Here is a 115,124-nt window from a genome sequence, read left to right as displayed (position 1 = left end):
ATGCAGGTATATGTATTGTGTATTTCTTCTGCAATAACAATAAGTGATAGAAATATTGACTAAGGGCCTATTTTACGAGAACTCGCATACGAGTTTTATTACATTGCGGTATTTGTTGGTTGTGCAAAATCTTATGTGACCTCTACAGCCCGCAATGTAATTAAAATCGCATACGAGTTCGCACGCTGTCTAAATCAGGCCTAATGCAGGGGCAAATAATTTCTCTCCATTTCGAATGAAACCCTAATTAATTGTTAAATACGTGAAGGTCGAGGTTTTGTAGATTGTTTACACTTAAATAGTACCTTATATTAGTTAGATGCAGCTTCTACTGTACCTATCCTTAAGCAGAACCAGTTTGTTTCTATTATTTGCTTTTTATTGTATGGCCGATAGTAATATCCGCTAGATAAAATACTTAGGCATATCGAGATACGACAAAATCATTTACTTTCCAATGAGATTCAGATGAGACAAACAAAAGTCATACAATGCATATAGGTATCTACTCTTTATTGCACACGTTAATGCAAGACAAGAATACATTAATCATTAATGAATAAGCAAAGAGGATCGAGTATTATAGAATTTATAGTGAGTTACTGTCAAAGTAAAATGTGTAATCACAGTACATAGACTGCCATCTCTCGACACAGGCTTAAAACTTTTGAACCTCAGTTTTGACAATTTGGACCATATTCTTAGCTTGATGTGTTAAAATGTCAAATATTAATATTAGCGCCATCTAGCCGAGCGTCCCCCAAAAATGCAACGTCATCTAGGCCACCGTACCTTTTTTTTCTATCATGGTACTGTACGACTATACTCCTATTTTTAATTAGCCGGAATTATTGTAAACAAAAGTGTGGCCGGTGCTATAAAAAATTTGCACCATTCGAGGTACCTATTAAAATTGCCGATATTTTACAGGCTTAATGAGTGGTTCGAGAATAGAATCCTGAACTTGCGAGTTTTTTAACACACGAGAAGTAAAATACATTTGCACCCGAGTGTAACACAAAACTTTTCCCCTCACTATAGTGATAGCGAGGAAACTACAACGCAAAAAATGCGTTTATCACTGCTTCTAGTAGTTTCACAGGTGGTAAATCATCTTTGTTACTACTTAGATTCACCTACTTTTATCAATTTTAAAGCAGTTAATTTGACTTTATTCAAGGTCAAATTACTTTACCCACTAGTGGATAAAATGCGTTTTTACCCGCTGGTATTAAAGGACAAAACACGTGTTTCCGAGCTAGTGAGGGGAAAAAATCTTTACATATTCCACTAAGTACACAAATAATGACTCTTTTTAAACGAAAATAAATTGAAACACTAAACGTTTTGGTATATTTATTGAAATTAAAAAGCCGTTTTTGTCGGGTAGTTTGTATATTGCACTGGTATTACTGTGGAAATGTACCTGGGCGACCAAGTAGCGGGCCGCTAAACATTATTTTTAGCAACTTTTGAGACTAGGTGGCAGTGATTTTTAATTACTAATTAAAACCGTCTTCTTCAAATGCGATGGTGGTAATAAGGTGGTTATAAATTAAATTATTTTTTTAATAAAAAAAAAAAAAAAATATTGGTTTTAATATTGTCTTCGGTTACCGCGATAGTTACTCATGAAATAAAACTATGGAAACGGATTAAATCGCGTATAATGAATTTAAAATACATCCCGACGTTTCGAACTCTTTACAGCGTTCGTGGTCAACGGGTGACTGAGGAAAAATTAAAATGTGCAAAAGCTACCCACTTACAAGAAATATTAACGAACCATGACCACAAATAATATAGATTTCTAAGGCAGGTTCACACACTATTAATAAAGCTAGTTATACAATATTCAAAAAATTTACCATTACTCTGTTAAAAAATAATAATTAACCAATTAATCTACACAAAATTGACAAAGAAACAAACTGCAAATGTCCATCGTCGTGCTTGTTCCATTATCAGATGTACTACTGGATCCCAAGCCGGTGGTAAAGTAAAGCCATCCTCTCTATTAAAGTTTGGATATTTCTTGATCTCAATGGCCTCTCGCAACATTCTGGGTATATATCGCTTCTCCTTAGCGAGAACCAGAGGCTTGTCAAACTTTATAGCATATATTGGTTTTGTGAGTATCTGATATGACAGGACATCGTCTATTTTGGACCGATTTCTATATTGACTTGCATGGGATCATAACATAATATAACAGTCATTGTGTTCGATCGCTTCACGATTTTTAAGTATGTAATAGAGTGATCGTTAATAACTGGTTAAAAGTAATTTGATTTTCTCTCGGCCCTTACTTTGAGAACCCCTGACTTGAGCTGCACGTGTTACTTTGACAATGACCGCAGTTTGTTTACGTTTATTCCGTTCAATTCGTAATGGGACTATAGTCGAATGATTCTACTAAACAACTAGGTACTTAGCCTGGCCAGAAATGAGCTATATGACTACGCGCCATGTTGCGGAATTTCAATAGAACTATTTTCTTCATACTAAACTGAACTGTCACCCCATACATCAGAATAACAGCGCCCTCCTGACAATAGTCATATATTTCTGGTCAGGCCCCGTAGCCGAATGGCATTTCTACGACGCAAAATGAAAACGAAACGCCGCGAAAGGTAGTCTGGCTCTGTCGCAACAATACGCAAGAGGGATAGAGATAGATATCTACAAGCATTTCGTTTCGTGAGCGTTTGTGCATTCGGCTACGCTCGCTGGCTTTATAATAAAACGAAGCTGGAGTTCATGTATTTTCTTTATTAGGCATTAATCATAAAAACATTTATACTTAATTTGACCACTTTGCGCGGCGCGGGATGCTTCTTTACACAAAAGTTTAGTCTGAAACAAATTTCAAATAATATTATAAGTACAAAATGTAATGTATTTAACGCCGAGTGTGGAATTGAAAAACGAGCAAGTGCAAGGATTCTATAGTTGAACCACGAGCGAAGCGAGTGGTTCGAGAATAGAATCCTGAACTTGCGAGTTTTTTAACACACGAGAAGTAAAATACATTTGCACCCGAGTGTAACACAAAACTTTTCCCCTCACTATGGCGAGGAAACTACAACGCAAAAAATGCGTTGATCACTGCTTCCAGTAGTTCCACAGGTGGTAAATCATCTTAATTACTAGATTCACCTACTTTTATCAATTTTCAAGCAGTTAATTTAACTTTATTCAAGGTCAAATTACTTTACCCACTAGTGGATAAAATGCGTTTTTACCCGCTGGTATTAAAGGACAAAACACGTGTTTCCGAGCTAGTGAGGGGAAAAATTTATTGTAATGTGTGTGTTCCTATGTACATTCTGAGGTTGTGCAATAAAGTGGATTTGTGTCAAGTGCAAAAATACGTATCGATTTTATCCGCTCAAAAATATGTACCGAGACCTTATTCCGCCGACATAAAGTGCTATGGGACATATTTTTGATAAGTTGTACGCACCCATATTTTTACACTTGACTGTATTGTATTGTATTATGAGTACCATACCGTAAGTAAACTATTCTTGTACAAATTAACTGTCAGATTTGCTTTCGGATTCTACTGTCACATTCAGAGCTCTTGCTGTGAGAAAATTGTCTTTATTTCAACTCACAAAATTTTTACTGTCTCAATAATAGTATGCCCTTTGAACGGGTAAAATGTAGGTAATATACAGGTTGGCTATTTAATATCTACATACCTACTGGGACTTGAATTGGAAACAACTTCACTCTAATCTAAACTAATCTAAAAACATGACAGAAATTTTACGCGCGTTCAGTGACTTTAGGTACCTATAATTACGATTTTTATTCGACCTATCCTATCCTATACCTGAAAGCATTGAAGCGAGTGAAAAAAATCACTTAGGGAGCCTATTCTGAGCCCAAAAAACTCCTTGGCGACGGGAATGTAGTTACTAAATAGCCACCCTGTATGTGTACGTTTTAGGGGTTAGTTCTACCTCTATAGTAAAAGTAGCTAATTACAATAAATATTTTTCATCACACTCGCTCGCAAACGATGTTATTACATGCCTGCATACTGATACGTAATGAGCTATTTTACCGCCCTAGGGTGACAAAGTGAATACCTGGATGGGACTAGGGTTGTAAATAGAAAAAAAACCAAATGTTTTTTTTCAGAATTGTGAAAAAAACATGAAAAAAACCGAGCACCTTGGTTTTTTTTCTAAATATGGTTTTTTTTCAGATGAACAAATAATACGACAATAACGGTTTTTCGTGAGTTGTAACGTGTTTCAATAACAATAACGTAAATTTTAATTCAATTAACATTCAGTATACAAACGTTTATTGGGGAATCCCCGATGCTGCGTGTAGCGTGGAGAGGCGGTGGTGTTGCCAACAGTAAAAAGTGATAACTACCAACTACAGATTTCGTAAATGTTACTTTTATAAGACCAGAGATTAAAGTTATTTGATTAAATTCGTTTAATAGTTAACATTAAGTCTAAAAAAACCGTATAAAAGTATTAACTACTTTCAAATTTTGAGATTTCGTACTTTAGAAAAAAACATACTCCAGAAAAAAAACTGTTTTTTTTCACGGTTTTTTTTCATGTTTTTTTTTCAAGCCAGAAAAAAAACCGTTTTTTTGCAACCCTAGATGGGACCTATCAAAAATTACAAGATGGCGGACGAATGTTCGAAATGTCAGCGTAGGTATTAGTTATTACTTCGCAAGTGTGATGAAAAACATTGTGTATATCACGAGCGCCTGAAGGATTACAGCCTCTCGTTCGTAATCCTTCACTTTCCACCCTTAATATACAATGTACTATTGCAGACGACTTACCATCACAATCGTCGAATGCAACACAGTTGCCGCACTTGGTCTCGTAAAGACCTCTCTTGCAATAACAGTGGCATACGTCTTGCGGGGTCGGGACGAACGGGGGGGACCTAAATCTGTCTTTGCAAGTCCCTGAGTCCCAGCTGGACCGACATTCATAAATCTTATTGCGGTCCCGGCATCTCGCTGCGGAAATAAAATATACCTACTTTAAATAAATAACTTTGCGCCGATTTTTGAATCTCAGCCATTCGATTTCGTGAAATTCGAGAAAATATCTCCACTACTAGCGATTTAAATTCTACTAAAATAGCATAGCATTACGTCATTTTCCACAGACTTTCGAACGGCGAATTTGTGCGTTCGAAATTCAAAAATCTATCCCCTGGAGAGGAAAATGGGGACACTGGTTTTAAGAGGTTAAGATGACTGTTTACAAACAGATGGGGCGTACGCTTGTTTGCCAATTCTGCCCTCCTAAGCTGAAAAGCGCTATCTCAAACGAAAATACATAGCTAACTTATACTTAATTACCTATCTATGGCTGACAGTTCGATTTTCAAAATCATTTGGTTTTGAGATAGCGCCACTCGGCTTAGCAGGGCAGAATTGCCATATAGTATTTTATGCAAATAGCATTTAAAGGAGGTCAAAAAAGAGGAGTGTCGTGGGTAACAATTTGAGGCGAAGCCGAAAATTGTTAATAAAAACGCCACGAGTATTTTTTGACTCAGTTAAACATGCCGTTGCATATAATACTTTTTCGACGGCGCGGCGCGACGGAAGACGGCATGGGCAGCCTTTGTGGAGTAGACTATGTAGGGTTTTAAAGATCGAAGTTCGGGAGTAGAACAAAGAACACTATCGCTAAATTTGCAAAATATGGAAAACCCTGAACTATCTTAAGGGTCCACTTGCCACTTTCACGATTCGAGACAGAGAAAAAAATGTGGTTTAATGATTTTATAACCCCAACAGTCCGCAGTGTTACTTACACTTAAGTTGCATGTTCGCAACATGTAGGTATTTATACTTACGCGTAGGTTTCTCGGAGTATGTCAACCCAAACAAAAAGAAGACGAAGAAAATTAAATAAATTAAACGAGCCATTTCGAAGAGCTCACGACTTGTAAACTCGAGGTCTGTAAAGATAATGTCAAACACATTGCTATAAATGAAAAACACGAGTGCTTTTATATCCTCTACCTACTGTTGTTAAATAAAGTATAGTGTACACCATTACATCTTAATTTGTTTTTAATCATTGTAGAATGTCACCATTTGCGGTAGGTATTTTTCTAATTTATTATTTTCCATGCATATTTACTGTTATATTTCGATTAAAACCTTAAAACAGATATAACACGCGTTGAACGTCATTTAATTACGAGTATAATGATTACATGTGTAGGAAATAAATAATTTATTATGTCATAAAATATGTATTACTAGCTTTTTTTTATTTTTATTATAAATGGGCTTACTGAGCTTACTGGGCTTAAGGAGTGGAAGGGTCAGTTGGTAGTGGAAGACCTAGGCGAACTTTTCTTGATCAAATCGGGGAAATATTGCAAAGAGGCCAGGTCAGAAGTACTCGAAACCGACGAGCGTGTATGAGAAATGTTATGAAAGTGTGTGAAGCGAAAGTGGTTTGTCAGGATCGTAGTAAATGGAAATCCGTGATCTCTGCCTACCCCTCTGGGAAACAGGCGTGATTGTATGTATGTATGTATGTATGTATGGGCTTACTCTTGGCCACAGACTAGCCAAAGGCAAAGACGTGGCCTACAATGGAGTGAGCACGCCCAGGAGATGTCTGTTCACTCTTGATTTGAAGATCGCCGGGTTATATTATGAGCTCGGAAAAATATAGCCGCCCGCTTTTGCCCGCGTCTTCGCTTGCACCCTCCATTGTAAAGATGTGGAAGGTTAGAAAGAGACAAAAAGTAAGCTACGTCACTCTCCATCCCTTCAACTATTTGCACTTAAAAAAAGGGTTCCCTCTATTTGGCATAACTTTAATTGTCCGAAACTATTTTCGCATAACAGACTTCGCATAATCGACACGAATGTTAATTTGGCAGAAAACTTATTTTCATAATCGAAAATATACGAATAACACATTGTCCGAAAATAAGTTCGCATAATTTGTTTACGACGATTGTTTTTATGAATAAAATTAATTCGCATAATTGTATTTGGCATATTTCTTAAAATCAGAATATCCACCCATACTAAATGCTGTTAAGAGAGTCGGTTTGGTTAGGTTAGAACTGCGACCTCAACAAATAAAACATTTTGTCAAGTTTTCGGTTAGGTTAGGTTAGAACTGCAACATTAATATAGTAGTATTACCTATGATAAAAATTCTGCGTAGTAAATTTCTACTAAACCATGTTATGCAGAAATAATTTATGCATAAAAACCATTCGGCGAATAACCTTTATGCATTAAATATATTCGGACAAACAAAAATATGCCTAGACAAATTATGCGTAACTATACTATGCCATAACAGATTATGCGAACGGTGAATTATGCTAATATAGATTATGCCAAAAAGAATTCTCGATTGTAAAATTATGCCAAAACAAGGGGAACCTTAAAAAAATTATATCACGTCAATTCGTAGTTCCGTTTGCCGTGAAAGACGGTCAAACAAACAGACACACACACTTTCCCATTTATAATATTAATTTGGATGACAAGTAGGTAACGATTTTTTAAAATGTTTTTTATATACCTACGAATCTAGCCTAACCTACCTACAAATATTTGTTTGAGAAAAATTCATTTGCTTAGGTAAGGTACTTGACTTCTTTCAATGTGAGTAGGTCTATAAAGCGCCCGAGGTAAATTGTGTGTTCTGCACTTTATCTACTTACAAGAAAATAGACTGTTTTGCAGTCTTATTTTTTATTCGCACGATATAGAACAGTTGTTTAAACAATTAACAATGTTGAAATGAAAAATACGTTGCTTTATTTATGTTGACTGCTGAGATTGTTTTGTTTGAGTTCTTCAACGTTCTCATAGTTCAACAATATTTTTTTTACATGGCCATGAGGGCGCAGTAGTAATTGAAACGCACATGTCAATATACCCCGAGCGAGCGAAGGATTCAAATATTGAATCGGGAGCATCGAGCGTAGCAAGAGGTCCAGAATAAATCTTGAGCGTTGCGATGCGAGGATTTTAAGGCAAAATATTAAATTAATTTTGCCACCGTGTGAAACACAAAATTTGTCTCATATATGTATAACACGAGGAAAATATGAACTGTAAAACATGGAACAATTCCAATTCGTCAATTTAATAAACATTTATGATTCAATATCATTAATTAAAAGTCAATTCTACATACAATCCAGCTTTAGACATTTTATTAACAATTTGTATGAAATTGCTTTGCACTCCTGCGCATAAAATTCAACTTTCCTATTCGTTGTTGAAGTATCAAGAGAGCCTTTACCAGTGGTGTGGTGAAAAGAATATTTAGCAATAGCGAGTTTGGAAAATAATAAAACAAAATTTTACTCATATCTGTATTTTCTCCACATTACCTAGAAACAACTAAATAGAGAAGATTGACGTTCCCAATAGATACAGCATGTGCCTCATCATTTCCATAAGAGAGGTGTTACGAGTATTTTTTCGTTGCAACTTTGCATTCCCAAAGCCCATATTTTTGGCAACGATATTTATAATTGTAGGCATAATTTTGAAAAAAACCCTTTCACTGCTGCTGGTTATACCACTGTCAAGAAATTGACAATCTTCTCTGTTTACTTATTTGCGATACTCTTTAAAAAAGTACAAAAAATATTGGCTACCTTATTTCAAAATATCTTCTAAACAGTCTGTTTCATAGGCTGTATGAGTTTTGGTGATATCCTTAATTATTTTTGAGGCACTTAGCTAAGTCATTATTTAATGTTATCATCTTTACTGGGTATATATTATAATAACGCTATGCTCAAACAAGAATCATCTTCTACAAATTAGGTAAAAGCACCGTTAAATAGTTAACCAATACATAAAGTGAGATTAGGTCAGCCTATAGATTGAACGACTAAAGCTTGCTTCAATTGAGATTGTATTGTTTAAGAAATTTCATATAACCATAAAAACATACAAATAAGTACCTACCTCTCTAAATAAATAATAATTATTCACACAGCTTTAGTACAGTGACATATACCACCGCAATGTAATCTTGCCGTAGGTACTTAGCGTACCTACCTAGCTTGTTTGCAAATATAAAGGCAATGCATTTACGCTAACTTCATTTCTGAGGCTAAAATCACACATAAATTATACATATGAAATTCGAGAAGTCTACCTAGATACTATTGAAAAGTATCTTTGGTTTAATACATTCCTCACTAAACATTATTTACCTTCATGTAAAATATACGGTACAATATTCCAACTTATAAAGCAGTTTCTGATCTTTAAATTAAAGCTATAATTAAAGTAACAGAATCATAAATTAATCCTTAACTAATTTTATACCCTTAAGATCACATGCTATCAAAATCTTTGTACTGAAAATCCAAAGACTTTAAAACAATATCACAGAACTAAAACTAACTTCTAATCAGGTGGCGAAACGCCATCTTAGACCAATATAGCAGAGTGATCTGAAGACAAGCATAATTCCACCATGGTCATGATTTCTATCCAGACTGAGCTTCGTTCGATGTCTAAGTATTTTAGTAAGACATCAGGTTTTGAGAAGTGACAGTAGACGTCCTTGCAGTCGAGAGGTGTTCGTCCGAAGCCGAAGATGGTTAGTACCATGGCGACGACTCCGCAGCGTATGAAGGAGGTCTTCATGAGAAGGTTCATGAGGAGCGGGATGCGGTGAGCGAAGTCGAAGCCGTAGATTGCGAGGCCGAGGAACGGGGCGATGGCTGTGGGCCCGATGGCGCAGCCGTTCTACAAATAAAAGTAAGGTAAGTAAGTGTGTGCGTATCCGAATGCACAAACGCTCACGATAGTATCTCTTTCGTAGCTATCTATATCGCTCTTGCCTATTGGCGCGACAGAGCCAGACTACATTTCTGCGGCGTTTCGTGTCGCAGAAATGCCATTCGGCTACGGGTACTGCATGCCTATGAGTAATAAGTGATAGATACTAGGATTAGTAGATTTTCTGTTACACTTGACAGTTACATACTTATTAGTCTTATTAACTACTTCTCCGACGCTCTTAGCAACAAATGCAATAGGTATAGAAAATGTTTCATTGAACCACTGCAACACAGAACAAGGGGGGTCTTTAAGTTTAGGAATAGGTACGATCTTTTCTTGAACTATTATTAGAAGTTTCAATTACTTTCACTTGAGTTAAGGACTTAACATATTGTGTAATCCTCTTTAACACATTCACTACCAGACAAAAAATGGCGCACTACGTCAACAATCGGTCGTTATGTACCTGCTGGGCGGGTTGTCCGGCATCTGAGCAAAGTTCTACCAGGCGAGTTCTTGGTTGTTAAAGTGTTAAAACAGTATACTTAAGCATCACTCCGACTACGGTCGGGCCTAGCTGAGTCTCTTACTGGAGTCTCCCTAGCTGGGCTAGATAGAGAACCAGTAATAAAACTTACATTAGTCCGCTTCCCTCTAACACACTCAGATCTAGTTGAGACCGCTCAACTGATCTGCGCTGGGGCGCATAACTCTTTAGGAGTATTCCAGCGTAGCAAATACATCTAGTGCGCGGCGGAAGGGTCCTGGATTTTCCCCCGGCTACCTTCGCCACACACGGTCCGCTAGCTCTTACGGCCCAAAAAGCCATAGAGTCCAAGTCAGGTTTAAAAAAAAAAGCATAACTTACTCTAACATTGAACACTGATCCAATAGCCATGCCCATGCCCTCAGACACCAGCGACACCACGTTCCCGATCAAACAGAACGCGATGAACCTCGTCACTTGGAACGGCACTCCCACCATGAAGTACACGATCGTTGAGAACACACAGTTGAGCGTGATTTGTACTGGTAACTTGGACACTGTTAACGCCGCGTAGTACGGCGTGAGGCTGTACCAGCGGTTGAAGTGCTCTTTCTTCACGAGTTTCACTTCTTGGGGATCTGAAAAGAAAATTAAATGTATAGTCTACTAGTCCGTTGGTATACTGTTTCAAGTAAGCAGTCACTGTGGATAAAAAGTATCAATACAGCGCCATCTGTTATCATTCATAAGAACTATTGACATGATGTTCCAATATGCAGCAGCATTCGTGCATAGATGCCGTTGCTACAGCTAGTAGAAATCGTTTGGTAGAAAAATAAACTTAAAAACTATAGGTAAGTTCCGCAAATGTATTTTGACTTAAAAAAATGTTCGGGTGTGTTCAGTAGGTAAACGGTATTTACCTAAGTACTTTGTCAAATACTGTCTAAACATTAAAAAGATATATAGAAAACTTGTTTCTCTCAGATCTTACCTTTCTTAGGTTTATTCTATTTATAGCTTTCAGAGTAATTTATACTAAGTATCATTATTCATATTCATATTATTCATAATTTATACTAAGTATCATTTAAAAGATGTCTAAAAATTTTCACATGCATGTCACATGACAACTAAAATTTCCATTAGTACACAGTATTGGGACACCTTAAGTATACCATAGTGACTAGGAGTTGGAAGAACCGGGTTTCAATATTTTTGTAGACAAAGCAATAGTTAAGTAGGTAACACACAAGTATTTTTCCTTATAACCAGTGTACCTAGATTAAACTTGGAATGTGACCCGTGGTAAACACGTCTGTCATAAACCTAATTTGCAAATGATAACAATTACGCTGACATTAATTAATGTCTAAATACACTCGTAGATAAATACACATGCGAGCAGGATGACAATTATCATGACAACTAGATAAGCAGTAGGACAGGTCACGGTTTGTTTAGTCTCATTCTCAGTCTCAAAGTAGTTAGAATGCATATGCATAAAATGCTTAGACTGCTATCTCTCGACACGATTAAAACATCAATTTTGACATTTTAACCCATATCAAAAACGATCTTAGTAAACCCTTATATCGTCACTACTTTTACCCTAATAAAAATCTCGTATCTCACGCTGTTCCGCGGACGGACGGACGGACGGACGGACGGACGGACAGACCTCAAACTACGGAACCCTTTCACGCTGTTCCTCAATAAAACGCAGTAAGTCTATATGGATTCCATACATACTTACTACAATTTTCTTTTCATTGACAGGCGAAGATACAAGTTTTTTTTTAAAGTAGTGACGATATGCTTCACTTGATAATGAACGCCATCTAAATCATCAACCAAAGGTTCTAAAGACACCATCTGAACGACAATAAATGTTTATGATTCTGAAGCGCATTATTTTTACGCAGTTATACAGTTTTTAACAGAGAAAAGCCGTCTAGCTAGATCTTTAAAAGGCAATAGGTGCACCTGTGTACGTAGCCGAATGCACAAACGCTCACGATTGTGAGTGTGCACGGGAAATGTCCCTCTTTGTCGATTGCTATAAAGCCGCTTTGTCAGTTTATTCATATAAAGATACTTACAAGTAAATCTCGACTTAACGGTAACCGACAAAGTGGCACGTTTTACTAAACACACTCACATATCTCTTTCGTAGCTGTCTATCTCTAATATCGCTCTTGCGTATTAACACGAGAGAGCAAGACTACCTTTCGCGGCCTTTCGTTTTCGTTTCGCGTCGCAGAAATGCCATTCGGCTACGGCACCAGGCTTCGTAACCGAATGGCATTTCTGAAATAGAGATAGATATCTGCGAGCGTTTGTGAAAGAGAGAGACGGAGCTATGTAACTGCTATAGCTGTGTCCCTTTCTCTCAACCTAAACTGAACGTCTTTAGTACGTCATGGTAACCCCCCTGATCGTTATAAACATTCCATTAGTCCGCTCGATACCATTTTCCTTGACTTTTTTGTGTAGACGGTTAAGGAATGGAATGCACTCCCGCCATCTTTTTCCTCTATTAGGTACTGAACGAGTGAGCTCCGTCTTAGGCCCTGTCTTTACTTTCAATCAAGACTACCGACATGACAAGGGCCAATCGCCGATAAGCTTGTAAGATAATAAAAATAATGAAGGCAGACTAAGACTAAGACTTACAAACTAAGACTCTGCGCTGGATATGACGGGACCCACGAGATTAGTGCCATGTGGCTTGCCATATTCAGAAACCACAGCCAGATTAGAATGTCGCTTACGACATGGTGGATCAACAGACCCATTCAAAAGAAAAACCGGCCAAGAGCGTGTCGGGCCACGCTCAGTGTAGGTTTCCGTGTTTTTCTCAAAAACTACTGAACCTGTCAAGTTCAAAACAACTTTCCTAGAAAGTCTTTATAAAGTTCTATTTTTGTGATTATTCATGTTTTTTAAACATGTTCAAAAGTTAGAGGGGACACTTTGGGAAGAGGGGGAACACTTTTTTTCCTTTAGGAGCGATTATTTCCGAAAATATGAATATTACCAAAAAACTATTGTAGTAAACCCTTATTAATTTATAAATACCTATCCAATAATTAAATTTAAAATTAAATATCATTTATTTCATACTAACTTGAAACATTATTGTGAGCATGTATGCTACTCCAGTACTGCCAGAAAGCCCCATCTACCCTGTCAGCCACCGTGGCTAGAAGACTGTTGGCGCTGCCGCGCACGCGCCGCGCCAGCGACGCCACACGCTTGCGCATGATGGCGTGGAAGCCGTCGGTGCGCGCTTCCGCGAACATACCGCTAGCACTGCAATAGCGCGGCAGCCCCAACAGCATCCTAAAAGCGTTGTTGTATTGGACTCGTAGGGCGTTGTAAGCTTTTTGAGTAAAGTTGATCCATAGGCTGCAAGTGTAAAATGATTGACAGTACGCCTTAAAAAGGGTGATTTTAACGTTATTTGTACACCTTGCAAACCTACGAATCAACATATTACTCCTCACTGCCAACGCCCTACGCTCCCTTTCGACATCCTTGTCATCTTTTAGCGATGCGGTTACCCAGTGTCCCAAGTACTTAAATTCTCTTACAACTTTAAGAGGAGTGCCATTTAGTCTCACTGGGGGTAAAGATTGGTCATCTAATATGACAGTTCTTCCTTTAAAGACTAGCAGCTCACTTTTAGAGACATTGTACTTGAGACCATGGGCATCCGCATACCGCTCACACACACTCACCAACGTCCTCAGGGCGCCGATCGACGGGCTCAACAACACCATGTCGTCCGCGTAACTGATGTTATTTACAAACGTTCCATCTATTGAACATCCGACCCTGGTATTGCTGAGCTCCTCGATCAGCCGATTGACATACAGGCTGAAGAGTCTAGGCGATGTTAGCCCGCCCTGCCTGACCCCACACTCCAGCCTATACTCATCGGATAGCGAGCCCGCCCACTTCACAACATTAGTTTGGTGACCGTACCAAAACCTGAGAAGTTCAACCAGCTCCCCGGGTAGAGACGTCTCTTCATACAGCTTTTGCCAGAGTATACTATAGGACACCAGATCGAAGGCCTTCGAGAGGTCAAGAAAACACGCAAAAACTGGTGTTTTCCTGTCCGTGTAGTATCGGACAGTGTGCTTAAGACATAGGACTGCTGTCTCAGTGGATAAGCCCGTGCGAAACCCGAATTGTGCATCATGAAGAACTGTATGCTTTTCCAACTGCTTGTCCAGCACACTGTCCAATACCTTTGCTACAATGGTAGCCAACGAAATGGGCCTATAGTTTTTAATATCCGCGGTGTCTCCTGTGCGATTTTTTATGATTGGTACCACCACAGTCCTCATCATATCACTAGGTATATAAGTATATAAGTATGGCTGACACAGAAGGTGAAGAGCATGGCGAGAACTCTAGGTAAGTGTACCCCTGCATGCTGCAGGTGCTCTATGCTGAGGGAGTCGTGCCCTGGTGACTTTCCTCGCGTCATGTTCTTCACCACCGATGCCACCTCCTCCGCTGTAATTCTCACTAAAGGCCCCGAAGGTACACAGCTTGTCGGAAAAGATACTTGACCATTCACAGGAGATTCAACCTTAAAATGTTTTTTAAATAAATCGGCTATCTTATTAGGCTCGCTAACACCCTCAATACTCACTGGAAGGCCCGCCCTAGGCTTCAATTTATTGGTATGCTTCCAGAAATTTTTAAAATGGTTATTAGAATGGTGTGTAGCTATGATGTCCATTTTTATTTGCTCTGCATTGTTCTGACACCATTTCAATTTTTCTCTGAAAGCTTTCCGAGTTTCCACCATGTTCACATAGGCAACCCCGGAACGTGGCTTTCCACTCATGACCCAGTTTTGAAACCCAAGCCGAGCCTGCGCGTGAACTTGACGCACATGTTTGTTCCATCCCACCACGTGACGCTTTTTATTATTGGAACTCTTGTCAACAAAACTGAAACTGGCAGCCCCTCCAAAATATTAATTACATTTGCGTATAATTTGTCAATATATAACCTATGCTCAATATTAGTACATTTTCTGTCACTACATTCGGTAAATTCAATTGGAAAATCAATATATTTTAATTTATCATTGCAATAATTTTGATATAATGTTAATTGTGCTGCGTCACGGTCTCCCCATATAATTCTATTACATAATTTATCATTTATCACATTATTACTATTATTTCTAATTAAATTTAAATTACAAACTAATTCTAATGGATGATGGTCCGACCAGTACACGTCATAATGTATATTTACACTGCGTATTATCCTCCGTGCCGCTTCAGACACAACACAGTGATCCAGCCAGCTTTTAGCGCCATTAATATCACTAACGTAGGTGTAAGTATCTGAGGTCACTCCTAGAATGTCTATGTCCGCACATTGCCATCGAACCTCCTCGCAAAAATCTAGTAACTCCTTACCGAATCGCCTGCCAGGGTGAGCGTTGAAGTCCCCTAAAATGAAGACGTCATCAATCTGGTACTCTTCCACTATTGCAGCGATTTCACCCAGGCATTCCGTAAATTCAGTAAGAGTTTCAGCTGAGTCGACGGGCATGTAAACCGAGAACACTAAGAACGCACGTTCCGATAACACTATTTTTACCGCAGCGACTCGCGCACTTTTGCATTGCACAACAGATACCGATGTAAACAAACATTTACGCCACAATAACGCCACGCCGCCGTACGGCCTACCGCGTAAGATTCCAGCTCCCGTATCCACCGCCGACTTCCCGGTGTACTCGAACTCGTCGTCAATGGATCCTAGAAATGGTATATCCTCGGGGAGCAGCCAGTGCTCCTGTATGGCTACTAGGTCCGCCGAGCGGCATAACTGTCTTACACATTCAACGGAACGAGTAATCGACCTACAATTAAAGCTTACAAATTTAATGTTATCGTTTCCTCTTTTAAGACCTTGATCCATTAAAATTATTATTACTTATATTTATCCTGTCATGCGCTTTTCCAGTGCTATTGTTATGGTTATACACATCTCTATTAAAATAAACAAACCGCCGAAACCGTATTCCCTCTGGCCACAAGCGATCGTCCAAGAACAAGGATAGTTTGGTGTGTGGTACAAATATTTTATATGCGTCATAGCGTTTTTGTTTTTGGGTATTTATTTTCTTAAGGTCCACGACCACCCCTGTTTCCTCCTGAATATATTCAATAATATCATCACCTGTGGTTTGCTTGTCAACTTTGTTTATAAATAATGGCACACTTTGTTCTACGGCTTTAAACTTTCCATGTAGCTTAACCGCCGCTTTACCTTCAGATACTATCAAGCGACTTTTCCTTGTTTTTTTTACGACTTTTGTCCACTTCTCCTTACAATTAGATGTAAGCTCATTTTTCTCGCTACACACATCAGCATTTAATATTTCCGCCTCCGCTTGTAGCTCGGGCCGCACGCCATCTGCAGGTGCTGATTCTCGCTCCTCCTCGCACGGCGCAACTTGCCTGTGCGCATTATCGGTTGTTGCCGTCTCTTTCTGTCCGCGCGCATCTAATTGTCGCTCAGGTGTATGGGAGTTCCGTTGGAGTGAAGGAGATATTATTCCACTAGTTGATGCGTCAGGCCCGCGCTCGGGCTTATCAGTTGTTTGCTTGTTGCCGTTCGGCGTGCTGCTGCTACCCGCTGTCATGTGCTCCGTAAACGGGGGTAGGCCGTATGGACCACTATTTAAATAAAAACTGTCCTTTATACCGCCACCACCCCGTTTTCGGTTTACATTTAAATCGTAGTTATTCATAAGTGAGCCTTGTTTTAAATTAAACACTTCGGTTCTAATGTCGTTCAGCTGCTGTTCTGTTACAAAAGTGGTCTTTATGCTACTAATCTCATTTTTAAGTATCATTATATCTTTTAATAGCCTAGTACAATCAATATGATCGAATGTCAGTGGTGGCAAACGGTGCAAGTCTCTGGCCACAAATGTTGGCAGCTCATCGGGATCCGTTTTTCTAAATATCGAAATCACGTCGTTGACATCGCGCATAGTTTTTCCAGCATTTTTCCTCAAAACCTTCTTTTCTTTATTAGAGAGTGAATCGAAAAGTAAACTCTTGGCATCTTCTATTTCCTTCTGGGAGAACGCCGATGTACACAACCGCACAAGACTTTCTGCGCATAATATATCACACGTTGGGGTTAGAATGAAAAAAAAAATCAGTCCCCACTTTACATGTAGGGGGGTACCCTTACAAAACATTTTTTTCCACTTTTTATTTTACCGCTTTGTCGGCGTGATTGATATACACATTGGCACCAAATTTCAGCTTTCTAGAGCTAACGGTCACTGAGATTATCCGCGGACGGACGGACGGACGGACAGACAGACATGGCGAGACTATAAGGGTTCCTAGTTGACTACGGCACCCTAAAAATGATGAAGGCAGACTTACAAACTAAGACTCTGCGATGAATAAGACGGGACCCATGAGATTCGTGTCATGTGGCTTGCCAAATTGAGAAACCACAGCCAGATTAGAATGTCGCATACCACTTGGTGGATCAACTGACCCATTCAAAAGCAAGAAGAGAATGTCCTGGTGGATAAGGGCCATTTTTTCAAAGTTGTCCACCCCACTTTTTTTTATTTGGAAAGTTTCCACTCAGGATCGCGTCCTAATAGGAGAAAAAAATGTCCCAAGGTTTTTTTCCCATTCCGGCCGTTTTTTCAAAGTTGTCTACTGTCCCACTGTGAAAAAATTTTTTATTTGGAAAGTTTCGACACTCAGGATCGCGTCCTAATAAGAAAGTACGAAGCAAAAAGATGTCGAAAACCATAAATTTTTAGTTACATCACATAATTTTAAACCCATTCCGTTACTATTTTTTCATACATTTAGTATGGCGGTAACGGAATGGAAGGTTCGAAAAAATGTATGGAAATCTTGGGACATTTTTTTCTCCTATCAGGATCGAAAGAGCTCTCGATTCTGAGTATGAATCGCGTAAAAAATACCCATGTTACAAAAAAGTGGGGTGGACAACTTTGAAAAAAATGGCCCATAAATACTTACACACTAACACTGGCACCATGATCTGCGTGTAGGCGAAGAATATGACGAGACCCACACACATCTTCAGGTGATTGAACATCTGAGTGCCGTCATTCGCCATGTTTAGGAAGCACAGCCCGATCAGGATACCGCACATGACGTGGTGGATCAATTGGATCCAGAGACCTGGAATTAAATAGTTCACGTATTAATAAATAGTAACTTAACTAGAGATGATGTCTGGAGGGCTACCATTAGGTCGAGAAAAAGAGACAGCTATATATTCTCTCCACCTAAACTGAACGGGTTTAGTACTTCATGGTTACCCCGCTGATTGAAGAGAACGGAACGGAACAGAAGCGATGAGCCGTTAGTCGTGTCTATCTTAGTGTCTAGCCAAGATGACAATAAATGTCTCTCTAGCCCGAGACGAATGCTACGAAATATCACATGAATATTTCCATAGCATTTCTATCAATGATTGTCAGCTTAGCTAGGACCCCAAAACACAGATTAAATAAGTACAAATATCCCATGTATCCCAGCCTTTTCTCTTTTTTGTACATAGCTATAAAGTCGTTTGTGGTACTAAAGCACAGTATTTTGATAGGAGCACACTTGCATCCGGCATGAACTAAGACCTAAACATTGCTATCATTGTCGCGACCTAGGAATCATGTCTATTTTCAGTATTTCTTGTGATTGAGTCAGACGCAAATATTCTTCAATAATTTCCACTAAAATATTCCGTAATTCTTTAGTGCTTCAGTTTAGTTTTGCATTCAAGTGCATGCAATTTAAATCCAGATAACAGCAAACAGTATTGCCAATGTTAATCATAAAATAGGACACCTTATCAAATGTAGCTATTCAAATTAATGCAAATAACTTTAATTGAGGCTAGTACAACAAAGAGGTCCTGACCATGTGTAACGCAAATTAGTATGGACTTCATTTTAATACCCTTACGGTCGCTAACTGTATAGCCAAGATATGAATATACTAGACAATTCATATCAGTGCAACGGAGATGGCACTGTGTTTTACAATTGTTTACAATTATCATTAAGATTACAAACGAGTAATAATTTATTATCTGTAATTATGCAACTAATTAAGATAATGGAAACAAATGAAGTGCAACAATTATTAATTGGGTATTCTTCTTAATAAGATAAAGATTTGTCTACATATATTTCAAAAATCATCATCACCATCATTATCTTTCCTTGTGTTGAATGCCTCTCTTCCTGTACGCCCTGTCCCGGTCCGAGCTAGAGATTTATTTCAGAGATAAGTACCAGTAAGTATCTATCAGTAAAACGACAAAATAGATACATACAATTTAGCCTTAAGCAAAATCGTAAAGCCACTCTACTACTTATTTCACAGCATACGGCCTTCACCACTGGAGGTGTCCGTCGTTTTCTATTACAACTTGTAAAGGGCCAATTTGTCTACATAAAAAAAAACGAAAATACGACACTTACCTGTTCGGTTCCTGAATATTTGCGTCATCATTCTACAAAGCAGAGTATAGAACTGCTGAAAGAATGTGGTCGGGTACCCGCACGAATCAGACTGGTCTTGCACTTTCATCCAGTCCATCGACGAATTTATCTGTGAAACCTGTAAAAGAAAATAAATATTAAATATGTAAAGTAAAAGTAAAAAGTAAAAGTAAAAAGCATTTAATTATCCAACATAGGTAATAGGTACATAAGTACAGGTCTCATTATACATTTTTGTCTCACTATGTTGTGCCATGAGGCGTACAACTTTTAGTAAGTACTGTGCTGAAAAAATATTGGCTCTGTGAGTTGTAAACCTTCGCAGATGAGAGAACACAATAGAAAAAAACTTAGTTCTTAAAATCACTATCACAGTCAGGTCACGATGATCTTAAGCACCATAGGATAGATGCTATTGGCTCTTCTGAACTTTATGGCAATTTTAGCATTTTGAAGAATTTCTACAAACTGGCTTGACGAAAAAACCAATCATAGAATCTGTTTACAAACTTTCACACGGATCGATTGCGAATTGCGACCTGTATATTGTAGAGGAGAACATCCGGACATAAGTATACGACCGGGTATAGATACAAAATTCGAATGCGACGGTCAAAAATAGGTATAATTGGGCCATTTTTTTCAAAATTGTCCACCCCACTTTTTTTGTAACATGGGTATTTTTTACACGATTCATACTCAGAAGTCAGAATCACGAGGTCTTTCGATCCTGATAGGAGAAAAAAATGTCCCAAGATTTCCATACATTTTTTAAACCTTCCATTCCGTAATCCGTTACCGTCATACAAAATGTGTGAAAAAATGGTAACGGAATGGAAAAAAGGTCGTATCGGCCCGGCGGTATTTCCGGACCAATACGACCTTCAAACCTTCAAGAAAAGAGCGTACACCCATCTTAAAGGCTGGCAACGCACCTCCAACACCTCTGGTGTTTCGGGTGTCCATGGGCGGCGGTGATCGCTTTCCATCAGGCGACCTGTCTGCTCGTTTGCCTCCTATCCCATAAAAAAAAACTTGGGACACTTTTTTCTCCTATTAGGATTGAAAGAGCTCGCGATTCTGAGTGGAAACCACATAAAAAATACCAAATCCAAAAAAAATATGGGGTGGACAACTTTGAAAAAAATGGCCCAATTGGCCTAACATACACATTCAATACACATATTGAATGAGTCCCACGGTAGGCCCCTAGGTAATACCGGTCGTCAAAACACGAGGTTCATTCAATATTGATAAAAAATAAAAGTTATTGCATATTTATATATGCAAATTGTGGAATTTTACTTCCTTAGTAACTGGCAGACGTTTTTATACGGGAAATTATTTTTTGTTATGAATAAATACATCTGTCTGTGATTGTTTATTTAAATACCTGTTTTAGAATAAATACTAGTACCTACTAATACTATTAATACCTACTTACGCACGCACCTTATTAAAACGAATATATCCGGCGATGATAACTTGATAAAATTAGCTAGTCCAAGGTTTTTTATTCATTCTAATAAGAACCTTGGATTACAATTGCGTGTCTGATCAAATCTATTATATTAAGTATCTAATTAATTGTTCTATGTAATATATAACTATTGAAGTACCTACCTGAGAGTCTTTAAGACTAAGTTTGGCCTAGTAATAGACAGTCATATAAAATAAAACTCATAATAGGCGTGTAAGAATACCTTCACTGGAACATGCAGTTGCTATCGCCGAAGTAGAAAAGGAGGCGTATTTTATACTTGATGAGGTTGCCGTCGTAGAAATCAATGAGATGGACTAACCCCCCCATACCTGTAGGTACAACGGTCTACTGAAGCTTCGATTGGAGATCGCTACTTTCAAATCAATTATGTGGTATTCTTTGTCGCTTACCTGATGAAGAGTACCTAGCAGTTTAGTGCGGTAGCAGTTTAGAGGGGTGAATCTCATATAGGCAAAATAATAGTAGAGACGAATGGAGAGGGAGGGGTAAACCCAAACAACGATGCTAATGGAACGAAAGATGGAGAAGAATAGAAGAGGAAGACAATGTTGTACCGACCCCGCATAATATGGGATAAGGGTAGGAAGATGTGTCACTTACCTGACTAGTCAAAGAGCTGCTCGACGTACTGCCATTATACTTCGGCACTTTATATAAGCACTTCTCGTTGCTCAGCATGATCTCCGTCTCCTGAGCCTCCTCTGTCTGATAACAAATCTTCAGCTCCATGTTGTTGACTGGCTCCGTCTGCTCAAGCTTTGACGATTTGTACAGTTGTCCGTTTAGTATTTCTTCGCATAGTAACGTTATGTTGTCCGGGTTTTCTGTCACTTCGATTACTGGAAAGAAGTTCATTCCATGAATAAATTAATAGGTAGTAGTTAGGTATGTATTACTTACATTTGTAATGCGGAAAAGAGGAAATATGAAAAGAGTGGCGATAAATCGCACTAGTGCAAGAAAACAGTGTCGCTCTTGTGTGATATTTACTAGCAAATTAAATACAAATAATTAATGTACTTTAAACGTTATACGATAAATGTGCGAGTAGGGAATTTATAATTACTGTCGTTATCTTTGTTCGTGTTTTAATTTGTCGACACTCGAATCGACATCTATATTTCTCTCCGGGTCGATTTTTGAGTCTCACGCGTTCGAATTCGGAAAATTGACACTGAAAATAATAAGCAAGTCACCGTTTTCAACCGGTATTTTAGTGACAAAATCCCGTATGCGAGATTCAAAAATCGCCCTCCTGTTTCGTAATGTTACTCTTATTTACTCTTATATCATAGATCATAATAGAAAAAACGTACAGTAAGTACAAAAGCCAGACTTAATTCCCAAGCTTATCTACCAGTCAGTGTTAAGGTTAAGCAGAATCAAATTAATATACAATTATTTGCTAAAACCATCATACGCAAAAAAACATAATCCGCGAGCGTCGCGTCGGGCCAACTGTATGGAAAAAGACGCCGCGTCGACGCGACGTCGACGCGGCGTCAGGCTTTGCCCATACAGTTGGCCCGACGCGACGCTCGCGAGACGCTAGATGTGGGGGGACCCATAACTAAATTACGATGCAATTAGGTATAATTTGAAACACTGGTTCCATAACTTTGGTTATTAAATTGTAAGCAATTAACCAATTCATGGCCTTAAGTTTGAATTTTATTTCATACCATATTTTATAACCACCTTTAAACGGATTAATTTATATTACTTATCTGTATTTGTATTCGTGTGTTCCTAAGCCTTCGTACGAAACGTAAACAACAACAGTTTTTTATTATGATCAGTTCGAAATTCGTTTTTTTTTGCCAATATTTGAATTTCCGTGTCGACATTGTCACTGACAAATAACATACATAAGGTAACTGTCCCATATTACGGGAACTTAAGACGTTTCCTACTTTGAGTGAGGATTGAAAAAAAAGTGTGAAGTTTCTAGTCGTGTTAATTATTTTATTTTAAGGATAAGTCTTCTACGATGGATTTAAGACACTATTTTGCATCGTAACTTCTAATTTATAGAAATTACCGTTGTTTTACTTAACCCTTAGTTTGCCCATTATTCCGGGATACAATTTTGGTATGGCTTCAATTCCGGGAGTCGTTGTACGTAATTACGGGATACCTTTAAAGTCCACGTTGTTGAAGCATAATGTAAAAAAACGAATTAAAAATATTGTTTACATAAATATATACTTAAATGCACATATCGTTTTGATAGATGCTTATACAGAGTGTATTTTTTATAATTGGCAATGTTTTGATGGGTTGGGGTGGGATGGGAAATATGATACATATTTTACGGTATAACTATTGTATGATATAATGACAGGGTGTTATAAGTTTTACTGTCTGTCTAAGGCATCGCTTTCGAATGGATGAACCAATTTAGATTAGTTTTTTTCGTTTGAAAGCTGAATTAGTCGAGAGTGTAAAGCCATGTTTGATGAAAAACGCTTTACAATGTCGGGGTTTTCTTTTTTTCAAAATTTAATTTCCCGCCGCCGGTTATAAAAATTGCACGGTACTCGTGAAAATTTCAGTTTTTTGGTACTGGTGATCACTGAGCTACACCGTATACATATATGGTGGTGATACGTTATTCAAGTATGTATATATAAATAAATAGTACTCAATAAATAAATATTATAGGCCGTTCTTACACAGATTGACTGTCTGACTAATTTGTACTATTTTATATTTATATATGTCTATCCTATTATGTATTATCCTCATGTAAATTTTAGATTTCTAGTAGTAATAATGATTGAGCTAAATCATAGACGGACAGACTGACTGACGGACAAACCAATATGCGGTATAAAGATTTTTAGCTAACTAAGGAAGTTCAAAAACATAATAGTCGGGTCTCTATACCTTATTTTGTGTTTTTATATTTTAATATACTTTATATAGGCATACCGGAATAAGATACACTCATATAAAGTCGTGTACTTAATTACGGCAGTCAAAACGAAGGCTATATTAAAAGACAAACAAGATTTTTTTCTTAGTACATTGGAAGATTATATAACAATTATACTCAAAACATCGAAATAAGTAACCTTTGTGCTTTAATTTTGTGAAATAAAACAAATTTAATGTCGATGCCACACTCCAATATTTCGCACGTATTACTCAACGAGTATACATTTCGTACTCAATTATGAGACTAAAATCTAAAAAATATATGTACCGTAATTATGACACTATAATCTGTAATCTTTACTCAATAAATTTACATCAAATATATAAATATACTTCACCGCAAATAGTAATAAAACATAAAAACATTGCGGACTGTGTTTCCGTTATTCCGGGATACTCCCGCAATTATGTACACCGCGTCAAAATGGTGTACATTATTCCGGGAGCGGGTATTTTAATTAAAATATGCTTTAAATTTATTTGAAAAGATGATATAAATGTCTTTTAATAACTATAAGACAATTATGATACAAATTTAATATAAATAAACTTACCCGCATCACAGTAAACCCTTAAGAAGTTCCGCTGCCGCGTTAAGCTCACCGTCAAACACGCCCATAGAAACCACTGCGTGGTTGCGACTGACGCGTTTGGAGGTACCTCACGGCTTCAAAAGATATGATAGATATTTGCTAATCGACTTTTTTGGTTCTATTTGATCTATAGTTAATAAAATACTGCCTTAAATTAAGATTTTACTGATAGTTTCCTTATTTTGAGACAAAAACCAAAGTATCCCGGAATAATGTACCACATTTTACTATCCCGGAATAGTGTACAGTTACCTTATGACCGCGAGACACGCCTACTGTCAAATTGTCAATCTGTTGGATAACATAACAAGACAAGTATACTTTTAGACCTCTATTCTTAAAATAAATAATAATGTAGCCAAGAGAAGATTGTTGACGCTCCGAGGCGAATGATAGGCTTTTAAAGCGACCTTGGCCTTCTCATAATCGTAGCTGTTTATTTCGTTTAACGGCTTAATGTTTGCAATGTTTACAAATCTACATTGTAACAGATAATATACGTATAAGTAGAAGTTTAGGCAATACTGAAAAACCGGTCGTCATTTGTTTTAATTGTTGTATAGGTGTGCTCTCACGCGAAGTTATCATTAAGTCCATCCACAGTTCAGTGGTTGCGGATTGTAAAACGGCTGTTTTTGGTACCACTTTCCCCTAACCTGGTAGCTTAGTTCTGTAAACTATATTCCTTGTAAAAAAATTTACTCAAAATAATGTTTTAAAATATCTAATGAGCCTTTTCGTAAGATTAGTACTTAGCTAAGTAAATATACTTAGCTACTTTTCTATTAATCAGCACTCGTCAACTTGATTTGTATGAAACTAATACCACCTTACAAAAACAATATAAATTGGTATAGAAGCTGCTAAGAAAACAAACGTGATGACCAGCCTTACAGGAATAGGCAGGTAGGTATACATTACTATCTCTCTCGATCTTATTATGACCACGCTAGTGTGAATGAGATAATTTTTACGACACATTTAATTTGTTTTGCAGATTGTACCTATAATTTGTTACTGCGCTGTATTTTTTTTGTAATTTTATTACTTGTTCGAACGCAGTTCTTTCGAAAATATTGTAAAGTCTCGAAACCAGTTCACTTGGTGCCACTTATAGCTTTAACACAATAAAAGCTTCACTTGTATAACTTGACACAGACGAATACTGTGCAGTTTTAGTATTTTATGTTGTTAGATCATAAACCGAAATAACCATGAAACTACGATGTGCTACTTTTGCTAGACCGCTGAGTTGTGTTAGATGGTAGAAAATAATATTTAAATTCAACAGGGTTGAGTGGTGCCTTGGACATGGTGACCGTAGTGATTTTATTATCTTTGATGCTGACTAACACTTTGACGAGGCGTCAGTCCATATCACTTGTTTCGGTGTTAGCTTTCGCCTCACTCATGTGAGCCGTCGTTATGATCGTCCCAATGACTATACTAAGCAGTTCATGGGCCCATTTCTCAAAACTGAAAGTTACATGTTACAAGCGGAAGTCTCTTTCCAACTTGTCATATTAGACATTGACTACCACTTGTAAATTGTAACTTGTAGCTTCGAGAAATGGGCCCCAGACCCTTTAGCACAACTTGCCTTGTCGCGCGCGAGTCTATACATCAAGCGCGACTTCAAGTATGGACTCGCGCGCGACAAGACAAGTTGTGCTAGAGGGGCAGATCAACACTTTATTTGGAATATTCAGAAGTTGCTGGTCCACTTCTTTCATTTACATCCTTCCTGAATACTGTCGCTACTGTTAATATATCTTCACTTTGATGCTATGTGATGGATACTTACTATCTTCAACGTTATATGTTTATTTATCGGTTATCGGGTAACTTAAGGTAGAAACTCACTAAAGTCAGCAGGGTTGTGGTGCCGTGGACATGGCAGGCCGACGCTCTGCAGATGAGGTACCATAGCGGCCGTGTCTCCTTGGTAGATGCACCGACCATCAGCTAACACGTACACCTGTAATACAAATTAAATTTAAAAAAACCTTGTGATCCAAAGTGAATCATGGCCTCCAAAATGAGAGGTCACCACCTGACCCGATCCTGCGCAGCCTCTTGCCAGTCAAATTTAAACATTTACTTTCCACTCATCCATTTTACGAAGGAATTTGACAGTTAGTGGCTGCAGTAATGTCACAGCAGTAATCTTGGGGCCATTTGGCACCGGATTACTGCTGCATTATCTTTGCTGTTAGTAAATTATATCTCGTCATATTTGCCCTACTTACAAGAACAATGACAACAATTCCATGAAAACATGACGTTTGTAACACTCCACACTTGATCATTCATTAGTTAGAGAGACTCTAAACTCATTATGCAAAACCCGTACATAATTAATAGCTTCGTGCTGAAGTACCATTAGCGACACTTTCGACGGAAACAATAGATAACAACTTAACCAGCACGACCAGTACGTACCGTAGTACACAACAAATCGATGTTATTCGTATCGCTTATCTAAAAACCCTTTGTTTTTTTCTGTTCGAACTTCAAATTGATGCGAATATTATAGTCTTAGAAGTCTAAGATACGTGAACTCGTTCCAATGGCGAAGGCCTGCGCACATCGATGCAAGTGCGGGTTATTTGTAAGGTACAAATCGTTATGAGAAGCGTCACACCGCTAGCGTGATATGTGAGTGCACGGATCCGACGCAAGATATTTCAAACTATTATAGTCTAACTGAGTTTACAACCCGCCAGAGCTCTTAAGCGATAAGAATACGTGGTCCGGCCATTGTTTCTTGGGATATTGTTTTTAATTCCAATCTCTTATTCAAAAGTTTCTAACAATGATAAGCGTGTCACACGCTATTGGTGTCGCTTTGTTTCAAGGCTTCTCTTTATTTCAGCTTAGTAAATTTCAAAACAAACACTTTGACCTATATAACTTTCATTCAAATAAAACATACGAATTTTCACGTTTATAAAATACTACGCAAAGATTTTAAAGATTTTGTTTACTATGTAGCAAGCGCGGATCCAGCTTCGTGCCCAGGGGGGGGTCACGTGGTAAAGGCCCAGGCCCCAGGGGGGGGGGTCACGTGGTCTATTTGTATGGCCAACCTAGGCTCCAGGGGGGTCATGACCCCCATGACCCCCCCCCCCCTGGATCCACGCATGCTATGTAGTATTAATACCTTCTACACCTGTTTATGTAGTTCCTAATTACCTAGATATGAGGTATTATAAGTAGATGAATAGTTGGTATATTGAGTACAAAGTAGATATTAAGAGAACAATCATTTATATTGCTTAATTATACGCCTTACGACCATTATGCATGCAAAAGCGATGTAGTACAATAATTGCATCTAATTATCTTTATTAATACTTGGCTAAGTACTTAGATACGTTTTTTCTTTTGTCGATGTGGGAATGTTGTTAACTTTTTAATACTCTAACGAAGATATGTAAGTGCCTATATGTAAATAAATACAAACAAAATATAATTAGTGATTGGTACCTATTGTTTTTGCTATCTGTAGTTATGTCGATTTCATATTTCGTCGACAATGTTTAGGAGGAACTCAGTAATATCACTGTCTTTATTTTATTCAAGATATTCTAAGATCACCAAGTGAATCTATTCACACTTCGCATAACAAAAGAGCCTATAACATATTATACAGCTTTAGTAGGCAGGCGTCCGCCTGGTGGATGGTGCACACGACAGACGACAGCGCAATCCGGCCACACGAACTATGACAGTATTTTCACATTATTACTCGTTTAGATAGCTCATCACAAGGCGACCCTGCCGCGCCATTATTATCAGTTTCTTGCACCGTTTAAACAGGTTAGAAACCTACCCCCTTATTCATAAACGTACACTAAAGTTATCAAGCCAATAAAGTTCGTTTGTCCCTCTCTATCACACCAATACGTCGGAAAGAGACAAACGAACTTTATCGGCTTTTTAAACTTTAGAGTACATTTATGAATAAGGGGCTAGTCTATACGCGATCATTGATCAAACAGATGTAATATTGAGACAGCCGGCTCGGTTGATGGATAGTGCACATCACAAGACGATTCTGTCGCGCCAACAGCCTCAGCATTTTCACACACTGTACTATTGTACGAATAACAAATATATCACGGTACATATATAGCTGGCTAGTCTACATACCTGGTCAAATAGCTCCAGTAGCGAAGCCGCGGGCTGGTGAATGGTGCACACAACAGTGCGACCCTGCCTCGCCAACTGTCTCAGAAGTTTCACACACTGCACTGTGGTGACGGTGTCGAGCCCACTGGTGGGCTCATCCAAGAAGAACACTGGCGGATTGTTTACTAGCTCAAGGGCGATGGATAGTCTGTGAAGAAATTATTAAGATAGGTAAGAAATTATTGAGTAAGCAGTAAGCTGCACTTCGTCACAATTACTTGTTTGTGGTGATGATGTACAAATAATAGAATATACGTGTAGAATAGAATATTTTTTATTCGAAAGCACACAGATAATACCTAAACGATTTTACACTGACATAAAATAGTAATAAAGTACCACGAAACGGCCTCATCTCAGGATATTGCTGGCGACTTCCAGCGCTGTTCTTCCGGTAAGACCATTAAGTGAGAAAAATCACGGTAACATACAAAAGAAGAAACATAAGGAACAAAAAAAGCATAAATTTAAAATAAAAACATGGCTAGACAGATTTTACGTTTTGAGTGCGACCGAACTTGAATCGGTCCGGTCGGATGTAGCGTGGCGTGACATTAAACGCTCGTTTACAAGCGCCAACGGACGTTACATGAACTAAATACGTACCTACCTACCTACATAGATACATAAAGTCACTCTTATATCCTCATGTATGAAACTGCTCAAGTTTCAGTGCCACTATTGGCAATTAAGAGGTTGAAAGAAAATATTGCAATGAAATGTTGCCAGCCCAATGCATTGCATGCATGTTTGCTCATGTTACACCTTGTATTTTTTAAACTGTAACCTAACAGAATATAACATGTATTATTGAGATACAAACGTGATTCTTCGCTCCTTGCAGAGTTTTGTTCGAAATAGGAAAACGAATACAGGCAGGGCTAATCTCTTTGAAGGCTTACCTCAGAGTTAATCTTTTTTTTAGGGTTTTGAAGACCCATGGCTAATTTATCAACATTTAAATCATATTTATATTTAATTTCCAAGGACACCACGAATTTATTAGTCTGTTTTGTTTTCCTGCTACTAAAAATATAATAATCCCTTAGCAAGTGTGTTAATTTTTCATTGTTATTTTGAAGTGATATATTGACAGCCATATGCGATACCTTCTGGTTGTTCGTCAATGTATTATTTATGGAATATTTTTTTGTAAGCTTTACGAAACATTTTTTTATTCCTCTTTACTTTAATTCTCCAGGTTCGGATGTTTAAAACAGTGTAGGTATAATAAAAATATAATATATGAAACACTTACAAAACATATTAACATCTATAATAAATCCAACCTAACTTAATGTGGCTCAATAATTTAAATTACATTAAAAAAAACGAACAACTGTAGCTGCCGATATTTACGTAATGATATTTGAAATACGAATAGGATGCACTGAACGTCATTAAATGTATTTATTGTACAAAACAAGGTATTTTGGTCTCTTGGACCAAAACGAAACCACAAAGTTTTTAATTAAGTTGAGATTATCCGTTACTAATCGGATAAATAGGTATTCATAATATTCATATACTTATGTATATTAATAATTGTTTTTAGGGTTCCGTAGTCAACTAGGATGAGGAACCCTTATAGTTTCGCCATGTCTGTCCGTCCGTCCGTCCGTCCGCGGATAATCTCAGTAACCGTTAGCACTAGAAAGCTGCAATTTGGTACCAATATGTATATCAATCACGCCAACAAAGTGCAAAAATAAAAAATAGAAAAAAATGTTTTATTAGGGCACCCCCCCTACATGTAAAGTGAGGGCTGATATTTTTTTTTTCATTCGAACCCCAACATGTCATATATTGTTGGATAGGTATTTAAAAATGAATAAGGGTTTACTAAGATCGTTTTTTGATAATATTAATATTTTCGGAAATAATCGTTCCTAAAGGAAAAAACTCTAACTTTTGAACCATATGTTTAAAAAATATGAAAAAAATCACAAAAGTAAAACTTTATAAAGACTTTCTAGGAAAATTGTTTTGAGCTTGATAGGAAAAATACGGAAAACTACGGAACCCTACACTGAGCGTGGCCCGACACGCTCTTGGCCGGTTTTTGAGATTAAAATCACCTTCAATTCAAAAACGCAATTGTTTCTTGAGTTGCATTTAAACTAAAAAAAGAAAAAAAACACTTAATTTTGGTTATTGCGCATTGCAATCAACCAACAGATATTCGAATAATATTGAACACTTACCTAAACTAAAAGAAGTTCATTTAAATAAAGACAGCACAAGACCGTGCTAGATGGAAATTGAGGACAAGGAAGGCCGACCCCAAGTAAATGGGAACAGGTCTAGCAGGAAGAAGAAGAAGTCTTTGCATAAGTAAGTTAACTAATACCTACCTACCTGAAACTGTACAAATTATTTGTTTATGTTCTTTTAAATACCTAAAAGTATAGAGTATAATACCTACCCGTTATTATACTACGTTATAATAATTATAATGTTACTACAAGGTGCAACTGCAATTTCAAATCCAAGTATTTTTTTTTTAACTTTACCGCGAAAACGACTTCACAACCATAGTATGTACGAGTTTAAAACAAGTATTGATCAAAAAAGATAAGAAACGAAGAATTCGCAACTGCTACTCTTGCTGTCTCAAGATTGTTGGTTTTGTTTTAATAGCTAGTTTCATTCACGAAGACTAGTGCTCTGTTTCGTAATGTCATACTGATAAAGTTTGGATTTGACAAGCTCGTGTCACATCGTGAAGGTTTCTATGTGGTCCCGATACCCCCATTGTAAGTATAACATGAGGTGGCGTGTCTTTAAAGGTTAAACATTAAGTATTAAGCTAGGAACACACTACGCGGACGTCCGTCGTAAATCGACCGCGGACGGAATCTGGACAATGGAAATACACATAACCGTGCAAACTATCGGTCGACGGACGCGGACGTGGCCTTGAGCGCACGGACGTCCGATCGAAATCTGGCTCTCTGGATGTTTTGTTCCGTGCACACTGTTAGGTCGCGGTCGCGGTCGTTTTACGACGGACGTCCGCGTAGTGTGTTCCTAGCTTCAAGGCTACTTGTGTCGCTTAACTTCAAACCTGGGTAAATCCATTCTGCTTTAAGGTTGAATATATAAAAAATATAATCTGATCTGAAAGATAATCAACCTTATAGCAGAATGGATTTACCCAGTTTTGAAGTTAAGCGACACACTTAATCATAATTGAATCATGTGAGGTAGTACCTGGCTGCTATTTTATTTTGGGTTTAATATTGCGAAAGAAAAACGCATGAAAACTCGAAAATTCGCGTTCCACGACCTTAGACTAAGCTAGATCGATTTTTCACCCCCGAAAACCCCACATAACAAATTCAGCGAAATCATTAGGGCTGTTTCCGAGATAAATAAATATACAAGAATTGCTCGTTTAAAGGTGTTAGATTTGGACGCAACTACGAGTAAAATGAGTACCTAAATAGTTACTATAGTTCAGTTGGAATTATGGACCTAGATAAGAGATGAGTCAGAATAGTGAATCAGATGAGACAATATGAAGCTATTTACACTATGGCAGCTAACAATAATGTATACTGTATAGAATAATTATAATTACGAGTACACAGTACATGCCATTTTCAACACCTTATGACAGTTATGACTTACAGTTATTACAATGCATATTCAAAGACCTTTATTATTCATGATATGGAGTTATATTCCGCTCAACAATATGAATGGTCTTGGTCATATAGGGGAGGAAGTGAAAGATTAAATACGAGTAAGTTACACCAAAAAAATTTCCTTAAAATCAATGTCATATTAGGTATCTGATTTGCATCTAAGCATTTGAAGATTTGAAAGCTCTTTATTACAATCAAAATTTAATTTTGTATCAATGTATTATAACATTTTCATTATATTTAACTCCCCGTTACAAAACAACAACAATTTTAATTTTAAAATTCAGACAAGATACCTAGTAGTACTTACCTACCTACTTCAGAAATATTAAATAAGTTTTTTTGCAAAAAAAAAATTTTTGGCACAAGCTTTTATCGCCGACTATAGCTTTCTTTCAACAGTCATCTACTGCTCTCCGAGACGTTTCTAAAAACGCCTTACTCGATGGGGGTACGACGTTTTATTACAGAGTTCCTATGACCACCTTTCTGCTCCATCATCAGATCAGCTCCATGATACCATAATATTGCATTGTCACGTGATTTATATATGTGTGCAAAATTTCAGCTCAATCGGAAATCGGGAAGTGGGTCAAATTTAGCTTCTACGTTTTGACCCAAACGAACCCTACTAACAAGGCAAGTAGAATATAATTATAAATAATAAATATATATAAAAGCTTGTAATGATCATCATATTGGGACAGTTAACCGAGGCATTACATATAAAAAAAGATTAAATTGACATAAAAGAACATATTTGTACCTTAGTTATTTAAATTATATAAGTACTTATATAATTTAAGTACTTATATAATTTAAATAACTAAGGTACAATAACATTAAAACCTAAAGTTAAACCTATAAAAGAAAAACGAAAAAACCAACTACAATATTGAATTAATTCGGTAGTGTAAAAGGTGGTAAATGGGTGATGTTGTTCCCTTTACCGAGCGCAGACTAATTGGGTTGAGGGTCCCAATAAGTCGACACTCTTATAAGATGGTGAGGGTTCAGGCCTGGCTTAACAGAACAACAACAACGATTCCAATTGGATTTATTTAGACAACACAAGAGTTACACGCAGGTTTACACAAATAGTTTCATACAATGTAGTCTAGTAACACTAAGTAACACGAATGCCGTGAGTGGTATATCTAGCACTGTACACTGTTGCTTTCACTGAACTTCACTTTGACTAATGGACGCGACGGTAGCGGGTGTACCGAAAAGAGGTGACGTGACGAGACGTACTCCGAACCGGGCTCACGCCTTGCTAGTAGAAGACTCTCCGTGTGTGATCGGAATTGCGACCTTACGCCAAACGCAGGGGTTTACGCAATGTGTGATCGGAACGGGCTTTCTCCGTACTTAGCAAGGAGCTATCTTAGGCCTAGAGTAAGGTCCTAGTTAGGAGCAGACTGGGATGTCAACTGACTTGGGATGTGTCCCGGCGGGCTTTTATACCACCCGACGGCGTGGGTGAAAGCGACGCTTCCTTCCTTCCTGCGGCGTGGCGTCACCCCGCGTGGAGGGGGTGTAACGGGAGTAACGGGACGCTGGACCCGCGCATCTGCAGTGGCCGGCCATCGCAATGTAGAAAAAATGGTGCGGTACCGTTGGAATCGGAAAGGCCGGCGGAACCTTCTACCTGCTTTACGCGTGGGAAACTTGGTCGTGCTACAGTCTCCCCCTCTGGATCCGACGACGTCCCGGCGAGGAGCCAGCACGAGGTAGCACTTCTTCTTTTCCATCGATTTTGCTTTTACATTCCCCTTGGGCTTCTTAGTCTTCTTCTTGAAGTTTTTGAGTGGCTGGAGTGGTGGTTCCGTAGGGGCCACCACCTCTTCATGATATAGCGCAAACGCTGCATCTTGGGGAGGTTTAATCTTTTCCAGACAGTCACTATTCCGAGTGACTATGCATGATGCGAGCTGACGTTGTGACTTTACGTCAGAGCTATCTTGTTTTGGTGCAAGTTTAGCACGCTCAGCATGAGCTGGAATGACCACTGCTGGATCACGTGGCTGCAACTTCAAAGCTTCCTGACTATTCTTGTCTAATGCTTCTTTTCTTTCTTCCGTTGAGGGAATTAGCGTGTAGCCTAATTCAACTTTTGTAGGGCTTTGCCCTATTTCACCAGGGACGCTTGGGGCCCAAGAACATAGACCGACGTTCTGGTTTCCTGGATTTTCATTTCTGCAGCAATTAGGACACTTGCTGCGAACGACGCCGGGTCTGCCGCATCCGTAGCAACTGATGCCAACCGGTGCTGATAGAGCAACCTTGCTCGCATCTCCCCCTGCAGTTGAGCTCATCTCTTGTTGTTGCCGCTTCTTTGTGCGACAATCTTCTTCGGCGTGCCCGTTCTTATCGCAGTACTCGCAGCGTTGTCGGCCTGAAGTGTTCCGTTCATTGTTTGAAGGTACTGAGGCAACATTTTCTTCCCAGCTCGTCTTCTTTTCCAATAGGATTTCTTCAGCACTCCGTGCGAGTTTCAGAAGTTCGTCGATCGATTTGAAAGCGCTTCTTGGCACCATTTCCCGTATATTCAAGTGGAGCTGACCATAAATCATATGGAGTTGATGGGTCTCCGGTGGGATTGGTGCAGGCAGCTGGGCTATGAGTGCCCTCTTCTTTGCGACGAACTTCTCAGTGGGGGTTTTCGCATCCTGCTTGAGTTCTATTATCCTCTGATACAGGATGTCCGCTGGTATTTTCGGGGCGAATGCGTGCCGAAGCCGATTCTCAAAATCCGTCCAGGACTTGACGTCTGACTTGGCACCTTCCCACCAGACAGCGGCGTCTCCTTTTAAAAGGAGGGTAAGCCCTTCGAGAGCGTTCTCGTCGTCAATGTTCTCGATTTTCTTGTACACGTTGATAGCTGCGAGAAAAGTCTCTGCAGCCTCGTTTTCGCCGGTCCCGTCGTATACTGCGTTGCATCGTGCGAATGAACCTTGTCTGCTTGCCGGTGCTAGAGCTGCGATGATGCGCTGGAGCTGTTCTTCGGTCATGCTGATGGCCATCTTTGCTCTGTGTTGTGCTCGTGTTCTGGGTTCTGAAGCCAGGGCCCCACGTTGGGCGCCAGTTGTAAAAGGTGGTAAATGGGTGATGTTGTTCCCTTTACCGAGCGCAGACTAATTGGGTTGAGGGTCCCAATAAGTCGACACTCTTATAAGATGGTGAGGGTTCAGGCCTGGCTTAACAGAACAACAACAACGATTCCAATTGGATTTATTTAGACAACACAAGAGTTACACGCAGGTTTACACAAATAGTTTCATACAATGTAGTCTAGTAACACTAAGTAACACGAATGCCGTGAGTGGTATATCTAGCACTGTACACTGTTGCTTTCACTGAACTTCACTTTGACTAATGGACGCGACGGTAGCGGGTGTACCGAAAAGAGGTGACGTGACGAGACGTACTCCGAACCGGGCTCACGCCTTGCTAGTAGAAGACTCTCCGTGTGTGATCGGAATTGCGACCTTACGCCAAACGCAGGGGTTTACGCAATGTGTGATCGGAACGGGCTTTCTCCGTACTTAGCAAGGAGCTATCTTAGGCCTAGAGTAAGGTCCTAGTTAGGAGCAGACTGGGATGTCAACTGACTTGGGAAAAAACTGACGCCGGAGCTCGTGAGTTCTCTTGTCGACCCCCCTTCTGGGGGAAGATCTCAGCCTTTCCATCCCTTTGGGGATTTTTGGCGGTTTTGGTTCGCCGTCCGCTACTACGGACGGGTCCTTTGTTGCCCTCTAGGCTTGGCTGCGGTGATAGGCCTATGGGTTGGTGGCCTATCTGTGGCGTTGTTGTGACGCTCTATCTTCTTCTTGTTGGTGGCGACGAAGCCTCCTCTTCGTCGGCCTTAATTGTCAGCGACCTGGGCAGCTGACGGTAGCGGCGGTTGTCCGGTGGGCGAGCGTGGAGGGGCGCTATGCCCTGTAGGTGCTGGTGGTGGGAGTGGTCGGCGCGGTCGAACATTCGCGTTGAGAGGTCTGCGATGAAGGCGTCCAGGTTCTGCCATCTGAGTCCAGCCTGCAGGGACTCGTTGCGCACGTAGCGGGGGGCGTTGAGGATGGTGCGGAGGGTCATATTCTCCTGCGCACGCAGCCTCTTCTTGTTGGTTTCTGATACCATTGCGTACCAAGCTGGGGCTGCGTACGTCAGGCGAGACCGTATATAGGTTTTGTAGACCCCCAGCTTCGTGCGTCGCGGGAGGCTACTCTTGAAGACTGGGCGAAGCAGAGTGCGGGCCACCTTGGCTCGCCGAACCACCTCGTCCACATGTGCCTTCATGGTCAGCCGCTGGTCTATTGTGACGCCCAGGTAACGGACCTGCGGCTTCCATAGGATGTCCTCTCCCAGTAGGCGAAGAGGGGGTGGGGGCTTCCTGGAGAAGCCGGTGAACATAGCCTGTGTCTTCCCTACGTTGACCGCCAGCCTCCACCTGGACAGCCAGCTAGGGAGCGCGTCGAGGGACCTCTGGATCTTGACGGCGGCGTGGCGGGGGTTCAGGGACGCGGCGAAGAGTGCCGCGTCGTCCGCGTAGAGGCCCAGCTTGACGTCTCCGCTGACTGGGAAGTCGTCGGTGTAGAGGGAGTAGCAGGCTGGAGAGAGGACACTGCCCTGTGGCACGCCGGCTAGGATCGTGCGCTCTCCTGAAGTGGCATCTTCTACGCTGACATGGAAGCGTCGGTTCGTCAGGAATGAAGCCACCACTCTGACGATCCGTCTGGGGGCTTGGGTCTTCGACAGTTTGTACACTAGCCCCTCGTGCCACACCCTGTCGAAGGCCTTCTCCATGTCTAGACAGCAGGCTGCGGTGTGCTCCTTCTTGTTCATCGCCTCCTCCATGTGGTGGATCACCCTCGTGAGCTGGAGGGTGGTACTGTGGCCGTCGCGGAAGCCGAACTGCTCAGGTCTTAACTCCAGGAAGGGCTGGAGCTTGCCCAGCAGGAGCCGCTCGAACACCTTGGAGAGGGTGCTGAGCAGGGTGATCGGCCTGTAGCTCTCCGGTCTTCCTCTGTTTTTCCCTTGTTTTGGCAGCATTATAACCCGGCCAAGTTTCCACTCGTTCGGGTAGTGCCCCGAGCGCATGATCCCGTTGAACAGGCTGGTCACCGCCACTATGGGTCGAAGTGGTAGGTGACATAGTGCCGCGTTCGGGATCGAGTCCGGGCCCGGGGCTTTGCGGGGTTTGCAGCGTCTGAGTGTCCGCTGTACTTGGCCGGGCGAGAAGAAGATCGGGTCTTCGTCTGGCGTCGGCGGCTGCTCCAGGTACCTCTCCAGGTGTTCCTCTACTGCTTTGTGGTGCTCCAGGTCGCCGATGGGATTTGGGCGGAACTGCTTGGCCAAGTGTTCGGCGAAGATCTCGGCCCTGTCCTCCGCTTTATATTTGGGCTGTCCGGCTGAGTCTTGGAGAGGGCGAACCGACTCTCGCGTCGTGCCGAGTTGTCGGCATAGGCGATGAATGGAGGGGGTGTCATCGACCATCGACGCGATGTGGCTCTCCCATCTCTCGGCATCGTGGAGTTGGAGCTCCTTCTGGACCTTCTTTACGAGGGCGTTGAGTTCCACTCTTAATGTGGGGCATCTGGTGGTTTGCCATCTCCTTCGCAGGGCGTGCTTCTGCTGAATCAGATCCTTGATCCTTTGCGGCAGGAGAGGACGTCTTCCGCCGCTCTGGATGGTACGCGAGGCCTTGGTAAGCGCGTCCTGGATGTTGGTGGCGATTTGGGCTGCAGCTGCCTCTACCTCTTCCGCCGTGGAGACTGGCATAGGGAGGAGTTTCTCCTCCAGGATGTCTGTGTAGGTCTCCCAGCAGACTTTGGTCCTTGGTTTGGTCGAGAGTGCCTTGACCGGCAGCTCCTCCAGGGTCAGGAGTACCGGTCGGTGATCTGAAGGCAGGTCGATCAGCACCTCTTGCTCCATGACAGCGGTGATGTTCTTGTGGACCACAAAGTCTATGACATCCTCGGAGCCGTGCGCGACGTCGTAGTGAGTCGGCTCTTCGGGTCCTGAGATGTCGAAGTTGTGGTCCACGGCTGCGTTGTACAGTGCCCGTCCCTCTGTGTTCTGCCATGAAGAGTTCCAGGCGGGGTGTTTGGCGTTCCAGTCCCCCGCCATGATGACCGGCATTGGGGGACTGAGTAGCCGCTGGATATCCGTGGAAAGGGTGCCAGGTTTGCCGCCGGGGCGGTAGACCGAGTATATCCGAAGGTCGTTGCCCGAGACTCGGATGTCGACTCCTAGCGCCTGCAGGGAGTCGAGGGGCTGGTATTCCACCGGCTGGTGGACGATGGACCTTCGGATGATGATGGCGAGGCCACGGTACGCCCCTCCGTCGGGACGGGTCTCGTCCTTCCTGTAGGTGACGTAGCCGGGGCATTTCAGTGCTGTGTCGTTGTTCAGGAACGTCTCTTGAACGAGCATGACATCCACGTTCCTCGACGTCAGGAACGTGCGGAGTTGCCCGATCTTGTGCCGCAGCCCTTGAGCGTTCCAGTAGACTATACGCAGTTTAGCTAGGCCTGTGCTGCGTATGGAGGGCGGCAGTGAGCGCCTGTGCTACTACGGCGAGCTGCCCCACCAGGGCGGCCAGGTCCGGGGTAGCGGCAGGCGGGTTGGAGTTCGTGATCGTTGATGATGCTGCTGGAGGTGCTGACGTCACGCTCGGGGCTGCATCGGGAGGGGCTGGAGCTCCCTTCTTCTTCTTTTTTTTTCCCTTTGTGGAGGTTGTCTTGGCCTTCGGTTGGCCCGGCGCCTTGTGCTGCGATCCGCTAACCCCCCTTTGGGTGGGGGGGTTGGCCGGGGCCATCAGTGATGCTGGCGCCGACTCTTCCACCGTGGGCTTGGGGATCGTAGCTTTTGTGGCGGGGCCTGGTTTCTTCGGGACGGGGGCTGAGAGGGCAGAGCACCCAGCCCTTGGGTTCTTCATTTCCCGCTTGTAAACGGGGCAGTTTTTGCTGTTGGCCGGGTGAGGGCCTTTGCAGTTTTTGCAGGTGGCTTCTTGGTCTCGAGGGCGCGTGCATTCTCTGGCGTGGTGGGGTTCGGCGCATCGGACGCAGGCGAGCTCCCTGTGGCATCCGTGCGATGAGTGCCTGAAGCCTTGGCAGTGGTGGCACTGTTTGGGTCCCCTCTTGCCCCTCCATGCCTCCACTTTGACCCCGTGGATGTGGAGGAGCTCGGTCACCCCGTAGATCGCTGGCGCGTGGTCCCTGGCGGGTCCCTCTAGCTGCACGAAGTAGATGCAGCCAGGTCGACCCGCTCTCGCATTGATCTGTTTGGCGTATTCTACCGGGTGGCCCTTCTCCTTCAAGGCGTCCTTGATGTTTTCTATTGGCGTGTTGACGGGGAGGCCCCTGATGGCCACCTTGTGTCTCTTCTCGTCCTCCAGCCCGTAGACGTGGAAGAGGGGCACGGTGACGGGGGGTTCTCCTTTTTTCTTGGCCTCTTCATTCAGCCTTAACGCTTCGGCTTTGACGTCCCTCAGATGGCGGTCGACCAGGCGGTACTCCTTTTCCGACGCTGGCTCGAACCGCACACCTGCCCCCATGTTCTTGGTGATGGGGGATTCCCCGAGCTTCGCCGCGATGTCCTTCAAGACCCTCGGCCAGTCGGGTAAGATTTCGGCAACGATGTGTGGGTACTTGGGTTTGTTGATTTTTTTTTCTACCCTCACATCGTCGCTGCAAGGCTGCATGTCACTATTGCTCTTTTTAGCGACTTCGGTATTATTTTTTTGGGTGCAGTTATTATCTTTTTTTGAATTAGTGGCAGCCTTGCTGCCGAGGGTCGCAGGGCCAGCGCTTGCGAGTCCGGGGTCCAGGGGAGGGGCCGCGGCGGTCACGTGGCTGTAGGCGGGGGTGCAGGCAGTCGAGGTCTCCGGCCGGGGGGCTACGGAGCGGGCACGGAGTCGGGGGTCGGTCGGCGGCGAGATGTTGGTGCAGGACCTTTTCAGATCCTGCCTGGCTGTGGGGCTGCCGTGCAGCTTCCTCTTCCCTGATGGGGACGAGAAGAAGTCCTGCGCCTGGAGCTCGTCGAGGATGCGGCGCAGCGGTTCGTCTTCGGGCTTCAGCTCTGTGGTTTCCCCGATAGAGTAGGCCTGGAGTCTCAGGTACGCGCCCATCCATTTAAAAAATGGGTACGGCATGTAACCCGCCTCCGCCAGTTTCGTTATTAGCTCACGGGTGTGCGCTAACAACTCGCTGGGCGAGGCCTCTCCGGGGATCGGAGAGAGCGGGCGGCTGGAGAGGGCCGCAGCTGTGGTGGTGTCGGTGGCGTTGGCCAGGTTGCTGATGAGGGCGGCGATCTCGTCTTCAACGGCGGCGCCAGTAGAGCTGTTGGCGTCGTCGTCCTTGGTCGGGGCGGAAAAGTTGCTAAGTTGGCTATCGTCCTTCCCCGCGGCGGCGGGGGGGTCGGCTGCCTTCGGCAACTTTTCCGTCGGTAGGTCGAGAAACTCGCGTTTCGATCTACCCACCCCATCGGCGGGGACGGGGGGGGTCGCGAGCTTCTTCGTCGGTGCGGTGGGTACTTCGGAAATCGTTAGTTTCGAAGTACCCGCCCGACCCGCGGGGTCGGGGGGAGGCTTCGGCCGTTCGTCGGCCATCGGGCGCAGTCGGTGTCAGGAGGCGGGTCCAGTGCGACGCATCGCTGCCGCTCGGCACCTAGCTCTGAGACTTCTTCCTAGGTGATTCTGTTTGAGCAGGGCCTAGGAAATGTGAAGTCTAGAGCCGGGGCGATCGGCAGGGCAGCGTGGAGTGCAGGTAGTCCCCTCCGGCGAACCGGGCGCTATCCAGCAGAGTTTTTCGCTCAGGAAAAGTCGGCAGGATCAGCAGGAGCAGCAGGTAGAGTCCGAGCAGAGCAAGTGGATCCGGGGGGCTGACTTGGGATGTGTCCCGGCGGGCTTTTATACCACCCGACGGCGTGGGTGAAAGCGACGCTTCCTTCCTTCCTGCGGCGTGGCGTCACCCCGCGTGGAGGGGGTGTAACGGGAGTAACGGGACGCTGGACCCGCGCATCTGCAGTGGCCGGCCATCGCAATGTAGAAAAAATGGTGCGGTACCGTTGGAATCGGAAAGGCCGGCGGAACCTTCTACCTGCTTTACGCGTGGGAAACTTGGTCGTGCTACAGTAGTATTTTTTAAAACATACCTACGCGTATTTCCTTGATTCGAAATGAAAAGTCATTGATGATTGAATCCAGTGATTTAATCGAGTACCTACCCACTATAGTTGATTATTTAATCAACTATTTTATTGTGGGTACCTACACGATTGAAGAGACGAATACATTCTATATCTAATTTAAATCTCGTGCAAGTGATTTTATATCAACAACATTGCATCATTAGCAACTCTGTAAATGTGACCTTGAAATACTGTAATTACAAACCATGATTATTTCTGGAAATGACTTCTTAATAACTATGCATAAGTACTGAAGAAACATTGCCTTTGTGGTCTTTGCTAGTCTGGATTATCTAGGAAAATAATCTATGTAATTATTTTACTATTAGGTACATAACATTAAATTTTAAGGTAATTACATTAGCATCAGCATGTGCAGTATAATTCCATTTTAACCGACTTCAAAAAAGGAGGAGGTTCTCAATTCGACTGTTTTTTTTTTTGTAAAGGGATTTTTCAAAAGATAAACTTGTATTTAGAAATTAAATCATATTCCTCCTTTTGCGTTGCCGTAGTTTGGTAAAGAATGTGGAGGAAACGCCACTTTCTTCGTAACTGTCATATTAATAACGTAAAATGCCTAAATTGAGTAAGTTCCATTTTATATAAATTGCACTGCTTATTTTATTATGCAGGTTCTGTGCCCTCTTGTTTTGTGTTAGTTCCCTGCGTTTAGCAATCAAAAATGTTAAGTACAGTCAGCAATAAAGCTATGAATACAGCCGAAGTGTCTCATTAAATATGCTCATTAGAGCTAAACTACACATCTATACTTCGTTTCTTTTAAGATTAGAATTATCTGTCAAACGGGTAAACAAAGAAGCAGTGGTCGTAGACCTTCCTTCTTCGATTTCGGCCGATACCACTGATTACTTGGAACTTATGTACATAGTATTATAAGTTATAAGTTCCAAGAAATCAGTGGTATCGGCCGAAATCGAAGAAGGAAGGTCTACGACCACTGCTTCTTTGTTTACCCGTTTGACAGATAATTCTAATCTTAAAAGAAACGAAGTATAGGTTGGTGCATTGCAGTAGTTCCATGCATTTGTCCAAAGGTTGGCAACGCGTCCAAATGTTTAGGGTCAACGGCCCTGAAACCGGCGGCAGTTGGCACAAACCTCCGCCAACATCGACCAATAGGTCAACAGCCGTTAAGCTGATTTACACATGCGCCCGACGCCAAATACATGTATACATATGTCAACCTAACTACACAGACATAGAGTAAACAAGTGTAAACATATATTTGATGCCGATGAGTTAGGTATAACGTAATAGTTCGCAAGCAGTTCTCAAATTTCTCCGGAAGACAATGTCAACAAAGGCGCGACATTTGCGTTTTATTAGCGACAGACGATAAAATGCTTATACACCGTGTTTTTATTGATTTCCGAATACATTAATATATCTAATAAACTTAAAAACCGGCCAAGAGCGTGTCGGGCCACGCTTAGTGTAGGGTTCCGTAGTTTTCCGTATTTTTCTCAAAAACTACTGAACCTATCAAGTTCAAAACAATTTTCCTAGAAAGTATTTATAAAGTTCTACTTTTGTCGTATTTTTCTCAAAAACTACTGAACCTATCAAGTTCAAAACAATTTTCCTAGAAAGTATTTATAAAGTTCTACTTTTGTGATTTTTTTCATATTTTTTAAACATATGGTTCAAAAGTTAGAGGGGGGGGGACGCATTTCCGAAAATATTAATATTATTTTTCCTTTAGGAGCGATTATTTCCGAAAATATTAATATTATCAAAAAACGATCTTAGTAAACCCTTATTCATTTTTAATACCTATCCAACAATATATCACACGTTGGGGTTGGAATGAAAAAAAATATCAGCCCCCACTTTACATGTAGGGGGGGTACCCTAATAAAACATTTTTTTTAATTTTTTATTTTTGCACTTTGTTGGCGTGATTAATATACATATTGGTACCAAATTTCAGCTTTCTAGTGCTAACGGTTACTGAGATTATCCGCGGACAATATATCACGGACGTTGGGGTTGGAATGAAAAAAAATATCAGCCCCCACTTTACATGTAGGGGGGTACCCTAATAAAACATTTTTTTCAATTTTTTATTTTTGCACTTTGTTGACGGACGGACGGACGAGACGGACGGACGGACGGACGGACGGACGGACGGACGGACGGACGAACGGACGAACAGACAGACATGGCGAAACTATAAGGGTTCCTAGTTGACTACGGAACCCTAAAAAAGAAGAAGATTCATTAAAAAAATATGACTGAAGAAGTGTAATCATGTCATGAGTAGGTATTTTGACTTTAATATCTCTACGACTTTTTGACATGTGTCGTGACACATGACGCTAACCTTCATGTAATTCTTAAGGCTCTCTCACATTTATTATTGCATTTAATTTTATTATGTGTGAATACCGATTTGTTTTCGAATGTAACAAAAAGCGATATAGGTAGGTACTAGGTAGCTTTTATTGATGAGCTTTATGACATGTTGATTTTATCAGAAATCAAAAACAACACGATGTAGGAAAATAAATTAGGCTGAAAAGAATGCCGTTATTTTAAGACCCCAATAAAACGAGTTTCTTTATACTGTATGTATTTGTATTTATTAAACCGGGTAATTTATTTTGCTGACATACATATCTGTCTTTGTGGTAATGCCAAGAATAAAAGGAATAAATAAGGTATAAAGGGAATGTACAAGTTTCTAATGGGGTGGCAACGCGCATGTGAGACTTTGAGTTGCAGGCGTCCATAGGTTACGGTGACCGCTTTCCATCAGGCGGGCCGTACGCTTGTTTGCCACCGACGTAGTATTAAAAAAAATATGTTACATGTTTTACGCGATGTATCTCTTGAAATAGCTATGTGTTAACGTACATTGATACGAGTATATTATTATGTCAGCAGTCCATGTATTGCATATAATTCTAGATATGTAATGTTTTTTGTATTAGCTGGTTCTACACAATCAAGATCTGCCAATCATTTCCAGGGGTTTGATCCAAATACTCTCATATTATGTTATGCTCAGGGCTTACCGCGCTACATACATACTTACATACCTACTTTACTCTTATTGCGTTTAATGAACATTATATACTTGTAATAATATTTTGCTTATTTATTATCTACTCGTACACTCTATAAATATAATATATATCGACTTGCGCTGCACTAGGTCGTTCCCTTAGTATTAAATTTATAAGGTTCTGACATGGTTCTGACGGAAGATCAGCGCTGCGGCTTCCGTAGCATGTATGCTGAGTCAGCGCCTATTCTATACCACAACTGACATTCCACGACCAATACTTCAGTTAAATTAATAAGTGTCCTAATTATTGTATAATGTTATGTTAAGTCTTTTTAGTATTTCGTCTTTCTTTATTTTGTTTTGTGTTGTAGGCTTGTGCCGTTTCGTTCGTTGATCAGAGCGCTCCGATCTCGTTCAATCGCTCCCACGAACTAGTTCGCTCTTTTAGGTCTTTTGCTCATTTAGTTCAGCCAGACCAGCGACCACTGCGGTCGGAAAGATCAGAACGAATGGGACCGAATAGTGTCAAAATGATACGAATAGTCCACAGATAGTAACATTCCGGGCCCAAAGGTTGTAAGTAACCGAAGTTTAATATGAAAACTTGACGTTTTTTGTTGCTCTGCTAATTAGCTCTCGCTTTCGGTCGGCGCAGTCAGACACTCGTTCTCGATCCAAACCGCTCGCGCAGCTCGCGCTCGCCGATCCAATACTGAACTAAATGAGCAAAGACCGAATCTCAGAGCCTGGAAAGATTCAGTTCATTTCGGTCATTGATGGGATTTTATTCCTAACAGTTCATAGTTCGTGAACGACACAAGCCTATTGTGTTGCAAAGCATGTAAGTTTGTGGTTGAATAAAGAATTTATCTATCTATCTATCTATCTATTGAACTTTGCCTCCGACGTTTCGAGGACAGCCTGGACGACGTTGTCCCCGTAGTCTTGGTGAAAACAATTTTCAAAAGATTTTAGTCTTGCAATACGTCAATAATGGCGACCTAATGTCTAAATATAAGATTCCTTATGCGATACGACACTCTGTCTGTATCAAATCGTGGCTATAACATCCTACTCGTACAGTATGAGTTTACAGTACACGTTTGTGTTTTGTTTTTCGTGTCTACATAATGATCTTTGTTTGCTTTATTTTTAGTTATTTACGTCTGTGTAGTGCTCAATTTGTTTTAATTACACTTTGCATATTTTTATTTTTAGAACAAAGACAACGACACTAAAGAATTTTGTACTAATATAAGTACAGTGAGCTACAAAAACGCATATCAAATATTAATGAATTCATTTATAATTACTCCATGCAATTTCGTACCTACTCACTTTATTTTTACCTGTACCCATGCCCCGGCCGTCCTGGGTAGGTCTAGGTACGTAGCCGAATCAATGGCACAAACGCTCACGAAACGCTCACGAAACGAAACGCTCGTAGATATCTATCTCTATCGCTCTTGCGTATTGGCGCGACAGAGCCAGACTACCTTTCGCGGCGTTTCATTTTCCTTTGGCGTCGCAGAAATGCCATTCGGCTACGGCACCTGGGGTTGCCAATTTCTAACTTCTTCAAATCCAAGGGGCGCTAAATCGTATTATTTTTTTACCCTGTCATCATTTAATTTCGATCCGGCGCTGGTGGTACCTTATACTCGAGAAAGGCACATATCACCTGATTGGCAAAGAAATGCTAATGTAAATTGTGCAGTTGCAATGCCTCAAGGACACATAGTGATAGTTAGGCGTATTCACTAGGTACATTTCATGTCGTAATTAAAATAACTTCTATATGCCTTTCAAATTCCTGTTAAATGAGTTTTTTTTAATGTGACAGTCGGCAAACGAGCTGACGAGCCCCCTGATGGGAAACGGTGACCGTCGCTTTAGAACGTGACGAAAACATCTTAAGCGCCACTTAAGACGATACGGTAGGGTTCATTCTCCAAACGCTCTCGACTATTTCCTCCCTGGTTTTTGAAGATAGCGCAATGATTTTTTCAACACAAATTATTATTATTTTTATCTGTGTCAGACCGTTTTGATTTTTTTGATATTCTGCTTTTTAAAGACTCTTGAGCCAATCAAAAAATTCCAAAAACGGCCTTTTTCATTGTGGCGCAAAAAAAGGTGTGATACTCAAGATTGGTAACAATTAACCAAAAAATCTAAACGGTCCGACATAGATTATTTCATTGTTATTCAGATTCTCAAATTTCGTTCCGATTGATTAAGTTTTGAAGGAGGAAAGAATCGAGAGCGGAACCTCGATTTTAAAGATTTTTTGAAATATCTTTTGACTGAGTTGTTCTTAATGGACAATTTTTTTTCGATAAATCTAGTTAATAGCACTTGTATATTTAACTAAAATTCCCAAGTTGAAAGGGGGGCTCCTTTCCATTTTAGCATTTTCGCTGTCGTATCCTCTTAAGCGTATATTATCGTATCTATTTTATAACTTTTTAAATAATTAAAATGTATCAAATGGCTGTTTCTACCTAATAAGGGGTATACGAGTTTACGTAGCCACTTATTTAGTCGATTTTAATATACGTACCTATCTACTAATAACGATCAATATCTCAAAAATTATTTTCATTTATTATTCATTGTGTAGTAGGTATGTTATTTATCTATGTTGACTTTGTCGCTATTAACAATGATTACGTGACCTCTGAAAGATCATTAAATTTGCAACAGTAAAAACTCTAATATTTATAATAATAGCGTACGCCGTCTGAAGAAACTGGTTGTAGGTTCATGGAAGTTGTTATTAATGATGCTACTTACATATACATACATACCTTTGAGAAGACTAAAAACATGAACAAGAAATGCTAAAAGATTTATTTTAAAATAATGATAGTTCCTCGTTTAGGTACTCAGAAAATGTCGCTAAAGAATATAATATAATAATAAAATAAAATAAAATTAAATTAAAGAAATATTTTTGACTTAAGTCAGACTTAAGCCTGTACTGCCAACCAAGTTATGAGTCATGTCTAGTCATATTAGTATGGGCTAGTTTCCTATACTTAAAATAAAATATTTTTCATCACATTTGCTGTTTAAAGGTATCATTACGTCTACGTGTACTGAAGCATAATGTACTATTTTATTCCCAAGGGAATAATGGATTTAGTTTTAAAAATTAATACAATCCGTACAATACTTCAGGCAAAGGATGTTTCAATCTGCCAAGGATTTTTATTGCACAACAAAAATTTGACTATTAAGCTATAAAATATATTAATACGGTATGAAAAATGCATTTTATTTATGTTTTACAATTATTTCAGTGTGTTTTGCATTTATTTCGTAAAATTTGACGTTGATAAATTGTTATAATTTACAATCTGACTTACTCTCTACTCGCGCTTGACCGCGGGCGTACGCGAGGCACCCACCGTTGCCTAGCAACGGAGAGTACAACATAAAATTAAGTACAATTTTAGTTCAATTATTATGATTTATATGCTTTTATGAACGTTGCATTTAATTTATATGCAGTATTTTCGTGTTTGTTTTCGTTCAAAAAGTGTTTGTTACCAAAAACAATGGATTTAATATGAATAATCTAATTTAGATCAAGATACACTACTGGTCGCAAGTCGCAACGCCGCCGGTTGAAGGTTTTGCCTTATGACTGTTTCCTCTGTATTTTTCTTTCAAATGTGATGAAAAACATTGTGTGTAACTCGGGGAGTATGAATATTACTAACTCGAGTCTTTAAATCGCTCCGGCAAGCCGTCGCGATTTAACTTACTCTCGTTAGTAATATTCAACTTCCTCCCCTTGTTGCACAATGTACTATTATGCAGTGCATGAAATAAAGCACCACATAATTAGAAGAAAAATATGGACAGTAGTTATTTTCAAACATAATTTCTATTCAATATGTCAAAAATAATGATGACTGAGACTTCACTCCTCAGTATTTCATAGTAATTCCATATTAGCAAATCGTTTTGACAGTTCATAAAAAGAAGCTGATTTGACTAGTAGGAAACTAGCCTATTATTAGTTCCCGGTCTGATGTCATTGTTCAGTGTTTTCGATTACCTACAGTACAGACCGTATTTAATGAAGTCGATTTATATAAATTGCTAGGTAAGTATGTGTATTTTTTTTACTACCAAGCTTGTTATGGATCCTGCATAGCCTACACAGGAGTATCTATGTTTGGTACCTACTCGTTACGGTTGTATATTAGTACATAGAGGTATATGTAGATATCACAACGCAACCGCCCGAGTGTTCGGCCTAGAAGGAGATGGTGGGACGACATGGCAGGCAATTATGGTCGCGCGATAAATGATAAAACATCTGGCCGTCCCCATCGCACGTAAAAATAGTGCGATAGGGACTTTGTATTGTAATGGGGAAGATTTAAAGTCCAAGTCCAAATTGCCTATAGGCTTGTAGGCCTAATAAAAAAAAAAAAAAGAGCTATATGTATACTCTGAAAATACCTCACCTCTTCTTCTGTCCTCCAGACAGCAAGTCCGTCTTCGTATGCTGATGCTCCAACAGTCCAAGCTCTTGTAGGATCTCCGTAGCGTGCGCCTGCGCTCCTCTAGGTAGCTTTAATTTCGCAGCTACGTCCATGGCCTCTCGTACTGTCAGCAGAGGCTGTAAATAAACGTGACAGTTTTTACAATGTCTTTTTAGAAGTTGATAAACATTGCCCCAAATACACCCTGTTTTTATTGAATTCCGTTAACTTTAAGGGAAGGTTCTTTAGATCAAATACAATTAATTTCTCTAAGAAACTAGCGTCTTATCACTTGACACTAACTTGAATGTTATTCTTAAGGGTATCTCACACTAATAAATTCATTGATTATGTATGAAAATGATGAAAAATTCTTCTTTTTGCGAATTTAACTAAAAGTGATATACAGGGTGGTTCCTGATAATAAACCTAGCTACGTGTCGAATTTAACGGAAAACAAAAAAAAACACGGTGTATAATTATTATAACGGGGGTGAAGATCATCATCACCATTCGCTTGCCCTTGTCCCAACTACTTGGGGTCGGCGTAGCATGTCTTTTTCTTCCATACATCTCTATCGGATGGCATCTCATCAGTCACTTGCATTCGTTCCCTATCATCTCTCACGCAGTCCATCCTTTTCTTCGGCTTTCCTCTCCCGCTTCCTCCGTCCACACTCATCCGTAATACTTGTTTCGTAACATGACTTTCATCCCTCCGCATCACATGACCATACCACGCTAAACGCTTCGCCCTTACTTTTCAGGTAGTGAAGATATTGTTTTATTTATTTTACAAATCAAATACGTAACAGTCATAAAATCAAGGCTTTGTATAGTCAGCTGCAGGGAAAATTAGACCCCCTTTGTATACAAGTTTGTATGCAAGGGGGTCTACTTTTCTCTGCAGCTGACTGTAATACAACTACAAAATAGAATAAGTAGAAAATAAATAAGTAATAAATAGATAATGATTCTATAGAGACACATTTATGTAGGCTAAACTACTTTAGAATCAACTTCCGTGGCTACCATCGTAGGAATAGCTTAGTGCGTATACATAATATGTTTTCTATTTAACTATACTATTATAGTTAAATAGGAAACTCCTACTGACAGCGCAACTATACAATCATTTACTTTCCACGCCCGAATGACTTTTCCGTTCTTATAAGAACGGTCCATATATGTGCAGATCTAGCACAGCGTGTATGTCAAATATTAGTTCTTGATACGATAATGTCACTTGTCACTGTCAAAAGTAACATGTTTGAAGAAACAGTCAGTCTGATATATTCGAATTGTAAAAATTATAATCTGAAAGATAGTCAACCTTAGTGCGTTATCACATTATCCGATCCGATATCGGATGTCGGACCGATATCCCTTACATTACAGGTGCCATCTTGGATTTTTTCTATTGAAATCCTTCCGACATCCGATATCGGATCGGATAATGTGAAAACGCACTTATAGCAGAATGAATTTACCAGAGTTTAAAGTTAAGCGACAATTATACTTACCTAAAGCTAACCCATTGAACTGATCTACAATACAATACAATACTCTTTATTGCACACGTCACACCTCACATAGATCTACTAAGAAAATAATGTCTATTGTACCAACCTGTAGTAGATCTTCTTGTGTGATGTAGCATGAGGAACGTTGGAACTGGTGCTCGTTCCGAATCTGTCCATTGACTAGGAGCTCGCCTGATACCCCGACGGATCTGCATAAGAACAATGATAATTCATTAATATAGTGAAGTCAAGTATAAGTACGAGTAATAGGGACCAAAAGTTGAAAGCCTAATTTGTAGTATATACGTATAACTAAACATTCAATTCTTATACATGTTAATATGATATGACATCTCCAGTCACGTTCTAAAGGAATCAGGCCCCGTAGCCGAATGGCATTTAGTCATTCTCTCTTTTTAGGGTTCCGTAGTCAACTAGGAACCCTTATAGTTTCGCCATGTCTGTCTGTACGCGGATAATCTCAGTAACCGTTAGCACTAGAAAGCTGAAATTTGGTACCAATATGTATATCAATCACGCCAACAAAGTGCAAAAATAAAGATTCAAAGATTCAAAGATTCAAAGATTTAAAGATTTATTTGTTATAAAAAATGGAAAAAAATGTTTTATTAGGGTACTCCCTACATGTAAAGTGGGGGCTGATATTTTTTTTCATTCCAACCCCAACGGGTGATATATTGTTGGATAGGTATTTAAAAATGAATAAGGGTTTACTAAAATCGTTTTTTGATAATATTAATATTTTCGGAAATAATCGCTCGTAAAGGAAAAAAAGGGGGGACCCCTCTAACTTTTGAACCATATGTTAAAAAAATATGAAAAAAATCACAAAAGTAGAACATTATACAGACTTTCTAGGAAAATTGTTTTGAATTTGATAGGTTCAGTAGTTTTTGAGATAAATACGGAAAACTACGGAACCCTACACTGAGCGTGGCCAGACACGCTCTTGGCCGGTTTTTTGTACAACGTTATAAAACAGGCATTTCTACGACGCGAAACGAAAACGAAACGCCGCGAAAGGTAGTCTGGCTCTGTCGCGCCAATACGCACGAGCGATAGAGATAGATATCTACGAGCGTTTCGTTTCATGAGCGTTTGTGCCATTCGTCTACGTACCCACGTATTTTATATTCAGTTTCTTAAATCAAAGTGTAGACTTGAAAGTCTCTATGCCTTTCAAGTGTCCTTATACTTAGCCTTGGTTAAACTAGGTAGATGAAAGTAGATAGATAGAAAACCTAGGTCAAGTTAGCGTGCCTAGACATTTCTAAATAATATTCAAATAGGTAAGTGAAAGTGGTTAAACACTACACTTTTGCATAATACAAATAGACAGGCAGACTAGGCAAAATCTAGAAAAATATTAACTTTCAAACTTTTCCTTTTCATTATTTAGATATTCTAATACCTACTGAATTTGCTGACTGATGGATAATAACTTGTCTTTTTATAAGTAGTTAATACTTATTTTCATTCTAGATGTGTTATTGGGTTCAGAATTTCACCACCCTCTGTCCTCCTGGGCGTCGCAGAAGTCGACTGTCAGAATCGTACATATCTGATATGGGTTCGATTGTGTTGTGGCTGATGGTTGAATAACCTGTGACTTAGTACAATAGGCACCGCAATCATTCTCTTTCAACCCCTCAATACTTTAGAGTGGCACCACAATCGCTTCTCTTCCACAATTCTCCTTATCACTATTCTATAGTGGCGCGACAGAGCCAGACTTCGTTTGAAACGCAGTGGCCTCAACGATCTTTAACCACATCCTGCTGTTTTCCTGTGTCATGTGTTATTGCAGAGATAGCGTTAAGGAGCTCTTCACATCACCCGATGGCCACATAATAGTCATGCACCAAGTGTCCGGTCGAAACTTGCCGTGTACCCATTTGACCACATCGCGCCTTTTTCCTGTAAATATTACTAGCTTTTGCCCTTTTCTTTGATCTTAGAAAAAGACAAAAAGTAGCCTATGTCACTCTCCATCCCTTCAACTATCTCCACCCAAAAAAACACGTAAATTCGTCGCTCCGTTTTGCCGTGAAAGACGGACAAACAAACAAACACACACACACTTTCCCATTTATAATATTAGTATGGATGTGTTATAGTCTCACCGATATCCGGAGATAGCGTTGAGGAGGGAGCTTTTTCCGGCACCCGAGGGTCCCATGATGGCCACCAGATGTCCGGACCGGAACTTGCCGTGTACCCCTTTGACCACATCCCGCCGTTTTCCTGAAACAACATAAAAATCTGATAAGTATCTAACTACAATACAATCATAAGTCATGACTTAAATAGCCTAACTGGACTAAGCTGGGAGAACCTGGAACTAGTCGCTCAGAATCGTAATAGGTCAGCAAATGAATGTTCGTTAAGAGGTGTAGAGAGAAATGCTTGGAACACAATTTTTAGCTGTACCATAACTTTGTTTAGACTAGTTAGGAGTTAAATACATCAAACGTTCCCAGCCCTGATGCCCCTGATACCCCTCGAGCTGGCCTACCTACACCATACCTAAATAATAAATATAGTTGAGCATTTTTCACAAGTTAAAAAAATATCACAAATAAATAAGCACAACATAACAAAACTTTATTAAAATTTGTCTTTCATTAATATAATCCACAGGAAACCCAAAATTGAAGGTAGCTTTTGACCTTACACTTTGAACCTGCCAACTCCTTAAAAATCCTTTTAAATTTACAGTAAGTATTGTGTTTGTGGTTTTGGAAGGATATTCCGCAAATTACCAACCACAGTGTTTACGCTTTTACTCGTATGTTCTCAACCACAAGTATAATACGTATAAGACATGCAGTTAACAGGCCACCAGGCAGAGCTGCGTCTAATAGCGATCTCTTATCAGTGTAAAACGGTGATTCTTCGCTCGCTTAGTTCCTTTAAAAGCGTTAGCAAGGTTTACGTCTGTCCCAAACGTAAAACAACAGCGAATAAATTAACGTCAAACTGTCTACTTGACACACATGTTTACTCACTAATTAGCCATTAATCAAAGTCGCCAGTCATCATTAATGACCATTCATACAAAAGAACGACTATACTATTACAATCAGAAACGGTTGCAGCGCTCCAGTTTTTGCACCAATAAAGTGATTATTAAATTCATCTAGTTATGAAATGCTCGAGTGAATTTGTGGCTATCTTCACAAAAAGGTACACACGCTTTATGTGAAATAAACAAGGGTAGGAAAAACAATCGGTATGTATTTTGAAAATAGTACTTCTCTTCCTTACAAAAGATATATACCTATTCAACTATGTCAGAGGTGGGACACTCCACCAATTATTAGGGTTGGTACAACTTGCCGGTTCTTTGCTTGCGCTGCCATAGATTATTATGTGATTTTTGACAACCTTAAATGATCGAAAGGGATGGTGTCACTGTCATGCATCAGAAGAGGACAACGCGATCCGGCTCCAAAACTGCTGTCCAACTTTGGTTTTGTAGCCCCGTGGTGAATGCCGTGATAACGCAAGGAGGACAAACGGCTCTTGAAGTCTGGCCCCGTAGCCGACTGGAATTTCTCAGACGCGAAACGAAAACGAAACGCCGCGAAAGGTAGTCTGGCTCTGTCGCGCCAATACGCAAGAGTGATAGAGATAGATATCTACTAGCGTTTCGTTTCGTGAGCGTTTCGTCAGCGTTTGTGCCATTCGGCTACGCACGCTAGACTGTGTACGAAAAATTCCGCGTAAATATAAGGACTCGGGTATGGTTATAATTTCGGGTGTTTTCCCGAGCCTTGGCAATAAAGTCCTGTCCATCTGAGATTCCTACAGAAAATCAGTTAATAAAGGTGTATGCGTATGAAGCAAAAGGACCCTTCTGCACCGGATAGCCACATGTTGTTTGTACGGAATGCGTAAAATGCGTTGCAACAAATGGAACTCGGTGCGACTGTTTAGAATGATTAACAGTGTAGCATGTGTTCCTGTAGTTTACAGGATTTGGAAATCGGGTAGGATGCTCCACATTTTGCTTTTGCATATTGATTTTAGATTGCAGAACTAACCATAAACTGCGCATATAATGTGTTCGAAGTCCAATAATGAATGCTTAACTATTGACATCATCCTGTTTTTGTAGCTTTTTCTTTGCATAAATCGCTTCAGTTGAAGTTCGGGTTCCAATTAAATTACAGATCGCGGTAAGTGATCAATACTTTCAACTGTGCTAGCTCTTTACTAATTACACAACCAAGGGCCCGTTTCTCGAAAGGTACAAGCCCTGTATTACAAGTGCGCGAACTGTCAAATCGTATGGGTTGTCATGGAAACACACTTGTAATACAAGGCTTGTACCTTTCGAGAAACGGGCCACTGGTACAATGGACATCCCCTTTCATGAAATAGAACCGTTTTTCCCCCGAAGGGTAAAAAACGGATATTTAGGTTCCTGCCGAAGCTTGAACCACTAATGAGATTAACACCTTCATAACTCGGCCCTAATCGAGTGAATTCCTCGACTAGTAGCGCCATCTGGCGCGCCAGTCAAGTACTAGTGTCGCCCGGTTACCAGCGCTCGGCTGCTTTTTCCTCAGTACCTTTAGCCGGCAAGGCCCTTAAGGGTGGTTCAAGCTTCGGCAGGAACCTAAATATCCGTTTTTACCCTTCGGGGGAAAAACGGTTCTATTTAGGTGTCCGTGCCTTCGCTTGAACCACTAATGAGACGTGTTTAAACCTCTGCCGGCGCTGGTTAGGGCGTACTGTGACTGATATACTTTATTTATACAGAAATTTCATAATAAGAAATAGGAAGGTATACAAAGGGAAGTTTCAAAATTTAGCCACTAAGGGTTCATGAGTTGAAACTGACAGCACATCACAGTTATCCATTATGACTCTATGATGGTGGTGAATCACTTAATTTATGTATAACATAAAACCGACAGGAAGCCAGTAGTTAATAGATCGGTATTATAATATTTACGGAAATAAAACCTGTTATTTCAATAACATTTTTGTGAGAAAATATCTGTAGCAACCCAAACTCTGAAGAACTTCCCTTCATCAATGGGTGTTACATCAACGTCGGCAAAATTTTTCTCACGTTTCCCTTACAACGGTCCCTAGTCAGAAGAAGATCATATACATGTTTTTTGTCTTATAAATTCACCAAGATACTAGTCTTCTTCTGCTTAAGATAACTATAATTATATCATGTAACTATAATACACAATTATATCATAGCACTGCCATGAGCATTATGACATTATGTTGAAATTTTTATTTTTAATGTAAATTGATTACTGTACCATAAGTAATGTATCTCCGAATATGCACATATTATTGTTAGTATACAGAGTAATAAGCAATATTGACATAGCTTAAACATTGTCTTACATAGCCCACTGCCAAATGTCAACGTTTCCCATTGCATAATGTGATATGAATTCTGTATATGAAATATATATTTGTCAAAACAATTGAAATGGACGCTTGAGTTGGGAGAAATTGCACGCTATAATATGTTAATTTGTAATGTATACCCACATCACGATAATGTATGCGTTACTGCTGGACTGGTAGCAAAACGGCAAATAAGATGATAATACATTTTCGGCTTCTGACTGAATTGACAATACCATGGCCATGATTAGCTAAGGATCCATATAATAAAAGGTAAGCTCCTACTCAAAGTCTTTACGAGAACGGAAACTATGCAAATTTTTTCTATTAAATTAAAATGGGTCAACTGAACAAAAAGCTTTGGGATACAAGCGATTGAAACGAATCAATGATCTAATGAGTCACACATACTTAGGCGAAGGTCAAATGAAGGCAATTATTTCTAATTAAATTGACTTTGATACTTCCATGAATATACATGAATGATATTGCCTTATTTGTTGCCTGTGTGGTGATGGGTTAAGAATTTCACCACCCCCTTTCTTCCCGTGGGTGTCGTAGAAGGCGACTATGGGATATGGGTTAAATTGTGGCGTAGGCGAGAGGCTGGCAACCTGTCACTGCAATGTCACAGTTTCGTTTTCTTTCAACCCCTTATTTGCCAAGAGTGGCACTGAAGCTTTAGTAGTTTCATGTGTTCTGCCTACCCCTTTATGGGATACAGGCGTGATTGTATGTATGTATGTATGTATGTACATGAATGATAATGCGGGAATCCTCTCCACACTGTACTCGTCAACTTTATTTAGTCTTTTACTATGTCTAGCTAGTATGCTTTTTTCGATATTTGAAATATTTAATTTGTGTTTGAATAATTATGAATATGTGATGCATATATTTTTAGGCTTATCATTTTTATGACTTATGTGCTGACTAGCCGAATTTATAAAGGGAAAATTGTACGATTCGTGAGCTAGTAATTATAAAACATTACGACTTATGGCTCTTTAGTCCATTTCGATATTCTAATAAGAACGTAAGACGACAGATAACTCTTCAAATAAGGGTTAATGATGTACGATTACCCATTTATAATTAAAATTCAGTCATCAGCTTAAAATAGTAAATAGTTTTCTTTTCAGAACTTTCGTAATTTATCACCAAATTGCAAAGCAATATATTCTATATTGCTCTTTTGTGCGAATAATATAAATGTCTCACGTTCTTTATAAACTGATGTATACACATAAACATACGGGTTAATATTTACTGTATTCTTGCTTATTTCCCAAAATCCATATGCAGCGGGACTTCACATAAACAAGATGCAACTGTTATGTAGGGTAATACCTGATTCTACAATTATATCGAGATGACAATTATTTATTTATCGTATGGCATATAATTAGAATTTTCTTAAAAGTCGTACGTACGCACGGCTGTAGCATGTATCGCCACGGACGATGACAATGGTATTTACACTTGCCTGTCATTCGAGACCAATAGGTCAAAATATCGTAGCTATAAGTACCTACTGCGTACCTTAAGCGCTGAGCTTTTATTTTTCATTTAGGTTTCAAGACCTTACTTCTGATAAATATAGTTCATCAATATCTATTTAAACGGCAATAATTTTAAGTTTTCTGTTACCACTAGAAACCCATTTTGCCTAGAATCTGCGCTCCCTTTTATGAGTGTCCTAACAAATTCTTGTATGTCAGGTATATTAGGAGTCCGAAGTCTTCTAAATTAAGTTATAAGCACAGTAATGTTATAAACATCATATTTCTAGTTCCTTACACTAAATTCAATTGGGACTGGGACTCGTCCTCTGACCTTACGAACCGTTTTTGAATAAGTTGTGGCGTCTCCTCTGTTACTGACAAATAGTCGCGCCGCAAAATTTTAATAAATGGCGCTTAGTAAGCAACTGCGGAAATGTGTATCGATCCTACAACGCGCTAATGGAGTTCCAAAAGTTAATTGTAAATATACAACTTCTGTTAATCTCTCTCTAGGCCCCAGAAACCTATTCAGAAAACATTTGTCAAATGAAATAAACGGGAACTTTCTGTTAGTAATACCGCAGTAGCGGGCGATAATTTTAGGATGCGAGCGCCTCTTTATTTGTAAGAGGAAACTGTGGTCAAAAATCGAAAGAGATTCATCCTTCAATTTCCGTTTAATTTATTATTTCAGAAACAGGCCTCCACATTCAGTGACTACTTTTCAACATTTTATCCATAAGAGTGCCTTAGCAAATTGTGAAAATCGGCTTCCCTCGGAAAATGTATTGCCCTATTGGTTTTAATGAGCTTAAAGTGTTTTCGATATATCATACTCATACAACAAATAAGCACTTTGAATACAATTTACCTACACGGTTTCTTGCTTTGTTTTGTGTAGTTGTTTAAAGTTTAGGATCAACTCCATTTACTTCGGTCAAGAGATGTAAGCCATAGTTCTTCGCTGTAAATAGTTTGAGAATATTGTTCGGTCGTCTCTTTAATCTAATTCGTTAGTTATTTATAGAAACATAGGATTCGTAACATTACGCCATCGAACTGGGCAACCGACAAATCCTTTTACGACGAGAGTCCGTCCTGAGTAACAATGCAACAAGGCATACTAAAATGCTATTGTACTAAATAACATATCCTTTAAGTCATTTTGCCAAACTATCCACAAAATATCGTATATATTTGGGAGTCAGATTTCCGGTACGAGTTTGTTGTCTTTGTATTAACCTCTTCAAGGATTGTCTGTAACCTTGGTCTAGCTAACGTTAGTAATAATGCATGATTGAGTATTCTAACCGTTGGTCGATTAACGGCAGTTTGAGGTCAATTTGTAGTACATATATGTATATATCGTACTTAGAAAACTTTCCGAGCTGTAGCTTTTTATTTCTAAATGAATTGGTTCAGAAGTCTCTACTGGGTCGATTGTTACAGAAGTAATACTTTTGTCAGTTCGGTATACTGAACAAAATATACTGGAACATTATCCGCCATTAGTCCGACTGGAAGTTTCAGCCGGACAGCTATAAGTTTGCTGAAATACAGACGAATATCCAGGTTTCACAGAGTAATGAGCCTAGTACAAGAATTTTCCTTTGCGGTAAGTTATTTTGTAGCTAATAGTCAACATTTACTAGGTACCTGAGTGGTTTTTCTGCATTTCTAAAGTCCGTATCAAGACCCAAGACCATGCGTCAATTATTGACGCCCGTGAGCTGATGAGACTAGAGCTCTAATCATTCATTTAAAAGAATCTGCACTCGAGGAATAGCGTAAAACAGTGGCATACATTAATGGATTTTCTTTTTCCCATTGGTAATTTCGCCGCCCCCTCTCCCTTTCTGATTGGGCAAGAAGGGCTTTGTAATATAAAGTGGTTTTTCATTCTGTTTAGCATCACTATTATGTATATTTCTTAATTCGCTTAGTATCTGGCAACAAAGTGCTAGTTAATTGCTACCGAAGCTCCACCCACACGTTTTTAGATGTGGAAGTAGATTTTCACAACATCAAACCTGCTAATAAACCTCTATCATGACGAGCATTCTAAAAGTTGACATGACAAATTAGGTTGGCAATAACGGCGTTGCTTTACAGTAATTGGATCACACATTCGTCATCATTATGGCCATTCAGATATTTACGAGTGAGAGAAATTTGGACATTCCTCACAATCATTCAATTGAGACGACGCCGATGTCGTTCACTTTACCTGTCTAAAACGACCCCACTTATGGGAACCCATCACGTGATGATTTTTGTCTAATAAGACAATGACTAAACTGTGTAATTGTGTATGTCTCAGGTTAACACGTACGCTGTGGTTCTGATTCGAAAGACCTTCTACGAAGTACATATGTTTAGAAATACCTTATACAAAGTATGGTTAGTTAAGAGTTGTGCTAATTACCGTAAAGTAGATGTTAAAGCGACATAATCTCATTGAGATTCGAGTACAAATACAACATTTTGCCTCGTGATCATAACACTCGTCTCATGACACGAAAGGTGAATTAGTGCATAGCATGTAATAGCCCAATGGGTTCTCACAGGATGTCGTAAATCATCGCATAGGGCAACGAAATCCAAATTCCAAGTCGCTGCAAAGTTTAATCTTTTACGGGGCGACGCTTCTCAATTTATATGACAGTGTACTTTTTCGCACAGCACAACTTTACTCATGTTGTCTCTAATGACGAATCATGTCTGCACAATGAATGATCTCCTTTGTCATATCACGAGGCGATGCCCTATCGGATCGTGGGCCCTATCTTTTCATAGGCCAGGTTATCTAATGGGACCTCATCTGTTGTTTCAAGACATCTCTCGTGTCCTGTCACCTCACGAGGCGAAACTATGACTTTTCAAGGGACGAACCTATGTCGTCTCACGGGACGTCGCTCTGTCTCGTCTTACGTGAGCGTAGCATTTGTCCCTTATATTCTTTATGACGGTGCATAGGATTACACTGCGTCCCATCGCTGTCAATTTTCTTCATCGTCTCCATGCCACCACACAGGAACAACCCTGTCGTCTCGCGGGACAATGCAATGTCGTCTCATTGGACGACGCCTGTCGTGTCACGGCACGACGCCATGTCGTCTAACGGGACGACACCAGTCGTCTCACGGGACGACGCTTGTCGTCTCACGGGACTACGCCATGTCATCTCACTGGACGACGTCATGTCGTCTCACGGGACGACGCCTGTCGTCTCACGGGACGACGCCTGTCGTCTCACGGGACGACGTCTTTCGTCTCACGGGACGACGTATGTTGTCTCACGGGACGACATCTGTCGTCTCACAGGACGACGTATGTCGTCTCACAGGACAACGTCTATCGTCTTAGGGGACGACATCTTTCGTCTCACGGGACGACGTCTGTCGTCTCACAGGACGACGTCTGTTGTCTCATGGGACGACGTCTGTCGTCTCACAGGACGACGTCTGTCGTCTCACGGGGCGATGTCTGTCGTCTCACGGGACGACGCCATGTCTGTCTCACGTGAGTGAGGCATATGTATCCGCGTACTTATGACGGTGCCTACAGGAGGTCACTGCGTCTCGTCGCTGGGCCAAAGGCACCGAGCGGAATATCACGAAGTTAGAAGTAATCATAATCTTTTCGATGTTTTAAATTTCTCGAACTTTTTAAGACTTGCTTTTGTAAACGTGTTGCTCGGCCGAGTTACAAAAGCGTACTGAGGAAAAAGCAGCCGAGCGCTGGTAACCGGGCGACACTAGTACTTGACTGGCGCGCCAGATGGCGCTACTAGTCGAGGAATTCACTCGATTAGGGCCGAGTTATGAAGGTGTTAATCTCATTAGTGGTTCAAGCGAAGGCACGGACACCTAAATAGCTAATTTTACAAAAGATATTATTGCTTGCGCATGTATATCACCAGCCATATTCATTTTTATGGCCCAAATATGTCTTAAGTAAGTTTCCAATAGGCTAGTTTCATATACTTAAAATAAAATATTTTATGCAGTGCACGATATAAAGCACCACATAATTAGAAATATATGGACAGTAGTTATGTTTAAACATAATTTCTATTTAATAAGTCAAAGAGAAAGATATAAAGTAAATGAATTGACCGTGACGTCACTCCTCAGTATTTCATAGTACTTCCATATTAGCAAATCGTTTTGACAGTTCTTAAAAAGAAGCTGATTTGACTAATAGGAAACTAGCCTATTGCATTAACACATGAACCGCTTTAATATCTCTTTCCACCTCATTTTCGCAACTATTTGTTTCGGACTAAAATATTCATTTATGCACTGTTTCAAAACCAAACAAAAGTATACTTGATGCAAATAACGTACCTATTGCAGTTCGCGTGTGAAATAATTTTCAACTCTGCCCCACAATTAAACTGCCAGAAAGAGCATCCTACAAAATAGGTATAATTGGCAGTGCAAGGAAAATAATGGTGCAAGTTTCAAGGAGAGAAATTAACCTATAGTGGATAGTTCAGTGAACCCGGATAGAGGAAAGGGGCTTAAAGTTCGAAAATGTCGATAAAAAGTAGGCACTCCTTGCGGTACAATACAATGAGTCAGACAAGTGCAACTGTATTCGAAAAGGTTAAGATGCAGGCGAACAATCGACTCGGTGTTCTCTCACTGATCTTTCATTACATTGGTATATCCGCTGGTCGTGTGTAAAAATATGGATATACATTAATTGTGTCGCTTAACTTCAAACCTGGGTAAATCCATTCTACTTTAAGGTTGAATGTATAAACATATAATATGATCTGAAAGATAATCAACCTTATAGCAGAATGGATTTACCCAGTTTTGAAGTTAAGCGACACAATTATGGAGTTGAGAAAATGGGATCTAGAGACGCACCACTACCCGATTATCTACCTAAATTTCCGATACCGAGTGGTACCGTAAATCGGTACACCCATTCATGCAAGATATTTAGGGCCAAGACTGATTATCTCATATATCATCATCATCCTCCTTGCGTCGTCTCGGCATTAGCCACGGTTCATGGGAGCCTGGGGTCCGCTTTGACAACTAATCCCAAGATTTGACGTAGGCACCAGTTTTGGCAGCGGCTGCCATTCTGACCTATTATCTCATATAAGTATACGATACGATGAATTAATGGACCCTGTTGTCTGTGTTTCTGACCACATTTTTAATACATTTTTTGTTTCATCTGCAATTCTTTTCAAGATTTTATTTCTTCTCCAGGTGGTAGGCATGACTGAGATTTGAAGGTCCTGAAGACCGTTTGTACCAAGGGTTCCACATACGAAAAAGTACCATTTTCCATTTAAATGGATATCATACTCACGATGTACATACCCGTGTGGGGTACCTAGGACTGAAGAATGATTTTGATTACGTTACTAAGTACAGCCGTTCTCGGAGACACGCACATAATGGTTAAATGGAATCGAACGCTCGTTACCGATATACAGCCGATGAAAACAACTTGCACATAAATGCACTTATAACATGAGAATAATGACTATGAGTTATGGTTATAACTTAATTAACTATCTCTTGCCAACGGCTTTTATGCCACTGATATTTTTTTAATATATTAATATTACATTCGATAGGCTCTGTAAGATTTACAGTTGCAAATGCATGTTTCCTTGCAAAGCAAATGTACGAGTACATATAGAATAGGATGTCCAAGAGATGTTTTTTAAGTTTATTCTTGAACACTGTTTTTTCCGTTCAAGAAGAATGTTCGCCGGTAAGAAACTTAATAGATAGGGTACGCGTTTTTTTATTGTTCTATCCCCATAATAAGTAGTTAGACACTCTCGGTACTTGTAATTTACCTGCGGACATCGCTCATGAATCTCATGATGATGGCAGGGGTGGGATACTCTCGTTATAGGGCGATTGCATTCGAATCATCAAAAAACCGTTACCTACTTGAATCTGGAACCAACGTAGTAAGTACTATCAGCTGCAAAATTGGATGAGGAATTTATATGAGTTCATTCATAATTTCTCCATGCACTTTTGCAGCTGATAGTACATATGTGTCGTAAAATCGAGAGACACTTGTATTAATTACACCGTGACAGAATAAAAGTAACCGGTTATCGGTTTATACCGTTATACGTCCCTAATCTATCAAAGCTTAAGAGCAGAAAGCATAGACAAAGTGTCAATCGCCCACGCTCTATAGCATGTTATCTCTCTATCACTCATACGTACGTAATATTTGTACTACAGAGACAGTTGCATTTCGTTCGCTACGAAGCGTTAACGATTGGTGTCTTGTCTACGCAGCCAGGAGATACAATGATAAATCTATCAACTATCTCCTGCATAGACTTGTAGTTAGAAAAAAGTGTAGCTTTTTATGTCAGAAGATTTATTATTTGGTGTACTTACGCCTATACCTACAGACAGACAGAATGTTATTGAAAGAAAAGCATTGATTAAATAAATAAATTTGGGAATTTCAGTTAAATATACTAGTGTTATTTTATTAACTAGATTTATCGAAAAAAAATGTCCATTAAGAACAACTCAGTTAAAAGATATTGCGAAAAAATCTTTAAAATCGAAGTTCCGCTCTCGACTGTTTCCTCCTTCAAAACTTATTTAAATGGAACGAAATTTGAGAATCTGAATAACAATGAAACTGTGTCGGACCGTTTAGATTTTTTGGCTAAATGTTACCGATCTTGAGTATCACACCTTTTTTTGAGCCATATTGAAAAAGGCCGTTTTTAGAAATTTTTGATTGGCTCTAGCGTCTTTTAAAATAAAAATAGCAAAAAATTAAAATCGGACCCTTTTAAGATAAAAATAATCCTAATCTGTGTTGAAAAAATCATTGCTCTATCTTCAAAAACCAGGGAGGAAATAGTCGAGAGCGTTTGTACGGAGAATTGACCTGTAGGCTGTATCGTATCGTCTCAAACCTTTCGTCATTCAAATGAATGGCAAAATTATTACAGGCCCATTAATAATACAATATAATACTTGTATATAGTATAATCGGATCTGCTCTTATACGAGAGGTTAAGTAGCAACTTTCGCTAGAGAACCAACGCTTAATCCCAAAGAGTTGCTTTTTGCTAGTTTTCATTTTAAGTTTTCTATGGGAGTTTTCTTTTTTGGCGAATGCGGAATATATCCCAGTAGTTGCTCTTACAATACACCAATATAACAAGCGGGCAAGCTCAGTAACGTGATAAAGCTTAGCTTATAGCGTCAGTGCACCCTTTTCCACGATGAATTAATTAGTGTGAGAACTGTGACAGCACAGCACAGGTCAAAATTAATAATAGGTACTACGAAATAGTAAAGGTCGTCATACAGTTGTTCTGTCATTAATTTTTTTTTAATAACTCCATAACAGAGGAGTTATGGCACTAGTATTTCAGAGAAATTAATTATACCTATTGACTTAAAGAACTTTCCAAATTAAAGGAAACTAATAAAAACAGGTTGTAATTACGGTGAGCTGCGAAATCGCACGGAGAAATTATAAATGAATTAATTGATAAATTCGCCATGCACTTTTTCAGCTTACTGTACATGATACAGTATACTTAGTATACTTACTAAGTAAGTAGGTACCCACATAACAAGTTGAGAAGCTCAGACCCGTTATGTGACCTGCGGCGCTGCACTTGACTCAGTTCACTTGAACATGAACATGGCCTTCTATATTGCACTGCTATTTACTTAAAAAGCCGTTAATGTCTATTTTATCGTTCTATTTGTTATGTTAGTTGGTGTAAATACATACGAAAATACTTAAAAACCCATTAACAAGCTAGTCTTTATGACAGTGCAATAGATTCACAAAGTATTACATCTCATATCCTATAGTCATCTCGATTTCGTACCTAACTATTTAACATTTTGTATCTGCAAATGTAGTTTGACAGCTAATCGGGAACAAATCATGCTATCCCTCTTAAATGCATGACACCATCTAATTCGACTTCTTACGCCCTGTCTTGCGTGGGCGACGGTCGCGCGACCGTCACCGTCGCGTCTCATACTTCCATATCGATAAGGTTTGATTTCGTATGCGTCGCATCGCCGTCGCGCGACCATCGCGCGACCGTCGCCCACGCAAGCCACGGCGTTAGGTTTGTCAAAAATATTTCGTCCGAGGCTAGGAAATTCAAACCATGCCTGTTATGATATCCTGGACGAACCAACGAATCCAAATGAAGCTTATTTTAACTTCTGAACTGCAATTTCAAAGACCAAGACCCCTTTATAAATAACTACCTAATCCTTGTGCCACTTTTTTTGGCCAGTTTGGAAAACTCTTTTTAGCACTAACCAGAAAATCGACAAGACTAAACAGTACGTGACTGACTATAATCAATTAGAAATAGAAATTAATTGCACCACTGCTCTTCTGACGCACTATGTCAGCATAAACAAGTATCATCAACCATATAATACCAAGTAATTATTCAATTATCCATGTACAGATCATGTCATTCACAAAGACGCATACTTGACTCGTATCATCATATTACTAAAGATTACATTTGATCAAATTAAGCGCCATCGTTGATGGCACGAACTATACCAGCTGGGCTAGGCGAAGTTACAATCGTAGACGGCGGCGTAGACGCAACATGGCGATCAAAACGCAATCTGGCTCTGTCGGACCACTAGAGAAGAGCGATAGGGATAGCTAGCTACAATACGTTTATAAACTATTGGTTAGGTACCTACCCAGCTATTTTCGCAACCTCAACCATTAATTTCACACCTCTAATTCCTCCACGATGCGCGTGGGCAAATGACTGAGGAAACTGGGCAAATTATAGATGAATTACGTAATTTCATTACTTGATTGAAGTGCAGTTTAACTCTGCGGTTTATGATACGATACGACATAGTTAATATGTTTTCCTTTTAATTTTTTGTGGTGTCTGTGCAAAAAGATTGAATGGAATTAACTTATAGGTAAAAAATCGCCGTCAATAGAAATTGTGAACAACGTAAACAAACCAGTCAATGCAATATCCGTATCCTAGCACTCTCTGGTTGTTTTAGGATCATCATGTGATGCACATTGACTAAATAACACAGTGATTAGCCAGTATTTGACGAGTTGTAAAGGAAATTAAACACAGTTCCAAATTTTGACTACAGGTTTGTTTACATTGTTCGCAACTTCTATTGACGGCGACATTACTACACTTTTTAATCTCAAATATTTACACAATGTCAAAGTCGAAGAGTCTTACTTGCGCTAACTTGGGCAGCAATTTTGACCGACCCGACCATGCATGAATTATTTTACACATCTAATTTCTATATGAAATTCATGAAGCCTTTGAAAATCTTATCAAATACACAACAATTATCAAATAGTTAATTAGTAAGGTTACGAAAATATTTACTACAAAGATTTAACACGTCAAAAAAAATGGAGGGAAAGAAGAAATATTTAAGGACCATTAACAAATAAAATAAGAAAATATTAAAAAACTATATACAAGAAAATATTAAGAATACCAATCATTATTTATTTACCTGTCGTTTTCCCTTTTCCTTTTCAATAGGAAAACCCACATAGTCAAGAATAATAGTAGACTAATTCAAGGTGCATTGTACACCACGATTCGAGTACCGGCTGGATTTGGTATAAGGAATAATTGTTATTCTAAAGAAAACCCAACCTTCATTTGTATGCTGGAACAGTGAAATCTGCATGCATCGAAGGTGACCGCAGAATAAATGCAATCGCCACAGAATGCATTAGGTAATCATTATGCCCGTCCTGTACAAATCGTTTAGATTGTAAATCATGCACCCTCGGTTCCGTTGCAACTTGCAATACTCGCAATACTGGGGCCATTTTTTTCAAAGTTGTCCATCCCACTTTTTTTGGATTTGGAAATTTTTAGGTGGTTTCCACTCAGAATCGCGAGCTCTTTCAATTCTAATAAGAAAAAAAAGTGTTCCAAGGTTTTTTCCCATTCCGTTACCATTTTTTCATACATTTTGTATGGCGGTAACGGAATGGAAGGTTCGAAAAAATGTATGGAAATCTTGGGACATTTTTATTCTCCTATCAGGATCGAAAGACCTCGCGATTCCCAAAAATACCCATGTTACAAAAAAGTGGGGTGGACACTTTGAAAAAATGGCCCACTGACAGTTGTCCATAAGCTCTCGACATCTATAATTGTGTTTATTACTTTTCAATGTCTGTGTTTGCGCTTATGGACAATAATTTCTTCATCCTGGCCAAAGCACTCTTGAGAAATTATAATGTAGCCACATCGTAACGCACATTTTGATTTGAAAGGTGAACTACAATGTCGCCAATTTTTAATTTGTACTCTTTTTTTGCCAGACTGCAACCGGTAATGGCATGATGCTCGATTTCATCCACCCGCAAGCCACATTACACCCAAAACTTTCCTTGTTCGTTGACTCAGGACATTCTCATCATGTTCTTCCTACAATTAAGTACTCGTCTTGACAATATTAACTGCAAATTGATCGCCGCAGATTACAAAGATTAAAAGTACATTGACTTTAAACGAACGACCAATTACGAATGCTACTTTATGTCGGCGAGATGCCTTTCCATGAAGATAAGTGAGTACATCTGACAAGTCGATAATTACAATCTTTACGGATCTCGTCGCTTCGCTCGTCGTCGTACCTTACGGTGCTATTTGAATAGATAAACTACATTAATAAGGTAAATTAGCACTGAATTAAAATATGTCAGATGGGATTTATGATTTCTTAAGGTTTTCAATAGGATTATGAATCTGCATCAATATAAGGTTATTAAATTTAAGAACTGACTTTCGAATCTCTTATTTAATGTCTCTGGTAATCTTTGTATACAAATTTACATAACAGGTATATACATATATTTATTACATTTTATACAATGACGTTTGCACTTTTATGATCGTCAATTGCACTCTACTTATTAATATGTAAATGCATACAATTACCTAATTGCATTTAGGGAACGTGTTTCATAAAGCACTTTATTAAACCATATTTGTCACATTTTATTATATTGCCTGCTCAATATTACCGTTTAAATAACTAAGTATAATCTTTATGTAATTACTTTTGGTAGTTTTATTTTATAAAAGGTTAAAAATTCGTTTCGTCTCATGCTGGAAAAAATAAACGAAATTGTACTTTGATAGAATAATAATAGTTATGTATCCAAACTTAAATACCTACTACATAAGCATATGAACAAAACCATAGTAGTTTAGAAAAGCTTCCGGTACATTAAAGATTTTAGTACAAAAGTTAAACACAAGTAGAAGCATAAGAGTATAAAAAACTTTATGGAGCTACATCTTTGAGTATTATAAAAAATGTAGATGAAATGTAAGAAAATAACGCGTGATTTTAGATTACCTACAATAGGTACCTGTAAATAAAAATATTTATTATGCAAATAATTCAAATAGACGTTTCGTCACACTAGACTAGAATAATAATAAAGAAGGTAACTATAGTATATATAAATGGTTATTTATCACACATGTTTAAACAACAATGTAAAGTTTAATACAAGGATAATGATAAATAAACTAGACATATTGAGAAACAAAGCTGAAATACGAGTAAACGATGAATTTAAATCGATATTTTATAGTCTTAGGCTCGGCAAATGTATTACTGGAAATATTATAGTGTCGATATTGCAGCTACTGAACAGATGGAAATGAATAAACTGATAAATACTCGTTCATTTCGTCATAATTAGGTACGAGTATAAATCAGGCTATCTTTATGTGTCAAATCCGCTCAGCCATTTTGATGATTGAATGACAAAATTTAAATGCTCGTATTAATTTTATGAATAAATTTAGAACTATACTTATATAAAATAAAATAATTTTTAAGAAAAAAAAACCGTCGCCTTTCGGGTTCTGGTGAAAGCTACTTGCGAATGTTGGATTATGTAGAAATGTGTAAGTATTTTTTAAAACTGCTTTTAATGCTTTAATTATTAGATGGAAACACAAATGAATATACGTATAACGTTAAGGTTTGAGGAGTTTCCTCAATTCCTCATGAATCCGATTATATTATAAGAAATCGAAGCTTGACAAACTTTGACTTCAAAACATATGCTTAACAAACATAACTAAATAAATGTCACTGTTCTGAACTTAAATGCATGCTTTTCTTACAAAAATACCAAAGTCACTATGAGTGTGCCGTTCAGGTTTGAGGAGTTTGGTTCTGGCCATCATCAGCAGTTCCACTGCACCAAATGTCACTGTTCTGGACGAAAGTGCATGCTGTTCTTATAAAAATACCAAAGTCACTATAAGTATGCCGTTCAGATTTGAGGAGTTCGGTTCTGACCATCATCAGAAATTCCACTGCACCAAATGTCACTGTTCTGGATGAAAGTGCATGCTGTTCTTATAAAAATGGCAAAGTCACTATAAGCGTGCCGTTCAGATTTGAGGAGTTTGGTTCTGGCCATCATCAGCAGTTCCACTGCACCAAATGTCACTGTTCTGAACGAAAGTGCATGATGTTCTTATAAAAATACCAAAGTCACTATAAGCGTGCCGTTCAGATTTGAGGAGTTCGGTTCTGACCATCATCAGAAATTCCACTGCACCAAATGTCACTGTTCTGGACGAAAGTGCATGCTGTTCTTATAAAAATGGCAAAGTCACTATAAGCGTGCCGTTCAGATTTGAGGAGTTTGGTTCTGGCCATCATCAGCAGTTCCACTGCACCAAATGTCACTGTTCTGGACGAAAGTGCATGCTGTTCTTATAAAAATACCAAAGTCACTATAAGCGTGCCGTTCAGATTTGAGGAGTTCGGTTCTGACCATCATCAGAAATTCCACTGCACCAAATGTCACTGTTCTGTACGAAAGTGCATGCTGTTCGTATAAAAATACCCAAGTCACTATAAGCGTGCCGTTCAGATTTGAAGAGTTCCGTTCTGGCCATCATCAGCAGTTCCACTGCACCAAATGTCACTGTTCCGTACCTAAATGCATGCTGTTCCTTTATTAACACAAAAATCACCATATGTATGCCTTTCAGATTTGAGGAGTTCCCTCGATTTCTCCAGGATCCCATCATCAGAACTGGGTTCTGAGAAAAATGGGACCAATCTGTATGTATATACATTCAATCAAAAAAAAATTTTTCAAAATCGGTCCAGGAACGACGGAGATATCGAGGAACAAACATAAAAAATAAAAAAATAAACATACAGACGACTTGATAACCGTCCTTCTTGAGATATGAGGCGACGGTTAATAAAAATAGGAAAGAATTACAAGTGCAGTAACGTTTTACTGCGGTGCGGACCACTGAGAAACTTACGATGGACCCCTGAAGGAGAGCTGTCGTTTATAATTTGAGCAGACGGGTTCAGATGAAGTTACCTACATAACTATCGAAATCAAATGGACTGCTGCAAAGTGATTTAATAGATAACTAGCGACCCGCCCCGGCTTCGCACGGGTACTATACCTACATATAAACCTTCCTCTAGAATCACTCTATCTATTTAATTAAAAAAACCGCATCAAGATTTAAGCATACATAGGTACATAGGGACATAGAAAGCGACTTTGTTTTATACTATGTAGTGATAAGCTGATTATTTTTGACCGGTATGTATTGTTACTATTTAGCTTGGCACCGACTCAACCATATGAGCTTGATAACTCAATTGAAGTAGGTTCTCTTTCTCATTTGTTGTCTGACTCTTTTGCACTATATAAATGATAATTTTCTTAGTGTGTGTCATTCTAGACCTATTTTTCCGACAATATAAAGCATCCTGTATCGGCTCATGACGTAACCATTAATGCATAATATGCAGATAACCGTTTAGCCTTAGGATTGGTATAGCAAGTTCAACTAGTGCCTTTGACTTACACGTCCAAGTGGGTCACTGTCAACAACGAGTACTGTATCTCCTATGTTCTTTATTGCCTTCAAGCTTTTTATAACAATATACATAAATTGTGGATAAGGACGGAGCCTGGAGCAGAATCCGTCATTGCTATGTGCAGTGTGTACAAAGCGTGATTTAGTGTAGGCACATGATTCCATGTACGATGTATTAAAATCTCCGGTAGGTATTTTTTGCTGTACGTTGATAAATTTGTAAATTTGGGTGACTCAATGTAGAAGTTGAATAGTAGCTGTGTATGACCAGATGACCACTGCATTTTCTAACGGAAATATATGTAGATAGTCCACTTTTCTAACCATTTTCTTCACTTCTGAACACATATCGTTAATTCTAGTTAATAGCACACTCAATGAAGCCTATCTCGCGGGAAAAAACTCGTGTATAAACGAATTTTGGCATAGTTGTAGGGAATGGTGTTCTAATCCACATATTCAAAGTACTGATGGGTAGAGGAGGAGCTAACGGGTGGAGGGGGGTGTAAAGATCCCAATAAAAAGTGTATAAGACTTTTTTGTAGAGAATTTTATGAAGATTACTTGTGTTTCAGAACATTATTTGCTATGTGCCACAATTTAAGAATTATTCGCGAAAAACTAAAAAAAGGGACCTTAACACCCCCCTCCACCCGTTAGGTCCTCCTCTACCTATCAGTACTTTGAGTATATGGATTAGAACACCATTCCCTACAACTATGCAAAAATTCGCCTATACACGAATTATTTCCGCCGACGGACAGTTAAAAGTCTTCGTTAGGCGTGCTAAGATAAGTAGGATAATAATACCGTTAAAAAAACCTATCTACTTAATACACGTGGATTTAATAAATGCGAAATGAGATCATTAAATACATAGACTGATATAATTAAACAAACGAGAAAAATAAACACGCTTCCGTGTCATATGCTTCAATGCTTTGTGTAAAGTTAAATATAAGTATGCGTATCATTTAAAGCAGTCTCGTTATTGAGATACTGACAGATTATTCTGCAGGCCTAGGACATGATGGCCGCGGGAGTATGTCGCCGCGAGATAGACTACCTGTCCTTATGTCATTAATACAATTAGACAAAGACGTGTGATCTAAAAATTCTGGTACGATTTAAAACATGATCTCCGCGCTATAGCATTTTTTTTTTATGGGATAGGCGGCAAACGAGCAGACAGGTCGCCTGGTGGTAAGCGATCACCGCCGCCCATGGACACCCGAAACACTAGAGGTGTTGGAGGTGCGTTGCCGGCCTTTAAGATGGGTGTACGCTCTTTTCTTGAAGATCCCGTTAAGAATTGATACCAATCGATCCCGGATCAAAATCTTCTCCGAGATCAATATGCTTGGCATCAATGTAGCTTCCAGCAGTCGTTTTCAGAAAAGAACGAGACAACACCGAACAACCACGTGAGTAGCTAGGTTAAACATAAACAACAACAACAAAAAAATAATTGAAAACAACGAAACAAAACCTAAACTACTTAAGGGAGACATCTGGAAACCGCCATGAAATGAGGTCAAAATATGGGGTTTAGGGTATGACAGCATGCAACCGCAAACTTTGTGGTTAAATACGTCTATGACTGCATCCGTAACCGCAACGTGCGTATGTATTTACTACTTTTCAAATTGGTAAATTCGTAATTGACAAACGAAATCTTCTTTTTTCCTCAGTTTTATCACGTCATTCGAAAGGTAATTGTGAGAACATCCGGTATAAGGGCAATTTAGTAAAGGGACGGAGGTATAGTGAGAGGTTGTTTCAATCCCTTTTTGTCGCATAAAGGTTTTATTTAAGTCTTGACCGTCAATTTGATATAAAATAACGCCGCAGTAGGCCTAGCATATGATTGCCGCGAGAGTATGTCGCCGCGAGATAGATCACACATCTTCTTCTAACTGTATTAATGACATAAGGACGGGTAGTCTATCTCGCGGCGACAAACTCTCGCGGCTATCATGTGCTAACCCTGCAGGCCTAGTTAGGCCTAGGTAGGTGGTAGGTGCTGAAAAGGGTTTTTTTTTATAACTGGATTCTTTTTGTACGTAACCATTTTTATATAAATAGTTCTTATTAAGTTTTGTAAATTCATTATACGCGATATTATCCGTTTCCATAGTTTTATTCCAAAAAGAATAATAGTTACAGTAATAGATATATATACGTAATAGAGGTAGATGCAATGTTTTAAAACCTGTATTTTTGGCAATTAAAAGTAACCGTTATAGGCCTAACAAGTTTTTTTCTTGTAATCAAATAATTACCGACCACAAACAATTTAAATGAAACGTTGCTATGAGAAACAAGCCAATTTAACAAGTTATGTGTAGCCGAGTGTAAAATAATTACTTTTTCATGGTTTAAGATTCCTACATTGTATGTACGTATGGTATTTCGGCATATGAGCAATAAAAAAAGGAAATTGCACAAACAGCGTAGAATCTAGTTATTAACTTTGACTTTGGTCAGCAATCAAGTGGTGTCGAAAACTGCCTTTCCCATTTTCCTTTACCGGAACGTACGATACACTTCTTGTGAGACCTGTTTATTAGCAAATTGCGAAAGACAAGTGATTTATACAGTTAGTCAACCTTAGACACGTTGCAGGACATTCTCAAAATTGCCGCAAAATACTTGACATGTTTAACCCCCGACGCAAAAACGACGGGGAGTTATAAGTTTCACGTGTCTGTGTGTCTGTTTGTCTGTCTGTGTGTCTGTGGCATCGTAGCTCCCGAACGGATGAACCGATTTAGATTTAGTTTTTTTTGTTAGCCATGTTTCAAGAAAATCGGTCCACGGTGTCGATGTCGGGGGTTTTTTCATAATTTTGTGGTTAGGTTAGTTAAGAGGAAATTCGAAAAAAATGATATAACGTCAGGCCCTCCTTTTCGCACTATTTGTATGTGGGATAGGAACGCACCGATGCGATAAAGTTTATCGATGTAGTAGGGCGTATTACGCAGTGTTCTCAACAGTTGACGATCGCTTCATTTGATGTTTGAGTTGCACACAGGCGTTTATTATCAACTCATCAAATGCCATAGAAATTGACCCTAAAGCTTTGCAATACCTGTGCGAAGAACAGAACAGAAAATTTATGAGAACATTCGCAGTTTTAGAAACTCTTCGAGTCCAAGGCCGATAGTCCACTGTCATATGTTTATCATAGAAATATGATCATAGGCAACATGCCCTCCTTTTTCTTCACGTTGGATAAAAAGGGAGGCATGCAGACCTATGATCATATTTTCATAATAAACATATGATATGGACTATCGGTCCTAATCAATTTATTTGACGACTGGTTTGGCCTATCGTGTAGTGACCCTGCCTGCTAAGCCGCGGTCTCGGGTTCGAATCCCGGTAAGGGCATTTATTTGTGTGATGAGCACAGATATTTGTACCTGAGCCATGGATGTTTTCTATGTATATAAGTATTTGTATATTATATATATCGTTGTCTGAGTACCCACAACAAAAGCCTTCTTGAGCTTTACCGTGCCGGGCTCAGTCAATCTGTGTAAGAACGTCCTATAATATTTATTTATTTATTATTTATTTCAAATACACAACTTTGTATGGCTGTCTTTACTATTAACTTATCTTTGGTACTCGTAAGGAAGTCAAGGTGTTTAGGAAGGCGCAAATGCCATGTCTCCCTTTACCGTATTGCTTCGTAAACATATGTGACGTTTTCAACCAAAAGGGTACTGATTGTCAGATGCCAAGAAGACCCTTTTGGTTGAAAATTAAATTGCACTTAATGAAATAGCAATAGAGCGGTTAAGTCGCTGGTGGTAAACCTGAGAGCATTTTTTACACTTTGTTTTTATATGTTTACTTAAACCACATTACGTTTGAAGGAAAATAACCCTGTTATTGTTCTATAAATAAAACTTAAACTTGTTATGCTGGCTAATTTATTATTCGCGTTTATTAGGTTGGTCCCTTAATAAATCTTGATTGGTGTGAACTGTATTTATGTATAAATAATATTGACTAATACAAAATCACTAGGTGCCCCCACTGAGCGATTTTAGCTACAGCGACTGCATATTCTGGTGCAGGCAGGCTTTTATTTGAGTTATTATTGTTTTTCACTCTCAGGCTTATAAACCAAGAGGTATAGGTAGTAATATGTAGATAGATATAGATCTCGACAATGTACAATCAACAATACAGCTGTGAATACAGACAAAGTGCCAAAAATATGTATACACACCTTAATTTTTAGCACTTTGTATTCAAAGCTTTTTTGTTGACTGTACCTAGCAAAACGTACAATGACTAGTTGAAGTAGTTGAAGTGCCGTGGCGAACGATGCGTAACTTTCTCTGTCTCACCAACATGGAAGAGCAAAAGAGAGAGATAACTACGATACGCTACGGAGCCTACGGAGCGTCATAGATTGTATTCTCGGCTACAGGTTCAATATTTCACATATGTATAATAAATTTGTATATGTACCTACAACAGATTATTTGCGCACGCGAATCCGCATAATCGTTTCAAACGAACGATTTCCACTGACCGCCAACATAAAGTGATATCCTATTATTAGGGACAATATAATCTATTATTAATCGATATCAAATATCATGGGCGCCGATAGCCTAGGTAGGTTGGTGACACATTACGAAATTTACGCTAATTTGTCCGTGCGTAAGATTGTATTATATTCGACATTAAGTATCCATTTATAAGCAATTACTGCTAACGATTTGTGTATTGTTTTATGGGACTAATCAGGAATGTTATCCAACAACATTAGTAATTACGATGACGCATTTTTTGTCAATAAAACCTTAACTTTTTCGTGTGTACAGTCAACTAATTGGAAGCCTAGGACACTCTACAACCATGTCAAAATGACAAGCAGTAAGAGATTCCTTACAATCTGATTTATAACGTCACTATGACATAGTTCTACAGTGGCCTAGAGTTACAATTGGTTGACTACCTACCTACGATCGTTTATGAAAGACCTCATAATCCTAACTGCCTAGAGAAAAGTCATCTAAATATTAATTTATGAAATAAAACTGTGGAAACGGATTATATCACGTATAATAAATTTACAATTTCATCCCGACGTTTCGAACACTTTACAGCATTCGTGGTCAACGGGTGACTGAGGAAAAATTACAATGTGCAAAAGTTACCCACATACAACGCGATATAATCCGTTTCCATAGTTTTATTTCATGAGTAACTATAACGGTAAACGAAGACAATATTAATATTTATTTCTTACCATAAAAAACGTCAACGTGGGTAAGTATTTTATTTTAATATGAAACTAATTTCTAAGAACATTTCATTTCATTTATTTAAGACTTGATTTTTTTCGTCACATTTTCAAATTACAAATTTTAGCCTAATCACAACACGAACGTACCTATAACTAAATTCTAATATTATAAATTGAACTAAATATCATACGCGCGGGTGGGTGGTCTAGTGCTAATGACGTTAGCCGCGTAAGCTGATTCGGCCACCAGTACTCTGTTCGTCTTTTCTTTCGTGTATGATATCTATTTCAATTTATAATTTATGTAGTTGTGTGAATACTTAAAAAAGAACAAATCAAAAAATTTGTTCCCTAGTTGTAAATTCTAATATTTTATATTCAACATTTTCCTGAATATACCTAATATTAACATTTTGTTCATATCTGACTGTAGGTATTCATAGTATAGGTACATTATACATATGTATAATCTATTAGTGTTGATGTAGCTTTTATATGTAATTAGTACGGAAGTCATGATAACATTTGCAATGGCAGCGGCAGACATAACTAGGCATTATATGTTATTATAGAGATATGTGAAAGTTTGATGAAATATTCTCTGCTTCTAGCATTCGCTGTTAATTTTCTATTCACATAAGTTTATACTCATTTGTCAACTCTTTCGATTTCGCTGTGGCCTGAATTTGATTCGCGAAATATTAATTAACGTTTTCATTACCCTATGGAATTGATGGTTCGAAATAAAGAAATTTAATTGAATAAAATTAGACCGGCGTTGGTTTTCTAAAATGTTTTTAATTAATAAATAAATTGTCATAGAGTAATTTGTACATTTTAGCAAATCATAGCGGTCGATACATAAAAAAATAATTATGAATATTACGTTCCTACAATAATAAGTATGTACAATCGAGTTCATAAATAATGTGTACATTTTTCACCGTATTGCAACGAGTTGAGGTGAATAAATTTAGAGATATTTATGATTTCGACTGTACATAACTGTCCAAGAGCCTAAGAAAATTTTATTTTATAGAGGTAAATAAAAAGATTGATAGGGATATCAGTACACAAGTCTAAAACCTGAATTCGCGTAAGCATCTGTCTTACAAGCTAGCAAAATAGACATTATGATACCCGTAATACCATGACAAAGAGTTTTTTAGTGGTTGCCGGAACAACGGAAAACATTCACGACCTTCACTAACGCTAATATTGTTGGCGAGTAGGTGTTTCAAGTTGGAGGTCAGGCCCCGTAGCCGAATGGCATTTCTCCGACGCCAAACGAAAGCGATACGCCGCTGGCTCTGTCGCGCCAATACGCAAGCGCGATAGAGATAGATATCTACTAGCGCTTCGTTTCGTGAGCGTTTCGTGAGCGCTTGTGCCATTCGGCTAGCCACCCTGTTTTTTGTATACTTGTGGAGTCTGGTAGGCATATTTTGAGGTTAGCGCACTATGGCATGTTTTCATCTGTAAGATAGTAAATAAATTTAAGACGATAGAGGAGGGGTCAATTCTCCATACAAACGCTCTCGACTATTTCTTCTCTGGTTTTTGAAGATAGAGCAATGATTTTCAACTTTCAACACAGATTATTTATTATTATTTTTATCTGTATCGGACCGTTTTTATTTTTTGATATTCTTATTTTTAAAGACGGCCATCAATAATTTCCAAAAACGTCCTTATTGATTGTGGCGCGAAAAAAGGTGAGGTATTCAGAATTGGTAACAATTAGCCAAAAAACTAACCGATCCGACACAGATTATTTCATTGTTATTCAGATTCTCAATTTTCGTTACGATTGATTAAGTTTTGAAGGAGGAAGCAATCGAGAGTGGAACTCGATTTTAAATATTTTTTCGCAATATCTTTTAACTGAGTTGTTCTGAATGGACATTAGTATATTTAACTAAAATTGCCAAATTGAAAGATGGGGCTCCTTTCCATTTTAGCATTTTCGCTCCTGTAGCGTCTTAATACTTTCTTGGGGTGTATTCGTAGCGATTTTGTAGACACAAAAACTGCAGAAGTGATGTAATAGAAGCTTACAAGTTTTTTTCAATTTTCTCAAAGTAAAGAATAAAAACATAACATTTATCGAACTGTCTTACCTTTTGATATGCGACTGAATACTGTGTATTTCAGGTTCCGGAATTCCAAGTCCATTGTGAGCTGAAACAAAAATTGAGTTCATTAGACTTACTCACGTGAGTAATAGGCCTAAGATAAATTACAATTAGACGAAATATGTTTCTAGAAAAAATTAAAATTTTGAAAAAACCCCCGACCGCGACTATTAGACCGATTCTCATGAAAGGTGGCTAAGAACACTCCCGACGAACTCAGCTTTCAGACAAAAAAAAAACTAAACCTAAATTTGGTTCATCCGTTCGGGAGCTGCGATGCCACACACAGACAGACAGACAAACAGACAGACAGACACGTCAAAGTTATAACACCCCGTCGTTTTTGCGTCGGGGGTTAAAAATCGTAATAAACAACATCACAAAAACACAGTTTCTTTCAATCCTTTAATTGCTGAGAGTGGCACAGAAACTAGAGCAGTTTCATGCTCTCTGCCTACCTCTTTTAAAATACAGGTGTGAAGTTGTATGCACCTATGTACAAAAACACCGGCACGTGCACTAATCTGATAAATAACCGTGAAGTTTGCAGATTGTGGGCATCTTACTCTACTAATACAGAGCCAGAGAGTAGTTCCAGTGACAGTCACTGTAACTATTCCTTAATACGAATAAAAGAGCAGATGCCGGTATTGCGAGCTTCTGTGTTCACGGTAAACTCTCTGACCCGTTATGTCGTGTCCCTAATAGTGCCTCTACGCCGGGCCTGGCTAACTGGGATCGCTTGTTGCACGAGGCACGACACACACAAACACACACCACACTCATCATAAAACACAGAACTTAATCGCGTATGTAATAATTGTAATTCGTGAAAGTTTAAAATTAAACCAGTGTCCAACACAGAATTAACGAAATGTGACCACAACGATTTTATATGTTTCGAATCGATACCGTATGATGCATCACAACACAACACGTTATTCAATAAAAACGTCATGTTAGTAAAATAGTCTTAATTAACTGTGACCGTGATATATACATATGACCGAGTTCACTGAATTTATTTTAGAGCGAGTATTTTCACTTAGAATATTAACACACCGATTTTAAATGTAACTTTAATTACACACGATATATATTACGCGATATATATACACTACATAAATGGCAGTTTAATTGAAAATTACCACATGTTTATCCAAAAATGACTGATTTAGCGGAACCATTGTAACTGCAGTGCAAGCCACTTGCCGACTGAGCATGAATGCAGTTCTACTGCAACATATAAAGTGTATAGATGCCAATTTTCATATTTGGGTCACTGAACCAACATAACTATTAATTCAGTTTTTGAATCGTAAAATTTACCTAATCATCTGTTTCAGTTACCTGATTAGTTTTTAATTTGTAAACGATCAGTCAAACTCAAATTGCATGCGATAAGCATGCAATAGCTACAATGTTGCTAATTTAACCTCATCCTGCTTCACCATGTAAGTACAGAGTCATTCAAATTTAAACCAAATGACTTAATAAATAGGGTAGATTTTCACATTTTTAACCCCCGACGCAAAAACGACGGGATGTTATAAGTTTGACGTGTCTATCTGTCTGTTTGTCTGTGACAACGTAGCTCCCGAACGGATGAATCGATTTGGATTTAGTTTTTTTGTTAAAAGCTGAATTAGTCGGGAGTGTTCTTAGCCATGTTTCATGAAAATCGGTCCATTATGTCGGTTTTTTTTTTCAAAATTTTAATTTTGAGATTATAAATAAAAAAATATAGGTAGTGTTTAATTTTGCCAATCCAGGCTTTTAATTGGTAATTTACAAAAATGGAATGTGTCCTTAACTAAGCACATTGGGCAGGACGAGGATAGAATGTATCTACTATCTATTTTAGATTAGAAAGATCATAATAGTCAAATCAAGCTTACTTGTTAGATACGCAAAATAAATTACTAAAACTTGTTGACCCTGGATCGACCCCTGGCTATAGGCATTTACTTTTAGGCTCGAAAATCTAAGGTCACATTTCATTAGTGTTTGTGAAATAATCCAATAGATTTTTAAATCATAGATCTCGACCTCTAAAATCTAAATTCGCAGATAACTTTAAAACAAATGAATGAAACCAAATTCAAGATTTTCGAACCAAAACAGTGAAAATGGAGATACGAGGTGATAAAAATGTCATATGTTATTTATTTCAAACATCTCTTTTAAAATCTCAAAAGTTAAAAATACTCCATCAAAAATAGATGTTCCAAAATCGAATCCGGTACATTGCCTCAGCCCTAGTACCAATCCAGCACGGGAAGCATGGTCGCTCGATAGACGATAAAATACCGTCCCTATCGCACTACGGTGAAGTGCGATATTTTCGGCCTGACAATTTTATCGTTCGAACGCCGTGAGATTCAAAAATCGCCCCCAGATGACAGTTGTACATATTCGGCAACCCGTATATCCACTATCAACGGAAAGTCAACGTGAAACGTCAAATTGGCCGTGTCGAATTGAGACCCAGAATGCATATTCGAATATTTATTCCATTAACGTCATACTCGTGATAAAGTGACAAATAAAAGTCTAATCATTATTCGTTACACTGCTTTACAAAAGAAAAATAGAATGCATGTAAATGTTTCAGTTTGCGTCATACATACGCGAATAGAATAGCCAAGTTATTTTCACCACAAGTCTACGACACAGGTACAGGTACTATACGAGTAGGAGCCACATTCTTCCAACTTCATTGTATTGTTAAATATTATATTACCAAAGACATATGTAACTCCGTATAGACGGATAAAGTCTAAGAAAAAAACATACCTCAAAGCCCTAGAGAAAAAGGTGCGGTGGCCTAGATGGTGGCGTTACACCTTTGAAAAACGCTCGGCTAGATGGCGCTATATTTGACATTTTAACACATATCAAGCTAAGAATATGGGCCAAATTGTCATAACTGAGGTTCAAAAGTTTTAAGCTTGTGTCGAGAGATGGCAGTCTATGCACTGTGATTACACATTTTACTTTGACAGTAACTCTCTAAGTATGTATATAATACTTGATCCTCTTTGATATTCCTATTATTACCTACTCTGAAATAATCCGACAGTGAAAATCGCTTGTATAATAGAATTAATAGTCGATACTTGACTAGTACCGAGTGAAATACACTAGCGTTAGGTATCTCCCTCATTATTTATGTTTCACTGACGAAACGTCAAAAAATGGACTATAAAGTTGTAATAATAAGTGTAACAAGCAACATAACTACGATCATTATTTGCAAAAACCAACCTTTTAATCAGAGGGTTGTAATACTTGTAATCTCATGATAGTCATGACTTCTGTAGAGTAGGGTAAACGCAGCTATTAACGCCCCCCTTAAGGCAATTTTACAATCGGGTCTAATTATTAAGTATACACGTTGTTCAAACATTTTATTTTCCTATTATATGTGATACTATGATAATTAAAAAAGGTAAATATTGTGTTACTTGTACTCAAATTAAACATTATGATATTAAAAATCTATTTTTAAATTACTGAGTCGATTGCTACCATTAGCGACCCATAAAAATGCATATGAAGCTATCAACGATTTTTAAGCAGCTATTAGCGATTGTGTTATAAGTATGAGTAATTACCTGAACGCCCAGCGAGTACACAGTACAGCAACACCTAGTATAGTGGCATAGTCCACAGGTAAGGGGTAATTTATTAAAAACATGTTCAGCATTGTCATCGAAGATTTATTTCTATTGTACCTATTCCTACCTACTTTTGTACCTATTCATATAACATTTTTCACGTTTATCATGCCCACTAAGAAATAAAACAAAATGAAATCACAAATCAAAACAATTATATATTGTGTTACTTTAAAAATTTTAAAAGTTTGTTTAACCTTCGTATCTTGAAACCCTCGCAACCCTCAGATGCTACATTCTGAACCACTCGCTACGCTCATGGATCAATATTGAAGTCTTTAGCTTGCTCGAGTATCATTATTAGATAGTAGGTATCAATATTTGTACGTGCGGTTAAACAACAAATTTGCCCCCTTGTAAAACAAATTTAACTTTTGTCGTGATATTTTTTCCTACAGTGCTGCAAGAGAGGCACAACCCAAGAGACTGTATTAGGCAACTCTTCTTGGTACCAAAGCCACATTTTTGTTAAAACTTGTATGTTTGTAATAATTGTATGGCTTTAATAATATCCTTAATATTATAACCTACTTATTTAGGAACGATCGGTCATACCTTCTCATGGTTTGTAATAGCGATTTCTATGAGTCGTTGAAAGAATATGTAAGCACTAACGTAAAATGTATGACCGACCCATATTAAACAACATTATTATTGTTATTTTATTATTGTTGTGGCTACTAAACACTTTGTTATTACGTGATATTCAAAATTTTTGACATAAAATCAGTTTTTATGGGTAAAACTCCTTTACAAACAATGTCTTACACAATATCCGTTTTCCAAAAATATTGTTATTTTAGTAAACTTTACAACGTCAAAAGAAGAAAACTAAGTACAAATGTGTATGTCGTTAATAGCTTTTTGAAAAAAACTATTATTTGGGTCTCAAATAATCTATAAACATACTTATGTTTCTAAAGAATAATATTGTAAAAGAAAGAAAAACTTAACATGACGTTATAGTCATTACCGACCTAAGTACTTAATTTTAAAAGGAAGAAGGAAAACATACTAGTAGAATTAGACGATAGTTGATGATAATTTCCGTAGAGTACTTACATGTTTAGTTTTTGAAGTCATTATTTTACAGAATTTTGACTCCGCAGTGGTATCTTAATCGTCGTCTAACTCTCCAAAAGCAGATAGACAGTGAGATACCTACACTTCCACTACCGATCGGATCTTTCTAGAACATTGCGCACTTTCGCGCAAACAAGCTCTGTAGCAACGAGACCATTGCGCTAAATACAAGCACACATTCTATGAGGCCTTGAATCCTAAGTGATGTAGTCTACTGACTAACAAGCTTATGACATCTTGACAAATAAAACTTATTGGGAAATGTGTTGAGTACCCACTTGTCTTAAAAACCGAGTTTTCGAAAGCTTGAATTACTAACTTATTTTTAAGTTTTTAAGATGTCTGAGAAGTTTTTGCAAAAAAAAAATGAAATTGTGAAATATTCAACAACTAGCGTGAAATCATGCTTCACATCATTTAGCAATATTCAATATCATTTAATAGGATACTCGTATGACATACCTAATTAATTACTAATTAGGTACCTAAGTGTTAAGTTATAAAATGATATTTTTCTTTTACAATATTATTAACAGAATTCTAAACTTAAATATATAAATAAACCATGCTGAAGTCTACATTAGGGTATGCAAAAACCGGTTAACTTAAAAAACCGGTTAATAACCGAGACTTTTCCTTCAAAACCGGTTAACCGGGTATTAACCGGTTTTGAGGATTTTTAGTAAATGGCCGTACTACGCAATAATTACCATTACCTTTAAGAATTCTGATGTTGATGATATCGTAGCAGGTATTACTTGCACGATGAATCATTTTTATCCAGTTTTTAGAAATTTGGTAAATGCGGAAATTGCTAAAAAAGGCTGGTTTGAATGTGATTCGTCAGTTTTGCGTTTTCTAGGCATGTCGCGAAGGTCTACAGCTCCCAGAGCCCCTAGTAATACAAGCAATTGATGTAAGAAAACCAAGATCTCCATTTTACCTTTCTTTTAAAAATATAGTTTGAAATATACGGTAGACTCCGGTTACAACGACGCTCAAGGGACCGCTGATATTACGTCGTACTAACCGGATGTCGTACAAAACGAATTTCATTTCTTTTAATTAAAAGTAATACTTACATCTCTATTACTAAAACATTTCAATCAATAGGTTTATTTACAGGGTATTATTATCATAGTATTAATACCTTATTTTATTGTGACTTGTTTAGTTAGAAAAGTCCTTTTTAGTATGCGTGCTTGCTCATCATTTGTAAGTAAAGCTAGTTTATACGCAATCGAAAAATACAAATTGGGTTCTATTTAGCTTATAAGATTAGACCCGAGGCGAACAAATTGTTAAAATTTTAAAAGCAATACTTCAAAAAGTTACATGGCCACAATGTAATCTTGCTACTTGTTAAATTTTAACTTCTGATTAGCATGGTTAGCGCATCGTAACTGGTGAATTTCCAATATGACTTGGAACTCCGGTAGCCGTTTAAGAAGTTTAACACTCTTACGGTAGATGTCGCTACACGTCCCATTGACCTTAGTAGTGGAAAATTTCGCTGGCTTGGTTGAAGTCTTGGTGGCTCAGTTGGCAGAGCGTTGGAGTATCGATCCAAAGGCCGTGAGTTCAAGTCTCACCCAAGGCAGACATTTTCCACTTTTAAATTTATTTGCTACTTGTTGTAGGCAAGACAGGGGGCCGTGCTCGGGTGGAAGTAGCTTTGTTTCCTCAATTTACTAGTAAACCTAAAAACGTTGTCGCTCGTCGTTGCAACCGGACTTGACGGACGGATTCTGTGTAAAATGTGTCGTAAAAAGCGGCTGGTCGTTAAAATCGGAGTCGTAATAAACGGATGTACTTTCATACTATCACATACGAAAACCAAATGAATACCTGTGCTTATGTCGTTGTAAGAGGTTGGACGTTAGGTCTATGCGGAGTCGTAATATACTAACCGGACTCTACTGTATTGTATAAAATGTATAAGTAATTGAGTAGACTCGGGACTAATTTTTAAAATAAAATCATTACAGATAATAATGTTGTCAATGAAAAGTAATGAATAAATCTTTATTATTACAAAACATGAAATAATTACGTATTTTTGAACCTTTTAATGCCTAATTTTCCAAATTTTGAGAAATAATAACAGTTTCGGTTATTAACCGGTTAGAGACTATAAAAACCGGTTTTTAACAGAGGCCAAAAAGTCTCGGTTAACCGGTTTTTCGGTTAACCGGTTTGCACACCCTAGTCTACATACATACGTCTCTATTCTGTTTCGTAATCAACAGTTGTATTCCCTTTTTTAAAAAATAACAGCGTAACAGCGTTAAAGGAGTAAAGCGGCTGTTAATATAAAACCTGCAAACCAATACTTTTCACCATTTACCTATTGCCTCCAAAAACTAGCGGTAGCACTAGTTACCTCATATTAAATAAACTTATGTAATCCAAACTATACATAAATAACGAATATCAGCAGCATCAACGGATCGATGTATATCGGTCAAATAACGGAAAAAGTTGTACTACGCGATCATAAACCCGAAAGGAAAGCGGCAAAAATTCTTAAAGAAAGTCGGATGGCGGAGAGCTGTCTCTTATTTAACTTTCTGTCACAATATGGCATACAAACACAAGAAGCAATATTTTGCTTCTGGTGACAAGAGGGCTTGCCAATTTTTCGCTCAGCGGATCAGGGTGGCTAGCCGAATGGCACAATCGCTCACGAAACGCTCACGAAACGAAGCGCTAGTAGATATCTATCTCTATCGCGCTTGCGTATTGGCGCGACAGAGCCAGCGGCGTATCGCTTTCGTTTGGCGTCGGAGAAATGCCATTCGGCTACGGGGCCAGGGGCTGTAGCATTTCTGCGACGCGAAACGAAAACGAAACGCGAAAGGTAGTCTGGCTCTGTCGCGCTAATACGCAAGAGCGATAGAGAGAGATAGATAATATATATGAGCGTTTGGTTATGTGAGCGTTTGTGCCATACGGCCGTCTATCGGCAACTTCCATAATACATAAGTACATATACATATAATGCAAGTGTTTTTTTTATTAAGTATGTCAATTGTTTTACTTTACTTATTATTATCTCAAAATTTAGAGTTTATTGAATAACATTTCTGCTTGGAATCAGGGATGCTTCGATGCGACAGCGATGCATGCTTCATGTAACATGAAATTTGATCAGTGATCAATGATCACTGATCATGGTTTACAGAAAACGGAAAACGATGAGGGCGGAGTATGTGTATGATCGACCCCTAATAAGTATAATTTCAAAATAATCATTTGCTGCATTTTATTCTGTTAAATTTATTAGATAAGTTTTGACAAGATAAACATGACTTTCAAATGTACAAATTTCTAATGCAGGTACTCATTTTTTTTATAAGAAAATAAAAAAATCTAACCCTATGTAATCTATTGTCATTGTCAGTCAAGTCCAAGGAAGAACAGATTGGAAGGTTTTGTTATACTTGTCCTATTGTCCTTTTACACAGTTATTTTGAGCTATTATCCCGGAACGAGTCACGAATTCAAAGGTCCGCTGCGCACAAGCATGCAATTACTATGCAGCTACCTCACAAAGCATTAAATTGTCTCTCCATTTTCTTTGGTTTAGTGACCAGTATAAATTGAATTCGAGATCTATAACTACAGACGTATGTACGGTCAACCAAATTGAATCATAACTCAAATTGATTGGCCATCATCATCATCATCAATCAGCCTTTTATCGCCCACTGCTGAGCACTCTAGAACTTCTCCCGGTCCTGGGTCTCATCCATTGACACCAGTTTTTCGGATGTCATGGCCATATGTATGGCCATATGTATAAGTCGCTTTTGACGTTGCCGGTGAAAAGGTTCTACAGTGGCCTAGGACTCAAATTGGTTGACTGTACGAGTCCTTGGTCTAAGTCAGAAGTTAGAGGCGATGCGCGTTGAAATCTTTGCAAATAGCCAAGACAATTACAAAGACATGTCCAAAAGTCACGTTCACTGAGTAATTTAGTTTGGTTGGGTTCTGCGTTTGCGTAACCGAGTAAAATAATAGCGAAACGGTGAACTATTCGATGACTGTACCTTAAGGCCAAATCGCGTAATTTTAACTGATTTGAGCAACGATATAAGTTCTGTGTTTTATCGCGATAATCCAGTGTTGTATAAATTATCTTACCTTACGAAAAATCTTGGTTAGTCTAAAAACACACGTCCAAATTTTACGCACACTAGATTAAGACGCCTATTTATATACTGTACATCGATTAGTGGCGATTAGGGTTAGCAGCCCGGATACAAACTAGCAATTTACCCGGATCTGAAGCTAAATACGGTAGATACCGTTTGGAGATGGAATAAAAAGAGTGTCTTTGAAGAATACCGTCCGTCGTGTCACTAGCATAATTTGCATATAAGTATAATAGGTTTATTTCAGTTGCATCTTCAATCTTATGTAACAATTGGTAAAGTCCACAACAATGAGGTATTTCTTTTCTTTTTTTATTTCTTTTATTTAATCTTTAATCTGCAGTAGGTAGTTAGTACTTTTTTTTATACCACGTCGGTGGCAAACAGGTATACGGTCCGCCTGATGGAAAGCGGTCACCGTAACCTATGGACGCCTGCAACTCAAGGAATGCACATGCGCGTTGCCGATCCATTAGAAACTTGTACACCCCTTTTTTGAAGAACCCCATACTGTAGTTCATCGGGAATACCTCGGCATCAGCTCATTCCACAGCCGGAGCGTCCTTAACGTACTTTCAGTTACAGTGGTTTTGTATCAATTAAGGCGTAGGATAGGCGACACTAGCGCCACTGTCGATATATAATTCTACTATGTACTTATCCTTCACATACAGTGAACATAAATGTCACAACCAACACGCTAAACATATGTTTACCCAAGAAATTGTGTCCAAACCTATTGGCATTGCAATCAGTATATTCTTTATATTCTCAGTCTCAGCTTACAGCGAGCCGAGCTCTACGGCCATTTAGTTTCTCTCGACATTTAAATTGGTAACACCTATGTGTATTTCGAGACGATGTTAAACTGCGTATTATGCTTCCAATTTTATCACGTATCCACGTGGATAAGACATCTGTCACTCTCACACTGACATTGCCAAAGCGTGACGGATGCTTTATCCGCACATACACCCTGTTTTTATTGAATTCAGTTAACTTTAAGGGAATTAAGGTTCTTTAGGTCAAATAAAATTAATTTCTCTAAGAAACTAGCGTCCTAACTCTTACGGTTATCGAATTATTAAAAAAACAATAATTTAATTACTGAACACGTGTCGTGCGTGGCATCCCTCACCACTGTGCTTCCTTATGTTATTTGTTTTGACATTTGCTGACGGCAAATGTCAAAACACTTGGCACTGACTATAATGTTATGATTAAGGTCCTCCCACACTAATTAATTCATTTATTGTGTATGGAAAGGAAAAAAATTTTTTTCGAATTTAACGAAAAGCGATATACAGGGTGGTTCCTGATGATGAACCTAACTGCGTGTCGAATTTAACGGAAAACAATAGAAACACGGTGTATAAGTGATAAAATTGGAAGCATAATACGCTGGCCGGATCTGCTAGTCCGCGCTCTGCAGTTGGAATACTACTCTAGCAAACAGATTGGAAATAGGTAGGTTCAAACATTTCTCAACGTGCACTCACAATGGGTTTCAAGAACGTTCGGAGATTGCAACTCTAGTTAAGGCGAAATAAAATCGGTCAAGTGCGAGTTTGACTTCGAATGGTTCCGTACCTCCCAATAGATGTATAATCGTCAAAAAAAGCATGTATGTTGTATGGGAACCCGATTTAATACATAGATACATACAATCACGCCTGTATCCCATAAAGGGGTAGGCAGAGCACATGAAACTACTAAAGCTTCAGTGCCACTCTTGGCAAATAAGGGGTTGAAAGAAAACGAAACTGACATTACCGACCGATGCCGACTGTGACCGTTTAATATTTATTTTATTCTGTCTTTAGTATTTGTTATTAGATAACGACAGCATAACTCCATTTGCGAAGATTTCATATGGGCCAGTTGCGTCAACCACATTTGACAGACACATCATCGTCACGCAGCAGACGTCTATGGAACTTCCCATACAATAAAATTTAACGAACGCTTTAACGGTGACAGACGGTTTAGTGCAACCGACCCTTAGCCTAACTATCAGGGTGCATGATAGTCTGGTGACAGACGGAGACATACGGACGGAGCGTTGTCTTAGTAAAAGGGTCTCGTTTTAACCTTTGGGTACGGAACCCTAAAACTGTCCAAGTAGTCCAAGTGCAATTAGATTTTATCGACGTTGAGAAATGTAGTGGGCAACACTTTTTCAATAGCAATTTTGACTAATATTGCAAGGTAGGATTTAATGTATCTGAACCGGTTATAGGAATAATTGCAGGGCGTCAAATTATTATTGCAACGATATCCCTAGGGCCTACCAAATTGCAGTGTGCAGAGCATAAGTTGAAGTCAAAATACTTTTCTGAGTTTTCTTAGATCTACGATACCATTCCTTGCCGGCGGCTATATTTCCGAGCTCATATAACCCGGCAACCTTCAAATCAAGAGTGAACAGGCATCTTCTGGGCGAGCACACTCCATCGTAGGCCACGTCTTTGCCTTTGGCTAGTCTGTGGTCAAGAGTAAGCCCATTTATAAAAAAAAAAAAAAAAAAAAAACCATCAAGTCTACAGTTTTCTATACAAACATGACTTTACATATTGTTACTTGAGGAAAGCGAAATATTTTATTAGTGTGTGTTCCTCGATTTTCGAAATTTCGCCTAGTTTCAGGGTTAAAAAACATCCTTATCCTTGCTTTTTAGTTGTCAATCCATAGTCTAAATATTGTTATTAATATGTGTCAAATAGTGACAAGTGCCCGTGTGGTGCCGGGTTTAGAATTTCACCACCCCCTTTCTTCCCGTGGGTGTCGTAGAACTCGTAGAAGCCGACTGTAGGATATGGGTTAAAATTGTGGCGTAGGCGAGACGCAGGCAACCTGTCACTGCAATGTCACAATTTTAGTTTTCTTTCAACCTCTTTTTGCCAAGAGTGGCACTGAAACTTGAGTAGTTCATGTGCTCTGCCTACCCCTTTATGGGATACAGGCGTGATTGTATGTATGTATGTAGTGACAAGTAACACTTTTCAAAAAGTGGGTTTACTAAAAAGGTACATAAACATTTTCATTTTCCTACACGTGGACATTTATTTTCCTTATTTGATTTTAGAAATACATGGTTACAATCTTACGGATGTTTCGTATTACACGGTGTAAGGTTGAAGTCACATCCATCAGCAATTCAGCATCGATCCGCATTTTATGTTTGAGAAATCGCTGATGAATGAAGGCGCTTACGCATATACCTAAGCTGAAAGCACTCGTACGCATGTCCAACTAGGGCATTTTCGCGAGAACAATCACCAAAAAAAATGTTCTAAGGTAGGTAAATTTTATGTTTTCCCTACTCAGAATCACGAGCCTTTTTGATCTAGAACAAAAAACAAGAGACAAAAAAATGGTCCTAAAATTTTCTATTATTTTGCATACTTTCCACTTTGTAACCGCTGTGCAGTGTTTGAAAAATGGTAACAAAATGGAAAAAAATAATTTGGGCCGCTTTTTTTCGCCTAATAGAATGAAAAGGGCTCGTAATTCTGAGTAGGAAAAACATTAAATTTACCTATTTTATAAAAAAAGTTTTTAAATCTTTTTTCGCGAAAATGCCATCTATAAACGAGCGATTTTTTACACACAAAATGCGACTCGATTCTGAGAGATGTGACTTCACCCTAACGTCATATAAGATTGCAACACTACAGAAGTCGAGCCCATGAGACTTATTATTATTGCAGTGTTTATGGCATGGGAGTTTTATTATAATGAGTGCACTTTAAATAAAAACTTGATGTGCCTTTGTTGTGGTAAGAAAAATTATCATATTAGAAAATGAGTCGCAGTACTCTCAGTTGCGGTTAAACGATTTTGTATCTTATTCTTGGAGGATAAGGTTAATTAGAGATTTAAATAACTGTATTAATTACTTCTCATTAACCAATCATTACACTGTTGGCGTAATAAAATTAGATTTTTATGATTATGGTGTATGACCTTGAACAGAGCATACCTACGTCTTAGTGCGTTTTTAGATTATCCGATTCGATATCGCGTGTCGGACCGGTATCCCATACATTCCAGGTGTCATCTTGGATTATTTCCATTGAAATCCTTCCGACATCTGATATCGGATCGAATGATGTGAAAACGGACTTATGATTGCCTCAATTTCGCGCTCTAGGTACATCCTACTAAATAGTTAAACGCATTATTTACTTCGCTTTGTAAACAAAATATCTGACTCATAAAAAGGTCCGGAAGGTCAATTAGAAACAGATTCTATCATATTTGTGATTAAGCTCGTGTTCAAACAATGATCGGGCATGACCCCGGAAATAAATGATATCTATCCAGTTCGCTATCAGATCTGCAACATCTGCATGTGCATAATAATTATATAGAATAACCCTTATTCATTTTTAAATACCTATCCAACAATATATCACACGTTGCATGCACTTTTTTTCCTTTAGGAGCGATTATTTCCGAAAATATTAATATTATCAAAAAACAATTTTAGAAAACCCTTATTCATTTTTAAATAGGGTTGGAATGAAAAAAAAATAGTTCCCACTTTACATGTGGGTCGGTCAAGGTGCTCACAAATATCTGAACACTTGTGCTTGACAGTGCACCAGTAGATGCCACTTTCAATCTTAAGTGCGTTCCCTGTGCCAATGACCTTCGATTTGAATCCATTGATGTTATGATAGTTTCTAAAGCCTATCATTTTAACAGCATCGCCTTTAAACAATATACATACATACATACATACAATCACGCCTGTATCCCATAAAGGGGTAGGCAGAGCACATGAAACTACTAAAGCTTCAGGGCCACTCTTGGCAAATAAGGGGTTAAAAGAAAAAGAAACTGTGGCATTGCAGTGACAGCTAGGTTGCCAGCCTCTCGCCTACACCACAATTTAACAATACTTATAGTATCTCATAATTACTTTACAGCTTTTTGGTCATACTCATAAGTTTTGATTTAATTAGTTTAAAATTAAAGTCTCTCTTGAATTTTTAGAACAGTCAAAGGTAAATCCAACCATGTCGACCCTTCACTAAAATCTAATTTCCATAAAAGGGGTTTTTAGACCATGTTTAATAAAGTCGTAAAAAACAAGTATTATGTTTTTTTTTATATGGCTGTTAAGAATAGAAATAAAAGATTGAAGAACGTTAGACGTTGGTTTTATAATTCGATCTGTAGTGCAAATTTAGGAGTTTTAACTCAAAACTTGTCAAAAATCGATGAAAACCGTGTGGAGTCATTAATGTCATTATCAATCAATGTGACTGACGGTTGTCATTTATTGGGGATTCGCGTGTCGAGCACTGGTACTTTTACCTAACGGTAGTTACACAGAATACTATTAATAGTAATTACATAAATCACTATTGTTTTCTATAGAATAATTGAAGAGATTTCTCAATACCTCTATAATCCCATCTTTAGATTACTGACGATGACGACAATCTTTTTTATTATTGCATGAAACCAAAGAAATAATTGTTTAGTAATAGCTAATTGGTATTATTATCGATAAATTTTCGTATTGTCATTGTACATTCCTAGTAACTTAATCAAAGAAATTTTACCTTGAGAACTGACATTTCAATTATTTTCCCCTCACTAGCTCGGAAACACGTGTTTTGTCCTTTAATACCAGCGGGTAAAAACGCATTTTATCCACTAGTGGGTAAAGTAATTTGACCTTGAATGAAGTCAAATTAACTGCTTTAAAATTGACAAAAGAAGGTGAATCTAGTAATAAAGATGATTTACCACCTGTGGAACTACTGGAAGCAGTGATAAACGCATTTTTTGCGTTGTAGTTTCCTCGCTATAGTGAGGGGAAAAGTTTTGTGTTACACTCGGGTAATGTATTTTACTTCTCGTGTGTTAAAAAACTCGCAAGTTCAGGATTCTATTTCGAACCACTCGCTTCGCTCGTGGTTCAACTATAGAATCCTTTCACTAGCTCGTTTTTCAGTTCCACACTCGGCGTTAAAATACAACTTTGCCCCCTTGTATAACAAATAACTATTAATGTTATTGTACAAACATTAGTGTCTGAGAAATCGTAACCATTGTTTTATCTTAGCGCAATACTAGTTTCCTACGCATGAAATAAAATTATTGTAAGAAGTTTGACTGTGTAATTACATTTATTAAAACTGATTAAATCGCGTATTTTATAATATACATACCTATATCCCGATCTTTCAACCATTTACAGCGTTCGTGGTGACTGCCGCCATGATACGTGGCATAAGCTACAACACGACGGGGCAATAACGACTGGGGGCAGTTTTCAACTACCTGCTCAATTTTTTTCATGTTTTACATTTTTTTAGATTATTAAGTAGTGTGGCCACTGGTCATAATTATATGGTTAGCGTGTTCAGTGGACACTTATGGAGCTCAAGTTAATAGTGTAAAACATGGAAAAATTCGATCAGTTGAAAATTGCCTCCCAGTCGTAAATGTCCGCTTTACCTTAATCGGTTTCCATAGTTTATTAATAATACATTATTGTCAAGGCTCGGAATAAGCCACGCGCTAGCTGAGGATTCAGCTAAAATGAGCAAACTGGGTAACAGTAAAACTTACTATAATTATCTGTGTTTTAAGTTCAGTAACTTCGAGTTTTATTTACTGATTCAGGGTTGTCTGGTCATCTAAAAATCAATATAATTATATGTTCCTGTAAAACTCGTTCTTAGCGAAAACCCGTTTGAACTTTGAAAAGCGGCTCTCATGAGCCGTGGCAAAAATGCAAAGAGAAGAAGAGGTTTTTTTCTGGTTGTTAGAGAGTAGAAACAAACTTTATATGTACTTACCTACTTAAATTTATTTTTTCCAGTTTGGAAATGAAACTATTTTTTTTTACATAAATTATTTTTTATCATTATAGTTTTGTATTAAGTATACATATTTTCAATGTAGAAATTTTTTAAAATGCATATTCCTGATTTGCTAAGTAAATAATAACCTCCGTGACTAACAATAGACTATGTGTATTATCTAATTAATTACATATCTACTAGTAACATGTACTAATCTAAGTGATATAATTGAGATCGTGCTTTTGAATAAATATAAACTCGGATAATTTAATCGATTATAGCATTTACATTATGCCAAGACATGAATAAGGATTTAAAGTTATATAAGGAATAAGGATAATAAAAACGATCGTTGTAGACTCTAAGGACACATAAAGCTAAATTAAAATACGGAAACCAATATAATTAATTGTATTACTTATTGAATTATAGATGGCGTTGAATGTTATGCCACAGCGCCACTTTTACCCTTACGGGTGATAAGGTTGTTGAGTGACCACATTACATTTTATTCTAAAGTTAAATAATAGTCATTCTACGGAAACCATTTCTAAAGCTGCGTTTTCACTTAGTGTTCTGAACAGGGTGCGTAGCCGAATGGCACAAACGCTCACGAAACAAAACGCTCGTAGATATCTATCTCTATCACTCTTGCGTATTGGCGCGACAGAGTCAGACTACCTTTCGCGGCGTTTCGTTTTCGTTTCGCATCGAAGAAATGCCATTCGGCTACGGCACCAGTTCTGAGCGAGCATTCGTTTATTCGTGCACCGATAGGTATGGAAGTCAAGAGTTTTCTGCGCACGAATGCTCACTCAAAACACTAAGTGAAAACTCAGCTTTAAGCTCGTATCAAAACCACAATGTCAATAGGCGAGACGACTAAAAAAAACTAATTAGTCCGTCAGTTAGATTATCAAAGAATTTTAAACACGTATTTTAGTCTTTTTCCTCATAAACGAAAAATGACGACGGTACAGTGCATTGAAGTTTCGCGTGACGTCACGCCTAGGTACAATTTTTACTTAGAAGTGACGTCTCGAGCCCCCACTCCGGAACTTTGATGCTCTATATCTTTGTATTTTTTCATTAATTAGAAAAAGCGTAAAATATGTGTTCAGTATTTTTGGACGATCTAACTGACGGACTAAGCAGAATGCCATTTTTTATGTAGTCTTCATCCCTATTCTGCCTCGGATTTCAGGACGCCGCTTCAGATCACAGTACATTGGTTATTATAAGACTCACTGATTGCGCTCGCGCACTGAGAATATAAGAGCGTGCATTGTTAGGCCGATGCTCTGATGTCGTAGCACACATTTTCGAACAGTAAGAAAACTATGAAAAATCATTATTTCATCTGGTGAAAATGAACTATGTTGTAACAAAGTCTCAACTCAAGATTGACGTCACATAAAATTATAACATTTAAGATATGGTCTGTTGAAATAAATTAAGCAGTCGGGACGATGCAAGGATGAAGTAACTACGTGGCTAAAGTCTTTCAGGTTTTTCAATCCTACAGTGTATTTTATTATAGCTTAGTATGTAAGTTGATAAAATAGAACACAAAATCAATGCTCATATTTTTTCGTTTTATATTTATCGTCATTTATTTTAGTAGGTAATATTAGTATCTACAAAAAGTTTTTTACATTGTAACTCTTTCTTATTTTTGCTTTTCGAATTTTGTGAAACTATTCAATTTTAGTTTCCTCTTGTACCTACTGACTCTACTATGTTAAAACTATGGGGAAAACCATACTCGCAAATTATGTTTTGGTTGAAGGTAAAAGTCCAAATTTCCCTTATTCGAGCAGTCTCAACAAGAGTGAGAGGCACCCGGAGACTTATAAGGGCCTTCGAATGTGAGGACGGAGCAGGGATCCTGTACTAGAGACGGATTCCGAAGAAACAACCTTAGTGAGAATATGTAAGTGATTTTCATCTTCTCAACAATCATGTTAATTTAACATTCCAGATTAGTGTTCAGAGCAATATTGGATTTTCGCACCTGTCTCTTTATACCTACTGAAACTTTTCCCATATTTATGTACCTACATCTATATTTATATGTATACAATAAAGATCATAATGATATGTGTATAGGAGTATCACTCTACTATGTTACATTACATCCTTTACCAATGTTAATGTTACGTGTACTGCGGACTTGGCATTGGCACACAGCGTAGAAAACTACAGTAGACGTAATGTTTCAAGAACGCAGCTCGGAGAAAATGTTTATGAACTAAACTTGTTGAACATCTATATGCATTTTACAAAAGTGGTCCGCTTGCACTAAATGCGCGTCCAAGTGCGTATAGTAGTACGAAAAATATGGTTTCTCGCTAAACTTAGGTGGTGGTGACCTAGACAAAAGTTCTATTCAATTTTTATAGTCTCCTAGAAAATCCACCTACCGTTAATACTGGCTGTTTATTAACTAACCTGGGGTAAATATAAACGTCCTACTGAGACCCTTCCCGACACCAGCAAAAAAAAATGATGGTTTCGAATTATTGCATATTGGCTATTTGATCTTGACATTTTCTATGGATGGGTAATTAGGTAAGATAGGTAATTAATTACTCGTATGTACTTTTTTTGTAGTGTACATAAATGTGTTAAACTTACCTGAACGACTATTTCATTTGCCAATTTTAACGGAATTTGAGAATGGGTCTTTAAATAACATTTATACCTATAATTTGATTATAATTGCTAAGGCAGTTAAAGACTAATAATGAACTTTCCTTTAATTTTATTTATTTTCGTAACACATATATAGTGCTGCAATACATTGTTATCTTTATTAACCTACTAAACACTCTGTAGTTCAATGTCTTTACTCGATTAATCGATACACTTTTGCAATGAGTAATATGTAACATAATGCAAAATATTATATAATTATTGTGCATATTTTTGAAACTGCAAATTGCAGCGAAACCGGTATCATTTCAATAATAACTATTGGGTCAATAGATACTAATTACCTAATTTGTTATATGTACTAGAATATTGATTAGACAACTTTTGAGCATCATAACATACCTAACTACTTTTTAGCGCAAAACGAATAAACAGAAAATATTTCTTAGAAACTTTTACAATTACCGGTCATAAGCAAAAATATAGGTACTTACCAATACACTTATTTGAATATCTACATAAACCCCTTGAATATGAACGTATTAAAAATAGTCTAAACGGGTTGTTCACATATTCTTAAACTCGAATAGACGCTTGACATGTTGCGATCCTATTTTCGAGGATTTTCTTTATGGAATTTAGATGTGATGTGTGTACCTAATGGACAAATAAGTCAAGCGTTTTTGCGACTATGTATGTATATAACATTTATTTATATAAACTTAATTGCACCAAAAATAAACACTTATAGAGATATAGTACAAAAGGTAGACAATGACAAAAATCAATTTCTACAAGTCAGTGTTCGTAATCGTATAAGGTAGTGTTACTATTTCCGTCAAATGAATTATTATGAGAAGGAATTAATTCAAACAATGACGAGTTATTAAAATGTTTAATGAATCATGAGTTCTTAATGCTTTATAGTAAGTAGTAGGTACCTAAATACTAAATATGACACATCCGACATGAAATGTGACACATTTAAAACATCTACACTCATTCAACACTTTATTATTGAACCTACTGTTTATGTATATGTCTTCATCAACAGTACGTAATTTTCACAAACATTCTAAGTGACACAAATCAAATACTTTACATTTTCACTTGGCTTCTTTGTTTATTTTGATAGAATACTGTGTACAGTACATCACACTTTCATAACGCGAGGAATTTCACACATATTTACTATAAGGTGCATTAGGGTAATTGCGAATGACAGAAATGCTCGGGTAATTTCGAAAGGGGAATCTTGATATGATGGAAATAATGGTGATTTTTGTGCGACTTTCGAAATTACCCTATGCCTAAACCGTAATATTTAGTAAAGTACGATACTAATATTATAAATGGGAAAATGTGTGTGTCTGTTTGTTTGTCCGTCTTTCACGGCAAAACGGAGCGACGAATTGGCGTGCTATAAATAACATTATGCTAATTTTTAAGCAGAGATAGTTGAATGGACAAAAGAAAAGTGACATAGGCTACTGTCTTTGTGCTTAACTAAAACTAACAAAACTACTACTACTTACAACAATTTTGATTTTTCTTTTTGTCTTTCTAACCCTTCACTTCCCTAAAATGGGAAGTGGACATTTGCATGGAGTATTCGGCAATTTTCGAATTTAACGCGAGCGTAGCCGCGGGCAAAAACTAGTACATATAGGTAATATAAACATTGATTGATTGATATTTACATTAATAAAAACCATTTTATATTAGAAAGTTTTCTGGAAAAGAGTGAGCTTATTTAAACCAAGCTACAAACATCAAATTAGAATTGTTTAAAATTAAATTTAAATGTTCATGTATATTTTGAAAGTCATTCATTAATATTCAGAAAAGATTGACTTACTAATTTTGATAAATAAATATTATCTTGATGAACCTTCGGTACTTAACATAAAAATATTATTTTGTAGGGTATAAATATTAGGTAATTGATAGATTCATGTTATCTTCCAACTACGTGTTGGATATTGGAAACTTTACTATCACTAGTTGGAAGATAACATGAATCTATCAATGAATATATTTATTGTTACGTAATATATTATCCCCTACACGTGATAATTCACGTGGTATTAGTTATTTACGCGCAATTTTACGTCGTTATCATTTCAACTGTTTGGAAACAAATTAATTACTTTATTTTAATTTGTATATTAATTAGTCCCACAATTATAAAAAATACATGTGATATTCAGACAGCCTTTTTAAAAAAACCTTTTAGATTATATCTAAATCCCTTTTTTGTGTGGAAGCTTTTATAAAATTATTGTGACACGCTGGGAAATTAGTTTTCCATACAAAATGTTGGAACATTTTTTACATCATAATGAGCCCAAAAAGTCAATATTTGTAAGACATGTGTGTTTAGTGTTTACATTAAAGAAAGAAAAATCAACACTTCCAGAAGAAGTGAAACTTTCCACTGTTCGGTTTCGAACACATGACTGTACTTCACGGTTGTTACTCACTTCTCGATCACTTTCTTTAGAGCATATTGCTATCTATTTCAGTGCATTATTCATTAACAATAGTTAAAACCGATCGTGTTAATTGTTTTTAGACTGAATTTGTTTTTTATCATGCAGAAACGTCTGCGAGCGATATTACATATTTTTAAATTAAAGGAAAAATGGAAAAATTCACACCTCCGGCAGGACTCGAACCTCCATTTCCTCCATTCCATTTTTTCCTTTAATTTAAAAATATGTTTTTAGACTGGTTAAATTGAATTAATCCATCAATCGGTAAAGAAAAATCAACACTTCTAGAAAAAGTGAAAATACCACTACATATAATTACGGTTTCGTACGTCTGCATGGTGGTTACTCACTTCTCGATCACTTTGTTTTTTACTAACTATACGACATATATTTTGTGTATTCGTTAACAATAGTAAAATCGATCGTTTTAATTGTTTTTAACCGCTCTAATTGAATTAATTCATCGATCGTCTGACCCCGCACCCGCACACATGCCGCGGACACAAAGTGACGCATAGATTGCATTACTAATAAAACGCAATATCAACGCAACGATGCAACTAGGGTAACTATTCGATAAACAACACATTTATGAGTGTAAACATCGCTAATAATGTATAATTATTGATCCACTTTTTTTAATACGCATTTTCATTTTTTTTTGTTTTGCCTTGAACTTTGGTGCGTTAACAATAAGGAAGGATGTTTAGGAAGGCGTGGTACAATAAGGAATTTTTATATTATTTATAGGTACCTTCTCATGGTCACATACTTTTGGATGGAGCTGAAAAAGGTCACTTTCGCAAATAAAAAATAAATTAATTTTTTATCCGTTTGCTCAATATTCTTAATTCAACCAAGTAAAAATAACCTATTTTAATACAACTTATATGGCAACGAAAAAGTATAACATTTTAGGGACACTTTTTCTTCCATATAGATTATTGAATGCAAATTTCACTGACCTTTCAATTCCGGTAAAAGCGCTTACAGTACTTGCATCAGCAAATAGTTACAGAAACGAACTGCACAATAATCACAAATAAATATAGAACGTTACTCAAAAAACTTCAATTAGTGTTATCGTCACAACGGAAACATTCGAAAATCGAATCGCGGTACGCACGATCGAAACGCACAGCACTAAACAGTTGACTGGCCTCTGGCAGAAGGGCCGGATGGTGAGCACTGTGAGCACTGAACTTGCGCGGTGGGAGCCAGCAGTCAGCTGTCGCACCGCGTCACGGCGTGCAAGGCGCAGGCGTGTTCGCTATTTCGGAGCACGCGTGCATTCATCGAGCCACGGGCATCAACAATGTCAACATTGCTCGCAGGATGCATCGGGAACAATGATGTTTTAATTCATTATGCACAATGAAACCGGCCGTACAAACAATGCGTTTGCTCTTTGGACTTTTTGTGATAGCCTATTTAATGTTTGAATAGGAAATAGAATGTCTGGCTTTCTAATTTTACTGCGTATTTTAGTCGCGACACTTTTGTTTGTTCGTTTTTTGAACAACACTCTGGCAGCGCTATATGGTCGTCTGTAATTCAACACCATCTCATGTACATCGGTTTTTATCAAAATCCAATTATGGTAAAGTTTACGATGAATGTAACACATAAGTACACGAGTATATATAATGTAATACGATACGATAAGATGTAGGTAGGTACATATATACTAATATGGTAGATTTGCACAGGCCTTACTCTAAGTCTGACGTCGTATTTACGTAGCGTTAAATATTCTATATTTAAGTACCTAAATTTTAATATAATTGTACCCAAGTAATAAATTTTCTATTGAAATCAGCAGTTTTAATTAATAAATTAAATGTATAAACGTGTAGTGTAATTTCAGTCAATAATCGCAATAAAAATTATTTAAACAATTTACTCACTTTAGCTGTAAAAATCAAACAAAACCAGTGGTGTAAATCTTGCTGTAATTACTTGATAGGCTATGTTTTAATCTACATTTATTTTAGATTATATCTATCTGTGTCAAAATCTGTGGCATAAACCTACTCTACTTCTACTTACTCCAACCAAAAATATCAATTTTACCACTAACAAATCAAATCTATAGCCGGTTATTGCATCAGAATTCGGCTCCTGCAAAAAGTCTGCCTTCTTAGCCGAAGTGGGCAAAACGTGTAAAAAATATTATTGTTTTATGCCCATTAACATTTTTTATAGAAAGTTGACGACATGACAGCTAACCCCGCTACTGAGGTAAACTTTCACTTTTAAACACGTCGTCGTCACGCAAAATCTAGAGATAAAATGCACCTAAGTACACTAGTGGGTTCTCAAAAGAGATTAAGTATGAAAATTTAAGGATAGCAAATAAAGTAATACTTAATGAATAATGCAAATATAATGATGACAACTTGAGGGCCAATACACAAGTAATTAAAATAATAAAAATTAAATCTTATTTAAAAAAATACACAAATTTAAATAAAAATGGGATTTAAATCGATATAGAATTGGATAGGATATTATGTAGTATTATTTAAACATATTGTAATTAGAGGAACTAGTTTTGTGAACAGGTAGGTTTAGTTTTAATATTATTCATTTCATGAAATAAAACTATGGAAACGGATTAAATCGCGTATAATGAATTTAAAATACATCCCGACGTTTCGAACTCTTTACAACGTTCGTGGTCAACGGGTGAGTTTTATTTCATGAGTAACTATCGCGGTAACCGAAGACAATATTATTATTCATTTCGTTAAGTTTTAAATGTACATTTTACTTATACATAGCAAATACATATATTGTTATTACTCACACATCTATACCTATTTGTGATTTAGTACTACAAACTAGAAGGTAAAAGTAAAATTGAAAACGAGAGTTATTATTCCACTTTATATGTAGATTTTTCAATCGTTAAACTCTAAATGTGCGATTCGAACTTTATAATCTTGTTATGAAACGCTTTGATATATCATTTTGTATACAGTTATAGCCAAGTGACGTAAAGTACTTAGATGTAGCAACAATTTTTTAGGGACATTTTTGAATTTGAAATTATTTATTTAGGTAGAGGTACATGAACACATTTACACATATAACAAACTAAGACTGGGGGCCGATTTTTGAATGTCGACCATTCGATTTCATGAAGTTCGTTCAATAATATCTCCACTAACTAGCGATTTTAATTTTACTAACAGAAACGAGTCGTCATTACTACTACATTTAAAGTTACTAGCCATCGTTCTTAAAAAATTACATTACGTAGTTTTCCAGACATTTTTGAATGGCGAATTCGTGCGTCCAAATTCAAAAATCGGTCCCAACTACATAATACAGTTCAATTTTATTTCTACTATTTTTATATCGCACTATAGGTATGTGCTTCCCTAGATACAGGTAAATAAAGTATCTGCTCAGTGTATTTAGAGGTTCTTTTTAGTGGACTTAGTGTAACGCCGTGGCTTGCGTGGGACCCGGTCGCGCGATGGTCGCGCGACGGCGATGCGACGCATACGAAATCAAAACTTATCGATAAGGAAGTAGACGATGCGATGAGACGCGACAAAATAAATAACTATTATACCATACACGAAATAAAGCATCAGATAAATATAAGAAAAACACAGGTCAGAAGTTACTTTTAAATCCAATTTCTATTTAATAAGTCAGTTAGAAATATATAAAGTAACTAAGTTGACCGTGACGTCACTCAATTCGATTTCATATTAATTACATATTAGCAAGACGTTGAAATTCGTTTTGCCAGTTCTTAAAAAGAAGCTGATTTGACTAGGAGGCAAGTAGCCTATTGCTTGACGTGCACGCCGCACGCCCCGCCCCTTACACTTAGATTTTTAAGAGGATACGGTAGCGAAAATGCTAAAATAGAAAGCCCCCCTTTCAACTTGGTAATTTTAGTTAAATATACAAGTGTTATTAACTAGATTTATCGAAAAAAAATTGTCCATTAAGAACAACTCAGTCAACAGATATTTCAAAAAAATCTTTAAAATCGAGGTTCCGCTCTCGACTCTTTCCTCCTTCAAAACTTAATCAATCAGAACGAAATTTGAGAATCTGAATAACAATGAAATAATCTATGTCGGATCGTTTAGCTTTTTTGATTAATTTTTACCAATCTTGAGTATCACACCTTTATTTGCGCCACAATGCAAAAGGCCGTTTTTGGAAATTTTTGATTGGCTCTAGAATCTTTAAAAAGCAGAATATCAAAAAAATCAAAACGGTCCGACACAGATAAAAATAATAACAATCTGTGTTGCAAAAATCATTGCTCTATCTTCAAAAACCAGGGAGGAAATAGTCGAGAGCGTTTGTATGGAGAATTGACCCCTACCGTATCGTCTTAAAGAATTGTCTAAACCCCGGTACAACACGTGTTGACTTCCGCTGCGACCACGACGACCCCCAAATGTCCGGAACATTATTGGTTCCGTAGAAAAACAATGGAATTAAAATTATCATTAATTTTAGTAAATGTCCGTAATTAGGTTTCCTCCCTAATATTTAGTGTTAAGTATTATTTAAATTAACAGACTGTCAATGTCATCGAGTTTGGCTTCGATGACATTTAAATACGATGTGAGTCTCTTAAAACATGCAAAATGGCGACTGTTATACGATTACTGTACAGTGTAGGTACAGGTATTATAGTCACATTACTTTAAGATCTGCAACTTGTACGGGATCTGAAACCCAAACGCAAGAAAAAGTTTCCATAGAACTTGCAGTTGGGTTTTCTATCTGCGTCGGTTCTTTACTGGAAATGGCGATTTGACATGGGATGTGGTAAAATCACTGTAACTCACAAATTAGTTAAAGCAGCGGTCACAAAATACAGTTGCACTTTTTTTCTAACTTATTTGAGTGTCCCTCTGCTGTACTCTTCTTGATTGCTTGTTTTCTCCGGCCAGTTATTTAGAAAGCTGTCCAGATCATGCCACAAATCTCTGTGAATCTCTATTTGACATGACTAGCCTGGTGCCACTCCAGCCTAGCGGTTTTTACGCCACCATTAGAAATGTGGGATCTAAAGCGCATGCTTGTTTAAGTCATTCGAAATTCACAATAAAAAAACGTCTAAGATATAAAAAAAGTTCTAACATACTCCATACATGCGTAGCTATTGTTTACACGTTTCTATTGCATAGAAATTCCTCGACACCTCGTTAACATCAATTTTACAATTAGTAAACATTATTAACGTAAATACAGACATTTTTCAAATATTAAAGTTGTTCAGAATGTCGAGTCACTATGCGTCATTTTGGTATGACAATGTGTCACTAACTAACTTAAACAATACAAATATTTGACATTTGATAATTGAGACGAACAAGGTCATAGGGTTAATTGTGTTATGTAATACACAATAAATTAATAATGGTTTTATTTTTTTATGCATACTTATTAAAAAAGATAAACAATATGACCTAAGGTTACTACTACACCAAAAAAATTAAGGGTTTATTGAACACCAATTTATTTAATTTCGAATAATCTAACCAATATAATTATACTGTCATACTTACGCAAAACTTAATTAAAACTTTAGTTATGGGTTATGGGTCGGCAGCCAAATCGTTTATCCCTGCAAAAAAAATTGTCTGTAATTTAAATTCTACGCTAAATTGCTCCCAATTATTTATTTTTATTGTAATTTTGTTTATGTAAGTTGTCTAAGATACCATATTTATAACATACTTTGTCAAAAATCCTCTAGGTAATTATATCCATTATCTTTAATCTTTATCCTAACTATCTTAGCAACATTTGTCCAGTATAACCTCGTAAATCATTGTATCTTGCTAAATTTAATAATCACCCTGTTGTTCTAACGGTTATTATTATTTACGTGGGATTGGTTTACGAATGTTTATGTAACTGCTCCTCATACAAATGAATACTCGTGACTTCGTCAGGCATCGTGTTGCTAAGATTCTAAAAGGCGTTTATACTCGTAGTTTGCAGTCAAATGTTCTAGAGTCTTGGCTACTAGCCGGTTAGACTTGATTTGACTCTTAAACATTCCAAATTCTCTGTATTTTTTTTAACAATGAAATAATCTATGTCGGACCGTTTAGCTTTTTTGATTAATTTTTACCAATCTTGAGTATCACACCTTTATTTGCGCCACAATGCAAAAGGCCGTTTTTGGAAATTTTTGATTGGCTCTAGAATCTTTAAAAAGCAGAATATCAAAAAAATCAAAACGGTCCGACACAGATAAAAATAATAACAATCTGTGTTGCAAAAATCATTGCTCTATCTTCAAAAACCAGGAGGAAATAGTCGAGAGCGTTTGTATGGAGAATTGACCCCTACCGTATCGTCTTAAAGAATTGTCTAAACCCCGGTACAACACGTGTTGACTTCCGCTGCGACCACGACGACCCCCAAATGTCCGGAACATTATTGGTTCCGTAGAAAGACAATGGAATTAAAATTATCATTAATTTTAGTAAATGTCCGTAATTAGGTTTCCTCCCTAATATTTAGTGTTAAGTATTATTTAAATTAACAGACTGTCAATGTCATCGAGTTTGGCTTCGATGACATTTAAATACGATGTGAGTCTCTTAAAACATGCAAAATGGCGACTGTTATACGATTACTGTACAGTGTAGGTACAGGTATTATAGTCACATTACTTTAAGATCTGCAACTTGTACGGGATCTGAAACCCAAACGCAAGAAAAAGTTTCCATAGAACTTGCAGTTGGGTTTTCTATCTGCGTCGGTTCTTTACTGGAAATGGCGATTTGACATGGGATGTGGTAAAATCACTGTAACTCACAAATTCCTTCACATCGTCGGCCGTCGGCGATAACGTTAAAGCAGCGGTCACAAAATACAGTTGCACTTTTTTTCTAACTTATTTGTGTGTTCCTCTGCTGTACTCTTCTTGATTGCTTGTTTTCTCCGGCCAGTTATTTAGAAAGTTGTCCAGATCATGCCACAAATCTCTGTGAATCTCTATTTGACATGACTGGCCTGGTGCCACTCCAGCCTAGCGGTTTTTACGCCACCATTAGAAATGTGGGATTTAAAGCGCATGCTTGTTTAAGTCATTCGAAGTTCACAATAAAAAAATGTCTAAGATATAAAAAAAAGTTCTAACATACTCCATACATGCGTAGCTATTGTTTACACGTTTCTATTGCATAGAAATTCCTCGACACCTCGTTAACATCAATTTTACAATTAGTAAACATTATAAGCGTAAATACGGACATTTTTCAAATATTGAAGTTGTTCAGAATGTCGAGTCATTATGCGTCATTTTGGTATGATAATGTGTCACTAACTAACTTAAACAATACAAATATTTGACATTTGATAAACAATTGAGACGAACAAGGTCATAGGGTTAATTGTGTTATGTCATAGGTACACAATAAATTAATAATGGTTTTATTTTTTATGCGTACTTATTAAAAAAGATAAACAATATGACCTACTACTACACCAAAAAAATTAAGGGTTTATTGAACACCAATTTATTTAATTTCGAATAACCTAACCAATATAATTATACTGTCATACTTACGCAAAACTTAATTAAAACTTTAGTTATGGGTTATGTTATGGGTCGGCAGCCAAATCGTTTATACCTGCAAAAAACTATGTAATTTAAATTCTACGCTAAATTGCTCCCAGTTATTTATTTTTATTGTAATTTTGTTTATGTAAGTAGTCTAAGACACCATATTTATAATATACTTTGTCAAAAATCCTCTAGGTAAGTAGGTATATCCATTATCTTTAATCTTTATCTTTATCTTAACTATCTTATCAACATTTGTCCAGTATAACCTCGTAAATTATTGCATCTTACTAAATCTAATAATCACCCTGTTGTTCTACGGTTATTATTATTTACGTGGGATTGGTTTACGAATGTTCATGTAACTGCTCCTCACACAAATGAATACTCGTGACTACGTCAGGCATCGTGTTGCTAACCCATATAACCATAATCGGTCGCCGTTCCTACGCAAATCCTCCTATTTTGTGTACACACAGGTCTTCGGGTCTCAATGCTTAGTCGCAGTACGGTCGACGTTTAGTCGCGGCGACCCAAATGGGGACGATTGGTAACAGGCACAAATGGTCACAAAAGTGACAGAAGTGTGCACTACGCGTGCACACATTGTTACCGTTTGGCGACTACTTTCCCAAAATCATTCGTTCATTTCATTCTTTTCAAATGGCGACTGTCAGAGACGTCAAAGTAAAAAAGAAATAAAATCATTTGACATTAAAATGTAATGGCGTAAGAATTTGTTAAAGATAAATATTGTTTGCATTTGTAATATAATGTGGGCTAATTACCATGGCCAATTAAATTGCTCGAGTGATTTCATAAAATAAGTCTAAATTTATCAACGCGCCATCAATTTACCTCAGTTTAACCAGTAATAATATTATTGACTACTCGGTATTTGCGTGTTATGTAAATTGATTGGTGAAGTTTTAGTGCTCTGGTGCATATACTATACTGAAATAATAAAAATAATGCCTAGAAAACCAATAAAGTTGTTAAAATATGGATTAAGACGGTAATATTCCATGTAAAAAACAGTCGCCAAACGGTCACCAAACGGTCAACAAACGGTCGCAAAATGGTCGCAGCGTACACGCGTGACCGAAAGCAGAATGGCTTCTTGTATTCATTTTTTTCAGGTATCCTCAAACTTTATAAACAATTAAATATGCCGTCGTACTCAGTTGCCCTCACTAAAGAAGATTAAAAAAAAATTGTAACGTGCGTACCGAGCTGCTGGGTTGTAAAGGATCGGGGATCATATTATTATGGTCTTCTATAGAGCAACTAGTATTGTGCGGCATTTCACAATTGACATTTGTTGAAGTAGTCTTCATTAATATTACTATCAACATTCATTTCAGTGATCTGTACTTCTTTTGTCAAGATTTTTGTATAGATAAGTGTCTACAAATTTGTAATGTTAAAGAGACATAAATAAAACGTAGTAGAGTAAATAATGTGTTTTTTTTGTAACCCAAACAAAATACTTGTAGATACTAGTGCGGAAAAGAGGAAAATCGATACGAGTAGCAATAAATTAATACACGAACGAAGGGAGTGTTTTAAATCGACACGAGTTGTGAATGTCTTTTTCGCACGTGTGTCGTACGACGATTTTCAGTACCTAAATCTAAGCTAAGAGTTTCGACCAGACAAGAAATGAATCATTGCTTGATTTGCTCGCACTACTGCGTTAAAAAAAGCAGCATCTGTACTGAAAAAAACTATCATTGCGCAACAGAAATTCTATTAATATCACAGTAAATACTCTATTTCATTTGATTCCTACTTTTATTGTGTAAAGCAACACTACACTTCATTTTTATCAATAAGAATTAAAAAATATATATTTAATACATTAAGTAACTATAAAGTGCTTATCTATTTGTATTATCATTCTGCACTTTTCTTAACTTTCCCACATTTCTATAAAATGTCGAAGAGTGCTTAAATGGTCGTCGTCGTTTATTATTATTTAATTCGCTCATATTTAAATGATTCAAAGCAACCAGTCCACAACTTCACAAGACAGTTTGAGAAACCTTCGTATTTCAGATTGTCATTTGCGGATACAGTGGTTTAGGAGCAGTTCGGTAATCAGACCTACACATGTGTGTACAAATTCTGTCAATGTCACTGTCAGAAACCGTTCTGACAGTGACAATGACAGCCACAAATTCGTCCACATGTTGTTACCGTTATGTGTGCAAACGTCGACTAATAAAGTGTCGTTAAAAGTCATTCTGACAGTGACATTGACAGCCACAAATTCGTACACATTTTGTTACCGTAACGAGTGCACACGACGACTACATTTTGTTATTGTATCAATACGGTCGCATTGTTTGCACGCCGTTACCACGCGTTATGTCACATTTGACAGTTAGTTACTGATTTGAAGATTTTGCGACTGAAATGGTTGTATGGGAAGATTCTAAAAGGCGTTTATAGTTTGCAGTCAAATATTCTAGAGTCGGCTACTAGCCGGTTAGACTTGATTTGACTCTTAGACATTCCAAATTTACTGTATTTTTTTTTTTATACACTAAAACGAGTAAAGGCACTGATAGTAATTGCCATCGATATCCTATAGGCAACTACAACATCATAGAAGTAACGGATGCGTTGCTGGCTTTCGAGGTGAAAAGACGGTCTTTTCTCATTAGTGTTATACGTTAAAAAATATATTGAGAGAGAGTGCATTTCACAGTTTAGCATTACTTAGGTACTAGAAAAAAATAAATCTACATTTGAAAACCATTTCACAAAAAAAGTAATCCAGTAGAACCTCGCTTATTTAAACTTTAAAGCTTATTAAAGCTAAAATAATAGGAAGGATAATTTATATAGGATTTACAATTTTCATACTAAGAATAAAATTGTACCTCGATTGAGTCAATCTGTGTAAGAATGTCCTATCATATTTAATTATTTATTTATTTATTTATTTTTAGCGCCACCTATTAAGTAATATCATAACTACACTGATGATGCCTACAAATTTATTATTTTCAAAATGTCTCTTGACGTGATACCATGATATTAAAATAAAGAAGCATGTCATTTCTTCTTATAAAAAATAAAAACATGCAAAAATATTTGGGGAAAATATGATTATGGCCACTTCCAGGCTGCGAAACAGCGCCATCTAGTTTTATGCTTATTTGTATGGGGTTTGTCTGTCCCGTATTATACCTATATCGTCCTTTATACTTAATAGCAATAAAAAGCTCACCAGACAGTTGGTAAGAATTTTTATTTAAATGATTACATGAAAACTATACAAGTATACATACATCTGCCTGAAATACAACAAATGGGTGTATTTCTGATTACCCTGGATGACAAGAATAGTACATTGTGCAACAAGGGAGGAAGTTGAACAATACTAACGATAGTAAGTTAAATCGCGACGGCTTGCCGGAGCGATTTAAAGACTCGAGTTTAGTAACATTCATACTCCCCGAGTTACACACAATGTTTTTAATCACACTCGCAATGCAAAAAATATAAAAATAGATGTAAAAAAGTTAAGTACGCTACAAGAAATTTCATTATTCCCTTGGGAAAATTATTTTTCTATAACTCACGCTCCGCCTGCGTGCAATAGCACATTTAAAGTGCGGGTGTGATGAAAACGAATTTATTTCTTTGAGTGTCGTGGTTGGTAACAACTTTCGCAAACATAGGTATTACCTGTTATATTCTAAATACACTAACTAATCGATATAAATACAATCTTACAATTGTATTAAGCTCTTAAATTAAATTAGATAAATCATAAATATTTATATTATCATAAATTCCAAGAGCAAATGCGTTTTCGAGGTAACATAGGTTGTCATAGGTCCTAGATATTAACCTAATAGTGCGCGATATCGAATACTGGCATTGGCCTGAATAATATCTAGGTAGACAAACAAACAAAACTATTTTATCCAAAAACAAGCTACAGTTTATTTTTAACCCTTAAATGCATGTTTTTTTTTCTTTTAACGCGAAATTAATATACATATGTATGTGATAGACAATGGTTTTCTGACTCTGGGAAAAATAATTTAAAAAAATTAACATCGATTTTAATACTAAATCAGTGTTAGAAATTAAATAGGCTAAATCATATTTACTTAGGTATACAAATACATAATTATTGGTAAACGTTATATGCAAAGTTTTAATACTTTAGAAAGGTAGGTACACTATTTGTGAAACCCCTATCACAGTATAAGGAATATTCAGTAGTTAATCTCCGGCAGGTAGATGCGGGCGGTCTCTGCTGCGCAAGGTCACGCAGGGTTGAACAAAATTACTATAAAGTTAATCAATCAACTTCGTACAAAGTAAGTTGTTGTTATCTAATAGGTACTATTAGGTAACTGTAAGTATTAGTATAACAATACCACACCAGTCAATATTGAATACACAAAAAAATATTATTCATATATTAGTCTCATAAGCGCAATACTAGATTGTGTAACGATCCCGAGCAAAATGAGATATTCACGGGGACGGCTTTTCACATCACCTATGTGGTAATTTATATGTTATACTTAGATATTATTTAAAACAAAAACGCACTTTCTACTACGTACCATTCAAGTAGGTACGTGTTTTTTTCTTAAATACTGACGAAATAGTATTTAAATGTCTGAATAGATGGTTCCACAATATTTAAGTAGGTACCAAACTTTCGAGATAAGATAGATCGCATCATCTACCTAAATAAAAAACAAGTATTTGGTTGCAAAGTAATAAATGTCGTTACAGGTAAATCCTTATTGATTTTAATGCATCACTATATCTCACTTTTACCTAACGCTGCAAAAATATAAGTATAAAAACCACTTACTTTTCTGGAAGTCTAGGAATTGTGAAGAATGTTATATCCGGATTTTTAGAACTGTTCCCCATACATCCATAAACACTACAGTAACGAAATGACCTCGGCACTGGCGTCATTTTCACACACACATCAAAACAGCGCGCAAACGCGGCCCCGACTGTCCAGCCCAATAATTACCAGTTTCGCATGTTTTCGCTGCATGCGAGGGGAGGGAGGGGGACACACCGCGCGGCGTGAAGTTTGTAAGAAGAGTTATTACTGGTTTATACTGTGCCCCTATGGTAAAATGTTTAAACTTAAAACAATTACTATCACTGAAAAAATCAGCCTAAATCACATACTAAATTTGGCCGTAATCCTGTTTTCCATTCACACTTTTCCGCCATTTCATCTTGATAACCCTAAATGCAAACATTCTTACCCCCGGATTTTTCGAGATACATATTTTGGTATATTGTCACTTACCCACTAGAAAAAGCCAAAAAAAAAGAATCGGTGTTAAAACACCTGGTAGGGTTAAGTGGGTCCTTAAATAATAAATAGTAAATAATAATACTATTAAGTTTTTTAAATTATTTATTAAATAAACAATGATTCATTGTTTATTTAATAAATGTGAAATTAAGTAATAAATGTGATTTTGGATAGCTACACATATTGAGCCACGGGCCGTCAAAGATATGATATATATACATATACATCACCATGCATTTAAGGGTTAATTCTCCTTCTTGACGGCCGTATTAACTCTTCAAAAGCGTTGTAGTACCTAGACCTAGTTATTTTCGTTACGCCGTGTCTTGCGTGGGCGACGGTCGCGCGACCGTCGCCGTCGCGTCTCATCGCATCGTCTACTTCCATATCGATAAGGTTTGATTTCGTATGCGTCGCATCGCCGTCGCAATCGCGCGACCGTCGCCCACGCAAGCCACGGCGTTACTAAGTTACCTTTTAATTTTTAATCAGGAAGCTTTTAATTTCGAGTGCTCGATTTCATATGTGTGAAAACTACGAAGTCCTAGTTTTGATAGACGAACTATAAAATTTGGGTCATCCTCTTTTCCAATATTGTAGAATTTAAATGCTGGCACACGAAATCGAGAGCCCGAAATTCAAAAATCGGCCCCTCAATTAAAAATTCTCTTTCTATTTTGCCGGTATAGTGAATGCAGTAGAACATTTACATTTTTTTTTAACCGACTTCAAAAAAGGAGGAGGTTCTCAATTCGACTGAATGTTTTATTTTTTTATTTTTTTTTGTATGTATGTTACTCGATATCTCCGAGAATCGTGGACCGATTTTCAAAATTTTTTTTTTGATCGAACGGGTATAACCCCGAGATGGTCCCATTGGCACCAAGTCAGGATCTGATGATGGGATCTTGGAGAAATCGAGGGAACTCTTCAAATGTTATAGGCACATGTAATGTTTTTAGTGTATTTTTAAAAGGTACACCAGTATTTACGCCTGACGGTAGTGATTTTATGTGGCTGAGCTGATGATGGAAGGTCAACTCCTCAATGGTTAGGAGTTAAAGGATAATTCTTTCACTACTGTACATATATTCGGACTGATACATATAATATCACTAGGAACCACTAAAAATCAACAAATAAATTAACTTTTTAACAAAAAATAAAACCGCCTTCAAAAATAAGCGCGTTACAAAACACGGAGAAACTAAAAAGCAAAAAATAATAAACCATTGAATTCAGATTTCTTATCGTATTGCAATAATCTATACATCCAAATTATTAACAAATCAACTATTTTTGGAGTCGGTACCAGCCTGTGTATGGTCTATACAGGTCTGGTACCGACTACAAAAATAATTGATTTGTTAATAATTTGGATGTATAGATTATTGCAATACGATAAGAAATCTGAATTCAATGGTTTATTATTTTTTGCTTTTTAGTTTCTCCGTGTTTTGTAACGCGCTTATTTTTGTCGGATTATACATTTCTATGTAGCATCACAAAACACGTGCCAATTTTACACGTGGGTACTGAAATAGATAATTGCAACTTTGTAATAAGAAGGGAGCATTCAAAGGAATTCGTCTACCAAAGTCCTAAAGTGAATTTGCCGAAGTTATTTCTTTATTCCTCGATTTAAGGTTTAAAAAAAATATAGAGAAAAAATCTTCCCCTCAAAAGCTTAAAGAGGCGCATAAAATGCATTTGGATGAATGGAATTTTCCAAGACAGAAATAGCTCGATGGCTGATTTGATGATCACACATATATTTCATGACATTGTTACGTAGACTGGGCTAAAAATATATTTGTAAATATTTAATAGGCATCTGCCAGTTGGCTCAGGATATAAAACTGAAATACATAACTAAATGTCATCTATGAAAGAATATTTTTTGAAAAAAAACCTTTGCTTTTGGGGTTCTGGTGAAAGATACTTGCGAATGTTGGATATGTATGTTGTTGTTGGATGTTGGAATAATTTAAAAAAAAACATATTTCTACATAATTGTAGAAATATGTTTTTTTTTTAAATATATTGTAGAAGAAAATTTTAGCACAAAGGCCTTAAGCGCCTTCAGAAGTGTAAGGTGCTTAAGAACATTTGTGGGTTAGCAGTGAT

General features: G+C 37.9%; 1 protein-coding gene and 1 non-coding gene across 2 annotated transcripts; one reads left to right on the top strand and one right to left on the bottom strand.

Annotated features, from left to right (window-relative positions):
• Nucleotides 1–8,353: 8,353 nt before the first annotated feature.
• LOC125231670 (ATP-binding cassette sub-family G member 4) lies at nucleotides 8,354–101,712 on the bottom strand. Its single transcript, XM_048137177.1, has 12 exons — nucleotides 101,076–101,712; nucleotides 79,199–79,259; nucleotides 53,122–53,242; nucleotides 51,084–51,186; nucleotides 49,437–49,591; nucleotides 29,038–29,224; nucleotides 26,746–26,860; nucleotides 21,950–22,188; nucleotides 19,825–19,963; nucleotides 18,356–18,520; nucleotides 10,668–10,924; nucleotides 8,354–9,763 (listed from the first exon to the last, which is right to left on the bottom strand). The coding sequence occupies exons 2-12, from the start codon at nucleotides 79,251–79,253 to the stop codon at nucleotides 9,443–9,445; spliced, it is 1,857 nt and encodes a 618-aa protein (XP_047993134.1). The 5' UTR covers nucleotides 79,254–79,259; nucleotides 101,076–101,712; the 3' UTR covers nucleotides 8,354–9,442.
• Trnad-auc lies at nucleotides 85,504–85,576 on the top strand. The gene has a single exon. It is a non-coding gene; the product is annotated as a tRNA-Asp (tRNA).
• Nucleotides 101,713–115,124: the final 13,412 nt, after the last annotated feature.

Source organism: Leguminivora glycinivorella, chromosome 12 (genome assembly GCF_023078275.1).
Source record: "Leguminivora glycinivorella isolate SPB_JAAS2020 chromosome 12, LegGlyc_1.1, whole genome shotgun sequence".
NCBI classification, from domain to species: domain Eukaryota; kingdom Metazoa; phylum Arthropoda; class Insecta; order Lepidoptera; family Tortricidae; genus Leguminivora; species Leguminivora glycinivorella.
Note: the sequence above shows the minus strand (reverse complement) of the source record. Positions and strands in the feature narration are given on the sequence as shown.

Excerpts from the sequence above, each read along its gene's own strand:
- LOC125231670 (XM_048137177.1), bottom strand. The coding sequence starts at position 79,253 with ATGGACTTGGAATTCCGGAACCTGAAATACACAGTATTCAGTCGCATA. Across the intron at positions 53,243-79,198 it reads ATTCAGTCGCATATCAAAAG|GAAAACGGCGGGATGTGGTC; the intron begins GTAAGACAGTTC and ends ATGTTGTTTCAG. Across the intron at positions 19,964-21,949 it reads GCAGCTCTTTGACTAGTCAG|GTTTCACAGATAAATTCGTC; the intron begins GTAAGTGACACA and ends TTTCTTTTACAG.